General features: G+C 54.3%; 9 protein-coding genes across 19 annotated transcripts; 5 read left to right on the top strand and 4 right to left on the bottom strand.

The window, feature by feature from the left end:
* Nucleotides 1–10,386: 10,386 nt before the first annotated feature.
* Nucleotides 10,387–40,266, bottom strand: LOC116578798 (galactoside 2-alpha-L-fucosyltransferase 2-like). Of its 3 annotated transcripts, XM_032323296.1 has the most exons (5): nucleotides 40,029–40,132; nucleotides 38,705–38,832; nucleotides 19,928–20,046; nucleotides 15,433–15,544; nucleotides 10,387–12,119 (listed from the first exon to the last, which is right to left on the bottom strand). In XM_032323296.1, the coding sequence occupies exons 1-5, from the start codon at nucleotides 40,046–40,048 to the stop codon at nucleotides 11,095–11,097; spliced, it is 1,404 nt and encodes a 467-aa protein (XP_032179187.1). In that variant the 5' UTR covers nucleotides 40,049–40,132; the 3' UTR covers nucleotides 10,387–11,094. The 3 variants fall into 3 exon arrangements, 2 of the variants coding, with proteins under 2 accessions (XP_032179187.1, XP_032179189.1); XM_032323298.1 differs by lacking the exons at nucleotides 38,705–38,832; nucleotides 40,029–40,132 and adding an exon at nucleotides 24,228–24,334; XR_004281056.1 differs by lacking the exons at nucleotides 10,387–12,119; nucleotides 15,433–15,544; nucleotides 19,928–20,046; nucleotides 40,029–40,132 and adding exons at nucleotides 36,836–37,623; nucleotides 39,638–39,727; nucleotides 40,178–40,266.
* Nucleotides 17,825–24,396, top strand: NTN5 (netrin 5). The gene is made up of 6 exons (XM_032323295.1): nucleotides 17,825–18,458; nucleotides 21,320–21,508; nucleotides 21,637–21,786; nucleotides 22,224–22,277; nucleotides 22,492–22,572; nucleotides 23,861–24,396. Exons 1-6 carry the CDS (start codon nucleotides 17,825–17,827, stop codon nucleotides 24,262–24,264), a joined length of 1,512 nt encoding a protein of 503 aa, XP_032179186.1. The 3' UTR covers nucleotides 24,265–24,396.
* On the top strand, nucleotides 35,874–41,456 carry CA11 (carbonic anhydrase 11). The gene is made up of 9 exons (XM_032323301.1): nucleotides 35,874–36,389; nucleotides 36,478–36,552; nucleotides 37,293–37,435; nucleotides 39,023–39,208; nucleotides 39,431–39,526; nucleotides 39,663–39,735; nucleotides 39,840–39,994; nucleotides 40,203–40,368; nucleotides 41,336–41,456. Exons 1-9 carry the CDS (start codon nucleotides 36,323–36,325, stop codon nucleotides 41,359–41,361), a joined length of 987 nt encoding a protein of 328 aa, XP_032179192.1. The 5' UTR covers nucleotides 35,874–36,322; the 3' UTR covers nucleotides 41,362–41,456.
* A 235-nt stretch (nucleotides 41,457–41,691) lies between these two features.
* On the top strand, nucleotides 41,692–47,597 carry DBP (D-box binding PAR bZIP transcription factor). Its single transcript, XM_032323302.1, has 4 exons — nucleotides 41,692–42,639; nucleotides 43,522–43,932; nucleotides 45,562–45,773; nucleotides 47,235–47,597. Exons 1-4 carry the CDS (start codon nucleotides 42,501–42,503, stop codon nucleotides 47,448–47,450), a joined length of 978 nt encoding a protein of 325 aa, XP_032179193.1. The 5' UTR covers nucleotides 41,692–42,500; the 3' UTR covers nucleotides 47,451–47,597.
* A 300-nt stretch (nucleotides 47,598–47,897) lies between these two features.
* On the bottom strand, nucleotides 47,898–56,197 carry SPHK2 (sphingosine kinase 2). Of its 9 annotated transcripts, none has more exons than XM_032323285.1 (7): nucleotides 55,994–56,197; nucleotides 54,870–55,112; nucleotides 51,498–51,984; nucleotides 50,470–50,619; nucleotides 50,271–50,365; nucleotides 50,065–50,180; nucleotides 47,898–49,636 (listed from the first exon to the last, which is right to left on the bottom strand). In XM_032323285.1, exons 2-7 carry the CDS (start codon nucleotides 54,906–54,908, stop codon nucleotides 48,514–48,516), a joined length of 2,010 nt encoding a protein of 669 aa, XP_032179176.1. In that variant the 5' UTR covers nucleotides 54,909–55,112; nucleotides 55,994–56,197; the 3' UTR covers nucleotides 47,898–48,513. The 9 variants fall into 9 exon arrangements, with proteins under 9 accessions (XP_032179176.1, XP_032179177.1, XP_032179181.1 ...); XM_032323286.1 differs by having other exon boundaries at nucleotides 54,870–55,023; nucleotides 55,994–56,196; XM_032323290.1 differs by lacking the exon at nucleotides 55,994–56,197 and adding an exon at nucleotides 55,812–55,987.
* An 89-nt stretch (nucleotides 56,198–56,286) lies between these two features.
* RPL18 (ribosomal protein L18) lies at nucleotides 56,287–60,016 on the top strand. Its single transcript, XM_032323303.1, has 7 exons — nucleotides 56,287–56,409; nucleotides 57,577–57,663; nucleotides 57,975–58,082; nucleotides 58,563–58,661; nucleotides 59,254–59,377; nucleotides 59,454–59,523; nucleotides 59,901–60,016. Exons 1-7 carry the CDS (start codon nucleotides 56,407–56,409, stop codon nucleotides 59,974–59,976), a joined length of 567 nt encoding a protein of 188 aa, XP_032179194.1. The 5' UTR covers nucleotides 56,287–56,406; the 3' UTR covers nucleotides 59,977–60,016.
* Nucleotides 60,017–60,759: 743 nt separating this feature from the next.
* FAM83E (family with sequence similarity 83 member E) lies at nucleotides 60,760–69,870 on the top strand. The gene is made up of 5 exons (XM_032323294.1): nucleotides 60,760–62,337; nucleotides 63,357–63,524; nucleotides 63,899–64,023; nucleotides 67,254–67,698; nucleotides 68,971–69,870. Exons 1-5 carry the CDS (start codon nucleotides 61,864–61,866, stop codon nucleotides 69,247–69,249), a joined length of 1,491 nt encoding a protein of 496 aa, XP_032179185.1. The 5' UTR covers nucleotides 60,760–61,863; the 3' UTR covers nucleotides 69,250–69,870.
* SPACA4 (sperm acrosome associated 4) lies at nucleotides 65,290–66,304 on the bottom strand. The gene has a single exon (XM_032323305.1). The coding sequence runs from the start codon at nucleotides 66,013–66,015 to the stop codon at nucleotides 65,635–65,637; it is 381 nt and encodes a 126-aa protein (XP_032179196.1). The 5' UTR covers nucleotides 66,016–66,304; the 3' UTR covers nucleotides 65,290–65,634.
* Nucleotides 69,871–70,177: 307 nt separating the features above from the next.
* On the bottom strand, nucleotides 70,178–102,443 carry SULT2B1 (sulfotransferase family 2B member 1). Its single transcript, XM_032323300.1, has 7 exons — nucleotides 102,184–102,443; nucleotides 84,220–84,359; nucleotides 77,781–77,989; nucleotides 76,034–76,160; nucleotides 75,547–75,641; nucleotides 71,551–71,731; nucleotides 70,178–70,377 (listed from the first exon to the last, which is right to left on the bottom strand). Exons 1-7 carry the CDS (start codon nucleotides 102,252–102,254, stop codon nucleotides 70,190–70,192), a joined length of 1,011 nt encoding a protein of 336 aa, XP_032179191.1. The 5' UTR covers nucleotides 102,255–102,443; the 3' UTR covers nucleotides 70,178–70,189.
* Nucleotides 102,444–125,541: the final 23,098 nt, after the last annotated feature.

Below are 125,541 nucleotides of genomic sequence, written 5' to 3'. Positions count from 1 at the left end.
GGTAACCAGGGCCGGGCCACCCCTAAGCTTGTCCCTGGGCACAAAAAAGGGCGTTGGTGAATTTCCTTAAAATGTACTATGGAATTTGAATTCAGCAGCTTGCTCAGAGGTAGACAGACTGGTACAACAAAGCCCCATACACCCATCGCTCGAATTTCAACTTGTTGCCAGTCCGGCTTGCTCTGTCCTTTGCCTTCTCACTCAATCTGGACACATTTCAGTGTGTTCCTCTGACAATAAGAATACTGAAAAATGGGGGCGCCTGCATGGCTTCCATTCAGGCCATGTCACAAGTTCTCAGAATCGAGTCCCGCATTGGGCTCGCTGATCAATGGGGGGGTCTGGTTCTCCCTCTGCCCCTGCCTGCTGTTCCCCTTGCTTGTGTTCTCTCTGTGTGTGTGTGTGTCAAATAAATAAATAAATAAAATCTTTAAAAAAAGAAGAATATTTAAAAATGTATAGCAAACCCCACGCTGTCACTAGCCCTAAAATTAAATCATTTCGGGACGCGTGGGTGGCTCAGTCGGTGAAGCGTCTGCCTTTGGCTTAGGTCATGATCTCAGGGTCCTGGAATCGAGTCCCACATCGGGGGGGGGGGTCCCTGCTCAGTGGGGGGCCTGCTTCCTCCTCTCTCTGATCCTTGCCCTTCCACTTGTGCTTTCTCTCTCTTTCTCTCTTGGAATCTCAAATAAATAATTAAAATCTTTTTTAAAAACGTTAAAAATTAAAAAAAATTTTTTTTAATTAAAAAAAAAATAGGAAGGGGCACCTGGGTGGCTCAGTGGGTTAAAGCCTCTGCCTTCAGCTCAGGTCTTGATCCCAGGGTCCTGGGATCGAGCCCTGCATTGGGCTCTCTGCTCATCAGGGAGCCTGCTTCCTCCTCTCTCTCTGTGCCTGCCTCTCTGTCTGCTTGTGATCTCTGTCTGTCAAATAAATAAATAAAATCTTTTTTAAAAATTAAAAAAATTTAAATTAAATTAAATAGTCTCTGAACAACATATAAAACCCAATCAAATGATTTCCCTGATGGTCTCAAAACTGCCCCCCCCTTTTTTTTCCTTTCAATCTCTAGCAGCATACCCTCAAGCAAAAGTGGAAATAAATCCACGGGGCCCCTCCCCAGTGCCCATGCATAACAGCGCCCTTTGCTTTGCGAGTGATAATAGCTAATGCTGGTGACAGTGTGTCCGTGTGTTGGGCATGGTTTATTTTTTATAATAGTTGGTGGAGATAGAATTCACTTACTATAAAATGTCACGTGTATGAATCGCTTGAAGTATTCAATTGGGAGGTGGATGGTGGCCTGCTGATCTGTGTCTTATAAACCAGAGTAGCTACAGAGGTGGGCACTCATCTCCACATTGAGGAACATCATCATCTCCCCCCGCCCTAAAAAAGCAAGCTGGAACCCATAAGTGCTCACTAGCTAGGTGCCCACCAGTGTGCTTTCTTCCATCCCTGTGGCTCTGCCTTTTCTGGATGTTTCGGACAGTGTGTGGTTCATCAGCTGGGTCGGTCCTGTTTTAATCCTCAGAGAGGGGAAGTCATTTGCCCAGGGTCACACAGCAGGAACAAAGGGGGAGCCTGCCAGCCTCAGCCTGGGGCCAACGTGCGCACTTAGTCACGGAGCTCTGGGTCTTCTCTGAGCCACTGTGCAACGCGTGTTCTGTGTTGGGCTTAGGGACATCCCCTAAGAGACATCCCCTGAGCCGAGAAACAAACCTTACTCAGTAAACACCACCTCCCTGGCTCTTTGCTTTCCAGTCCAAGGCGGCCACAGGGCATTACCCATATGGCCGGGGAGTCTGTTTCTGGTTGGGCTTAATGCCTGGTCATGACCCAAGGTACCTAGATCCCCAGCTTGGTTGGCTCAATTCGGGGAGAGGCATTTGGTTGATGAGACTGAGTTTCTTCTGGAAAGATCTCTCTGGCCTCTGAGAGTTTGGGGAGACTTATGAACCACAAGCGGGGTGGATGGGGCTGCTGGGTCACCCGTGGGGTGCGCCCCGATAGCTTCCACGGCTTCCGATTCACACCTAGTGTTTTCCCCTTTGCTGGCCACTGGGTTCCCTATCTGACCAGGAACACAGCAGCCTGTGTCTCTAATCTGCTGGTGTGCTAAGTGAGAGGCTTGGCAGGAGCTCAGCGCTCGGCCAAGCCATTCAACGGACAAGAAACTGTATCAGTGCTCAGAGTCTGCTGTAACAATGATGCAAACTGCGAGCCTTAAAGCAGTACTAAAGAAATGATCCCTCCCAGCCTGGACTCCGCTGGAAGCCCGTCTCCACCCGTCACCCCAGGGCGCAGGGCCCTGGAGGATCCATGTCACCTGCCACGTGGGAGGCGAGGCCCACCCTACCCCACCGTGACCTCATCGTAACAATTCACCTGCCAAGACTCTAATGTCCAAACAAGGACACATGCCGCAGTCCCGGGGCATTAGGATTTCCACCCGTCTTTCTGGGGGACACAACTCCACCAGTAACAGACACACATGGTGTGCTCCATTATGGTCTGGAATACAGGGCGAAGGCATTCCTGTCCCGGGCTTCCTTCTGTCCCCTGTGGCGAGGACAAGGGGGAGGTCTTTGAGCTCAGGGCAGAGCTCAGTAAATATTTGTGACTGATTTAGTGTGGTCTATGGTTAGCTCAGTTTATGGTTGACAGCAGGCCAATTTCTGCTTCGGCCTTCATGAAATAAAGGAGTCATTCACTTCCTCTTCCAAACAAGGCCCTTTAAACACCAGGAACAGAGTTGGGTTCCTTTTTGCCTTGAGATTAAACAGAATGAACTATGGTCTTATTGCTCTACCCCACCCTGCTCCCGGAAGCCAGTGGCACCTGCTCTGTGCACCTGAAGGGTGGGGACCTCCCCGGGAGGTAATGCAGGAGGGCATCTGGGAGGATGGATCTTCCGAGTCTTCTCCTGCCAGGCTCCCAGAGGCCAGAGCAGGGTGGAGGAAGTTGGAGAGATGGGGAGGAGGGGGGCGGGGTCAGGGAGGCAGGGCCTGGGGAGAGATCTGGCACGGGAGTATTTTGTTGAAACGTGAGATACAGTTGCCCTTTCCTTCTGTGCTTTGATACTGTTGCAATTGGCAGAGGGCCAGAGGTCACGGCTCAGGTTCCTCTACCCTTCCGGCTTGAGTCTCTCTGAAAGGGACAATTTGGGAAAAGATCCTGACTCAGGTAAATTACCCTTGTGATGCCCGTGTTTTGGCATCCCAGAGACCACCAAGGAGCCAACACTGATGCAATCACACGAGGGTTTATTTAACAAGCTTAAGCTTGGGCCCGAATATACCCAACACAACGGAGTAGGAACTTGGACCCCGAGCTTAATTAAGGCAGGGGTATTTATGGGTTCCTATTACTAAAGCAGGGTGGGGATTCCTGTTACTAAAGCAGGGTGAGGGTTTCTGGAACTAAAGTGAAGTAGGGGAAAGTTCAGCCCTTGATCACAGGGGCCTGAGATGGCTGCGGAAGTTAAGATGGCTGTACTTAGGCTAAGGCTAAGCCTGAGGTGGGATGCCTTAATTTTTCTGGGCCTCCACATTTCCCCCTCTCAGAGGAACCTAAGGAAGGACCCAATCATGGGTCCAGGCTGGTCTCAGCAACAAGGTCCGGTGGTTGGTATTGCTGTCTGAGCACCATGAGCTAAACTGTACTGACTCTGTCTTTGACAAAAGTAAGCAACATTAGTGGGGTAAGTGAGAACGGTGCCATCTTAGCTTTAGGGGATTGTCCTTGTTGGGCTGACTTTTCCATTCTGGGACGAGGTCCTTGAGAAGGGCGCGCGGGTCAGCTGGCCAGACACGGGTGTAGAGGACCCAGGGAGTCATCCCGTCGACCTTGAGAGCGGTGGGAGTGGTCAGGATCACGCTGTACGGTCCCTTCCAGCGAGGCTCCAAGTTTTCCACTCGGCGGCAACGCATCCAAACCAAGTCCCCGGGTTGGTAAGGATGTGGTTCCAGCTCCGTCTCCGTCTCAGCGTGGGCAGTTAGGATCCCTGCGTGGGCTAGACAGACTGTAATGCCGCAGTGACTGGAGTACAGACTGATCAGTCATCGTTGAGGAGGAGGGCCTGATACCCCGTCACTCCAGCGTTTGTCACCCACCGGTCCGGTGGAGTCCGGAGAAGGCCCTCCATAGCGTGGGTGGTGGTCAAGATGAGATGTTGACCCAAAGTCAATTTGCTTGCATCCTTGACCAGGAAGGCCGTGGCAGCAATTACGCGGCGGCAAGGGGAAACCCAGCCGCTACTGGACCTAGTTTCCTGCTAAAATAGGCTTCTGGCCTTTGTCAAGGCCCCAGAGTCTGAGTCACAACTCCTTTGGCCACGCCTGCTTCTTTATCCACATACAAGTGGAAGGGCTTGGTAACATCTGGGATGGCCAGTGCTGGGGCACTCAGTAAGGCTGTTTGTAATTCCCGAAATGCTCCTTGTATCTGGGGCTGACTGACTGGCAAAAGCAAGATCGTCTAACTTCTCTGAAGTTTACCTCAAGTTGTCTAGCTTAGGCAAACAAACATTTAAAAATAATCAACTTTAGAATTTAACACCCATACAGGTGTGTTATTAAAACATAATTTTTCTCTAAAATAACCCTCATTTCGGGGTGCCTGGGTGGCTCAGTGGGTTGAGCCTCTGCCATCGGCTCGGGTTGTGATCTTGGGGTCCTGGGATTGAGCCCCCCATCGGGCTCTCTGCTCAGCGGGGAGCCTCCTTCCTCCTCTCTCTCTGCCTGCCTCTCTGCCTACTTGTGATCTCTCTCTCTCTCTGTGTCAAATAAATAAATAAAATATTTTTTAAAAATAACCCTCATTTCCAGAGATAGCCAAATCAGGACTAATTCATTTGAAGAACAAGTCCAGTTTTAACAAACTTGGCCTAAATACTCACAGAAGCTCAGCAAGAACAGTGAGTGATCTTATAGATCTTCTAGAATCTGTTTTGCGGGACGCCTGGGTGGTTCAGTTGGTTAAGCAGCTGCCTTCGGCTCAGGTCATGATGCCAGCGTCTTGGGATCGAGTCCCACATCGGGTTCCTTGCTCGACAGGGAGTCTGCTTCTCCCTCTGCCTCTGCCTGCCATTCTGTCTGCCTGTGCTCGCTCTCTCTCCCTCTCTCTCTCTGACAAATAAATTTAAAAAATCTTAAAAAAAAAAATAGAATCTGTTTTGCAGGAACTTCTTAAAAGGAATCTCTAGGTTGAACTTTTAGTAGCCTCTCCAGGCCAGAAGCCAAGCCACGTAGTTGCCATCAGACATGCCTGTAATACCTGTCGATTTGGGCGAATTCCTCTTCTTCCTCAGGTCCCCAAAGTATCCTGAGTCTCCCACCTGCCAGGGAGTGACATACTTTACTCACCTGGTGAGGCTGCTGGGAACTCTGTAAGCAAGGTATCAGGCCAACAGTCCTTAACGGCTCCAGGTTTTATAAAGTCAACCTTAGTTCCTTTAAGCTGTCTGGTCATACCTGAGTCTTTTCAAATATGACATTCCAGTGAAAGCCTTGGTAGAATAACCAGTGTTTCCAATGGTGTCCTGTTACAAGGAGAACAGATTCTTATTGAACTTATGCAAATGACTGATTGCCACGGAAGAACGAACACTTGCTGAGACCTTTGATTTCAGGGGGTTCAGATAGAAAAGTTGAATGATGCTTTGATTTGTTTACAAATGTGTATTTTCACATTTCTCTAAGTCACAGACATCTTAAGAAAAAAATTTCCCTAGTCCGGAAGAGCAAACATTAGAGAACCAGCAATGTTTAAAATAAGACAAAACATTAAGAGACACAACACTAGGGGCACCTGGGTGGCTCAGTGGGTTAAAGCCTCTGCCTTCAGCTCAAGTCATGATCCCAGGGTCCTGGGATCAAGCCCCAAGTCGGGCTCTCTGCTCAGCGGGGAGCCTGCTTCCTCCTCTCTCTCTGCCTGCCTCTCTGCCTGCTTGTGATCTCTCTCTGTCAAATAAATAAACAAAATCTTAAAAAAAAAAGAGAGAGATACAACACTATAACTTTTAGTTTATTTAGTCTCATGTTACTAATTCTAGTTTAGTTTGAATGCAGCTTTAGTTAGTTTTGGAAATTCTTACCCATTTCAGTTCTTATCTTAAAGATATTGAATACCTGTGCTGTCCTGAAAGTCCTTTTTATGACTCTCCTTTAAGATAAAACTTATTTTACAAGAGAATTAAAACAATTATAAATGACAAAAACTCAGAATGGATATGGTTAGAGCTGATGAGGCGAGAGTTTACAATTTAGCTGCAAGGAAATGGGTTATTTCTGTGACACATAACACTTCCAGAATTACAACGTCAAGTGATGATCTATCAAATCATTAAAACTTTAGGAAATGCATAGAATCTCTAGAGTAGTTACAGAATTTACCCAAATGTAATCCAAGGTTATCATTGGTTTAGCAGTACTCCCTGAGTAACTTAGCATATCAAGGAAAAACCTTATGAGTCAAAGAGATCTCATTTACAATTTTGGGTGGGCAAAGAGAAAACCATTTACATTTTCTTTTTTTTTTTTTTTAAGATTTTATTTATTTATCAGAGAGAGAGAGGGGGAGAGAGCAAGCACAGGCAGACAGAATGGCAGGCAGAGGCAGAGCCCATTTACATTTTCTTAACAGCAGATCAATTAATCTAAGAAAACTTTGTCCTTTTATTTTTTTATTTTTTTAAAGATTTTATTTATTTACTTGAGAGAGAGACAGTGAGAGAGAGCATGAACGAGGAGAAGGTCAGAGAGAGAAGCAGACTCCCCATGGAGCTGGGAGCCCGATGCGGGACTCGATCCCGGGACTCCAGGATCATGACCTGAGCCGAAGGCAGTCGTCCAACCAACTGAGCCACCCAGGCGTCCCAACTTTGTCCTTTTAAATAGAGAGAATTTCAGTCTTATACCAATGGACCTTTAAAACCCATTCATTTCAATCTTATTCCGCCCTGGCCATCTTAAATTCCATTCCAAAGATTTCTCTTTGCAAACCTTCTACAACTTTCTTTTGCATCCAGGTTTTGTCCCAAGCCATTTCCTTCCAAACAACCATCTCATTTAGGACAAAATTACTTTCCCTTCCCTTCAACAAAATGTATTCCCATTCCTTAAATCTTTCTTACATATCTCCTACTTTCCTACATACAGAGTTGCTTCCTTTATTTCCATCAGTCTTACAGTAAGTGGAATTTTGTACTTTTAGAAACACCTTCACCTCTAGTCAGTTATTAGCCAATTGTGAACGGTTACAATAGAATTCTTTAGATGCCAATTTATGAATCAGTTAAGCACAAAACATGTTTACCAACAGACTTAAATATTCTTTTTTTTTTTTTTTTAAGATTTTGTTTATTTATTTGACAGACTGAGACCACAAGTAGGCAGAGAGGCTGGCGGAGACAGGAGGAAGCAGACTCCCTGCGGAGCAGAGAGCCTGATGTGGGGCTCAATCCCAGGACCCCGGGATCATGACCTTAGCCGAAGGCAGAGGCTTTAACCCACTGAGCCACCCAGGCGCCCCCAGACTTAAATATTCTTATTTTCTTTGCTGTAAGAAGTCAAAAACACAAACCTACATTCAGTACTCAATGCTTTAGCACTTTATCCTATCTGGAAAATACCTAGATGTCTAAGAAATTTAATTGCAGTTGTCATCCAAGCAAAACTTTAACCTTTCAGGTTACCAATGACCTTGAAAGCTACTTTAACAATTACCCATTAAAACTTTGAGACAGACAATTAACCATCCGTTTAGTCATCTCTTTGCTCATAGATTCCACGTTCCACCGGGGCCCACTCCACTTTAGAGGCCCTGCTTTCCCACCAGCAAGGGGGAGGGCTAGGCAGTCCCGGTCCTGCCAGAGCCTGCAAGGAACTTCCCCGAAACAAAGGTAGTTTCAGCCGCTGCTTGGGAATATACCTTAAAGTCTCTGTCTCGAGTTAGACTAACCCCAGTTGGCTGCAGTTATAGCCCTAAACACACGAAATGAGTGAGGGAGAAGCCCACCTCTATTAGGAAGAATGGGGAGACGAGTCAGAGTCCCCTCACTCTCTGCTTGTCTCATTTCTCCAACCACAACAACAGCGCAACAGACAACAAAAAGACAGGACAAAGACAACCGCAGACCCAGCAGCCCTCCTGGGGTCACCCAACATTAAAGGACGGCCATTCAGAGATGCAGAAAGTCCGAAACTTTCCCTTTCATATGTCCGTGCTCAGGTTATGAGCTCTTTCCCTAATGTCTGAGAAGTGGTCAATCATCAGAGACAGACGGGTCGTCTGCGTCTGTCCCATCACGTCCTCAGCCCACAACAAGACAAATACACTTACGACAATTAACAAGAACGCACTCACAAAGACAAACGATCCAGCGCGGCCGAGAAGACAAAACTGGAAGGATGTTAAGGGAGAATCCGGCCGTAACAGCAGCTGGCTCTCTTCACAGATGAGGACCTCGTCCTTCGGGCCTGACCGCACCAGCAGCTGAGCCTCCAGACGGGGCAAAGAGACGTCTCCCAAGACACCCCAGTTGACGGCCCACCAAACGTCCTCTTGAGCCAATGTCAACTCCAGATACTCAGATTGGAATTCCTACAGGTAAAAAAAATGCAGAGTGGAGCTCCCAAAGTATGCAAATAGATATAAAAACAAACAAACAAGTGCACTCACCAGCTGGCGCAGGACCCTTCGGGTCGGAGTCCTGGGGTCTCTCAGATCTCGGTGGAACCTCCAAATGTTATGCCCGAGTTTTTACGTCCGAGAGACCACCAAGGAGCCAACACTGATGCAATCACACGAGGGTTTATTTAACAAGCTTAAGCTTGGGCCCAAGTATACCCGACGCAGCGGAGTAGGGACTTGGACCCCGAGCTTAGTCAAGGCAAGGGTATTTATGGGTTCCTATTACTAAAGCAGGGTGGGGATTCCTGTTACTAAAGCAGAGTGAGGGTTTCTGGAACTAAAGTAAAGTAGGGGAAAGTTCAGCCCTTGGTCACAGGGGCCGGAGATGGCTGCCGAAGCTAAGATGGTTGTACTTAGGCTAAGGCTAAACCTGAGGTGGGATGCCTTAATTTTTCTCGGCCTCCACACCCAGTGGAGGAGGGACTCGGCCTTGAGAGGAGGGAGGAGAAGCAGAAGGGAAGTAAAGCCAGTCTGATTCTAGGCTTGTGCCCCCCACAAAAATGCCGATGTGGAGGCCTAACCCCCAGCCCCCCAGAATGTGACCTTATTTGGAGACAGGATCTTTAGGGAGACAATGACATTAAAATGAGGGCGTTAAGTGGGGACCAGAATCCTGGATGACTGGTGTCCTAAAAAGAGGAGGAAATTGGGGCACTCAGAGGGGAGACAATGGTCATCGCAAGCCAGGAGAGGGCATGGGAACAGATCCTCCCTTACCCCCTCAGAAGGGACCAACACTCCCAACTAAGATTCTGATTTCCAGCCCCCAGAGGCATCAGGCAATCAATGTCTGTGGTTTAAGCCCTCCATCGGTGGTACCTTGTTTTGGTGGCCCCTGGGATCCCCCCCCCACCCTGACCCTGTGCACTCCCTGTGTGCATGCCCTGGTGTGTTCCCTCCCACGGCGAACCAGGGCTGTTCTGGTTGATGTATAGGATATGACAGACGTGACCGTGTGTCACCGAGGCAGGCTCGGCCCTGAAGGCATGGCGGTTTCCACCTTGGTCTCTTGGATTTCCCGCTCGGGAGGCATCCAGCCGCTGTCGGAAGGCTTACGCTGCCCCATGTCACGAGGACCGGACCATCCAGCTAAACAGAACCTTCCTCCCAGCTCCCCTCCCTTTCCTTCCAGACCCTTCTGGTGCTTTCTCCAGGATCCCCCCTACCCTCAGCCCCAGACCATGCTGACTCCATCAGGACTTCAGGAAGTAAACTGGGGTCAAAATGACTTTGGGGAGATACAACATTACTGATAGGTTGAAACAAAGGTGCTGGACCTCAGAAGCATGCCAGGAAATGGGCATAAGGAAGACACTTGGAAAGCGTGTAAGACTGGAAAGGGATGGGTCAGAAATGTTCTCGAAACCAGAGTGCTTGCTCATGCTCAGTGACAATTTTCCATGAGCTTAAATGACTGTATGCTAAGATTTTGGAGGGGCGTGCGCTTAGCTGGCTCAGCCGATGTAAGGTCTGCCTTCGGCTCAGGTCATAGTCCCGGGGTTCTGGGATTGAGTCCTGCTTTGGGGGGGGGGTCCCTGCTCAGCGGGGAGCCTGCTTCTCCCCAACCGCCTCCCGTGCCACTCTCCCTCCTTGTGCTCTCTCATTCTGACAAATAAATAAAATCTTTAAAAACAAAGAAGTTTTTTTTTTTTTAATATCCAAAAAGGAGTATTACACCAAGAAAAATACCGGTATATCCATAAAGCCAAATGCACTGAATACAGGAAAGCCCGTATCGTGATCCCCTAGTCCAACTCTCATCCACACAGGGGTTTCTCAGAGGGACTCTGTGCCCTGGGGGCCTAGACAGTGCCAAGGGGTGAGGCCATCTGTCTGCAGCTGGCTGCTGACATGGCCGGACTTTTGTCTTTTGGGACCCCTGGGTTCCACCAGCCACTCCTAGGACCTTACACTCTGGGCGTCTTTGCTGCCTTGGGCAGAGTGGTGTGGAGTCCTTCCTAAGTCCCACGTGCACCTCCATTTCCAGGGACCTCACCTCCCCACCAAGGGCACCTCCCCGAGATTCATCCTCTCAAATCGTGGGTTCCTCCCTTCCACATTAAGGCCCCTATGAAACCCCAAACCTGACACTTGGCTGGCTCTCCTTGACTGGAGGGCAGGAAAGGCTTCACTGAACCCTCCCAGGAGGCAGGGGCATTGGACTTAACTCCCAAAGCCACGGACAAGGAGAGGGCGAAAAATAGGTTTCCATGTTAAACCCTCTGGAAAGTTCGGGGTGCACCAACGCACACGCCTGTGTGTGGCGGGCACTTCCGGGGCCTTCCCACGACACTAAATGAACTTGTGGCAAGAGCCTCGGAGGGAAGTTCTGGATTAGGTCCGCTCGGCAAGGCCCAGAGAGGTTAAGTTACTAGTTCCAGGTCGCCCAGCTGGGAGGCCTCAGGGCCTGGAGTTCTCTTTGGCCCCGCCCAGGTCAGCAGCGATGCCCACCCACTCTGGCAGGAAGGCTGCTTGGGGCTTGAAGATCCAGCGGAAGGGGGAGCCGGGCAGGGTGAAATTGGCCAGGTAGACGGTGTCCCCGCCCACTAGGTAGGCAGCCCAGATCCCGAACGTGCCCACGGTGATAACGCTGTGGTTACACTGAGTGAGCAGCGCGAAGTCCCTGGCCGGGGAGCCCTGAAGGCCATTGCCCGCGAACACCACATCCCCCCGGGAGGCGTCAATGTTCTGCCGACACCAGGCCATGTCGTCGCTGGTGACCACGAAGACCAGGGAGCGGTGGCGGGCCCGGAACCAGGCCAGGGCCTGGCGCAGGTAGTCCCGGTCGGCGACCACACCCTTCCACACCTGCGGCATGATGCGCACGTAGTCCCCTCGGCGCACGTGGACGCCCACGAAGGTCGCTCGCCGGACCCCCTTGGCCTGCAGGCCCCTTAGAAACTTCTGGGCGTCCTCCCTCACGTGGTCGTGCAAGGTGAACTCCTGCAGGATCTCGTCTCGCAGGTGGTGGTAGAAGGTCCAGGAGCAGGGGTAGCCGGTGAGGCGCACGTACTCCCCGGGGATGTGGCGGTAGCGCTCCTCCATCCAGTCGTTCAGGTGGTAGTTCTGCCAGGGGATGCGGCCGGCCGTGCTGCCGTGCAGGACCGGGAGGCTGATCCGGAAGATGGGGGCCAGCGTGCTGTGCATCTCGGCCGGGATAAAGGCCGGCCGCCCGTTCATCTTGGCCAGGGCGTACAGGGTGGCGTACTCGCCCATCTGGTTCCCCAGGCGGCCTTTGGCCGTGATGGTGAACATGCCCCCTGGGGGCAGGGGTCCAGGGAGCAGGACCACGCGGCCTGAGGCCCAGGGGGCGGGCACCAGGGCCAGGCGGTGGTGGCAGTGGAAGATGGTGGACACCACCAAGAGGATGAAGAGGAAGTAGATGGTGGAGACAGAAGGGCAGGTGGCCCGGAATCCCAGGATGGCTGGGGTAGGGGAAGGGAGCAAAGGGGAAACGGGAAGTGGTCAGGAGCAACAGCTAGGGCCACCCGCGTCCTGTTCACCCCCAAATCATACATTCCTGTGCTCAACTCCTCCAAGCAAGTCCAGGGGCGTGCAGTATGTCCTGACCCGCTTTCTGCTCCTCCCTCTACCTGTGGTTTCCCCATGGCTGCAGCTCGGGAGTCTCATGGGCCCGGGCAGAAGGAAGCACTGGGTGGCAGGACCCCCACTCTTCACGCTCTGCCTTCTGCCCCACCCCTCTCCAGGAGCCCCACTACTCCCTCTGGCCAGCCTCCTTAAATGGCAGGGTTCTGTGGGCCTTGCCTCAGCTCTCCTCTTCCTGCTCCAGTATTCCAGGGCTCCTGACTTTAGTAATCTGACCCTTTGGGAAATCTGAACACTTATGAGCCCTCCTCAAATGTCCCTTGTTTAATGTGGGTCCCCAGCGAGGTCGGCTGGCTCTTCCACAGGAGGGCTAAAGTAGGACATCACCTGCCCTTCCCTGCCGGGGTACCATAAATGCCCTGCCTGCTGCTTTCGTTGCCAAAAAACGAGCCCCTCTTCTCTCTGGGCTGGTGACTGCTCTGTCCCAATCCTCGTCACGCTGTCTGCTCAGCTCAGGTCCCGCTGGGGGCCAGCTTTCAAGGCCGTCCAGGTCCCAAAGCCAGAGCAGGTGAGCTGAGCAGGGACTGGAGCCTGGGCCACTGGAGAAGAAGCAGCGACTCAGGACCAATGTACCCACGCCCAGGGCCGCCTCCATGGTGTGCAACTGGGCAGTTGTCCACGGCCTGCACTCACGAGGACCTACGCTTCACCCGGCTGGCTGTCAACTGAACAGGCGGCTTCTGATCTCAGGGTTGCAAGTTTGCGCCACATGCTGGGGGTAGAGTTTACTTAAAAAAAAAAAAAAAAATGGGGGCCTGCACTTGGTTTAATGCTCTGCTCTCACCAGGTAGAAATTATCAGTACATCCAAATAAGGAATCCCATGTTTTCACTCCCTGCTAGGCTCTGCAAAACCGGCTGCTAGTTCGTTCGGCTGTCACCTTCTGTCCTTGAGTCTCAAGAGTGCCCTCTCCTGGCTTCTTGTCAGAAAAGTCCCAGAAAACCAGTGCATCTGGGCTGCGGCACCGGACCCCAGGCAGTGTTCCTTACCCACTACCTTCCTGAAGACTGGTGGCCAACCCCCATCTGAACTGAACTCGTGTGGGGACAAAATGGGGCCTGAAGCGACCTGCGGCTCCTTGTGGACTAGACTTAATGTGATGCCTGTGTGTTCTGCTGCACAAACCGTTAACGTTCAATTATGGGATGCTGCCCAGACCCCGCACCCCCCCGTGGGGCCAATGGCGAGTTTCTGAACCCCGTCTGGTCCAAAAGTTTCAGGTATGAGTCTGCGGGTCTGTCTTCACTCATCTAGACCTCGTGGTCTTCCCTGGGGAAGGCGCATTGTTAGAGTCATTTGACAGATGAGAACGCTGAGGCACAGAGAGGTTAAGAAACCTGCCGGAAGTCACACAGCCAGGAAAGAGGGAGCAATGGATCTGAACCTCAGAAATCTGTGCTCTCCATTGCTGTCCTCGATTTTTCAAGTCTTCCGGGGGGAGAGCTCTCAGATGCACACTCTCTGTCCAGTTATACGCAGAGCAAGACCTGCCCTGCCTCCTGGAACCTCTTATTTCTGGGCCACCGAGGTAGGGATGAAAGACCTCTGAAAGCCCAGAGCTGTGGGTCCCACCTGGCTGAGCCACCACGGAGCTGTGCCCCAGGGAGATCCTGCTTCCTCCTCTCTGGGGCGCTGTGAGGGGGAAGGTGCCCAATCCTGGAGGAGCGCCCCCCCCCCCCCCCCCCCGCAAAAAAAGTTTCTTTCCCAATTTGGAGAATTCTTTCCGCTCAGCTCCTGCCCCTGCCGCTGCTTCTGCCCTTCCCCCCACAGCGTCCCCCAAGGTACCTTTGGGGTAATTGTCTCAAGCAGCTCAGGCTGCAGAAAAAAACGAGAGTGAGGAAGAAGCCTCCCTCCAGGTCACATTAACTTAAGAAACTTCTTGTCCCCAGGAGGGGAGGAAAATAAAGGGAGACCCAAACCTTCTGGACTTTTCTCTGGCCATTAAGTCTGCTCGGGTTGCTCCTATCTTGACGATGCCTGGGTGCCTTCCCTTCCCCACTTTCAGGCCTCAGCCCAAAAGTCCCCTCCAGAACCCTGCCCTGCCTGCACTTTCCTGCCCGCTTTTGCTCCGAAGTGCCTGTCACCTTCTGCCATTCTCTAGAACAGAATTACTTACTGCTTTTCCATAGCGATCTCTCCTCTAGATTGTAAACCTGACAAGGACGGGGAGGGGGGTTTGTGGACGAGATTGCTGGGGTGCGGGCACATAGGAGGGAGGGAGCCTTGCTCCTCCCTTGCTCCCTGGGCTCACAGTGCCTGTCTCCGCCTGTCCCCAGGCACCCATATGCCCCCTCTTGCAGCCAACTGCTCCCCACAGCCCAATTTCAAAACTGATGCCTCTGTCCCAGCGCCTGCCCAGGCTTGTCCCTCCACGGTGGTGCAAGGGGGTCCCCAGGAACCAGAGTCACAGACTGTCCTGGCTGCGCCGGACCCCAGAACAGGCTCCTGACAGAAGGAGGGAGGGTCCCAAATCCCTCTCAGGGTTGGGTCCACGCTGCACCACAATAAACCAGTAAACATACCAGTAAACATATGCAAAGCCACAGCAGCACATATCTGGGTCTAAGCTCCCGAGGGCTTCTCTCAGAGGGAAGGAGTGGAAAGCTTTATTTTTCTAGTCACAACCAGTGGGTCTGTAATGGTTGACACATTTGCATGAAAATCTCATGACTTAAGTGTTAAGGCCATGGGGAGGCCGTCTTTGAGCTCTGTCCCTGTCCCCCTCAAGGTCCCTGCTCTCTTCCTCCAACACCAGAGGGAGGCCCAGGGAGTCTCACCTCCTCACTTCCTTCCCCAATGTCTTAGAAAGTGGCCCAGTTCTTTGGGTTTTCCTATGGCTGCCCAGATCTTGCCAAAAGGAAAACGACTCACCTTAAAGCTCAGTTTACCCACAGCAGACAGAGGGTCCAGAGGGGAGGAGGGGCTGGCTGGGGGTCCCACCGCCTGGCAGATCAGCCCCTACCCCTCCCGGTGGGAGGGATGGACTGAACCACCCACCATGTGGTGAGCTGAGCCCAGCCAACAGTCTCCAGTAGCTGGGAGCCGTGGGGAGTAGGTGGGACAGAGGTCTGAGTGTGAGGGCGGTGGGGACCCCGGACCCGGGAAGCCCATGGAGCCACTGTCCCATCCTACCTGTCTTGAGCCTCCTGGGCCAGCGTGCTCTGGGCTGCCTGGTTTCAGGCCCCCCTGGGGTGACATCCCTCATGTCCCACACAGTCCTGGGTGGTGTGGCTGGATGGGGTCCCTGTGGGGAGAGTGTGGCTGCGGTTGGCAAAGGGACTGGGGCGGGGGTGGGGGGGAGTGGTGGTGGTGTTGGATTCTGCGGGCTCTGCTCAGAGCTCCCGCCCAGAACCCCCACTAGCCTGGGGTCTGACAACAGCCACTCGGCACTCACTCCTGAAAGCCCACGCCGCAACCGCAACCGCCAAGCTCCTGCAGGAGGGAAGAACACCAAGTGAGAAGCTAACTACAGGGGACACTCTCTTCTTGGGTGCAGGTTTGGCCAATGTCAGGTACAAAGGGCAGGGTGCGTGCAAAAAAGCCAGGGAAAAGGAGCCTGGGTCCCAGATGGACCCCTTCACTGCCCAGGCATGGGGGCCTAATGATGGGTCTGGTGGGAGCACAGCTAGACTGTGCTCCTTAAAGGGGGGGTGGGAGTGGGCTTTGGCTCCCAGAGGGGTAGGGGCTGGGGGCTGGACATCTCGGTCCCCAGATGGGCAAGGGCTGGCTTTCGGATCCCCCGGGGATGCCGGGGGGACTTGTGGCCTGGCTGGCCGAGGTGCTAAGGGCCAGAAAATGGTACCCCGTGAACCACCCAGGCAAGAAAGGAGAGGTAGGAGATGGGGGCTCGATCCTTAATGAGGCTGGCGCTAAGGGACAGGGCGAATGCCAGGGCCGCATGGGCGCAAAATGGCGCCAGGCTCATCGGGAGGGGCGGCGGAGGGTGAGGCCCATTATCCGGGGCCCAGGGGTGGGGGGGTGGCAGTCTCTGGCAACCACAGTGGGGATACTGAGGGCTGTGAAATCAGGCCCAGGGCGTTTGTGACCCCAGCCGCACCCCCAATTGCCTCAGAGACTCCCGGGAGCAAGCCAGGGGCACGGACACTGGGGCCCAGAAATGCTCCAAAGTCCCCAAACCTAAGGCAGTTCGTCATTAGGGTCTGCTGGCCCCAGAAGGGGAAAACTAGGGAGGGGGTGCTTTCCACACCAAGCCCTCCCTAGCCCCTGCCATCCCAGGGTCTGGACTTCAGGCACCCCTCAGACACTCTGCCACCTGGCCCTGCCTCTCTTTCCGCCCCCACCCCCACCAGCACCTGCCACCTCCACGTCTGTTAGACCTTCTAATCTGGGGACCTTAGGGTGGGTAGAGAATGTGGGGGCTCCACTCTCCTGACCCTGAGGCCTAGGATGATAGGCGGGAGTGGGGAGGGCTGAGATTATCAGAAAGTCCTCTGAAATCCAAGGATAGGGTCCTCCCACTCTGAATTCTAAGGAGGACTCAGACATCTGCTTTCCTAACCCCCCTTCTTCAGCTCCTGAGTGACCCAGTCTTCTAGTCCCCTGCGTGACCCTCTCTGGTTCCTTAGCACACAGTTCTCTGGGCTTTGCAACTGGGTGGGAAAGGGTTAAGGCCGGGTGGAGGCTAGGGGTGGGTGGCAGTGAGGAGGCAGCGGCTGGGTTGTTTGGCGATAATCCCCCTCCGTGCCCTGGGTGTGGAGAACAAGGTTAGGGCCCCACATGGGAAAGGGCCTCTGCTCTGATCCTCGTGGGCCAGGGGCCTGGCCTCCAGCTTCTGATGCCCCGCCGAGCCCCTCCCCCGCTTCCCCACCTCCCTACCAGCCAAGCTAGGGAGGCCCTCCATTCTCCTCCAGCTCCTTGGGTGTGTCTCCAAGCCCCCAGGTCTGCCTGTCTGTCCTGGCCCCGGGCTCTCTGAGACTCCGTACCCCCCATTCTCTGTGGATCTGGGAGTCCAGCCGCAACCCATCTGGACTTTCCGGCCTCCCCTTATATCCGGTCCTCTATCCTCACGCTTCCTTCTCTGCACCTGGCCCTTCCCTTAGACTTGGATCCCCTTCCTCTCTGTCTTTGCTGTCTGTGCCTCTGTCTCTTTCTCTATTTCTTCGTTTCTAAGCTTCATCAGTATCCAAGTCCCCCTCCCCCACTTGTGGTCTCTCTAGGTTTCCCCATCTGTCCCCACCCCTGCCGTCTCCCCAGGGCCCCCACCCCTCGACACTGACGATAGCTTTGGGGTGTTAAGCTACGGATTAGTTCAGGCAAAATTCTCAATTTTGCTTGCGTTCTTTTCCCTTTGGGTTATGTAAACAGTAATTCTCCCCAGATGGAACTATTTTCCTCGCTTAGCAGCAGCCGGGGAGGGGGCTCAGGCAGGGCAGGGGGTGGAATGCAGGGGGTTCCTCAGAGAGCCTGGGGCGGGGAAGCGGGGTGGAGACTGACCCATGAGGGCAGCCTGAGGCCCTCAGCCTGGTCCCTCTTCTCCTCTCCAGGTATGTGCTCTGCTAGGACCATGTCCATGACCTTTGCACTCTTGCTCCTCCTGGGCCAGGCAGCCACCGCAGACCCATGTTACCATCCTGGTGGCCGTCCGCGCTTCTGCCTCCCACCAGTGACCCGGCTGGCTGGCATGGCGACCTCCTGTCCCCAGGCCTGTGCTCTCTCCCTGGGGACGGACCTCAGCCCCCGGGCCACCTGCAATGGCAGTCTAACCCTGGCCCTGGGTGGCCCCTTCCTCCTGACGTCTGTCAGCCTGCGCTTCTGCACCCCAGGATCCCCGGCCCTGGTCTTGTCTGCTGCCTGGGCTGCAGGAGGTCCCTGGAGATCGCTGTGGCGCAGACCCGCCTGGCCCGGGGCCTTGGGAGGCCCTGAGAAGGTGACCTTCCGAGCCTTGCCAGGCCCTAAATCCAGTGTCCTGGTCAGTCACCTCCGCGTGGAGTTCGGGGGCCGGGCGGGGCTGGTGGCGGCTGGAGTTCGGGGGCGCTGCCAATGCCATGGCCACGCAGCCCGCTGCGCCGCCCGCGCCCGGCCCCCCCGCTGTCGCTGCCGCCACCACACCGCCGGCCCCGGGTGCGAGAGCTGCCGCCCGTCCCATCGAGACTGGCCCTGGCGGCCTGCCACGCCCTGGCACCCCCACCCTTGCCTGCGTGAGTCCTGGGGCCCCCTCTTCCTGCCCTCACCCACTCCCACCCTGCCCCCACCCTCCAGGGGCTGGTCCCCGGTCTCTACCTGCAGGGCAGTGTGCTGTCTCCCTCCAGAAAGCTCCTGGCTCTTCGCTTCACCCCTGCTGATCCTGAGCCCGCCCCCTCCTCCCCTGTCCTACAGCCTCCCACCTTCGCTCCCCCTGCCTGTCCTGGTCCTTGCTGCCCCGACTTCCAGCTGCCCCATAAGAGGCTCCAGCCTCTTGCCCACTTGCCATTGTGAAGCTGCTGCTGCTATGAAAAGCATTTCCTGAGCAAGCGCAGGTACAGGACTGTTGGACCTTTCCTGACTCCTCAGACCCACCACAGCAGTTAAGTCCATACTGAGGCACCACCTGCTGTGTACCAGGCGGGGTTTCTCATCACGTCCATTTTACAGACCAGGAGACTGAGTTTAGGTGGGGAGAAGTCCCTCGCACAAGGACACACAGCTAGGAAGTGGCAGGTCCAAACCCGAGTTCAGAGCTCGGGGGTCTTGGCTTGTCCCTGCCAAGCTCCTGTCAGGGGCAACCTTGCTAGGTTCTCTGGAGCGACAGACAGGCCCATGGGCTTGGCAGCGAGCCAGCCAGCCTGGGCTCAAATCCCAGCTCCTCTGCTTCCGGGCTGTGCGACCACAGGCAAGTGACTTGACCTCTCTGGGCCTACACTTCCTTCTCGACTGTAACGTAGGGACGGTGACAGCATTTCTTTCATAGGCTGTAGTGCAAATCCAATGGGTCGATATGTATAAAGTCCTTAGAATAAAGCTGGGTATGGCACCTGGTACCGAAGAAGAGCTTGCTGCATACCTGCCAATGTTACCGGTCTCCAGATGAAGAAGGGGGACCCCCAGAGGGGAGGCATCTCTTGCCCTCAGGCTCTGTGCCAGCAAGGGGCAGTGCTGGGTCTAGACTCAGGGAGACAGAACTTCCTCCGTAGCGAGCAATCCCCTACACCACGCAGGTAGATCGGAGCTCCTGAGGCCTGCTCCACGCTCCACTCCCTCTCCCTTCCACAGTGTTTCCAGACCCCGAGCTTCTGGAGCCTGGCCCTTCCCCATTGCTCCAGCAACCCCTCCTCAGAAACAGCCCTCCTTCTTGCACTGCCAGCCTGCGGGCCTGGCTAGAGGGTCTGAATAAGTTATGAGGCCTTGGGAAGTACATCTACTCTACCGACAGACAGACAGACAGACAGACACACACCCCTCCTCTCTCCACCCTCCAATTCTTTGCCCATCCCTGCTCTCTTTCTTCCTGCCATGTTGTGTGGAGTAACTTACAGCCCGCCCCATTGTCCTTGGCTCCCCACTCTGTCCTCCTTCCCATTGGGGTCTTGCTGGACCCTCTGCTCCCACCACCCCTGGCCCACTCCCACCACCCAGATCTGAGACTCCTGCGGGGTGGGGGTTTTGGGAGGGGGAAGGAGGGGAGACTTACATTGCCTGGGGGTAGGATTTGGTTCATCCTGGGCCCTGAAAGGGCCTGGGAGCTGGGGAGGCCGTCCCTCTGAGGATCACCATGTTGCCCCAGGCTGAGCATGGCCCCGGCTGCTGCACCTGGGTAAGAAGCCAACAGTGTTGTGACGAAGCAGAGTCTGGGCGGACAGGGTGGGACTAAGTCCTGTGGCCGAGCTGCCAGCTTTATGGGGCCCAGTGCTCTGAACCCCTTCCAGCCATGTGAGTCTTCCGGATGGAATTGAGTTGAAGTCTTCACCCTCAGGTCAGAAAGAACCCAAAGCCTGATTCTTCCCACTGATAACCCGAAGAGTACTGCGGCCCACGGCAACCCTGGGAGAGAGGGGCTAAAATCCCCACTGCATGAGGAAACCAAGGTTTAGGGAGGCGAGTCATTTCTTTCCTGCAGCTGTCCCCCTATGTTATGGGCACCTGCCAGTCCAGGTCTCCCAAACCCCACAGGGGTTAAAAACTCCTTACACCTCTCCCAAGAGCGGTCCATGAACCCCCTCCTGTGGCACCTCACTCAGAAACGCTGGCTAGAAATACAGATCCCTGGGCGCAGCTGAAGGTCTGGGGTGTGCCCTGGAAGATGTGTGGTTTCTTCTTAACATTTCCTGGTAACTCTAAGAAGTAGGAAGGTTTGAGAGCCAAGGCCTCACTGATCAGCGCTCCCCAGGAACACACACACACACACACACACACACACACACACACACACACACAATCCTCATGCCACGGTGGGCCACACTGGAGAACGGTTGCCAAGAGCTCTGGGTTCTGAGCCTGCCTCTGACCGCCCCCAGCCGTGTTACTTTGGGCAGATGACTTTGCCTCTCTGTGCCTCTGCTTTTGCATCAGTAAGTTGGGGTTGATGACAGCTCGGGCCTCACAGAGCTGCTCTGAGAATGAAACATGCTGAGCACGGATGCGCACGCTCTGTGTCACAGGCCCTGGGGCAAGCCCTTTATATCCTTTTGGTTTCCTTTAAACCTTGCAGAGGGGACGCTGTAACTGGTGTCTTATAGCGAAGGAGGCGGAGCTGTAGAAAGAAGTCATTTGCGCAAGGAGCACGGTGGGGAGCAGACATGCAGCGGGGCTGACCCCACAGCCCGAGCCCCCAGGAGCAGAGTGGCCACTCCTCCCTAAGCTCCCAGTCTCACACAGACTTTGGGCCCTCGGGCTCACCCACTCCAGCCCAGTGTGCCCCCCCTTAAAGATGGGAATGAGGCGGGTCTGGGACCCAGACAACCTCCTCATTGCAGGGATGCGTTATTTCCTCTCCTGAGGGTGGGGGTGGGGGGGGAAGCTGGGGACCGGGACAGAAGGCGACAGAAGGCGGGAGCCTGAGGCACATGTCACGACCTGTCTCTAGCCTGCTCCTGCAACCAGCATGCCCGACGCTGCAGGTTCAACTCGGAGCTCTTCCGGCTGTCCGGTGGCCGGAGTGGGGGCGTTTGTGAGAGGTGCCGCCACCACACGGCGGGGCGGCACTGCCACTACTGCCGGCCGGGGTTCTGGAGGGACCCCAGCCAGCCTATCACCAGCCGCAAGGTCTGCAGGGGTGAGTGCGGCCTGGAGCCCGGCCTAGAGGGAAAGGAGGTGGTGGTGCCAGACTCCTGGAGCTGGGGGACTAGGTAGGAGCGTCTGGGGCCCTGACAGCCTGGGTCCCAAGTTCCTCTCCTCATGCAGCCTGCCAGTGTCACCCGATCGGGGCCACGGGAGGCATCTGCAACCAGACCAGTGGGCAGTGCCCCTGCAAGTTAGGGGTCACCGGCCTCACATGCAACCGCTGTGGTCCCGGCTACCAGCAGAGCCGCTCTCCCCGGATGCCCTGCCAGCGTGAGTCACAAGGGGCAGGGTTGCAAGTCCTAAGTGGGACAGGAAGGGGACATCCTGGATCTACAATGGGCAAGGATGCTGATGGCCAGGTCCTTGGTAGATGGAAGCTAGAGGCTGGAGGTCAGACTCTGGACCCTTGGGGGAGATGGGGACTCAAATTCCAGTCTCCTTAGTCTTGGGAAGGAGGAGGCTAGGAGCCTGGACTCCTGGATCTGAGGGAGGAGGGGGTGGGGGATCTGAAGGAGGAGGGGGTGGGGGATCTGAAGGAAGAAGGGACTAGGGACCAACTCCAGGTCCTAGGAGGAGGAGGGCAAAGGGAGCGCGCACTCCTGGGCTTTAAGGGAATAGACATGGGATCTGGATGCCTGGATACCTGTTGGGGTGGGGACGCATGGGAGGGGGCATTAAGGGTAAATTTCTCCTTTGGTTTCTCACAGGAATTCCAGAGGCAACCACCCCCCTGGCTACTACCCCTAGTGCTTACAGCTCTGGTAAGACCGGCTGGTGTGGAGAACCCTGAGAGCAAGGGCGATCAGGGATGGGCTGCTTGGGCCCCCAGATGGGGATACAAGGGTGGCCCACTGAGCCCAATCCCAAGGGGTGGGCACCCCAGTTGTCCATCAAGATGGAGCGTGGGGATGGGCAGGATGGGGCGCTGCGGTCCAGGCCTCGGGAGCCCACTGCAGATGGCCTGACCCTCCCCAGACCCCCAATGTCAAAACTACTGCAATGTCTCGGACACCAGGGTACACATGAGCCTCCGGAGGTACTGTCAGCAAGACTACGGTGAGTGCCGGGGAGAAAAATGGCCGGCGGCTACTCAGGTGTTCTGTTGAATGCCTCCTTCTCCACCTTCAGCTTTCTCATCTTAAACGGGAAGGAGGTCTCTAAAGGACTCTTCCTGATCTCGGACCTAATGGGGCAGAAGACAAAGGGGGGCAGGGGCAGCGGAGTGGGGGTGTTCCTTATCTTTTTAGGTCTCCTCCTTCCCCATGTTCTTGGCCCCCTTCAGCTGGACATCTTTGAGGGAGAAAGGGGACCTTCTGGGGATGAAAGGAGAAGGGGGTGCCCATTGAATGGAGGGTCCTGCCTATCTTAGACACTTTGCATCGCCCGTCAGGGTCCCAGATTCTGAACCGTAGGCCCACTCCCACAGAAGCTCACCCCCAAAGCTCCCTAACCCATGACCTCAGGGCCTATGACCTGGGGTAACTCAGATCTCTTAGATACTCAGGAGTTCAGCCCAGCCCTTGAATCCAGACCAACCTGTGACTTCCCTCAATGGTGTAAGACCCCAGGCCTCTCCTCCCTGAGAATCATCATCAGTGGTGTTCTAGGACTTGGACAATAGAAACTTCTTGTTCTGCCTCCCACAGGGATCTTCCGCCCCACAGACTTAGCTTGTGAGCCAGAGTCCTGCCCACAACACATCTCACCTTAGCCCTTCAGAGATCACGTTTCTGAATCACCACCAGTCTGACCTCAACCCTCAGGTTCTAGGTTCTGAACTCCTTCTGGCCCCCAAATTCATCCCAGAGCCTCTCCCAAGCCTTTTTCCAAGGGCTCTGCTTCTGACGTCTTTTGACTCTGCCACATCTGAGACCCCCGACCTGCCTCTTCTGCCTTGTTCCACCCACACCCACTGTGGGCCCCCCAGTCATCCCTCCCCGCACCTCAGATCATTCGGGCATCTGCTGCTCCCAGGATGAACCCCAACCAAAGCATCCCACATGGCATGTCCCATGTTCCCAGGCTCCTCCGTTTGGCCTCCCCTCCACAGGAGGAGCCCTCCATCGCCCCACTCTCCTATCACAATTCTGGCACCCCATCTCACACTCCATAGAGCCCTGCCCTCCTTGCCTTGACCATGTCTCCTCCAGCAGGGTCCACCATTCAGGACACAGGGCCATACCCCCAGAGCTCTCACCCTCCAATGTTCAAGGTCTCTCTCCTCCCTGGGGGCTTCCTGGGAACCCACCCCCGGAGTCCTGTCCCCTCTCCCTACTGGGTCAGACCCCTTGCGACCCCAGAGCACTCCTCTCCAGCCTGGGCCTTATGGCAACCCTCCCCGCAGTTCTCCGCGCGCAGGTGCTGGCGTCGGAGGCCACGGGCCCGGCGTGGCAGCGGCTGGCCGTGCGCGTGCTGGCCGTATACAAGCAGCGGGCGCGGCCCGTGTCCCGCGGCAGCCAGGACGCCTGGGTGCCCCGCGCCGATCTGGTCTGCGGCTGCTTGCGGCTACGGCCCAACACCGACTACCTGCTGCTGGGCAGCGCAGCCGGCGGCCCTGACCCCGCGCGCCTGGTCCTCGACCGCCACGGCCTCGCGCTGCCCTGGAGGCCACTCTGGGCCCGGCCACTGCGGCGGCTGCAGCTGGAGGAGCGCGCCGGGGGCTGCCGTGGCCTGCGGCCCCCCACCCCAAGCCCAGGCCCCGAACCCCAAACCTCAGAGCCAGAGCTGGGTGCCTCCACAGCCCACTGAGGAACTTGGAAGCGACCGTGAGCCAAGCCTTCCACTTCGACGGCACGTCCCTTGGCGAGCCAATCAGAAGCTGTGGAGCCCCTGACGTCACTGGCACGCGCCCGCTAAAGTGCGTGGGGTGGGGGCGGGGCCAGGACCCGCTCCCCTGACCCCCACCACCAAAGGCGGCAAAACGCCAGCAAGACTTTTGAGATATCTGGCCATGACGTTTGGCCTGTGACCTGTGCGGCCACTCCCCTAAATAAAGTCTTAAATCTTGGGGTCAATTTTGGCTACAGCACCTGATATGTGTTGGGACGGTGGGAAGGGGGGCAAATGAAGGAAACTAAGCAGCTGAAGGATGGCTGTGCTCCCCGACGCAATGCCTGATCCAAGCAAGGGGTTGGTACACTGTCTCTGCGTGCTGGTCAGATAGATCTGTGTTGCTTGATGATGGGCCTGAAGCCAGTTGGAGGGGGAGGGTGGATAGAAAAGGCGGGAAATGTGCTGAAAGAAAGGACAGCAGTTCCAGACTTCCAGAAAGTTCCACACTTCAGCACTTTGTGTTCCTGATGGGTCCTAGGGCAGTCTCCAAGAAAGGAATAAAGGGAGTTGGGGTGAATATCCAAAGAGGGTTCTTACTGAGGTTCATCTGGTCTTGAGGTACAGCCTAAACCCTTTCCTGAGAAAAGAGCCCATTGGGAGCCACAAAATGGCATGGCATTACTTGGTGCTGAGCGCAATTCTACTCCCACCCCACAGCTGGGTACCTCCAGGCCGGAGGGGTGGAGCTAAAACAACAACAACAACAACAACAACAAAACCCTAGAAGCAGTAAATACTATGGCAGTGAAGGTTGTCATGGCCTAGGACCTTCCTTGCCATCCTGACCTCTGCCCACTGCAGCCACAATGGAAAACACCATTTCAAATTTGAGTGTTCTTTGCAGGAGAGTCACTGAGGGAGTACTCTGAGGGATCCTCAAAGGAAGAAATATGACTTAGGGTTCTTTTGAGCCTAGAGAACAACCATGTTCATTCCCTGAAAGGAAAGTGGGCCTCTCAGCCAATGGAGAGTCAGGATGGGTTATGATGTCATAGGGTACTAGGTAGAAGGAAAGATCCTCCCCTTAGGGTTCTGCTGTGCTCCTCATGAGACTGAAAAAGGCAGGAAATAGACTCCAGGAGGTGACTGTTTAATCCCCAAGCCACCAGTAATATCTCATATCTGGGAAACGTGTCTTTGGCTTCAGCCAGGTTCACGGTGGGGGCATCTCTGAAGCAGGAGTTAGGAGTCTCTAAGAGATTTTCTTTTTCTTTTCTAATAAAGATTTTATTTATTGACCGAGAGAGTATGGGAGGAGAGACAGAGGGGGAAGGAGAGGGAGAGAATTTCAAGCAGGCTCCCACTGAGTGTGGAACCGGAGGTGGGGCTTGATCTCCTGACCCTGGGATCATGACCTGATCTGAAACCAAAAGTGGGAGGCTCAACCAACTGAGCCACCCAGGCGCTCCTCTTTAAGGGATTTTCTAAGAAGCATTCTCTGTTCCAGGAAAACTATACTCCTAATCTTGTCTTTTCCCATTCTTTCTTTTTTTTTTCCAAGATTTTATTTATTTATTTGACAGACAGCGGTCACAAGTAGGCAGAGAGGCAGCCAGAGAGAGAGGGGGAAGCAGGCTCCCCGCTGAGTGGGGAGCCTGAAGCAGGGCTTGATCCCAGGACCCTGAGATCATGACCAGAGCTGAAGGCAGAGGCTTGACCCACTCAGGCGCCCCTCCATTCTTTCTTGAAGCCAGTTTCGTGGGGCATTTGCCCTATACCACCCCGCCCCCCACATGTCTTGTCTCATCAGCAAGTCCTGTATAATCCACTGCCTACATATGTTCATAACTCAGCCATTTGTACATGTCCCCTCATACCACTCTGTCCAAGCCACCACCAGTGTTCTCTTGGATTATTACAGTGACCCATACTGGTTTTCCCTCTATCCCCTTAGAGTTTTCTTCGTACAGAATCAGGAAGATGGCTTTAAAACCCAAGTCAGATCATGATCCTATTATGCCAAAATCCAACTCTTTTTTTTTTTTAATATTTTATTTATGTATTTGACAGACAGAGATCACAAGTAGGCAGAGAGGCAGGCAGAGAGAGGAGGAAGCAAGCTCTGCTGAGCAGAGAGCCCAATGCGGGGCTCCATCCCAGGACCCCGAGATCATGACCTGAGCCGAAGACAGAGGCTCAACCCACTGAGCCACTCAGGTGCCCCCAAAATCCAACTCTTGAGTAGATTCCCATCTCTTTCAGAATAAAATCCAAAGTCTTGCTATGGTGAGTGCTGTGAAGTGTGTAAACCTGGCGATTCACAGACCTGTACCCCTGGGGATTGAAATATATTATATGCTTATAAAAAATAAAAATAAATAAAAAATTAAAACAACAACAACAACAAAAACCACACCAAAAAAAAACCCCCCAAAATCCAAAGTCCTTGCCCTCCTGCCCTACAGGGCCCTGCATGACCTACTCCCACCATATAACTGACCTCACAAGTCCCCTCATTCACACCTCTTTAGCCACACTGACCTCCTTCCTGTTCCTTTAAAAGTCAAGCGCACTTGCCCCAGGACTTTCACACTTGCTGTTCTCTCCTCCTGGGATGCACTTCCTCGCATAACAGCAAGCTAGTGCCTGCACTTCATTGATCAGGTTCTGCCAGCTCTGCTAGAATGATACAGTAAAAACTGACTTCTTGGCCGTGTATGTGTCCATGCAAGTCACCAAGGGATGGTTCTCCGCAGAGTCATTCAAGGACTCAGGCAGAGAGACATCTACCATCTTATCACTGCACCAAATGCAAACCATGGCATCTTGATCAGCAGCAGGCAGAGAGAGAACCCGCATGGTCCCCGCACAAGAAATAAATGTGTTGGCTCTGGAACGACTCCAGCACTTCCCTTCCTAGTCATTGGTCAAGAATACTCACATGGGGGGCACCTGGGTGGCTCAGTGGGTTAAGCCTCTGCCTTTGGCTCAGGTCATGATCTCAGGGTCCTGGGTGCTCTGCTCAGGAGGGAGCCTGCTTCCTCCTCTCTCTCTGCCTGCCTCTCTGCCTACTTGTGATCTCTCTTTGTCAAATAAATAAATAAATAAATAAATAAATAAAATTTAAAAAAAAAAAAGAATACTCACATGGTTTCACCTAATAGCATGAAGCTGGAGAAGCAGAATGCTCTTATGTGTCTGCAAAGAGAGAAGAATGAGTGTATTAGTTTTCTACTGCTGCCATAACAAGTTACCATAAACTCAGCAGCTGAAACAATACAAATGTATTATCTTGCAGGGTTTTTTAAAGAGTTTATTATTTTTTTTAAGATTTTATTTATTTATTTGACAGACAGATCACAAGTAGGCAGAGAGGCAGGCAGAGAGAGATAGGGGGAAGCAGACTCCCTGCTGTGTAGAGAGTCCGATGCAGGGCTCGATCCCAGGACCCTGAGATCATGATCCAAGCTGAAGGCAGAGGCTTTCACCCACTGAGCCACCCAGGCGCCCAGAGTTTATTTATTTATGAGAGAGAGAGTGTGCGGGGGAGGAGCAGAGGGAGGGATGAGCAGACTCTGTCCCACAAGCCTCGGATCATGACCTGAGCCCAAATCAAGAGTCAGACACTTAACCAACTGAGCCACCCAGGCGCCCCTATTATCTCACAGTTCTATAGGTCAAAAGCCTGACATGGGTTTTACTAAGCTAAAATGGAGGTGTCGACAGACTGCATTCCTTCTGCATCCTCTAGGGGATAATGTTTCCTTTTCATTCCCAGCTTATACAGGCCACCCCCATTCCTTGGCTCTGGGCCCCTTCTTCCAGCTTCAAAGGCAGGTCGAATCCCTTTCACACTGTAGATTTCTGCTGCCTCTTTTTCTGTCCTTACATCTTTTTCTCTTCCTGCTGGGAAAGGTTCTCTGCTTTTATTTTATTATTATTATTTTTTAGGATTTTATTTATTTGACACAGAGAGAGAGACACACACAGTGAGAGGGGGAGAATGGGAGAAGGAGAAACAGGCTTCCCCCTGAGCAGGGAGCTTAAATGCGGGGCTCACTCCATCCCTGGACCCTGAGATCAGGACCTGAGCCCAAGGCAGATGCTTAACGGCTGAGACACCCAGGTGCACCTTAACTTGAGAATCTTTTTTTTTTTAAATTAAGATTTTATTTATTTATTTGAAAGAAAGAGCAAGAGTGCATGAGAGGGAGGAGGGTCAGGGGAGGAGTAGAGTCCCTGCTGAGCAGGGAGTCCAAGGTGGGGCTCGATCCCAGGATCCTGAGATCATGACCTGAGCAGAAAGCAAAAACAACGGACGGAACCACCCAGGTGCTCCATAATTTGAGAATCTTTTTTTACTTTTTTAAAATTTGACAGAGATCACAAGGAGGCAGAGAGGCAGGCAGAGAGAGAGGGGGGGAGAGCCTGATGCAGACCGATCCCAGGACCCAGGGACCAGGACCCTGGGACCATGACTCTGAGATCATGACCCGAGCTAAAAGCAGAGGCTTTAACTCACCGAGCCACCCAGGGACCTGAGAATCTTAGAGCATTTCAAAGCTCTCTTACTTGGAAAGATGATAGAGGCGTGACATTTTGGGTTGGGTAAACGTAGTGATGCATTAAAATTAAACACCGGGTCTAAGTAGATTCAGCAAATTAAAAAAAAAAAAATCCTTCTCGGGGCACCTGGGTGGCTCAGTGGGTTAAAGCCTCTGCCTTCAGCTCAGGTCATGATCTCAGGTCCTGGGATCGAGCCCCCGCATCAGCCTCTCTGCTCAGCGGGGAGCCTGCTTCCCCTCTCTGCCTACTTGTGGTCTCTGTCAAATAAATTTTTTTAAAAATCCTTCTCATTCGTTTATCCTGCTTTATCCTTCTTTTTGCCATTTGTCGCCATGTAATATAATAAATATTTGTCTTTCTGGTTACTGTTTCTGTCTCTTCCACTAGAACGGGAACTCCACGGGAGCACAGATTGTTATTTGTTCCATGTGCCACTTGTCCCTCGAAAGGTGCATGGTACGTAGTGGATGGTCGATAAATACTTGTTGAAAAATCTGATCAGAAAATGGCCTAACCTACCTGAAACTAATATTATACTGTCTGTTCACTAACAGGGATTTAAATAAAAATTAAACAAACAAAACAAAAATGGTCTAACTCGCAGCCCAACTGAACCTGAACTTGTAGCTCAAGCATCTATATTATTAGGAGTCGTAGCAAACGTCAAATAACAGTGGGCTTAAGCAAGATAGAAACTGATTTATTGGGGCGCCTGGGTGGCTCAGTTGGTTAAGCAACTGCCTTCCGCTCAGGTCATGATCCTGGAGTCCCGGGATTGAGTCCCGCATCGGGCTCCCAGCTCTTCGGGGAGTCTGCTTCTCCCTCTGACCTTCTCCCCTTTCATGCTTTCTCTCACTCTCTCTCAAATGGATAAATAAAATCTTAAAAAAAAAAAAGAAATTGATTTCTCTTGTGGGTGGGTAGGAGGAAGGAAAGAAATTGATTTCTCTCTGGCATAAAAGAGGTCTGGATGGAGTCAAGCCACCAGGAACCTTCTAGCTTTCCTCTTCAACATCCTTAGAATGCAGCAAGATGGAAGAAGGTAAAGAGACAAGGCCAAAGGGCCCACACAGCTGATTTATCAGGATCTTTTCCAAAGCTGCTACACGATCCATCTGTTCTTATCTCATTGGCTAGAATTTAGTGATATGACCACACCTAAGCTTCAGGGGAAGGTGGAACTTCAACCTTTAATGTTGCACTGTCTTTGACCCTAGCTAAATAGGACCTTTTGATGTCAAGGGAAGAAAAAAGTCAGGTTGGAGAAAATTACCCAACCTTGCTTTACGCCAGGCCCTCAGCCAATCAGAACCCAGAGTATGCTATGACATCATGTAGTGCTAGGCAGAGCAGCCTTTGGACATTTCCAGGAAAAGAGAGGCAGACTGTTCAAAGACCTCTCTGGCCATGACATTCCATTTTACCTCCCGCTGTTCTGACCTTGGATCTGAGTCTGTTTTGTCCCCTGCTGTAAATGCAGGCCGTAGGACCAAGTAGGTACTCAAATTTTTGTTGACTAAATAGGCTGGTCCTATTATTCCCCTTATACAGAAGAAAAAACCAAGGCTCAGGGGAGGACTCCACCTTTCGAAGAGGGCAGAGATTCAAGTTCAGGTGTAGAAGTCTTAGGGACTGTCACACAGCAAGCGGCAGGCATAGAACCGGTCTGATACAGTCACCACTAGCCACGCTGGGCTATGCACATTTAAATGAATGAAAATGAAATAAAATGTAAAATTCGGTTCCTCAGTTGCATTAGCCACAGTTCAAGTGGCTGGTGGCTAGCTCAGTGGACAGAACAGATAGAGAACATTTTCCATCATTGCGGACAGTTCTCTTGGATGGCACTGCTTTAGAGACCATTTCATGAAGGGCATAAACTCCAAAGCCAGGATGCCTGGGTTCAAATCTCTGTGTGTCCCTCAGGTCTCTCATCTCTAATACTGGGATGATGATGAGGAGGATAGGAAGTAACTCATGGGACTTATTATTATTATTATTATTATTTTAAGATTTTATTTTTAAGCAATCTTTACACCCAGTGTGGGACTCGAACCCACAACCCCGAGACCAAGAGTAGCCTGTTCCACTGTTGGGCCAGCCAGGTGCCTCACGGGGCATATTATGAGGATTAAAAGAGTTACTATGTGGTTTAACGGGCTTAGAACTGCCTGGCACAGAGGAAGAGCCTTTTGAATTTGTTATTATTTAAGTGTCTGGTGGCTACACACACACACCCCACCCCCCGCCAGGAGAGCAGAGCCCAGAAGGCGAGAATACCGATGTGCAGAATTTGCTGGGTTCCCCTAGGGAGTGGAAGTTGGGGGCAGCTCTCTCCCTGTTCTCAAGGTGAGAAGGTGAACAGGGGCTGTGGGAACCACCCAGGCCTGGAGAGGTTTGGCCCTCCTGCCTCCCACCCAGGGGCCAGGGAGGTAGGAGATGAAAGTGAGGCACAGGGCGAGCCCCATATGTTCCCCATGACCCGAACTTTGTTCCCAGCAACCGAGACAAATAGGCATGAAATCCACATCTGGGACCCACCTCCGGCCTGGCCTTTCCCTCTGCCTCTGGGCATGGAGCCCAGTCTGTCTGTGTGCTATAATGGGGGCTCAGGGACAGGTGGCTTCGAGAGCTCCAATGAGGCTCCTGCCCACCTCACCACTGCTGATGGCTTTCTGGAAAAGCAGACTCCTGAGTAAGAATTTGCCCGGTGGAGGAGAGGGAAAAGACAACCCCAGTTAGAGAAAACAGCTTGTCCAAAGGTCTGGAAGCTCAAGGACCTGGTGTGGTATAGAGAAGAGAGATGAGGCTGGGGACTGATGCTAGCCAAGGCTTGGGTGGCCTCTAAGGCCAGGCTGAGGGCCTGCGTGTTTCTCCTGGGGGTGGGGAGGGCACCAGGGAGCCATGGGAGGTCTTTGAGCCCTGGAGGGGGAGGGTCAGTCCTCTGTGAGAAAAAAATCAGTGATATGGGGGTGCCTGGCTGGCTAAGTTCGAAGAGCATGCAACCCCTTGATCTTGGGGTTATGAGTTCGAGTCCCACATGGGGTGCAGAGATTACCTAAATAAATAAAACACTTTTTAAAAAGTTCACTGAGAGCCAGGAGATCAGGAAACGCCTCAGAGAGAGTGACATTCAAGGTAGGTCTTGAAGGACAGATAAAGGATTTATTTGGTCCCCAAGAGAAAGGCCGAGGGGCCGGCACTCCATCCAGGGGAGCTGGGCATCAATGGAACCGCTGTGGCTAGAGCAGAGGGAGGGTGAACTCTGGGATCTCTGAGGGGTACACTGAAGGGGGAGGGAGAGTCTGGGAGGGGAAGGCCGGGGGGGTGGGGAAAGGATGAGTTTTGAGCTGGGGCCCGGTTACAGGGACAGAAAAAGAGTCAGGAAAATGTCACCTACACCCAGAAAGCCTTCCTCTTAACCGCCGTGCAAAATTTTTTTCCCCACCCATTTCTGAATGCCCCCTTCTCTCTATTTTGGCTTCATTCACTCACTTTTTTATTTACTCAACATATACTCCTGGGGCGCCTGGGTGGCTCAGTGGGTTAAAGCCCCTGCCTTCAGCTCAGGACATGGTCCTGGGGTCCTGGGATTGAGCCCCGCATCAGGCTCTCTGCTCAGTGGGGAGCCTGCTTCCTCCTCTCTCTCTGCCTGCCTCTCTGCTTACTTGTGATCTCTGTCTGTCAAATAAATAAATAAATAAATAAATCTTTAAAAAAAAAAAAGAAAAGAAAAAAAGAAACAAACAAACAAAAGAAAGCAAATGCAAAAAAACATTGTCTCCTGAGGTCTCCCTGGAAAATGCTGGGATGGAGATCTGAGTCAGACCCAGGACTTGCCCTGCAGGGGCTCCCCATCTGGGAGGGTGTGCTAGGGGACAGACTTATGTCCAGTCACATCTGGTGCGGTGGATAATAATGGAGGCAGCAGGGGACCTCGCCTCTTAGATCAGAGACTTCCCAGGGGAGGTGAGGCCCTCGCTGGGCCTTGCAGGAAATCCAGTTGTCTCTCAGCAGACAGGAGGAGCCCAGAGTCTCTGGGTAGAGACATCAGGAGCATTGTCTCATTCAATTGTGTTTGATTCCTCTCCTGAGGATCCCAGTGTGCCCTCTGGGGGCCAGTGTTGGACACCCAGAGATGGGTCAGGTCTGGGCCCTTGAGGGAGGACACAGTTCCTCCCCTAATGGGATTGGTGCTCTAATGGAGGTAGCCCAGGGTGTTAGGAATGTGCACAGCAGGCACTGACTCCGGTTGGAGGAGGGGCAGTCAGGGAGGGCTTCCTGGAGGAGGAGAGTCAACAAGCCAATTTGGAGAGCCAAACTTGTAGGTAGAAGCTGCTCTTCTGCACTATCAGCCTTGTCTGTCTCTCCCTCCATGTATCTCTGGTTCCTTCATTGTCTCTGCCTCTGAAAAGTTCCATGTCTTTCTCATTATTGCTCCGCACCCCTGGGGTCAGCTGCAGTAAACAATGACCACAAACTGCATGGCTTAAAACAACAGCAATTTATTCTCTCACAGCCCTGAAAGCCGCAGGTCCCAAATCAAGGTGTCAGCAGGGCCACAGTCCCTCCAAAGCCTCCAGGAGAGGATCTGTCCCTGCATCGCGCAGCTTCTGGGGATTCCATGTGATCCCGGGCTTGCAGCAGAATCACGCCAGCCTCTGCCTCTGTCTGCACATTGTAGTCTCGAATCTCCCTCCGCCTTTCTCTCATAAAGACAGTTGCCCTTGGATTTTGGGTCTAGCCAGATAATGCAGGATGATCCGGTCCCACGGTCACTGACTTAGTTACATTAGCAAAGACCTTTTTGGCAAATTAGGTTCCACTCTGGGTGCACTTTTTGGTGTGTGGATTTGGGGGTACCATTCAACCCTTGCCATCTTGGGAGAGCCCCTTCCCTCTCGGACCAGCCTCAGTGTTCTATCTGTATAATGGGGCTAATCCTAACCCCTCCACTCCCTGGGGCCGCTTTGAGGGTTAAAACAAAGCCAACAGAGAGCATGGCACGGCCCAGCATCTAGGAAACTGGTCAGGATGGCTGCCATTTCTTCCTGATTTATTTCTCCAACAGACCTGGGTTCTCCAACCCCCAATTCCCTGCCAAGCTTCCTGACAGATTCCTCGCTTCTCGGCACAATGCCTCCATCGTGTTTTCTTCGTCCCCCTTTGCTCTATTTTCCTCCCCTGCTCCACCACTTCCTATTTGTATAACTCTGGGCAAGTCACCTGCACCCTCTGACGCTTGGCTTCCCCATCTGTAAAATGGGCCAACACAGCTCCTGGGTGGCTCAGTTGTTAAGTGTCTGCCTTCTGCTCAGGTCATGATCCTGGGGTCTTGCGATCACCACATCACCCGCAGCATCCCAGCATCCCAGCATCGCAGCATCAGCATCGGGCTCCCTGCTCAGCAGGGAGCCTGTTTCTCCCTCTCCCTCTGCTGCTCCCCCTGCTTGTGCTCTCTCCTCTCTCTCTCTCTCTCATCAGTCGATCTGGAAACCAGCACCCCTATAGCCCTCTAGAGAGGCACAGTGATGAGGAACTTGGAAGTGCTGTTCAGCCCCAGTCGAACCTCCAGGGGGCTGCACCCTGGTCAAGGTCCTAACTGGACCCTAGTGGACCCCCGCCCCGCCCCGGTTAAGCCATTCCCAAACTCCAAACCCTCAGACTCGGTGGGACAGTAAATGCTTGTTGGTTGAAGCCACCAAGTTTGGGGGTGATTCCTTATGCGGCCATGGATAAGCAATACATACCTTTCTTTCCTGCAATTTTCTTCTCTCTCCATTTCTGACTCTCTTTGGCTGTCTGTGCCTTGACTGTCCGTTCCAAATTCTTTATCTGAATGCCTGTCTTTCTGACTCCACGCTGTCCTTTGATGTCCCTTGGTCTTTTCTGGGTCTCTCTCCCTCTCTCTGGGTCTCTGCCATCTCTTCCTCTCTGGTGAGCTCTTTCTCTGCATGAGGCTCTCTACTCAGAGGGGTGTGCGTGTGTGTTTGTGTATGTGTGTGTCTCTTTCTCTATGTTTCTGTGTGTCTCTCTCTCTGAGTTTGGCTGTTGTCTCTCTGTCTTTGAATCTCTTCTCGGTTTCTGTTTCTCCCCACCCCCACCCCCTTGGCCTGGCAGCTTCTTCTCCCTTCTCTGACCGTCTCTGACCGGTGGGATGGGCGTTTCTGTTCCTATGGCCAAGTGTGTCTCTGTACGTCTCTCTCTGCCTCCACCAGTATCTCCCCTTCTCTCTCTCTCACTCTGTCTCTGACTGTGTGTCTCTGTCTCTCTCCTCTCCCCCACCCCCACTCCCCCGCCTCCCCGCTCCCCTATTTCCAGCACGCAGGTCTCCCTCCGCCATGTCTCCCCGCATCTACCTCGGCCTCCCCTTCCCCTCCTAAGCCTCTGCAGTCCTTCGACCTCACCTCGGCTGCCTCCCCTCGGCCTTCCCGGCTCCTCCTCCCGGCGCTCGGTCCCTCTCCAAGTCTCTGCCTCCCCCTCCTGGTCAGCTGCTCGCACCGCACCCCGGTCTCCCAGGGGATCCCTCAGCCCCGTTAAGGCGGCCCCCAGCCGAGGCCGACTGGAGCACTGGGCGGGGGCTGCAGGCGCCACTAAGGCTCCAACCCGGGTCCGCACCAGCCGGGGGACCCCGGATCCTCCGGCACCAGCGGCCTGGAGCACGGAGACCTCGGAGGACTCCCCCAGCTCCACCTTAAGCGCCCCCCCCTTCTCCCTTCTGCGGAGGATGGGAACTGCCAGCTCCGGGCCCCAGGTGTCCAGGCCACCCCCACCCCTCCGTCCCCCTCCCCCGGCCCCGGCACAGCTGGAAGCTGGATATCAGCCCCCAATGACCCCTCCATCCTGCCCCTTGGTCTCTCCCCACACCAGTCCGAGGAGTGTTTGCTGCTGTGAGATCACTCGCCACCCCCCGCCCCCCCGCCAACAACAACGGCAAAAAAATTAAATAACACCCAGAGAGAGATCAGAGAGGGAGGGGGAGGAGGGAGCGAGGACGAGGGAAGAGAGAGACGGAGAAACAGGAGAGGCAGAAGAGGAGGAGGTGGGGAGACTGGGCGAGAAAGAAGCAGGAGAGGAGGGAGACCGGGAGGAGGAGAGAGAAGCAGGATGGAGACATGGGGTTAGGTGGCTCCGGGGAGCTGAAGAAAAGAGAGCAAAGAGGGGGTGTGGATTAGAAACCAGGAGGTAACCCCGGGGAGAAGCAGGAGGCAGAGAAAGGGGTAGGAAGATCGGGAGGTAGAGGGAGGCTGGAGGGTTGGGGAAAAGAGAAAAGGAAGGAGGAGAGGCACAGAGAGCTGGGAGAGCAGGGAGGAGTGTATTTGGGGGGTCTCAGTTCCCTGCTGCCTCGGTGTTTGGGGAACTGGACTCCCTGTAGGGAGGAGAGGCAGGCTGGAAGTCCTGGAGGGACAGGGTCCCACAGAGCAGGGAAGGAGGAGCTGAGAGAGGGTTGCTCAGAGGCCTCCCAGGGATGGGGGTTGCTGCTCGTCTGAGCGTTCCTAGGGCGCTGGTACTCTGGGCCGCACTGGGGGCGGCAGGTAAGGCTGGGGGGTTGGGGCGGGAGCCCCTGAGGGAGAGGTGGGGGTGGGGTACCAAGGGGAGGGGTTCAGGCTGCTCTTTCCCCAGCTCACATTGGACCTGCACCTGACCCCGAGGACTGGTGGAGCTACAAGGATAATCTCCAGGGAAACTTCGTGCCAGGTGGAGCCAGGGCGGGGACCCAGGACTCGGGGCTGCAGGGTGCCTCCTTCCTCAGACCCAGGAGCCCTGTCCTCCTCGCAGGACCCCGGAGTCCCAGCCCCTTCCTTCCCTCTCCCTCCCTTCCTCCCTCTAGAGTCGGCCCCAGCCTCTGAACCCCAGCAGCTCACCACGGGACATTATATATGCGCATTTCAAGTAGTGAGTGGGAGTGAGTGGAAGGAAGGAGTGTGGGGGTGCAAAAGAGAGTGTGGGGGGTTTGCAGGGAAAGAGGCAGGTAGGTCTGGCTTGTGCTGGGAACCAGAGGCTCATTGGTCGGGTCCCCTGCCTTGACCAGCCCCTGCAACTCCTCTCCCCCCGTACATTCATTATCCAGCTGTGGGACAAGGGAGAGTGAAAGAACTACAACTCCCATGGGCTCTGGGGCAGACATGCAGTGGATGGGTAGGCTAGCAGCACTCAGGCCTGCTGGGAGTTGTAGTTCCTTCCCCCATGACTTAATTGAAGGTAGGTTTGGTTAAGGAGGAGGCTAGATGATCTTTGGAAACTCCTCCAAGATTCTTCTAGGACCCAAGATTCTGGATTCCCAGCCCCTTCCTCCCTCAGACGCAGGAGTCCCCATCCCCTACCCTTCCTGTCCTGGGATCCGGGAGTCCAAAACACAGCCTTCTCAGCAGATCCCAGCTTTGGGATCCAGTCCTATCTTTGACTCCCTTTCCTCCCTGCCCCACCCCTGCCTCCAGGGCCTCCCTTCTGGGGCTTAGTGAATGCAGCCTGGAGTCTGTGTGCTGTGGGGAAGCGGCAGAGCCCTGTGGATGTGGAGCTGAAGAGGGTCCTTTATGACCCCTTTCTGCCCCCACTGAGACTCAGCACTGGGGGAGAGAAGGTAAGGGGCCTGGTGGGAGGGTTCACCAAATCCCCTGGGGGTGGGCACGAGTGGGGGTGGGGTGCGGAGGTGAAAGGCCCCCCTGGGTTAAGGAGCGGTAGACAGTGGGTGGAAAGGAGGCTCCTTACACTCTAATAGGAATCACCTGTTCTTCTTTCTCCAAACATGGCTCCCTAGGTTTTCCGTGTCTGTAAAAGCAATGTTAACACAGACTGTTCCCTGGGCCAAGCATGGTTTTAAAAAGCCTGATCAGCCTGCTAATCCTCCCAACCACCCCATGAGATATAGGCTATTGTTCTCCTCATTTTAAGGATGCAGAAACTGAGGCACAGAGAGATTGAGTTACTTGTCTGAGGTCACACAGCTAGAGGGTCAGCACTGGGATTCAGACCCAGGTAGTGTGGTCCTAGCATCTAGGCTCTTGCGCACTTTGCAATTCCATTTCTTGTAAGAGTTGGCACCCCTCTTCACTCACCTGCCCCTGCCAGAAGCCCGGGGCTATTCCCAACCCATTCTTGCCTTCATTCCCCTGTCCATTCTGGGTCCTTTTTCATCTCCCTGCTCAATATCATTTGGATCCTGTCACTGTGTGTTTCCTCCAACTCCCCCACCATCAACTTGCCCCTGGACTAGTGCCACAGGGTGCTAGCTAGCCTGGTTCTCTGCCTTCTGCCCTCCATTCTCCATCCCACAGCTAGAGGGATGTTTAAAAACACAAAGCAGAGCATTCCACTCTCCTCTCAAAATATTCCTAATGGGAGAAGTAATACTAACAGATTTAAACAGCAAATACCATGTTCCAGGCACTGTGCCAGGTGTGAGATTTTAGATATATATAAATTTTATATGTATATATATAATATATATATTTATATATACACATATACATATAGATGTATTTATTTTTTGTTATTTAAATAAAAATACAAAATATTCCATCATTGTCCACAAGGCCCTGTACCATCTGGCTCCTATCACCTCTCCGTTCACCAGGCACTAGTCCCACAAGCCCCTGCACTAGCACTGAAAGAGGTTACCTCAGGGCCTTTGCACTTGCTGTTTCTTCTTCCAGGAATACCCTTCTCTCCTTTGCAACAAATTCCTACTTATCTTTTGGGTCTCCATTCAAATGTCACTTTCTCATGAAGGCCTTTCCTCATCTCCCCACCCCCCACCCCAGTCTAGGCTGGGTTTCCCATGTTACCTTCTCAGAGCTCTCAGTTCTTCCCCGCTTAAGCATAAGATGTAATTAATTAAGCAGTTACTTACGTAATTCGTTATTTATTGCCTGCCTCGGCTCCGTGAGGACACGAGTTCCATGAGCCCAGGGTTTTTGCCTACTTGTTCCTTGCTCTCTTCCTGGCATCCATGGCACATAGTAGCAGCTCAATAAATATCTGTGAGTTGAATAAATGCACCGATATTGAGCACCTATCATGGGGCTAGAACAGACCCTGGGAAGTAACTGATGTTCCAGCTGTGCTGAATGATTAAATGCTTGGTGGAAGCAGGAAATGTAGGAGTGGAACACAGGAGGGAAAAGACCTTCCCTCTTTGTCCCTGTGACGGCTTCCTCCTCTCCTACAGCTTCGGGGAACGTTGTACAACACTGGCCGCCATGTCTCCTTCCTGCCTGCGCCACGGCCTGTGGTCAATGTGTCTGGGGGGCCCCTCCTCTACAGCCACCGACTCAGTGAACTGCGACTGCTCTTTGGAGCACGTGATGGAGCTGGCTCTGAACACCAGATCAACCACCAGGGCTTCTCTGCTGAGGTGGTGGCCACTGACCTCTGACCCTTGACCTTCACCCAGAGCTGACCCAATTCCTCCCACCTCACCTTTCTCTTAATGCCTCACCCCACCCTCCTTTGCAGAACCACTGCCCCCCATCAAGCACTAATCTTTAACCTGCCTTGGGACCCTGAGGGCCCAGAGCTGCACCCATTCTCTCCTCCCCTTCTACTGGGGGAACCCCACTCTGTGCTCCCCTCCCAGGTGCAGCTCATCCATTTCAACCAAGAACTCTACGGGAACCTCAGCGCCGCCTCCCGGGGCCCCAATGGCCTGGCCATTCTCAGCCTCTTCATCAATGTGAGCCCAGGCGAGATCCCAAAGGATGAAGGGGAATTCTGGCATCTGGTCTGGGGAAGAGGGAGTCTGGGTGGCCCAGATTCCTTAGACTTGGGACTTTTGGATTCCTACCTCCTCACCTTGTACCCCCACACAGGTGGCTGGCAGCTCGAACCCCTTCCTCAGCCGCCTCCTTAACCGGGACACCATCACCCGCATCTCCTACAAGAGTAAGTCCTTGGTGCATTGTGGGGAGGGGATGGGGAGCTGTGTGTGCACAGGAGGGGAGTTCAAGAGGGGTTCTGCTCCTCACTCTAGCCCGGTATTGCTGCAGATGATGCCTACTTTCTTCAAGACCTGAGCCTGGAGCTCCTGTTCCCCGAATCCTTCGGCTTCATCACTTATCAGGGCTCCCTCAGCACCCCGCCCTGCTCAGAGACTGTCACCTGGATCCTCATTGACCGGGCCCTCAATATCACCTCCCTCCAGGTGACTTCTGTCTGCCCCCTCCAGCCTGGCTAACCCGTTCCGTGGCCTGGGCATCGCTCTTGGCCTCTCCTACCCTCCTTCCCCCTTACTTTTCTCCTGGGCCGAGTGAGACCCCGCCCACCTGCCCCAGGGGCGGGGCTTTCCTCTGTGGCCATTCACCAAGACCGCTCACCGTTCACTCACAGTTTCCCACCCGCTTCCGCCGCAGATGCACTCCCTGAGACTCCTGAGCCAGAATCCTCCGTCCCAGATCTTCCAGAGCCTCAGCGGTAACGGCCGGCCCCTGCAGCCCTTGGCCCACAGGGCCTTGAGGGGCAACAGGGACCCCCGGCACCCCGAGAGGCGCTGCCGAGGCCCCAACTACCGCCTGCATGGTATGGTCCTGTCTGCACCCCTCCCCGCACGTCTTGGTCTAACCCGCCTATGTGTCTCCCCTTCTTTTCTCAACATGATATAGTCCTACCCACCCCTTTGACGTTTCTGTACGGTTCAGCCTCCTGAGCTCGCACTCGCTCTTTTCTCCCTTCTATGTGTCAACATGGTACAGTCCACCTCCACGCCAGAGACCATTGCTGGTCCGTGATTTGTCTTTCCTCTCCACTGCTTGCAACTTGCAACTTGGTATATAACCCGAGCTCCCTGGCTTCCCACTGGGCCGTGGTTTTTTATTACGACGGCTTTCCAAAATGGTACAGCCCGGATCCCTTCCCTGTTTCGGTGTGGTACAAATCTCAGGCTGTTCCGTAATCTGACACACACCCCTTCCTGAAAATCAACATGGTACGGCCTCCTCCCCTTCCTACAGTCTCCCCGAGCTTCGACCCTGTGATCTTACAGCCACTCAGCTAGCTTCTCAACGTGGTATGGCCCAGACCCTCCTACCCCCACCCCATGAATACCTTCGCGTAGTTCAGTCTGATGCTGAAGCTGGACGTCAACCCTCCTAGTCCACCCTCCTGCTGCCTCCTGCTGGTTAAACCCAGTGCCGGTCCAGAATCTGACCGTTTCCCCCAGTTTCTCGACCTGGTACATCCCGGCTTCCCCTTTCTTCGCCTCTCCATGAGCCCCTAAGCCTGCGGGCAGGTGCCCGGTGATGGCGCGGCCCGTGAGCGACAGGACCCCGGCCCCCCTGCTGCTGGGCGGCCCAGCCGGGGCCCCCCCTGGCGGGGGAGCGCTGCTTGGGCTGCGGAGCCTTCTGCAGGGGACCAGCAAACCCAAAGACCCAGCCTCCGTGGTAGAGCCCTCCGCGGCCCAGCTCCCGACTCCTGCAAACCCTCTTGCAGGGTCCAACCTCTCGTGCCGTAAACTAATGCTCCCCCACCGCTGTCGTCTGTCTTACAGTGGATGGTGCCCCCCATGGTCGCTGAGACTCCCCTTCGAGGATTGTGCCTGTCCTTTCCAAGCCTCCCAACACGGGGAGGGGAGTCACCCCCAAAACAAAGCTATTAAAGGGACAGAATACTTCCTGTTTCTTAGTGGTCTGATTCTAGGCGCGGCGGGGAAACATTTGGGTCGTGAAAAACAGCAGCCTTCTAGAAACCAATCTCCGTCTTCCTAAACCGCACTGCTCGGTTTTTTTTTTTTTTTTTTTGCTTCCGGTTTCCCAAAACCGTCATTTAGACTGGCGGCTCCTTTAAGCCGCGGCTCTTTTACTACCCCCCCCAACTCACCCTCCCCATCGGGCAGCACGCGCAGAGCCATGTGCTTCCCCCTCCCGCCTGCTTCATTGGCCCGAAATGGGTCACGGTCCCGCCCCCAGTGCCGTCTCCCATTGGGCAAATGTAGGTCAGGGTCCCGCCTCCCACCTAAAGGCACTGCAACTTCTCGCACGGAACCCCTCATGCGCCCTCCCGGGCCTCGGCGGATCCGGGGGTCCCATTGGCCGTGCGTCTCGAGGGATCAAGACGCGATTGGCCCGCGCTTTCAGCCGGAGGGCGGCACGCGGCTGGGGTCCTCGGCCCAAGCAGCTGGCGGGGGCTAATAGGAGGGGTGCGCGCTGTGGCGTCGAGTGTTTTGGTTTGGCTTTTTTTTTTTTTTTTTTTTTTTTTTCCGCGAAAGAAGTTTGCGTTGGCCACGCCTCAAGGAGGCCGCCTCCTCTTGCCCCCTCCCCCGCCCCTCCGCGCACACCTCTTGGTGCAGATTGCAGAGCGCCTTCCGCTGAGAGAGCTGCAGATTTTGCAAGAGCAAGGCTCGCCCACCGTGTAGAAGGAGCGCCTTGTGTCCCCTTGAACTCTGGACTGCAGAGAACCCGCTGCCTGATTTGATCAACCCCTCACTCAGACTGCATGGTCTCCAGGGACCCTCTTGAGTTGCACGTTTCTGCACTGAGGACTGCAAATCCCCGTCACTCCTAGGATTTGCAGTGTTCTGGATACTGGAGGCTCGCAAGCTACGCTCGCCCGCCCCTGGGCAGGCACTCGCCCGAACCACTGGAGTGTGCCTCTAACTGGCAGGCCGGCTCTTCGCCTCTCCATGAGCCCCTGAGCCTGCGGGCAGGTGCCCGGTGATGGCGCGGCCCGTGAGCGACAGGACCCCGGCCCCCCTGCTGCTGGGCGGCCCAGCCGGGGCCCCCCCTGGCGGGGGAGCGCTGCTTGGGCTGCGGAGCCTTCTGCAGGGGACCAGCAAACCCAAAGACCCAGCCAGCTGTGAGTTCTAGCCCCCCTCTATCCTAACCCGGACACCCTACTCCCTCAGGGATTCAAGTGCTGGGGCGGGGGGCTCCTCTTACGTGTCGAGAGTCCATCTTCCAACCGTCATCTGCCCAGTTACTAAGGTGTTTAGGCCCCTAGATCTCTCAGCACCCAGGATCCAAAAGTACCTGCGCTCAAGCCCCTCCAAGAGGAGGACCCAGGAGTCCCCTAGAGTCCTCCTCTCCGAGGACCTGAGAGTCTGGGCCTAAGCCCCCCCCCCCCGCATTCTTTGGTCCTGAGCGTCTGGACCCCTGGGGTCCAGGGAGGAGGGAGGGGGTGTGTCGGATGCTCACACGGTAGTGACACGGGCTTGGGCGGGGCCTCCTGGGGTCACATGGAGTCTAGGGATGAGGAATGTGCCCCAGGAATAGAGCCCCTTCCTGCCCCTTACATAGTGTGGGGGTGGGGAGAAGAGGCCACAGTGAGCAGGGGGGTAGGCTACAGAGAAATTACAGAACTGTCATTTTTTCCCCTCTCACCTGCCCAACCCTCCATCTACCTCTGTCTGAACTTCCGTCCCCCTTCTGTGTATCTATCCCTTCCCTGGTCTGTGTCCTACCCCTCTCTGGGTCCCTATCCTCCCCTCTTTCTGAGTCTCTGTCCCTCTCTCGGTTTCTGTCCCCCTCTGTCTGTGCCGCCCACGTCTGTGCCTTCTCTCTCTGGGTCTCTTCTCTTTGGGTCCTTGCCTTCTCGCCTGTCTCTTCCTCTTCCCCGCCTGTTCCCTCTTTCTTTGGATTTCCGCCCTGTGGGTCTCTATCTCCCCTTTCTTCGTGTATTTCTGTCCTGGGGTCTCTTGTCCATCTCTTTCTTCTCGCCCGCTCATTCCCTGGCCTGCAGGTCTCCTGAAGGAAAAGGAGCGCAAGGCGGCTCCGCCTGCAGCCACGGTCCCTGGGCCCGGCCTGGAGACGGCGAGCCCGGCGGATGCCCCAGCTGGGGCAGTGCTGGGCGGCGGGTCCCCGCGGGGGCGCCCGGGGGCCGCGCCTGGCCCGGGTCTGTTGGCGCCGCTGCTGTGGGAGCGGACGCTGCCGTTCGGCGACGTGGAGTACGTGGACCTGGACGCCTTCTTGCTGGAGCACGGGCTCCCGCCCAGCCCGCCGCCCCCCGGCGGCCCTTCACCGACGCCCTCCCCCGTGCGCACGCCCGCACCCTCCCCGGGGCCGGGTTCCTGCGGCTCAGCTTCCCCTCGTTCCTCCCCGGGGCACGCCCCCACCCGGGCTGCCCTCGGGGCCGCGGGCGGCCACCGCGCAGGTGCGACGGCGGGGGCGGGGCAGGACCCTGGAGGGGCGGGGCGTGGGCTTCAGGGGCAGGGCTGCTCTTGGCCGGGGACCGTGGGGCTGGGGTTGTGCGCCCAAATTCTGGGTCCACGCAGTAGCGAGATGTTGGGAGAGGAGTCCGGATTCTTTGTCCCGTAACGCATCAGAGACTGGGTCTCCTGGATCCATTGGAGATGAAGGACTTGGGATCTCAAATTCTAGGAAGCCTTTCCTGTGGGGCGGTAGTGAGGACTTTTCTTTGGGACGTGGTGAGAGAAGGTCCGGATACTCGAGGAGCCGGGATTGGGATCCCAGAACACCGGAATTATTTGCTGGGGAGTGAACTGCACTCTGGAATCTGGGCGCGGAGTCAGTGGAGTTGGGGAAGGACTGCTACTCCTAGGCCCTCTATAGGAGAGAAAGCAAGGTCTGGGTACAGACTTCTATTTTACCAGGACATAAAAGACTGGCACCCCTAGCTGCTGGATCCTCTCGTGGAGAGGAGCTAGGGCCCGGGGTCCCGGAGTCGTCGAGAGGGGAAAAGATCTTCATTCTGGGTCTTCTGTTGCAGCGAGGACCGAGAGCTTCCTATGTTCCTGGGAGAGGAGGGGCTTGGGAATCCCAGAATCATGTGTATCCCAGTGGCGAGGGAGAAGGTCCAGGGTTCCGTTTGTGCCCGTGTTCCCCAGACACCAGGAGGGCCTGGATCTTTGGAGCTTGAGAGGTTTGAGCTGAGAGACCCCAGGGGGCAAAAGGAAAAGTGTGTTTCCTCGGGCACTTGGGGGTCTCCACGGGCAGACTGCAGGTTGGGAATTCCTGGACACACCTGCCCCTGGCCGGACCTCTGGGCAGAACCGGGGCCCCCCCTTTCCCAGCCGCACATTCCCGCGCCACGTGAGTCCTCTCCTCCCTCCTCCCTGCTCCTCACTTCGCGCAGGCGCGGTCACACGGAGGAGGGGCGGGGCCTGGGGAACTAGAGGGCGCCCGTGGCGGAGGGGGGGAAGGGGGGCGGGGGGCGGGACGGGAAAGCTGGCGCCCACACGTGACTGGCCCTGAACCTGTATCCTCAGCTGACCCCGGCATGCTTGCTCTTAAAGGCACAGTCCGCCCGTACCCCCTCCCTTGAACCAGCCTTCCCCAAACCTCATTCATTTCTGCTTTTCTTCCTTACCCGTCTGGGCCAGTTAGCTGTTAAGCGGCGCACCTGAAGTCTTTTCAGTGCACTGGATTTCTTTCTTCTGAACAGCCTTGGGGTCTAGGCTTTGGTCAGGGATTCAGTAGGCAGGATTCAGGCTAGATAATGGGAAAGGAGCTAACGCTGCAAATCTGAAGGCCTGGGGTTTCAGAAGCAATAGAACAGGCTCGTGTGTTACTTAGGGCGTGTCAGTTGTCATTGGGCCTGTTTCCCTGTTTGTGAAAGTGGAATTGGTTCCATGATGTCTAAGCACCTTTGTAGCTTCCGGAACCTTCCTGTTTTACATTAGAGAGGTTAATCTCTGGCGGGCCTTGTGGTGGATCTCATTAGGGCCTTCCTTGTGGTCAAAGATATACCTGAGCAGGGGGTACTTTGAACCTCCCCCCCCAAGTAAATACACACTCAGGAAGCACATTCTGTTTCCCCAAGGCCTGACCTCCCGGGACACACCCAGCCCGGTGGACCCAGACACGGTGGAGGTGCTGATGACATTTGAACCTGACCCAGCTGATTTAGCCCTGTCAAGCATTCCTGGCCATGAGACCTTTGACCCTCGGAGACATCGCTTCTCAGAGGAGGAGCTGAAACCCCAGCCCATCATGAAGAAGGCTCGGAAGATCCAGGTGCCAGAGGAGCAGAAGGTGAGCCCTGCCGGATGTAGGCTGCAGGCATGGCCCCTACAGGTCCCACAGCCAGGGATGGCCCTTTCCTCACAGACAGGCCTGGGCTTCTCACTGCGGTTAGCTCTCAGGTTCTCTTAACCTGCAGCCAAGCATCAGTTGTCCACAGCCATGGGGCACAAAGGAGACCAAAGTTTCAGCTTGAGATTTACGAAGATGGTATCATTGTGGGACGCAGACTCAGCTAGCCCTGCTGGAACCACTCCTACAGGCTTGGAGCTTTGACCAGTCCCTGTTGCTAAGGACAGCATCTCTTAGCAGTAGCATCAGTCTGTTTCTTCTGAGCCACTACCTGGGCTGGGTCTGGTCCTTTGACCTCTGCTTTGGGGCATTCTGCAGGGTGCTTCCATCTGCCTGGGATGCAGACTTTGCCAGCCCGGGGCCTTGTTTTCTGGGCCTTGGCTGCTCATTGATGAGAGGCCTTGAGTTCCCATTAGCAGCCAGAGCCACATTCTGATCTGGGCAGTGAATTTTTTTTTTTTTTTCCTTGCTGCTTTGCCAGTTCTGGGGTCTCCCCTAGTAAGGGGTGCCTGGGCTCCTCTCACTGGACTTCACCATAACTACCTGAAACACTGAGGACTGACCTGTAAACCCAGTCTAGACCAGTGGTCTAGACCTGTCACAGGGCCTGGACTGGATTTGCCCTAGTAAGTGGGAACTAGGCTTTAATGACATGGGGGGTGGGAGGAGAGCATCTTGTGGACCTCTGTGTGGTCCTCGTTCCTAAGGAGTGGTCCTCCTCCGCAGCCAGATTCTAGGACTGGAGAACTCTAAGTGTAATGGTGTGGGGAGGCTTCTTTGCTGAGGGACAACTCTTCTAGCAGTTGGGACCCGTGGGGAAGAAGGCAGCTCTCTGGCCTCTATCCAAGGCCAGAGGGTCAGAGACAGACACAGTTACTGGAACCACTCAGATTGCTGGGGAAGGATGGGGTTGCCTTGACAATGAGGTCAAAAGGCCCCAGCTCTGGGATTTATGGGACACAAAACCCCATTGCTAGGGAGCCTAGGCTTTCCTTAGCGACCAGGATCTGAGAAGGTGGTACATAAAGCAGTGCTTTTTACTGGAAGAAGCCCTCAGACCCTGAAGGCCTCGTTGCCAGGGTACAAGCATCCTTAGCAACCAGGGGCTAACTGTAGGGCCTTTGTCAAGCCGAGTGGTGGGGTCTGCTTCGCACAGTGGAAACATGGAGCCCAGTGGCTTGGAGTGGGGAGAACTAGCTCACACCTTAGTTGTTGCTAGGGCCCTGCTGCCTTAGCAACCAGACCCTTGGGTACTCATCCTCGGAGAGCCCTGGTATCCTTTGCATCCCACTTGCTGGCATGAAGCATCCCAGAGGGTCTCTTAGCTGTCCTCTGGTCCTTGAAGGCACAAGGAAAGCTGCTCCCCCTGGCCCTTAGTGCCTTCTCAAACCCCACCCTCAGGATGAGAAGTATTGGAGCCGGCGGTACAAGAATAACGAGGCAGCCAAGAGGTCCCGAGACGCCCGGCGGCTCAAAGAGAACCAGATATCAGTACGGGCGGCCTTCCTGGAGAAGGAGAACGCCCTGCTGCGGCAGGAAGTGGTGGCTGTGCGCCAGGAGCTGTCCCACTACCGCGCCGTGCTGTCCCGCTACCAGGCCCAGCACGGAGCCCTGTGAGGCTGTCCCCCGCCCCTGCCCGGCGGCCTCGCTCAGACTTGCGCCCTGACGTCCTCTTCCCTCCCCGCCCTGTGGCCCACCGGCCGGCCAGCTGGGTGCCCAGGGACGTGATGATGCAGATAAATACATTTATATTTTTAAGAAAAAGCGAGCCTCCCCCCCCTCCCTCGCGGGGGCGGGGAGGGTCCTCTGTGTGTGCCCCTGCCACTTCGGGGACCCCATCCTCCCACCGCCTCCGTTAACACATCCTGAATAAATCTTGAGAACCCCAGAGCCAGCTGTTGTGGGGGAGGAGGCAGCTTCCTGGCCCCAGTTCAAGGCCATTGGGTCACACTGGCCGCGGTCTGTGGGCAGGTCTGGGCTTCGGTCCATAGAAGGCAGGAGCTACTGGAAGCGCCTAGAATTGGACCCCCCCACGGGTTGCCGGATGCAGAAGGGGCGACGGTCTGAGAGGAATGAAGCGACTGCCTTTATTGCATAGACCTTTTCAATTGCTTTGAAGATGAGGGTCAGGGGACGCACAAGAGACAGAAGACTGGAGAAAGGAGTTTCCCCGCCCCCACCGGCGGGGGAGGGGGGCGCTGGGAGGAACATTAGTGCAAATCCGAGCGTCCGCCCCGGGGAACCTGCCCCTCCTGGGCGGATTGGCCAGTTAAGTGGAGGCACCGGAGTGGATAGGGCGAGACCCGGGCCTCCCCAGCCCGTACGTGCCAGGTCCCGTCATTGGACAAAGCATAAGACAGTCTCCGCCCTCAGCGGACCTGGCCTCCCACGAGCCGGAAGCGAGGCTCTGGACCGCGCCCTGCCCTCATTGGTCAGGCACTACCCTCGGGGCCTGCCCGTTAGTCGGTAACCGGGATGACACCGAGCCCCTGGAGTTAGAGCCACACTCCGTCCAACATTACCTGTAGTCCCCCGGGGGCGCGCAATCCTGAGACGGGGCAGGGATTCCTGCGTATGGGGCCTGCACCCTGCCTCTAGCAGCTAGGCCATGCCCCTAGACCAGGCTCCGCCTCCTCGGAATGTCGGCCCCGCCCCTGGCGGGTTGCAAGCTTCGTTCGGCTCAGGGCTCCCGACTGCGGCGGCGGCCGGGAGGCCCGGTGAGCAGCGTACCGAGGCCTGGGTGCACCTGCGCCTGCAGCGGCCCATACTCCACCTGCTCTCCGTCCACAGTGAGCACGCCGCGAGGCGTGAGAGGCTCGAGGCGGAAGGCACGGGCCGCAGCATAGCCCAGCTGCGGACAGCCCAGGCTGAAGTGGCTGCCCCGCTCCATGGCCAGAAAAAGGCGCAGTAGCGCCGCGCGCGAGATGCCAGCACGCACCCAGCACAGGTGCACCAGGCCATCGTCAAAGCGCGCATGGGGGGCTGCCACCAGGTCAGCCCCCAGGTGGCTGGGTGAGATGGCCAACATGAGCACAAAGTCGCCCTCTAGCGTCACCCAGCCCGGGGGCAGTGGGGTGCCCAGAGGAGGGAGCAGGTGGTCAGGTGGGCCCCTGGCAGAGGTGGCTCCCGGGGCAGCTCCCGGGACATCAGGGGTGGGAGGTGCGAGCCCAGAGGAGGCTGTCGTTTCTGGGACCCCCTCGGTGATGGGTGACAGTAAAGCCTTAGGGGAGCTAGGTGGTGAGGGCAGCAGCGGGTCTGGGGACAGTGGGGCATCTCCAGCCCCACCCCAGTCCCCAGCCAACTCTGGGCCCCCGCCATTGAGGGACAGGATGGGCAGGGGCTCAGGGGAGCCTGGCGAGGTCAGCGCAGGCTGGGGCAGGGGCAGAGGCAGGTCAGACACCGAGCGATGCAGGGGTGAGTGCGCCACAGGCGGGGCCGGTGCTGGCGCTGGGGCCGGGGCAGGGGCCAGGGTCAGCTCTGACTTGGCACGGGGTAGGCCTCGGGCAGGGGCGGGAGAGGCAGGCTCTACAGCAGCGGGGAGGTAGGAGAGGCGTCCGCGGTAGGTGTGCAGGGTGGCAAGGCCCAGTACCGTGCCCAGTGTAAAGCGGGCGCTTCCCAGGGCCCTGAAGCGCTCGCTCTGGATGTCCACGTCGGACACGAAGCCCCAGGCAACGGCCAGGAAGGAGAAACAGCGGGAGCCTGAGGCCAGCGTCACAGAGAGCAGGTCCAATGGGCGGCTGCCCCCCCGGCACAGCAACAGCGAGCAGTTGAGCAGCAGGTCGACACCCAGGGCAGGTTCAAACCTTCATAGCCAGAGACGGGCGAACACCGGCGGGGAAAGAGTAAAGGGGGTGGCATGAGAGACCCAGAGCGCAGGGTGGCAGGAGAAAGACGCGGAAAGTGGGCACGCAAACAGCAGGGGGACCATGTGGCTGCCTCTGGATGGACTCTTCTGAGCCGGGATCCCTGTCTGCTCTCTCATCTGTTAAGCATTCGCTCAGTGCCCCTGTGTGTGGCCGCCACCGTTCTGGGCACAAGGGACACAGCCGGGAACAGACAGGCAGACATGTCTGGGGCAGGGGGGCAGTACGGGGAGCATCCCAGCCAGGACTCATCAACCTGACTGACCACAGAGCACCTGGGGGAGATGTAGGGACAGACATGCCAGGTTGCAGGAGGGCTCACCCCTCCCCTTGCAGTGCTGGGCTGGTGGAAGCAGGACCCCACCTACCCCCCATGCTGGTTCACAGCTCCAGCCAGGGCATTGCCCGAGCCACAGGGGAGGATGCCCACGGGTGTCTTCACAGCTTCTTCCCAGTCAGGGCGGTCTAGGAGTCCGTTCAGCACCTACAGGGTGGGACAGCGGCCACTTGGGTCCTGGTCCCAGGGCCAGGCTCCAGAGTCCCCCAGTGCTCAGGCAGGGTGCCCCTGCCCTACCTCGAACAGCAGCCCGTCTCCCGAGACTGTGACGATGCCATCCCACTCACTCAGGCTCAGTCCCTGCACCAGCTCCCGGGCGTGGTTCTGCCGTTCTGATGTGGGGAACCAGGAGGTGAGTCAGGCTGTTCCACTCTGCCCCACCACCACGACCCTAGCCCCCTCAGAGCCCCTACTTCCAGCCTGCCATGGCCCTTACCTGTCCGGATGAGGTTGAAGGACAGCCCGGCTTCAGAAATCATGGGCAGCACGTGGTTCTTACACCACTGCCAGGCCAGACCCCGCCCCCCAAAGGGATTGACCAATAGGAGCAATCGGGGTGGCTTAGGCAGCAGCTCAGGGGTGATTTCTGCAAAGAGAGGCGAAGGAGTCTACAGAAGCCACAGACCCAGGCCCCTCACCTCAGAAGGCGGAAGTGCAAACAGCCCCCAGTGGAGGGCTGGCACAGCCGCCTGCTGGGAACTGCCTGCTGGGAACTGTTTTTCTAGTGTGCAGCCCCGCCCCCCTCTCCCAGGGGCCCAGACAAAGGCAGGACTTGGGAGGCTAATCCCAGTGCCCTTTGAACCCACAGGTGGCAGGAGGGAGGAAAGCTGTGGGTTCAACTTTCTTTATCCTCAAACACCTGGAACCCAGGATCCGGTTACCCCCTGTGCAAGGCTCCCTCACTGTCACCAGTGGGGCCTCCACCCAGCCAGGGGGATCCTGGAAGACCAAGGAAGCCTCCCCAGATGTGGACCCTTGAACCTTTACCTTCCTGGGCCAACTGAGGAACCTGGGTGGGGCCTCCGGCAAGAGCCTTCTCTGACTACCTGTCCCGGCACCACAGGCCGGATTAGATGCCGCCTCGGGGCTCCTGGGACTCCTGGGACGTCCTAGGGGACTTCTGTGGGGGCCTGTCACCCTGGGTGGTGACTAATCGTGTCTCAGTCTGCTGCTCTCACCAGACGGGGAGCCTCTGACTCATCTGTGTGGTCAGGGCCCATGGAAGCGGGGGAGGGGACAGAGTGAAAAATCTAGGAGAACAGCCCACACCAATCATTCTTCTCTGCCTGTGGTTTCTCTTCCTTCTGTAGCCCATCCCTGTGCGTCTACCACTCTTTCAATATGGACTGAGAGAGACAAGCCAAAGACAGACACACAGGAGAGAAGAGACAGAGGTGTCCACACAGGGAAATCCACACAGACGCCAGGGTGGCCCTAGGGGAGAGCGGCTGCATAGTGCCTCACCCCTGTCCCCTGGCAGTGGCAGTCCACGGAGCAGACACATGAGCGTAATGGCCCAGCGCTGGGCCTCAGCGCGGTTCTCCTCGTAGGTGACTGCCCCGTCGGCCCGAAAGGTGCGGGCGGCTCTCCGCTGGCCCCCGAGGCGGCCCCCGTGCCGGCCCTGCGGGTAGGTGTAGACGCAGAAGTAGGCCGCCTGGTCTGTGGGGCTGCGGCTCCGCAGGGTGCAGCAGCCTGACACCTCGGCCAGGGGGACCAGGCCACCCCGGGGGCGGGCTTCGGGCTTCGGGCGCAGCCGCTGTATGTGCAGGGCCTGTGGGGTGAGAGTGAGGGCCAGGCGGGAGCCCCGGGCCGGGTAGGAGCCAAACTCGCCATGCAGGAGCGGGGTGCTTGCGGCCAATGGCAGTGGCGGTGGGGGGGCCATGGCCTCGGCCCTGTCCAGGGCGCTTCTAGGCCTGTGGCCCCAGCTCCAGGTCAGCTCCTGGTCTGGCCTCTGTGGGGAGGGAGGAGGGCAGGAGTCAGAGTCCAAGACCCCTGTGGCAGGTAGAGAGAAGCTGGGGGAGGGCCTGTGGACAGGAGACAACAAGGGGCGGGGACAGGCGAGATGGGAGCATCAGAGACAGACAGGCTCAGACAAGTGCGGGGAGACCCTGAGGACACAGGGCAGAAGCCCATTATACAGGAAGGCTGGCATCCTGGAGGGTGGACAGCCAGGCATGCAAATGTACATTCATTTATCCCCCAAATAATTACTCACTACCCTCTATGTGCCAATCACAGTGCTAGGCCCAGCAAACACAGCAGGGAACAAAGCAGACAAAAATCCCTGCCTTTGTGGGTTCATATTCTCACCGGAAGACAGAAAAGAGAAAGCAGTCAAATAGTGTGTTGGATAATAAGGGCTTTGGAGAAATAGAAGGCAGAGGAGAGAGAGCTGGATAGTGGAGATATGCAGAGACAGAGAACACAACACACACACATACAGTAATCTCCAGATGGAAAAAGTTACACAAAACAGACATTCGGACACAGACAGAGGGATGAAGTCTAAGAGCCAGAGGAACTCCAAGAGAACAACCAGCTTTGATGAGATGAAACCCAGGATGAGGAGAGATAAACTTAGGAGAGTCAGAGTTCAGGGACTCCAGGAGGTCCTCTGAGGCTCAGAAAGACAAAGGACAGAAAGAGCAGATAGGAGGGGCAGGATGGAGGGGTGTAGACAGCAGGAGAGATCAAGAAAGGGATGTGACATGGAGGAAATAAAGAGAGTTACAGGAGTCACACACAGGCACCTGCGAGGGACAGGGGCCAAGAGCTGGATCCCAAGCACTGACCTGGGTGTCTGGCCGCCTGCTCTCCAGGGAAAGGGTGGGAGCTGGGCCTGAGGTCCCCTTCCCGGAGGCCTTCCCCCTGCCCTCTGCCCAGCTTCTGCCTCTTTCCTGCTCACCTTTGTTCCCCACCACCCCGCCCACCCAGCCAGCTGCCAGTCCTGTCCCTCACCTTCCCCGGCCCAGTACTGCCCCAGACGCACCCCGATCTGTGGACTCACCCTCAGGAGTCACCTCTGCCCCCTGCCCCGGGCAGCTCCCTCAGCCCCGCCCCTAAATTTGCACTGACCAGCGCCCCCATCCCTGAGCTCAAATCAGGCTTAGATAGAGTCCTAGATTTCCTCCAGTACTGGGCCTGAGCCTGTCCCTAGGTCCTCAAGTCTCTGGCCTGGTCTCCATTCTCTCTACCCACCCTGGTCCCCCAGACCTGGGCCTGGGTCTCCATCCAAAGGTCCCCCCACCCCCAATCCATTATCTTGAGTCTCTGTTTCCGGTTCCTCCGGTCTGGGTTCTGCATCCCCACCCCATTTCCAGAACCCAGTCCCAGACCTGGGTTTCCATTCCTGGATCCCTCAGTCCCGGTTTTGGTTCTCCATCTCCATCCCACACCCCTGGTACCCCAGTCCCGGCCTGCGTCTCGGTTCCTCTTGGTCCCGCGGTCCCCCAGACTCGGGTCCCTGACCCTACCCCCACATCCTCCTCACACGCCGAGTCCTCCTCCAGGCGGCCCCTCAAGTCAGCACCAACCGCCCCCATCAGACCCAGGGGTGGGGGGAGGGTGTGCATCCGCTCAGCCAATGGGCGCGCGGCCGGCGTGAGCCGCGCCAGTGAGGGCGCGCGAGGGGCGGGGCCGGCCAGCTCGCGAGCTTGGCGCAGGCGACCAGCCGAGGGAGGGCTTGAGAACTGGGCGGGGTATCGCGCTTCGCGAGATCGGCTGCCATAGAAAGTGAGGGCACACACGCAGCAGAAGCGGCATCACGATCCTACAGTCAGGGCTGCTGACGCCATTTTTGTAGAGGGCAAGTGGTAGCCCTGCCTCATCCATTGAGGTTTTTGAAAGAAAAGAGGCAGGAGGGAGGAGAGCTTCAGCTGCAGTTACGACTGACCCTAACACAGGTAACCAAGACCCAGAGCTATGCAGATGGAGTTAGTAAAAGAGACCCAGAAAAGCAGATTTAGAGGCACTAAGAGACTTAGAGAGTGCTGCCTGTTTTTTAGATAAGTTACAGGAAGTCAGAGATCTATACAAAGAGACAAAGGCAATAGAATTGAGACTATGCAAAGTTAAGGACACAAGAAAACCCAGAAAATGATGGACACAGAGATGGAGACCGATACTCCTGGAATGAAAATCCGGGAGGACAGGCTCATTATTCACCAGTTCTTTACCCTGGACTCAAACCAGAGTGGAGGCAGCATGACATGGACTTCTGCCCAGCGAATGACCCAGTAACATGGCAAGACAGAGACACAAGGAGAGAGATGGGGAGGAAGAGTATCTGAGAGAGACTTCTAGGTTAGGAGTGAGGGAGGAAGACAATGCTGGAGGACCAGAGCCTGAGAGGAAGGGAGCCTGGGAGACAGAAAGCAAGAATGTTGACAGAAAGACATAGAGAGGGAAAGACATAGTGAAAGCGGAAAGAAAGCAAGGCGAGAATAGTATCAGGAAACCAAGAATCAGAATCGTAGAAAGACACATGCAGAAAGAGACAGGGACAGAGTTTGCTAGAAAGTGATGAATGGAGGACTTTCTTTTATTGTCAAACAGCACAACTTGTTTAACCCAGAGTAGCAACAGTACCTGATAATATATGCCAAAGAAATACCCAGAAAGGGGGGGGGGGTGGGATGGGGACAGAAACCCAGGAAGAAGGAGAGACAGGGAAACGCACATCTTAGTTTGGGAGAAAGAAAAGCAGACACACCATCAGACCGACAAAGAGGCTGGGACTCAAAGACAGGGACCAAGTCACTAAGGCAAAGGAACAGAGATGAGGAGGAAATTGTGTCCCATTGTTTGGTGATCTTAACTTTCAGAGGGACCCCTTACCTGGTCCCGCTGCTCCTCTGCTTCAAGGTTTCCATTCATCTGCTGGCCCTTGCTGTGTTACCACATCAGCAAGACCCTGGTCCTGGGCGGCAGGCCATGGGAGGGTGGTATTGGCAAGGAGTGAGGCCTCACGGTCCAGGCCTGGCCTTTGGTTCTGTGGAGGACAGGTGAATAAGTAGGAGCATCAGGGGCAGACTGTGGGCTGGGCTGGATGTGCTGGGAGGCCAAAGGGGCAGGGCTTCCCTGAGGAAAGAAAAAAAGAGGGGACAGGTCAGCCTCGCTACTGCTCCAGCCAGTCCATCTGGTCCTACCCAAGAAGGGCTAACAATAAGGAGTGGAGGCTAATTTGTATTGAGCACTTACATGCAAAGCATTGTCCTAAGCATTTATACTAACTTATGTAAAGCTGGAAAATACCCTATGTGCCAAGTCTATTATCCCCTTTTTGCTGATAAGAGAAGTAAGGCACAGAGAGGTTAAGTGACTTGCCCAAGGTCACACTATTGTTAGTACTTAGCATGGCCAGAATTTGAATTTGGTTACAGCAGACAAGACCCCATCTCACCATCTATGTTAGTGCTTCTCCCCAAATCTCCATCTTCCCTTACTTTCTAGGTCTCCCTGTCAACCCCCAAGTCTCCATTTCCCTCACTCTGGGTCTCTGTCCAATCCCCCTCAGGGCCTCCAATCCTCCTCCCCTCTGAATCTTTATCTCCTTCTTTCAGGATTTCACCCAATCCCTCTCCACCCCACACCCCAAGCCTGGGGCTTCAGTGCGCCTCCTTCGCATTCCAATACCGTGCAAAACCCTCACACAGAGTCTGTTGGACCACTCGAATCTCTCCGGCCGGGAAAAGCAGCCCCAAAGTGGTAGAGGCTGGGGAGGGGTCAGAGAAGGGGCAGGGGTAAAAGACGACTATAAAACTTGGAAATAGGAGATACTCGAGACTGGGCTGCAGCAAGAAGATTTCGGGTTAGATCTCAGGTAGGACTTCCCGAGCAGCGGCTGAGCCTCGGAAGCGCCGCAGTTGATAAGAGAGGTGTGCCTGATAAGGAAATGCCTGAAGCGTGGGGTCAGAGGTTTCCCGAGGTCCTGACAGGCCCCGCCAGCTCCGCCTCCTCACCTCCAATACGCGGCTGGCCGGGTCCTCCAGGAGCCACAGAGAGGCCGTCCGCTTCGGGCCAGAGCGTCACCGTGAAACGCGACCTCCCAGCGCCGCGCGACATCTCTCTAGCTCCCAGAACCCTTTCTTCCGGAAGACTATCGAGAGCAGGGGTTGGGTAGGGCCAGAGAGGCCCCTCCCCCAACCTCCCCCGCCCCGCCGCCCTTGACGTAGCGCTTGTTCCAGGTGGGTTGTCCTTCCACTTATTCCGGAATCGCCCATTCGGTCGCTCTGTGATTCGCCATAGAGAGGCCCGACTCGAGTAGAGCGCCGCGTCGCGTCTGTGACGAAAAGGCGCCTCTTGCTGAAGGCTTTCCCCGCCCACCCTGACAGTGTTCTCTCTTTCCGGACCTGGCTAAGCAGGAGGCGCCATCATGGTGAGTGTGCTTTGAGATGCTCCCGGCTCGACTATCCGCCGCCATCCGTCGTGGTCTTGGGCTGGGGGAGTCCAGGAGGGGTGCAAAGATGTCAGGGCTGTTCGAAGGGGGAGACTCCCGCGGTGTGGGGGGGGCAGTTATTTTGGGAGCTCGAAGACCAGGGATGGGTCAGACTTACCGGCCTCCAGTCCCTTCCGTCCTCACTTATTAAAGCTCCAATTGAGTAGATGACCAAATGGAGGCGCAAGGAGGTTAAGTGATGTGACCGGGGTCGCAATGCCAGGAAGTGGCAGAGCCGACATTCGGACCCTGGCGTAGGACCCACATCCATGCTGCCCTCTTGTCTTTTTTGTCTTCTCCACCCGGACCTGTCGCTCCCCTGGCCTGGAACGTTGGATTCTGGGCGGGGGGCCGGGGAGGGGGGAGCTCGCCACCGTCCAGTGCCCCGGTTTTGCAGCCGTGGTCCCTGCCAAGCCTGTGATCTTGCTTTTCTTGGCTGTGACCCCAGTAACTTGGTCTGTCCCGCGTCACCGATGTGCGTTTGGGAAGTCGTGGGAAGCACGGATCAGAGGTTACTGCGTGCATAGGTGTTGGAGAAAAGGGAGCTAGGAATAATTCCGTAGTTCTTTACAGTTCCTGGCACAGCCTGTTAGAGACCCTCAGGACAGCAGCGGGGGTCTGGGGGAAACCGTGGCTTCCTTCGGTTTTCTCAGCTCAAGTGGGAAACGGCTTCATAAGGCTGCTGGAGTCAGGCAGGTTGTGCGCGGAAGGTTCTGGTCGTAGTTCTACATGGAGTAAGTTGCAAATAAAGGTTCTTTGCTGTATTTTTAGGGAGGGTCTGTCCTTGGCCTATATAATCGGAAAACACCCCTTCTAAAAAGTGAAAATTTCTGAGTCATCGCGTCTGCTCTGTTAAGGCTTTTCAGGGTGCTGTGTGCCTTGTGCTGAAGGCTTTGAGTGTAGCATTCTTTTTTTGTTTTTTAATGTTGGGGTCATTTGAGGCTCAGAAGATTTTTTAAAGTCTCCTCGGGGTGGGCCCGGGGTTTGTTGTCTCTTCAGAGACCGGGGCCCTAGCTCTTCCTCGGGGATGGGTAGTGCAGTCGTTTTGCGGGGGTGAGTGATCTGCTAGGTCAGGTTTGGGTCCATAGTCTCTCCTCAACTCTGCAGGGAGTCGACATCCGGCACAACAAGGACCGAAAGGTTCGGCGCAAGGAGCCCAAGAGCCAGGACATCTACCTGAGGCTGTTGGTCAAGGTGAGGCTGAGGCCTGAGAGCCTTAGGCCGGGCTGCCCAAAACTGCAGCTTCCAGAACCGGCATTCTGGGCCCCATGCCATTCCGGGGCCCTGTGGGGCAGGCGCACATCCATGGTTCTGCCCGAGGCTTCTGGGGTTCAGTATTTTCAGCCTCTGGAGAGGGGATTTGGGGGCTCCCTTGGGCTCAGTGGGGTGGAGGAAAGCCATAAAAACCTCGTCAGGCCAAGCCATGCTGTTTTGTCTTTCAGTTGAAGGTTGGGGGGGTATGTGAGCCACCCTGGGTTTCCATCCTTCTTTTCTCTCTCCTCCAGTTGTACAGATTTCTGGCCAGACGAACCAACTCTACCTTTAACCAAGTCGTGTTGAAGAGGTTGTTCATGAGTCGCACCAACCGGCCACCTCTGTCCCTCTCCCGGATGGTGAGGGGCTGATTTGGGGAACAATGGGATTGTGTCTTAGAGCTGGGGGGGGTTGGGGGCCTGGGGGCGGGATTGGGGGCCTGGGGGCCTGGCCATCAGCTGGTTGACTTCACCCCGTGGTGGGCACACCCTTGGCCTTGGGGTTGTAGCTGAACAGCGGTGGGTCTTTGAGTGGCTTGGACTCATCTCATTGTGAATTGAGGGTTGGCTGCGGTGGCTTTGTCGTGTGGGTCAGGTCTTACATGTCCTAAGTGCTCCCGAAGGAGAGCTCTGTTGAAGGCTCTGTGCTTGCATTGTGTCTCCAGGGTTTTTCCCTGGCTGGACCTGAGGTCAGGCCTCTGCTGGCTGAGAGGCGAGGCGTGGGTGGCTTTATCCCCTTCAGGGCCCAACAGTCTCTGTCCTCGGGATGCATGACCAGTGGGGTTGGATTTAAACGCCAGAAGGAGCTTCCTTAGTGTGCGTTTGTCCTCCCCACCAAAGATCCGGAAGATGAAGCTGCCCGGCCGGGAAAACAAAACCGCTGTGGTTGTAGGGACCATAACCGATGACGTGCGGGTCCAGGAGGTGCCCAAACTGAAGGTGAGTATGGAGCGGGCGCAGGGTCATGGTGGGTGGGCTGGCGCCCCGACCTGGCTCGTGTCCTCGCTCTTCTGATGATCGCTGTCACCGGTGCCATGAGGCTTGTGATGCCTTCCCAGTCCCCTCTCTTCTCTGGGTGAGGCAGGCATCACACCTCCTGGTCTGGGTGGCTTTTAGGATGGAAGGGGGATTGTCCTTGGCATTAGGCATGGTGGGTGTCCCCAGGCAAAAGCCTTCTGGTTCCCTTCCCAATGGCGGTGCTTGCTGGTTCTTGAGCCTTACAGCCTGGCTTCACATCTAGATTTCTTGGCCACTCAGTGGCCAGTGGACAGAGTCTTGGGTCTTTTTAATTCCTCTGTTTCCTTATCCGTAATAAGTTCAGGTTGTTGAGGTCTTAAGGGAGGTTTTGGATGTAAACTGTTAAGAACTGCTATTGGCACTCAGGGAAGCTTTCCCTAGTGGCAGTCTTACTGGGCTCCGCAAGCATCTAAATGCCTCTGCTGGGCCAGAGCCGAGGAGAGGAAGGCCCCGCAGTCCCTGGGTGGCTCTACGGGTGGGGGTTCTGACCGTGCCCGTCCCATGTGTCCCCCAGGTGTGCGCGCTGCGTGTGAGCAGCCGTGCCCGGAGCCGCATCCTCAAAGCTGGAGGCAAGATCCTCACCTTTGACCAGTTGGCCCTGGACTCCCCCAAGGGCTGTGGCACCGTCTTGCTGTCTGGTGAGTGATGTTCAGTGGCTCCCATGGCGACTTCTTGGAATTGGGTCCCTGGCTGATCCCATCTTTCCCTCCCTAGGGCCACGCAAGGGCCGAGAGGTGTACAGGCATTTTGGCAAGGCTCCCGGAACCCCACATAGCCACACCAAGTGAGTACACCCAGCCCTGCTGTCTGGGCCTTGCCATGCTTCCGGTCCCTTCTGTTTCACACCCTAGTCCAGCTGCAGCCTTCCCTGGAACTCCCCCCACCTCGATTTCCCCGCTTTGTCCTCAAGCTGTTACTCCCCGTGGCTGAGATCGCTGCCCGGCCAGCCCTAGAAGCGCAGTGTTGGGGGCTATGCCAGGCTGCATCTCCCGCCTCCCTCTTGCCCTGCTCAGCTTTTCCAGCAACCTGCTCAGTGTCCCTTCCCCGCCCCTTCTAATGTCCCTGTGCTGCTCTGTGAGAGCGAGCCACGCCCTGCTCAGGGCTTCCTCAGCATTCCACCCCAGCGGGGCCACACTCTAACCCTCTTTTCCCTCCCCACAGACCCTACGTGAGATCCAAGGGCCGGAAGTTCGAGCGCGCCAGAGGCCGGAGGGCCAGCCGAGGCTACAAAAATTAACCCCAGATCCTGCGTTGTTATTAAAGATTTTGAATTCTGATGGTCCTCTGTGTGTTTCTGGGGGACGGGAGGGGATTGGAGTGAATTGGAGCCTTCGAGGTAGACGGAGTGGGTGCCCATCTCCATGGAGACCAACCAGCCAAGGAGAAGCCCTTCCATCTGCTGGGCGGAGTCCCGCTCTCCCTGCAGACGCCCTCTAGTGGCTATGATGCCTGCTTGTCGATCTTGCGCTTTTGGACACTCTCGGGCCTCCCTATGGCCAAAGTCCCGCCCCCCTAATAAGCTAGGTGACAGGTGTTTCCGAACCTGTTACTTCGCCCGGATTAGCCACACCTGCTGCTATGGGCTAGGGATGGTGGGTGGGGCATAGACCGGGAAGTACAGAGGGGTTGGGACTGGTGGGGGAGGGGTACATGGGAACAGGTGAGTTGCCCCCGTTTTTCCCCCTTGAGTCTGGCGGGCCACTGGGCCCTGGGCCAGTAACCTGACGAGTGTGTTCCCTGCGTTAGGGCCTTCCGGTACCCGCACAGGAGGCCTTTCCCAGGGACCTGCTGTGTGGGCCCTCCTCTGTTTACACAAGGGGCTGGGTTCCCCGGATCCCAGGCTAAAACCTGATGAATGAGGCCAGAGGCAGGAAGAACAGCAGAAATAAGAGCAGGTCTCCAGACCCCCGCATTCCGACCTCTGAAAAGGCAAGACGAGGGAAAGGGGATGGGGGACTGAACATGTTGGAGCTGGAGGGGTGAGAGGGAGTCCTGCTTTTATTCCTCTTCTCTTTGTAGGCCTTTTCACTGTGGTGTGAAGGAAGCCGCCTGGGTGTGCGATTGGAAGGAGGGGCTGCCGGTTTGAGGGGATCGGGTCCACAGGCCAGAGGTTGGGTCAGGAGCCTCCAAGGGTGGTCCTTGGCCAGGAACAGGTGGATGGTCAGCTAGCAGGAGATTGTGGGATTCAGGCAGAAACCCAGACAGCTCAGGTCGGCCAGGGATCAGCGTAGATCAGAGGACAACCCAAGACAATTCTGGCTGAGAGACTGGGGGGGGGTGGCCAGTCCAAGGAACAGTGGCAAGTCAGGCCCTCCAGCTAGAAGGACCGCTGAGGTCATGGGCAGGTCCCCTGGTGCTGCAAGCCCCCATTGAGTGTATCCTCCACCGGAGCAGCCCAAGTAGGGGTGACGCCTCAGGGGCAGAGTCCCCAAGCGACAGACTGAGATCTCCTTTTCCCGCTGGTGAAGGGGGATGCCCAGACTTAGGGCTAGAGCACATTCCTCCCAAACTGAGAGAGCAGGTCCAAAGGGGAGGTGCCTGGGATGGTCAGTCAGTGAGAGCCAGTGAGCCAGCCACCTGTCGTCAGGAAAGACATTCCTCTGGACACTGCAGGGTGCTCCACCAGGCGGCTAGGTACCAGCACTACTAGTGGAAAGCAGTCAATGTTTGCCAAATAATCAAAAAGACCAGCTGGACAGGGTCAGTTACATGTGGTATCTATCGGTCAAGGGCAGAGAGGCAGCCCACTTTACCTTCAGTCAGGGACAGTTGGGTGCTAGAGACAGGCGGGCAGCCTGTGGCTGTTGCCTGGAGATGGTTGTCCAGTCAGCCGGACCTCTGGTCAGGCCAGTTGGCCCTTCAGCCTGACGGAGACTGATCCAGCAAACGGGTCCGTTGGGACCGCTAGACCCCGAGACAGCTAGTAGGAAGTTCAGATGGCCAGCCTGTCACTGTGGCGGCTGGAGGCAGGCAACTAGCTGGTCTGATCTGAGCAGTGCATGGCTTGGGCAGTGTGATTGTCAGGACGGGGAGCCGGGGACGCAGGGGACTTCACAGAGCGACCCTGGAAGCCTCAGCCAGCCACATAACGCCAGCCTCACGGTCCTCCCTCACGAGCAGCCCAATGGCAGCCTCCCAGTTGGCGGCACTGGAAGGAGAGGAGTCAGGGGCCGGGGGACTGCCCTTGACCGAGGCCAGCCCCGGCTTCCTGTATTCTGAGGGCCAGCGGCTGGCGCTGGAGGCTCTGCTGAGCAAGGGTGTGGAGGCGTTCGAGGCCTGCCTGCAGCGTGAGGGGCTGCGGCCCTTCCTGAGCGGGGAAGAGCTCCAGAGCCTGGTGGCGGCGGCTGAGGACTGGACTGCATCCAAGCAGCCACCCAGCAGGGCAGCAGAGGGAGCCCCTGCCACCGATCGGGACTCCGGCAGCCTGACTTACTGGCCAGGACATTCAGAGGAGCTGGTGCCCACGCTGCGCCTGGGCTGGCCAGAGGATCTGGCCTGGAAGGGAATCACCCGGGCTCAGCTGTACACTCAGCCCCCCGAAGAGGGCCACCCACCCCTCAAGGAGCTGGTGCGCCGGGAAATCCAGGCTGCCTGCAAGGTGGGGGTCTCAGAGGGCCTGGTGTCCACTCCCCAGACCCGGACATCCTCACATGCCAGCTCCCGGACCTGGGAGTGGCGCATCCCCTCGAGCCCTGGGCGTCTCACCCTTGCCCTCCTGGGACTCATGAGTCCACGCCTTGCATCCCCCAGGACCCAAGTGTCCACATTCCCCAGACCTCCTCCTTACTCTCTCTCCAAGGCCTGGGTCCCCCAGGGCATTCATGCCCCTTGGACCTAATTATGACCTCTTGGTTTCAGTCACCTACCCCACTGCACCCCGCCCCACCCTTAGGATAGGTGTCCATCCTTCCTCCCACAGAGGGCCTAGATGTCTCCCCTACAGCCCCGCGGAGAGCCTCTTCTTTATCTAACAGCGTTGTACCTGCCAGCTCCCACGCTAAGTGCCTTACGTGGGTTAACATTTATAATCACCAGGAGGGTCCTGGAGGTTGGGACTTACTATTCCAAGTGAGGAGAGATGGGGAAACTGAGGCACAGAAGGTTAAGTCTCTCACCGGTAAGTGTCCGAGTGGGGATTTGAACCAAGGCTGTCTGGCCCATGGGTCAGGAGTCATTTCTGCTACATGTTTCTGCCTGCAAGATCCAGGCCCTCAGTGCCCCCTGCCCTGGTCCCCAGAGATCCCCTGGGTGGCCAAGCAGATTATCCCTCCTCCCCATTCAGGGCACCTCCAAGGACCCAGCCCACTGAGACCTGGAGCAGGGCCACCATCCAGTGTCACAGCACACGGGGCACCGTGTGCCACTGCAGACACGATTATGATGAATTTTCCAGAAGTAGAGACCTTGGTTTTCAGGAAGGACGGTCTTTTCCTCATTTCCATGTGGGTGCTGTATGCACAGTGGGGGGTCTCTCCCACAGCCCCCCTGAACGTCTTGTCGAGGCCAGGCATTTAAACTCCCATGCCCAGGGAGCCTCAGTCCCCAGGGTCCCCCCCCACCCCCTGAACATCCCCAGAGCTCCAGGCTCCATCCACAGCCCCTCTCCCCACTCCCCAGCTAGTGGCCGTGGTCATGGACATCTTCACTGACCCAGACCTGCTTCTGGACCTGGTAGACGCCGCCACACGTCGCTGGGTGCCTGTCTACCTGCTTCTGGACCACCAGCGGCTGCCTGCCTTCCTGACACTGGCCCAGCAGCTGGGGGTGAACCCCTGGGGCACCGAGGTAGGAGCCTGGCGGGAGGGACCTGAGTCCCCATTCTCCTGGCACTAGGGCCAGCCAAGGGGGGAGGCAGACCCTTCCACGGTGTCCTGCTCATCGAGATGGATGCCTGCTGAGAGTTCCGATGCCCACCCATGGCACTGGGGGAATTAGAGGCGGGTCTTCCCATGGGATCCCTCTGAGTTAGGGGTATCTCCAAGAGATCCCCGAAGCTCAATATTGGTAACTCTGGAAAAGCTGGGACAGACCTTTCTACAGAGCCATGGGCCACCCAGGTCCTAGCCAGCCTGGAGGGATCCCCCCCTGCCCTGAGCCCTAGGCAGTGAGTAGGGGTGTACGGGGTTGGCCTGAGTGAGGGTGTACTCCCTCTACTCCAGAACCTAGATATCCGTGTCGCGTGGGGCTGCAGTTTCCAGAGCCGCTGGCGACGGCAGGTGAGCGGCAATGTGCGGGAGAAGTTTGTGCTGCTGGACGGCCACAGGGTCATCTCCGGATCCTACAGGTGCGGCTCCCCCCTCCCAAAACCACCACCTGGTGGTGTCCTGTCCCCAACTCTCAGAGTAGTAGGCGCCCCTTTCCACCAGCCTCACTTTCCTGGTCTGTGAAATGGGTCTAAGCACCCTCACTGGTAGAGGATGGGCATACCAAGGGGCAGAACCCACTTGGGGTCGAAACAGACCTGCCCCGGCATAGCAGGGGGTGGGGGTCTGGCTGTGGCTCCTCCTGCTGGCCAGCTTAGTGACAGGGCCAGGGCTGGGGAGAAGCCGCGGGGGAGGGTCATCTCTTCGACACTGTGTCTCCTCATCTGGAAAACAGGGCCCATAGTTTGTGTGTGGGTTTCAAAACCAGGACGACCTGGATGGGAGTCCTAGCTCTGCCTTGAGGTAACTCCATCTCTCTAAGCATCTGTAACAAAAATAAGAATTGGTAAGCAAGGGACCCGACCCTCATCCTGGCTTGTGTCCCTCTTCCCCTGTGTTCAGGGTCTAGCTCCTGGCTCCTTGCCTTCTTAGCTCTGTGACAGACCGGCTCGGTGCCTCCCCCTGCTCTGTACCGTTTCCCCATCTGGAAAGTGTGAATTAATAACAGCACCTGCCTCATAGGGTGGTCTTGTGGCAGGGCACGGGGTGCGTGGACCCTCAGGTCGGGTAGCCTGGCTTCGAACTGGGGCTCTGCCAGCTCCTGGCTGTGTGATTTTGGGCAACTGACCTCACCTCTCTGTGCCTCCCTTCCCCTTCTATAGATCGGGATGATACGGTTAGTCCCTCTAGAACAGGGTTCCCTCACATTTGGGGCCAGATAATTCTGTGTTGGGGGTACGTCCTTGGGCATCGTGGGGGGCTGCACTGAATTTCCGGCCTCCACCCTGTAGATGTCGGGAGCACCCCCCCTCCCCTATTAAGACCACCAAAAGTGTCTCCAGACATTGCCAGCTGTCCCCTGCGGGGAGTGCTGATGTGTCCAGCGGATGACCAGTGCTCTCCACTGGTGGTTTTCAATCTTGGGCCTGCCTGTGTCGGGATCACCCGGACTCCCCCCTAAAAACACAGATCTGGGGCGCCTTTGCAGCCCTACCCCCTGGGAATGGGCATTTCCCGCGAGATCCCTGCCCAACCCGGTGCTGCCGCTCTGGGGACCACCCTTGGGGGAACCGCTACCCTGGAGACCGGGGCCATCTTGGAAAGAACCTGCCTTCCCTCCCGGCTTTGTCCGGGGGTTCAAGCGAGATCAAGGTGCCCTGGCACGTAACAGAAGCAGCGCTCCGTGAACGTTAGCGGTTGTTTATTGTCGTTGTTCATTTGAACCATATTTCATCGACTCTAAGGTGCCCCCGACAAAAAGAAGCATCCCGATCGACATGGGAAAAGCTACACGTCTTAGAACCCATGAAATACAGTAGAGGGGTCCAGCCAAACCCTTCGGGCCGTGTTCGGCGGCCTGAGGATGCTTCGCCCCGGGCTCCGGGCGGACAGCCCTGGTAATGGATGAAGCCGGGGCCACACGAGGTTGTCCAGGGCCTCTGGCCATTTAATGGGGGGGAAGGGGTGGAGGCGGGGGGCTCGGGGAGCAGCGGAGCCGGGAGACCAGTCCCAGGCCCTGCCCTTCGGGTTGGTCAAAGCAAATGTGGGAGCAGCAGCAGCACGCCCAGCACCAGGCCGGCGGCGACCCCTTCCGTCCGACGGCCTGCGGGATTGGGGGCCCTGTTACACATGTGGCCGTAGCAGCAGGTGGAGGTGAGCGTGTAGGTGACGCCCATGTAGGTGACCGGCTCCTCGTGACCGCAGGACGTGGACTGTATGCAGCCTTTGTTGATGATGGGGCCGAGGCCCGGGGCCACCCCGATGCCTGTGAAGCATTCCTCATCGTCGCCACAGCGCATGTGGATGCCGGGACACTGCTTGGAGTCGGTCAGCTCACAGAACACACAGTCCTTGGCGCCTGTGGTGCCCGGGGGCAGAGCCATTACCAGAAGCAGCAGCCAGCCGAGGACCATGGTGGCCTGGCGGCGGTGACGGTGCCCAAGCCAGGCCGTGGGCTTCCTGGGCCTCCCGGAACTGCTGGATGATGCTCCCGAGGCCTGCGAGACTTTTGCCCCTGGTCTGGGCCTCCCAGGGTCAGCGCACGGAGGGTCCTCGTTTCCCAGCGCTCCGTGTCCCTCTCAGGGTCTCCGTCGTGACTGCGGCTCACAAGTCCTTGGGTCTCAGAAGATTCCCCGGGACAGAGACAAGCCAGCGGCTGCTACCTGACGGCACTCTTTGTGGAGCGGAATGGGGTGACCTCACAGACCCCTCCAGGCTCCCACTGGCCCCTCCAGGGGTGAGGTCACAGGTGGGGGAAAGGGTGTCATAATCTGCAGGCAGATGGGCCTGCCGACCTGCCAGGGAGCGAGGACATGGCCACTCCGCCAAGGTAAGGATGCTTGGACCAACCCTTGCCATCCCGGTGACTGACACATCCGTTCTCCGGGCACCGGGCCCACTGGGGCACACGACCCGTGGTGAGCCCGTTTTTCTGATGGGCAAACCAAAGCTTGGGAAATGAAGGGAATGTGGCCAAGGTTCCCGGAGGCAGGATTAGAGCCCAGGTGCATTTAATTCCCAAAGGCACCTGCTGTGTGCCCAGACCTTAAAGCCAGGTGCTTTAAATACCAGCACTGTGACCACAGGGACAGTAGGGGACCTGCCCACCATAGCCAGCCGGGCATGGGCTAGGCGCCAGACAGGCAGCTCAAACCCTTGTTCTTTCTTTCCAATCTTCCTACATCTTCGCTCCGTATCCCAGGTGCAAACTGAGGCACGGAGCCCGCACCTCCGGAGCCTGCCTCATGGCAAGTGTTTAATAGTGGCTGTCATTATGTAAGAAGCAGCTGAGTCTGAAGACGGGCCTCGCGGCCATTTAGTCAGAAGACTAATCTCACTTCTTCTCAGAGAGGGAAACTGATGCACTGATGGTCTCCTTTGCTGGGGATGGGGCAGCGTCCCAGTTTAAGCTCAGGCTGGCTTCCAGATGATCATTAAGGTATCTTAACCCTTGTTGTCACATCAGTCCTCTAGGTTCGTACCTGGGGGGTTCTCATTCTACAGAGGGGGATGCGGAAGCCAGAGAGGTTGCAGCACATGCCCAAGGTCACACAGCCTGCCCCGGGACTGGGTGGGGACCAGTAATGGGGTCCAGGCCGGGCCTCCCAGGGGCTGACCTGGAGATCCTGACCCCTCACTTCGTGCCCCCCAGCTTCACATGGAGTGACTCTCGTCTGCACCGTGGCCTGGTGACCCTGCTGACCGGCGACATTGCTGATGCCTTTAGCCGAGAGTTCCGGACACTGTACGCGGCCTCCTCGCCGCTCCCGGCTGCGCCCACCCAGTGCCCCTTTGTCAGCACCGTGGGGGGGCTGCGGCTGGCTCACAGCCCCCACCGCGTGGCCCACCGCCGCTCTGTGGCCCCCATGTCACCGCCGCCACACGACGGTCCGCTGGCCCAACGCTTGGCCACCTGCCGGGTGTTTGAGGGGGACAGGCAGGAGACCCCAGCCGCCCCAGGGCCAGCGCTGAGCGATGTCCTGAGGAGTGTCCAGCGTGCCCGGACCCCCAGCGGCCCCCCAGCCCGGCCCAGCCGTTCCCTGTGGGACCTGAGCCGCCTGTCCCAGCTGTCCAGCTCCAGCGACGGGGACAGCGAGGTGAGAACTGGTGGTGGGCCTCTGATAAACAAGAGGAAGGGGATGGGGCAGCTGAGGGTCTACTATATGCCGGGCCCCACGCCGGGGCTGGGGGTGGGGGAAGGGCAACGCCCACCCGAGTTCCTGATCCCAGCGACCATTCCCTATAGCCCTACTACGTGCTGGGTAGGGGAGTGCTGGGTGATTTCGGGCAGGGACCCCAAGAGAGAGGCACTCTAGGTGCAAATCCTGGCATGACCCACTAATGGGGAGAGCTGAGCAGAGATCTGCCTTCTCGGAACCCTCTGTGTTCTCATCTGGCAAAGGGCGCAGCCACTGTCTCCAGTCGCGGTTTGGTGGGAAGGAGGAGTCAGTGAGGGGAGGACGAACTAATGAGAACGCTAAGCATTACGATGCATCCCCATGGTGGAATTTATTTGTTATTTCTTTCACGAGGTCCTCTTCCCAGGTCAGTGAGGTAATTCCCTTCTCATGCTCCTGGTTACAGACGGGAAAGCTGAGACACAGAAGGGTCAAGTAACTTGGCCAAGGTCAAAATGATCATCTGTCGTGGGCACCGTGCCACATGCCACAGGGGTGGCTGAATTGGATCTTTGCCACGACCCTCTGAGGTGGCATGTGGTGACAGGTCCCTGCGCCCCTCCTCTCAGCTGGCTTCCCACCGAGCCTGCCTAATTCTCTGGGACCCTGGGCAGAGCCTCGGTGGCCTTGGCTGTGCAGTGGGCTGTTGAGAGGGTCAGAGCAGAGTGATGAGGGACAAGCGGCATCCTCGCCCTGGATACCCGCAGACCCGTGGTCCCGTTGCTCTGGGAGCTGTGCCCCTCTCGGGCTCAGTTTCCCCATCTGCTACGTGGGAAATAGTGGGGACCTTTTCCAAGGGTGAGGGAGAAATGTCCCAGGAATTGCCTCCCTCTGTTCCAGCCCAGGGGAGGAGGGGGATAGGCAGGGCCCGGGCAAGGTCCTCGCTGCCACCAGGTCTTGAGGCGCCCTCCCCCACCATCACCTCCCTTGGCAAATATTTGTTCTCCTGGGGGCAGCTGCTGGCAGCTTCCTGTTCCTCCCCACCCTGAAGCTGCAGGGGGAACACAGCAGCTGGCCCTCTGAGGGTCTGGGAGCCCCTGGCCTCTTGGCTCACTTCCCTTCCCCGCCTTCTCATCTGCCGAGAGAGAGAGAGAGAGAGAGAGAGAGAGAGACACACACACACACACACACACACACACACGGACTCAGTCCCTGGAGCCTTCTCTCACCTCCCTCTCTTTCCCTCCACAGTTCAAGACGTCCTGGGGCTCCAAGGACACCCCAGCCAAGGCCCTGATGAGGCAGCGGGGCACTGGCGGGGCCCCCAGGGGTGAGACAGAGCCCCGTCCTCTGAGCCAGTCCCAGCCCTGGGGCGGCACCCTGCCCCTCCATCCTGCACTACGCCTCCGCTATCTGTCACCGACCCGAAGGAGGTTTGGTGCGGATACTGCCTCCAAACTCCTGGAACGCCAAGGCAGCCAGCAGCCAGATCGGGCTGCCCAGGCAGGACTCAGGGGGCAACCACGATAGAGCCAAAACCGCATGGGGTCAGCCCCACCCGCAGCTCCAAGCCCCCTGCCTCCGGGTGGTGCCTGGGACAAGGCTTCTGGCGTGGGTATCTGTCTGGAAAGCAGCAGAAGGGATTTTTTTTTTTCTCTTTGTTCTAGAACCTGGGCAAGCCCAGTGCTCACCCTAGAGGCCAGTGTCACAGTTTAGGAAATGGGCAGAAAGTCTCGAGGAGCTAAGATCCTAGAACAGTGCATGTCCCACTTTGGCCCAGCCAGAACTTCCCCGTGGAGGTAGGGCCCTGGCTGAGTGACACCCCCCCTCCCGCCCCCTACCCCGTGCTGTGAATTGTGTGGGGTGAAGGTGGGGAGCCCCTGGGACAAAGTAGGGGAGCTTCGGGCACAAACCGTGCTCAGGAGCTCTGGGTAAACAGCTTGGCAGGGGAAAGGACAGAATCCAACCCAGGGAGCAGGGCTGAATAATGACGGCCTGGAAATTGGTGGGGACACAGCTGCTGGGGGATGGGCCAGGGCCAGGGGCCCTGGGGCTGTTTTGCCGGTGCTAAGGACTGAGTTGCTGGGGGCTCCCTTTCCCTCTGCTCAGAATAAAACTGCGTGATGACAGAATCTTGCATTTGCACAGCCTAGCAGAAGACCCAGGAATGCGGTGCTGGTCCCCTCCTCCCTCACACACCCCAGGCGTCCCCGCCGCAGCGCCCCGGCCTTGGGGGAGGCAGGTGCCCAGCGTTTGCCTCCCCGCAGCACCTTTGCCTCCGGCAGGGGCTTCCGAGTCACCGACCCCACTGGCGTGCGGAGTCGGGGAGAAGACCTCATCCTCCCCGGAGGCCCTAGCTGCACAGTGCGTCCCCACCCCCAGCCGCCGCCTCCCTCGCGCGCCCCCTGCCGGCCGACCGCGGCAAGTCACCTCTAGAGCGCAGCGAGAGCCGGGGGCAGGAGCGCCGCGTTTATTCTGAGTCACGGGTTGGGGGCTCGGAGGCTTCAGGGGTGCTGAGGCTGGGATCGGGGTCCGGGCTGGCGTCGTCGGGCACGTCCCAGGGGAAGGTGGGCAGTCCCCGCATCTGCTCGCGGTAGACACGGTCGAAGGCTTCGCTCTGCGCCACCGTGAAGTGGTTTTTCCAGTCGCCGCAAACCCCTGGAGGTTGTAGGGGAGGGAGGGAGGGCGAGGTGAGGAACGTGGGAACCTTCCCCGCCCCCGACATGCCAGCACCCCCTTCCCCACCTCCGGGCCTTTGCCAGAAGCACCTCCCCACCCCCTTCATCTCCACGTTGCCCCGTTACCTCCTACGGTGGCTGCCTCAGTCCCCAGTCACCTGGCCAGACCCCTGGGCACCCTTCTTGCGCCCTCCCTCCCTCAGCTCCTCCCATCCTACTTGTCCCTCCGGTAGACCTGTTGCCTTCCTGGTTTTCCCCTGACCCCTTAAAGCTCTCCGCCCAGAACATCATCTGCCTCCCCACCCAGCATTCCTGCCCCAGTGTCACCTGTGTGACTGTGTGGCTATGACCCATCCCTCACCTCCCTGTCTAGAACAGGGCTTTCTCACCCCAGGGCTCCTGCAACCCCTACACTACCTCCACTGTGGCTCTGACAGTGGGAATGAAAGCTTTCCCACACTTGGTGCCAGGGGACGGGCTGAAGGGCTGCCCTGGGTTCATGGGGTTCAATCCTTAACACTCGCAACAGCCGAGCAGGCAAGGGGTGGGAACTCTGCCCCTTCCATGTGCCCAGACAGGTGCGCGGATCCCTCCGACCCTCACGTTTCTCACTTCGTCATGGGGCTTTAACCTGGAATCCAGGGGCCAATGTCATTCGGATCGTGGTATTTTGAATCTTAGCAAGTGTACACCCCACATACTACATGAGGCCCCTCATGAGGTCTAGGGGGGCTCACTGTGGAGCTGAATAATCACCTCCCCCAGATGTTGACCTGTCCTAGTCTTTGGAACCCGTGCCTATGTGATCTTGCATAGCAAAAGGAAGTTTGCAGGTGTCATTGTTAAAGACCTGGAGGTGGGGGGGGGATCCTGGGTCATCTAGGGAGCCCCCATTTAGCCTCCAGGTGAGAGGCTCCCAGTCAGTCCTCACGAAGACTCTGGATAGCCTCAAAGAGTGTGAGTGTGCCCGGCCCCAGGCTAAGCCCTGGGGGTGGGGTGGTGTCAATCCTGCATCCACAGTGACACCGTGAAGGTCATTCTGTTTGGAGCAACCCCAAGTTTCAGCGGGGAAAACTGAGGCCCAGAGAGGTTACGTGACTCGCCCAGACCACACAGCCAGGCAGTGGCACCCCAGAACCCCCCGCCCCCGCACCTTTCCGGAGGAAGGCACCATGGCGCTGGTCCAGCAGGCTGGGGGGCAGAAGTGTGAAGTTGGACATGGCGTTGGCCTTCATCGCTCCGAAAGCTGAGTGTGCCACCACGGAGCCCAGCGCCTCCTCACCCAGCGGCCGCCCCAGGAATTGGCAGATGCGCTGCACGGAGCCGTGGAGATCCTGCAGGTAGGGGAGAGGGGTGGGGTGGGGGGCCGTGTGGAGGTGGGAGGGGGGAGGTGGGAGGAAGGGCAAGGAAGGGCATCAATCAGACTCTGAATCTAGGCATCTGAGTCTCAACCCAGAGCTGTCTGTGTGACTCTGATGCTTTGCCTCAGTTTCCCCATCTCCAAGCTGAGGGACTGGGCTCTGGCTTCTGAGAGTTTTCACAGTTAAAAGGTTTTGGAGGGTTCTGTGGGCAGGAGGGAGGGGCGGGGGTGAGATGGAGGTCACAGCAGGGTGCAGAGGTCAGTCCGACACCTTACGCCAAATCACCTTCACTTTAGTTAGAAGTGAGAGTCAGCCTGTCTGTACCCCATATTTGCACTCCCTGCCAGGTCCCCATCCTGGAACAGTGGTCTCCTTGTGCCAGTCCCAGGCCAGCCTCCCATCTCTCTGTCTCCCCTGCTCCCGCACCCCTGGCAGTCTATCTCTGCTCCTCCCCTCCTCTGGGCTCTCAGCCCTAGCCCTGGTCAGGTGGGGTCCTCTCCCTATGGACTCCTTGCCTCAGCCTCCTCCCTGCTCCCAGCCCTCCTATGGCTCCCTAGTGCCCTGGGACAGGAGTCCCAGCCCCCCAAGCCTGACTTTCAAGGACAGAAGTGGTCTGTCCTCCCCCATCCTCTCTTTCCAGTCCTTACCATTCCCTGCACTTTGCTCCCTGCAGCCTCGGCAATGCGCTCCCAAGAATGCCCCGTGCCACCACCCTCCACCCTGCAAACCTCCCCACCCAGACCCAGCTCAAATATCCACGCCCTCCTGACAGCTCAAGTCACTGGGGACTGAACATCTCCTGGGTACCAAGCTCTGGTCCAAGCCTCTCGTGTGTATTTGTGCCAAGTGTGCCAGTAGCCCTGCAGAGAGCGGTCCTTACTCCAATTGGCAAATGGAGGCTCAGAGAGGGGAAGACACTTGTCCAAGGTCACACAGCTAGGGAGGAGCTCAAATTTAAGGGTCCAAAGCTGCTGCCTCCCTGCCCCCCTCTATCTTGTTGCCTTCCCTGAAATGCAGCCAGCCTTCTGGTCAGCTCCACCAGCCCCATGGCTCTGATTTTCCAGGTCATTCCTAGTTTCATAACCCTCCATCCCTTTCTTGTCTTGAACCACTGGCGTGTCCCAGAAATTCTAACATGTTGGCAGTTCCTCACACCCAGGGGCACAGCCCAGAAGCTCTGTCAGGCTGCATGGCCCAGTTTTAGGTTTGGAGAATAAAGTTAGATGAAAAAAAAAGTGGTTGTGGGGGGCGGGGCTGGTAATGCCGAAATCTTCTCTGGATCTTCCAACATGAAGAGATTTACCAGGGTGGGGAAAAAAAAAAAACTAAGGTAAGTTGTCAACTCTCTCTAGTATCCAACCCCCCAGGCTCCTCCTCTATAAAACAGGGGTGTTAATAATATTGGGGGGAACCATATAAAATGTGGCCAAATATTGGCAACTTTATGTGATTTGCTCTAATAGATAACTCATCTGTCCATACTTGGTGAGGATTAAATGTGATAAAACCAAACGTGGTATCTGACCGGTGGCCTCGGTCACCTTCAGTGGGCACTGGCCGCTACCCTTGCTCTTTTACTTTACAAACTATATTCACACCGTGCAGTACCTTGTTATGCAGTAATATGCCAGTGCCCACCGCTGTGGTTCTCACAGCAGCCCCTGCATTTTCCCACCATTTTTTAAAAAGATTTTATTTACTTATTTGAGGGAGAGACACAGAGATAGCGACAGAGAGCACAAGCAGGAAGGACAGGGAGAAGCAGGCTCCCTGCTGAGCAGAGAGCCTAATGCAGCAGGGCTCGATCCCAGGACCCTGAAATCATGACCCAAGCTGAAGGCAGACATTTAGGCCCCTGAGCCACCCAGGCACCCCTTCCCACCATTTTTTTTTTAATTTTTAAAGATCTTATTTATTTATTTGACAGCGATCACAAGTAGGCAGGCAGGCAGAGAGAGAGAAAGGGAAGCAGGCTCCCTGCTGAGCAGAGAGAGCCTGATGCGGGTCTCAATCCCAGGACCCTGAGATCATGACCTGAGCCAAAGGCAGTGGCCTAACCCACTGAGCCACCCAGGCGCCCCTTCCCACCATTTAAAAAAAATTTATTTATTTATTTATTTGAGAGAGAATATGAGCAGGGGGGAGGGGCAGAAGGAGAAGGAGAAGCAGACCCTCTACAGGGCAGGGAGCCCAAGGCGGGGCTGCATCATGACCTGAGCTGAAGGCAGAAGCCCAACAGACTGAGGCCCCCAGGCGCCCCCTTTCTCACCCATTTTAAGGATGATATGTCTAATGCTCTGAGGGATTTAAGTTTGTTTGTTTGTTTGTTTTTTAAGTAAGCTCCATGCCCAGCATGGAGCCCAGTGCAGGGCTCGAATTCATGACCCTGAGATCAAGACCCGAGCTGAGATCAAGAGTTGGATGCCCAACTAACTGAGCCACCCAGGCTCCCCAACATTTTAGGGGATTTTAACTGCTTTATTGGACATAAAAAATGCAGGTGTTTCCCACTCCAAAAAGTACTGACAGAAAGAATACAACACACACCTGAAATGCGCATGCAAGAAGGGAACCTGTCCCGGGAGCTTAGTGAGGGAGCTGCTCAGGTACCCAGCCTCTGGGAACATCTTTGTCAAGAATCTAGAATGGGGCGCCTGGAGGCACCTGGGACCCCATCATTAAGTGTCTGCCTTCGGCTCAGGTCATGATCCCGGGGTCCTGGGATCGAGCCCCGCATCGGGCTCCCTGCTCAGTGGATAGTCTGCTTCTCCCTCTGCCCCTGCCCCCAGCTCATGCTCGCTCTGTCTCAAATAAATACAATCTAAAAAAAAAAAAAAAAAAAAAAAAAGGAATCTAGAATGGTTGGCTGTGTTCACTGTGGACTGTTCCTGTAGAAGCCCAGCATCCTCCTCGCAGCCCAGCAAAGCAGTGGGCATTCTTCATGGCACCTTCTTCTGGGAAGCTCTCCCTGAATGCTCCAGCCAGAAGGCATTTTTCTGTCCCAGGTGCCTGCTCCAGGGGTGCTTGATGGAGTCCAGACAGGATTCCCATGTAACTCCAAAGGCTGTCTCCTTCCACCAGTCCCCTCTGCCTTTCAGGTCACAGCCATCCCTGAAGCTCACTTCCCACATGCCCCAGTTCTGCATGGCCTCATCTGTCCTATCACCTCCCCTGCTCAGGGCTGACCACTGGCTTCCACCTATTCAGAGACAAGCCAAGGTCTCTCTGGGCCTCCTGTCTCCCCTCTGCCCACATTTCCCACCCCCCATCCCAACTCAGCTCTGGCCACATGGGCTTCTTTGCTCTCCTAGGAACACATCAAGCATTCTCTCACCTCAGGGCCCTTGCACTGGTGTGTGGTTCCCTCTGCCTGAGACAATTTCCCCCCAGATAGATCCAGGGCTCCTCCTTCTCCTTCAGATCTTTGCTTAAGTGTCATTTCCCTCCGCCCCCGTCCCCAGCACAGGCCTCCCTGACCACCGTATTTAAAACTGTGCCAAACAAAACAAAACAAAACAAAAAACTGTGCCCCCACACATTCCTTTTCCCCTACTCATTTTCGGCTTGCCTTTGCTCCTTCGCTCTGCTCTCCGGCTACCATTTATCTTATTTATCCATGCCCTCTCTGTGGCCTAGGAGCTCAGGACCCTGTTCTGTTCACCATTGTGCCCCCAGTACCTGGTGCGTCGCATGGAAGGGTGGGCCTTGCCGAAAGGGAAGGGAAGGGAAGTGGGCACGAGGAGGGGAGGAGTGGGGGGTGCTGGGCTGGGGTGGGGCGGGGGGCTCACCTGCTGCAGCTCCTCGTAGGTGATAAACAGGAAGTTCTCTTTGCCCTGCATCCGAATCCAGCCCTTAATATGGTCGAACCAGGAGCCAAACTGCACTGCGGGCGGAGGGATGGGTGGATCAGGGCCGGGCAGCAAGACCACACCAACCAGGGCTTGGGGCTGGAGCAGGGGGTGTGCCTCACTGGCCCCACGTGGCCCCAGACATGGCGCCTCAGAGCTGGATGCCTCCCCCAAACCCCCCACACCTGCCCCCTGAAAACCCCTGTCTCCCCATCTCTCTGTTTCTGTCCCTTTTCTGCATCTCTGTCTCTTTGTTTCTGTCCTCTCTGTATCTATGTGTCTGTCTATATCCTCCTCTCTGTTCCCCTGTCTCCTTCGCCGTAACACCTGGGATCTCTGCCTCCCTCTCCTTCATCGCCCTCTCCACCCCCTTCCTGTCCGGGTGACTGAGGGGCACCCCCTCACCTCACTTTGCCCCAGTCCTCACCTTCGCCTTTGAGAAAGTTCTGCAGGAACTGGTCCGGCGTGCCAGGGTCCTTCAATTGCCCAGCGATCTTGGAGTAATGATAGAGGGAGACCACCACGTCCCGGGGGTTCCGGCCCATGTAGATCACCTGGGTGTGGATGTTGGGGAGAGATGAGAAGCTGTCAGACACAGGCAGGACCCCAGCCCCAAAGACTGCATGTCTCCAAGCCTTCCTTCTTCTTATCCTACAGCTGGAACGACTCGGGGTAGATTTCTCAGGGGATTGTCCTGCTAAGATTAGATCAGTTCGCCACATCCCAGAGGATGGGGAGAGTTCCCAGCAACCACATTCTAGGAGGAGAGAAGGACCGTTCCTGGACCAGGCAGAGTGACAGTTTGGCTTCAGGGAATCAAGACTGGAGGAGGAAGCCATGGGGCTCAGGATGGGGGAGATCAGGGTGAGAGGTGTTGACCCTCCTTCCTACTCCCATAGCCAAGGCCCTAGCTCACCCATTCTTGCCTGGTCCCTGACCTCAGCCTCTTTCCTAGCCTCCCAGCCTCTGCATGGCCCCAGAAGGTCTTTCTATACCCAGAGCTGACCCTGCCATCCTCGACTCTCCAGCACCCCAGGAAAGAGTCCCAACCCCTGAGCCTGGCATTTAAGGCCCCCATGACCTGGCCTTACTCTGTTTACCTGCTTCATATGCCACAATCAAGCTCCCTCCAGCCCCATCAGATATGTCCTTCCCTGGCAACTGTCTCCTTCCCCGAGACCACAGTCAGGCACTCACTTCCTTGGTAATCCCACCAGTCTCCTGGGTGTGATTACTCCATCCATCTCTGTGTGGACCAGCAAATAACAGATATGTGTGTCCAGCCTAGATCTGTCCTATCACATCCTGATTCAGTTATCTCCCTGCCCACTGGCAACCCTCACCCAGCCGCCCAGGGCCGATGACAGAGCTTCCACCTTCCCCTGAGTCTCCCCTCCCGCCGCCCTCCATCCCAGGATGACAGCCTCATCCTCCCAGCTGCTTAAGCCAAACACCACGGAGTCACCCTTGACTCATCTCTGCCTGACACCCACACCCCATCTGTCAGCAAATCCGACTCCTGGTTCCACTTCCAAAATACACCCCAAACCCAGCCCGCTTCCTTCACCTCCTCGGCCACCACCCTGGTCTCTGTCACCAAGGCCCCCCACCTGGACTCCCTGCAGTCGCCCCCATGGTCTGTTCTCCACCTTGCCTCCAGAGGGCGCCTGTGAAAACCCAAGTGGGCTCCCGTTCTGCAGCTCAGAACCCTGCCCTGGTTCTTGTCCCTCAGAGGACAAACAAAGTTGCCACCACAGCTCAGGCAGCCCTGCACAGTTGGGACCCTGTAACCTCCCTGACCTTATCCCTACTCCTTTCCCCCTCATTCAGTTGGTTCTGGCCACACAGGCTTCCTTGGAGCCTCAGGCATGCCACACCGGCCCCCAGGCCTTTGCACCTACTCTCCCCTATGCCTGGAATGCTCTTCCCCCAGACGCCCCCACACCCTGCTCCATTCTGATGTGCGTTTATCACCTCAGCATCTTAAAGAGCTTCCTTATCTACTCTCTGCCTGTTACTCCTTAGAATGCGGGCTTACATGGCTGTGTGCTTATTGGCCACGGTTCTAGATCAGGGCCAGGGACCTAGGAGGTGTTCAACAAACACGTGCTGAATCCATCAGTCAGTTATGTTCTACCCCACCCCAACAGCACCCCCACCCCCGGCTGTCGCACCTTGGCCTTGGAGTTGAAGAAGGCTTTGGTGAAGAGCTGGATGGGGAGGTGGGAACTCATGAGGCGGGGGCTGGGCTGGTCCGAGAGGCTGAAGGCCCCCATGATGGTCTCACACCAGGGTGCCCGCTTCCAGATGGGCACTGAGCGGATCCAGGATGGGTCCCCATCCTTCAGGATTAAGCTGAGAATCTCAATCATCCAATTGGTGCCTGTCAGGAGATATCGGGCAAATTAATCGAAGATGGGGTGGGGGGGGTGAGGGGGGTGGGGGGGGTGGCGCAGAAAGAAACAGAATGGGATTTCTCAGATGCCTCCTGGCCAGCCAGCGGGGAAGCTGGGGCTGCTGCTTATTATGATTTTCAGAGCAGGACCTCAAGGCTCAAAGAAACAAAGTCGCTGGTGGCCAAGGTGGCGAAGCCAGGAAGCGGCACGCAGGGCAAAGACTGGCTCGCTGTCCACCCAGCCCCATTTCATCTCCCCACCAGGACTAGGACGGCACCGCATTCCCCTCGCCTCCCTTGCAGCTGCGTGTGGGGCCATGTGACCAAGTTCTGGCCAAGTGAGTGCAGGTGGCAGTGACAAGCAGCCTTTTCCAGGCCTGGCCCATAAACACCTCCTACACGGCCCCTCCCCCTTCCCTCTCTGCCGGCTGGTTGTGGGGACGTCCCTGGAAACTGGGGCTCCCGGGGATGGCACAGCCATGAGATGGAAAGAGCCAGAATGCCGAGGGTGCATGGAGTTCCCCCCACTTTCCTCCACGCATTCTGCCCCGCACGGAGTTTAAAGGAATGACAAGCTTCTAGTAGGTTCCGTGGCTGGGACTCTGAGGCTTATATGTGAGGCAGAAGCATTCCTCTAGTACATGGGGGAATCTGCAATTAAATCAATCCAGGCGTCGGGGCTTAAATTAAAATCTCAGCTGCTTTCACTACCCCTTCTCGGGAGTAACCCCTTGATTTCTGGGGGGACCCACAAATGTTACGTAGCAGAAAGGGAGCTCGTCAATGACCTGCCTCTCTTGTCCGGATTCCGGGAGACTATCGGCAAATAAGATGAGAAATAATAATAAATAATATTAACAGTCACCTATTATTAGTATTATATTACCCGGGATCTCTGTTTTTGTTGTTGTTTTGTTCAAGATTTTATTTGACAGAAAGAGCACAAGCAGGGGGAGCTACAGACAGAGGCAAAGGGAGAAACGGGCACCCTGCCGAGCTGGAAGCTGATGGCGGCCTCCATCCTACCACCCTGGGACTCGGACCTGAGCTCAAGGCGGACGCTTAGCTGACTGAGCCAGCCAGGCGCCTTTATTTGTCTGCTTTTAAGTCGTCTCTGCGACGAAGGTCGGGCTCGAACCCACGACGCCGAGATGGGGAGAGTCGAACGGCTCACCAGCTGAGCCCGTTGGGCGACGGGTATTGCCCTGGATTCTAACACTAACCCAGCGCGGGTTCTTGATGCCCTGCCTCTTGCCCCCAGTCCACTCTCCGGTGCCCTTTCCCGGGAGGTGGGAGCGGGACCCCGTGAGCAGGTCTCGGGCGCCCAGCGCAATGGTAACCTCTGCCAGTAGAGGGCGCCGGAGGAACCCTGCGGCAGGATGGGGCTCGCTTCCCAGCTGGCTCCGTGATGGACAGCGGCCCGCAGGGCCCTGAACACCCCGCGACACTTTCCGCCCACCCGACCCCGCGCCCCCAGCGGACTTCCTTGGGCGCTCTGCTTCTGCCCGGGGGAGTGGCTGGCTGAGCCCTCCCTGGGCTCTTCCTGTATCCCCTGGGGTTCTCCTTATTCCCTTGATGGGTTTAAAACACCCCCACTAGTTCACATGTTCTATTTTGCGGATGTGCAGTAAAATAACGCCTAACGTAAAACTTACGCATTTCACCCTTTTTAAAGTGTCCAGCTCAGTGGCGTTAAATGGATTCAGATTGTTGTGAAACCATCGCCATCCGGCTCAAAGCGGCTTTGGACGAAACCGGCTGCTCAGGGAAGGGAAATTTGGCGATGGCCATCAAAATCACACATTCACAGACCCTTTTCCGGGGGATTCCGCATCTAGGAGCTTTTTCTACAGATATATGCGTAGGTTGTGCAAATGCTATTTGCGTGGGAGGCAGCATTGGCTATAAAGTGTGTATTGTGTATAAAGGCAAAAAGGCTGAAAACTTAGTCAATATTCATCAGTCAGGAGCTGTTTAAACAAGAATTCCCGTGCATCCAATGTTACTGAATACTATGGAACCGTGCACAAACAAATGAGCAAGGAAGTTCTTGGTCCACAGTCTTAAGATGTAAGATGGGATGATGTCAAGATACGAGGAAAAAGAGGGGCGCCTGAGTGGCTCAGTCAGTTAAGCGCCTGACTCTTGATTTTGGCTCAGGTCATGATCTTGGGGACATCAAAAAAAGCCCCATGTTGGGGGCTTAAGATTCCTTCCCTCTCCCTCTGCCCCTCTCCCTCCTAAACGAATACAAGGAAAAAGAAAGCAAAAATATAAACAAAACCATAGTACAGAATGGTACCAATAGCGTGTGAACCGTGGGGGCAGGGGGAGTGACAATGTATTTAGGCACCTTTCTGTTTGCACGTACAAATTCTGTAAGGATACACAGAGGCTCTTGGTGATTGCAGAAGGAAAGAGATCTTTTGGGGCAAACCTTTTGTACCTCTTGAAATTTTGAACTATGACTGCATTACTACTACTACTACTACTACTTCTTCTTCTTCTTCTTCTTCTTCTTTTTTGAATGCATTACTTCTTAAGAACAGAATCAATACATTTCAAATTAAAAAAAGAAGCTGGGGGTGCCTGGGTGGCTCAGTGGGTTAAGCCTCTGCCTTCAGCTCAGGTCCTGATGTCAGGGTCCTGGGATCTGCCTATATCCGGCTCTCTGCCCAGCAAGCAGCCTGCTTCCTCCTCTCTCTACCTCTCTGCCTACGTATGATCTCTGTCAAATAAATAAATAAAATCTTAAAAAAGAAAAAGAATTCTCTTGAAACTTGATAATGAGAAAACAAATGGTTTTGATTTAAAAAATGGGGAAAACAGGGGCGCCTGGATGGCTCAGACGTTAAGTGTCTGCCTTCGGCTCAGGTCATGGTCTCAGGGTCCTGGGATTGAGCCCCATATCGGGCCCCCTGCTGGGTGGGAAGCCTGCTTCTCCCACTCCCACTTCTTCTGCTTGTGTTCCCTGTCTCACTGTGTCTCTCTCTGTCAAGTAAATAAATAAAATCTTTTTAAAAAATGGGGGAAAGGCTTGAACAGACATTTTATCAAAGAAGACACGTGATTGGGGCACCTGGGTAGCTCAGTGGGTTAAGCCTCTGCCTTCGGCTCAAGTCATGATCCTAGGGTCTTGGGACAGAGTCCCGCATCAGGCTCTCTGCTCAGCAGGCAGCCTATTTCACCCTCCCACTCTGCCTGCCTCTCTGCCTACTTGTGATCTCTCTGTCAAAATCTTAAAAAAAAAAGAAAAAAGACATGTGATTGACCAGTAAGCCACATCCTTAAACACCAAGGATATGCAGATTAAAACCACAGTGATAGTTGGGGCGCCTGGGTGGCTCAGTGGGTTAAGCCTCTGCCTTCGGCTCAGGTCATGATCTCAGAGTCCTGGGATCGAGCCCCCCATCGGGCTCTCTGCTCAGCAGGGAGCCTGCTTTCCCCTCTCTCTCTGCCTGCCTCTCTGCCTACTTTTGATCTCTCTCTGTCTGTCAAATAAATAAAATCTTAAAAAAAAACAAACAGTGATAGCAATATGCACCTATTCCAATGGCTTAGAAACCAAACAAACAGACAGAAAAGCCCGACAATATCAAGTGTTGGCAAGGAATGACGCTTGGTTGACGAGCTCGCCAATGTCGCTGGTGAGAACGCAAAATGAAGCCACTTTGGAAAAAAAGCTTGGCAGTTTCTTATAAAGTTGAGCCAACCTACTTTCCGTAGACTCTGAAATCTCACATCTGAGTATTCCCCAAGAAAAATATTTCCATGCACTTGTGTGTAAAGCTGCACATAGATGGTAGGAGTCCATCTATGTGACATTCCGGAAAAGGCGAAACTCTAGGGGCCACAAACGGCAGTGGTTGCCAGGGGCTGCGGCTGAGGGAGGAGTTGGCTGCGCAACAGTGTGAAGGGATTTGGGGGCGATGGGGCTGTTCTGTGTCTTGGTTGTGACGGTGGTTATAGGACTATGTGTCTCTCAAAACTGGGAACTCTGAGGGAAATGAAAACATGCGTCCACAGACAGGATGCCCATGTTTCTAGAAGCATTACTCGAGACAAAGCATGCAGACAGCCCAATAAATTACCAACCAGTGAATGTATAAACAGAAAATAGAATGCATACTATGGGACGGCATTCCACCATAAAAGGGAATGAAGAAACACTAACACGTGCTATGGCATGGATGAACCCCAAAAGCGTTGTGCTAAGTGAAAGAAGCCAGACATAAAAGACCCTGCATGGTAGGATTCCATTTATATAAAATGTCCATAATGCGCAAATCCATTGAGTCTGAAAGCTGACTCATGGTGGCCATAGCTTGGGGTTGGGGATGTGGGGTTTTGGGGGTAATGGCTAATGGGTATAGGGTTTCTTGTTGGGATGGTGAAAATGTTCCAGAATGGATAGTGATAAAGGTTGCTCAGCTTTGTGAATACATTACTACCAGAGAACAGTACACTTTAAAATGGGCAAATTGGGGGCGCCTTGGTGGCTCAGTGGGTTAAGCCTCTGCCTCAGCTCAGGTCATGATCTTGGGGTCCTGGGATCAAGCCCCACTTCGGGCTTCCCCCGCCAACCTGTCTTTCTGTCTACTTGTGATCTCTCTCTCTGTCAAACAAATAAAATCTTTGAAAATAAATAAAATGGACAAATCATAGGAGGTATGAATTATATCTCAAAAAATACCCCTCATGGGACTCCATGGTGAAGAGGGTGAATATCATATTTTGAAATGTCATATTTTGAAAAGATATCTCAAAAATGTCTTGAAAAAGAAATAAAGGAGTCAATTCCCATTGTTCTAGAGAAGGAAAAGCTGAAGTCTGTCCCTTTTCTTACTAAAAGTTCTTCGAGGGACTTTGAGTAAAGTCACCGGAGAACCTCTCCTTGGTTCCAAAGGGATGCTTCATCAACCCATGTGCCCCAGTCTTCTCCCCAGCCTTGCTGATCTTCCCTTGTTCCTTCAGTCTCATTAAGCTGCCTCTGACCCCAGGGCCTTTGCATGTGCTCCTCTCTGTGTAGGACACACTTTCCCACTCAAACCCCTCTTCAGCTTCCAGATCTGGACATGAACGTCTTCTCCCCCATGAAGGCTGCCCTCATCCCCATCTCTTTTTATTTTATTTATTTGAGAGAGAGAGAATGAGAGAGAGAGGGAGATCGAGTGAGCATGAGAAGGGGCAGGGTCAGAGAGAGAAGTAGACGGAGCCTGATGTGGGGCTCGATCCTGGGACTCCAGGATCATGACCTGAGCTGAAGGCAGTCACTTAACCAACCAAGCAACCCAGGCACTCTCTCTCTTTAAGATTTTGTTTATTTATTTGACAGAGATATCACAATCCCCCTGCCTGCAGAGAGGCAGGCAGAGAGAGGAGGAAACAGGCTCCCTGCTGAGCAGAGAGCCCGATGGGGGCTCGATCCCAGGACCCTGAGATCATGACCTGAGCCAAAGGCAGAGGCTTAACCCACTGAGCCACCCAGGCGCCCTCCCCCAGAGCAACTCTTGTTACCTACATTCAATGCTCCCTGCACCTTTCCTTGAGGGCACCCATTCCAACCCTAATTACATAGTAATAGAGGTGATTGCATATTGAAATAAAGTCTGTCTCTCCCAACAAATTGACAGCTGTCTTCCCTACCCACAGCTGGGTCGCCACACACGGCAGATGATTAGTAAGCAGCTTTTCAGTGACAGAATGGAGAAAATTAAGAGCATCCCCTTCCCCCTCCCTCCCTCCCCGCCTCCTTTCTTCGGCCAATATTTACCAAATCCTTATTAGGTGCCGGGCACTGTTTTAGGCTCAAAGACTACAGCAGTGGCCCTGACCCACTAAACCACTTGCCCTCAAAGAGCTCCTGTTCCAGGGAGGAAACCAGAGAATAAGTCAACAAACAAAAGCACAATATAGGTCCTCATGGTGACAGGCGCTCTGAAGGAAAGGAGATTTAGTTAAGGGGCTGGAGAGGGACAGGGTGGAGACCCTGTTTTAGCTGGGATTTCAGGGGAGGCTTCCCTGGGGACTGAGAGCCTACCTGGCAGGAGGAAGAAGGGACACCTGGTGGGTGGAGGGATTCATCAGGGCAAAGGCCAAGTTCAACCCTGTAAGGAGCAGTTCCAGAGTCCCACCCTCCCTACCCGACCCCCAGCCCCTCTGCGCGCCCTTCTCAGGCTCCGTGGCCGCCACCCCGGCCCCCCGCGCCTGGCAGGTACCTGACTTGGGGTAGGTGATGATGAAGATGTCGTCATCCTGAACGTCTGCGTTCTCTACCATGCGGATGCTCTCCGGCGAGTAGATGCCAACGGGGAAGGGGACACCCTTGTACCGGAAATATTCGCCGGACAACTTCTGGCTGTGGGAGTGTGGGGGAGACACCGTGAGCACCAGGGAGCAGGGAGGAGGTGAGGACAGGCGTCAGTCCTGGAGGTTGGAGGTGGGTGGTGGGCAGAGGACTCTCAGGGCAGGAGGGAGGGAGAGCAAGAGACAGGTGAGGGGCGCTCGGATCGCCACGGGAACCCTGGCAGCAAATGTTCCCTGAGCCTCATTTCTTCATCTGCAAGGTGGAGATGGTTTACCCAAACCCCACAACGAGACTCTGAGGTCAGGAGGGCTATTAGCTGCCTTTATGAATGAAGAAAGCAAGGCACTGAGAGGTTGAGTGACTCCCAAAGCCACACAGCCGGTGGGACACGGAGCCCTTCACAACTGTAAAGCGGGGCTAAGTGCTTTTCTCTCCCCCACCTTTTGCCCCAACCCTTGAGGAAGAGGTTAACTCACCACCCCATTTTACCAACAAGGAAACCGAGGCCACAGAAGCTATGCGCCCTGCCCGCTCCTTCCTTGCAAGGCTATGGAACACAGAGCCCACCATTCAAACCCAACCCAGGGGTCACCATGAAGCTGAAACACTTCTGTTTTTGTTTTTGGCTTTTAACATTTTAAAGTAATCTCTACACCCAACATGGGGCTCGAGTTTACAACCCTGAGATAGACAGTTGTCTCTTGCTCTACGGGCTAAGCCCGCCAGGCACCCCGAAGCTGAAACAGTCCGAAAGTTCAAGCCCCTCACTTGAGCTGCCTTTCCAAAGTCCCCATGATGGGTCCACAAAGCTGCAAAATGAGATGTTCTAAGAGCAAAATCCATTCAACCCGCTGTAGCTTTCCGTGACAGCCTCCCCTGGGGTCTCCTGCCCCTGGCGTGTGGGTATTGGGGAGCCCTCGCTAAGGTGAAGGGGAGCTCGCCCCCCCCAGGGTATTTATGGGGTCTGCAGTCATGCCTGTCCTGTCCTAGCAAGGCCGCATTCCCTCTAGGCGGCTGACTGCAGGAATTCGCATCACAACACCCCTTGTCCTTGGGCACCTGACCCGGAAAGCAAGAGGTGGAGGAGGAGGCGCAGGTCTGAAGAGTATGAATCCAAAAGCTTGTTTGTGTCATTTTTCTGGAATGTTTGGAGGGTTTGTCAGCTTTCAAAATGAAGCAAGTCGCTATAACTCTCTTTCTTACTCTAAATAAACATCCCGCCTCTCCCTATGGCCAGAGTCACACACATTGGTTCTTTCCCTTAAGGAGAGCCCCCTTGCCACCTTCCAAACTTCCAGCCCTGCAGAATCCGATCTGCCCTTCCTGAGCTGCCGCTCTGGGCCGTTTCCATTCATGCCTCATTAGAGTACACTGAGAACAACTCTGAACTGGGAAGAAAAACACAAAAAACAAACCAGTATGTGTGTAAGTAGGTTATGTTGTCTGTGGATTTCACTTCGGGATGGCAAAGAGGCTATTACCAATATGCTGTTATATATAAAGAGGGTTGGGGACCACACAAATGAAACTCAGAAACACAGTGTTGAGTGAAGGACGGGCCGCAGGAGGGTCCGGACCCCATGATTACAATTACGCGAAGTTCAAATACAGGAAATGTGCTAGAAGTTGCTAGAAGGTGCTAGAAGTTGCTAGAAGGTGCTAGAAGGTGCCAGAAGGTGCCAGACGGCGGGACAGCAGTTATCCTTGGGGGTTTGGGAGACTGTGATGTGGGGGCTGGTTACACAGCATGCCTACTGTGCAAAATTCCTTGAGTTGTTGACCAAAGCCCTGTGTACAGCACTCTTGTGAGTTTTACCTTAACAAAATATTCAGTGAATGAATGGATAAGTAATTAAAGGGCGGGAGCGGGGGAGACCTTCCAACTAAAACAACTATTTCTAGTAAAAAGGAGGTGGAGTGTGGGGCCTGAAGAGGTTGAAAACCCAGCTGGCTTATTGACAGTTGAGCTAATGGAGGTCCCCTGAAGGCCATGACTGGCTCGGGGGGGCCCCCAGGATCCTTCCTGAAGGCCTTTACCAGCTTCAGAGATTGAGGGATGGAGAGATTCTCCAAGGCCTGGCACCAGGTAAGGCTTGGAGGGGAAGAAGAGAAGCTTGAGAACTGTGTACTCTGCCTGGGGTTGCTGGAGGGCTCTAGGAGCCCAGGGGAGGCTCAGCTGGCTGGGGTCTCCCAGGGACAGTGTCCCTGTCCCGAGGTAGGCCCGGAAAGGTCTGCAGGAGAAGCCGGAGTCAGGGGCTACGGACTGTTGGCAAAAAGCCCTTTATCCCTGCTGGGGATTGTTCCTGTGGAGATGAGGAGGGAGGGCTGGTCACCTTACAGGTTGAAGGGGGTGTGGCCCTGGGTAACCACAGTGGTACAGGCCTGAGGAAGAGCACATTCTTGGGGCTGGACATGGCTTTGGCACTTCCTAGCCGAGCTGAGGCCTAACACTTCAACACTCTTTCTCCAACGACAAAAGGGAGACGGGAGAAGTAGCAGTGTCTTGATGGAGGGCGTAAACTCTGAAGCCAGAATATGGGGGTTTGAATTCTGTGTCCCACCTGCTGTGTGGCTTCGGGTAAATCAATGGACCTCTCCGTGCCACCTGTTTTTTTATCCATAAAATGGGGGTAGTAATAATCGGTACTTCATAAGGCTGTCATGAGCACGTAAAAAGTACTTGAACTCACTGCCTGGAGATCAAGAGTCGCATGCTCCACCAAGAGGCAAAGTTGTAGTGACCTCACTGTTCCGGGATGACTGTCAGCTTCCCGGGGAGGGGTGGGAGGAGTGTGGGCATGGAATTAGTGATGTCACTGGTTGCTAGGCAGATTAGCCCAGGGAGTGGGCGCTTGGAGGCGGTCAGTTTCCATTAGACGGATTGGCGGCCCAGTGGCTGGCTCTTGGCGCTCTCTGTGCCTTGACCAGCGGATCTCGCCTCCCTGAGCCTCGGTTTCCTTATCTGTCCCATGAGGATAACAGTCATCTCTACCTCAGGGTTCTTATCCTACCTGAGGATTAAAAGGGATAATATAGGGGCACCTGGGGGGCTCTGTCGGTTGAGAGCGTCTGCCTTCAGCTCAGGTCATGATCCCAGCGTCCTGGGATTGAGTCCCCGCATCAGGCTCCCTGCTCAGCGGGGAGCCTGCTTCCCGCTCTGCCTGCTGCTCCCCCTCCTTATGCGTGCACCCACTCTCTGTCAAATAAATAAAATCTTCAAAAAATAAAAATAAAAGGGATAATCTCGGAGGCGCCTGGCTCCTGGTAAACATTGGGAAAGCTGAAACTCCCTCTGGTGGGCAGCACTGTTTGGGTCTTTGATCAGACAGCCCTCAGAGAGATGTCCTCCCCGGTTGGCAGGAGAGGAAAAGGGAGATGCTGACAGGGAAAAGATGCTGTGCCCTTTAGGAGTCCCTGAAATATTCACGGATGGCATGAATCAATCAATACGAGGGTATCTCCCTCACGCACCACCCCCCAGCAGGGAGGGTCCTCGCTCCACCCCAGGGGGTCACGTCCCTGGTGCTCTCCTGTATCTGACTGACCCAGTGCACGCGGGGTCTGTCTTCGGCTCAGCTCATGATCCCAGGGTCCTGGGATCGAACCCCAAGTCCGGCTCCCTGCTTGGCGGGAAGCCTGCTTCTCCCTCTCCCACTCCGCCTGCTTCTGTTCCCTCTCTCACTGTCTCTCTCTCTGTCAAATAAATGAATTAAATCTTAAAAAAAAAAAAGTGATAGAAAGTCAAAGAGCTTTTGTGATGTCCTTTCCCCTGTCTCAGCCCTTTTCCGCCCCCTGCACTTCAGAACCCCCTGCCTGGCCCCTTCAAGATGCCCACAGCTTGGCCCCCTTGCAGGCCAGCAGTGTGCAGACCTTATCAGTGTGCTCTCAAAGCCCAGAACAGCCAATGGCTCATTAAATAAACAATCGAGGCTCAAATGCCGCCTCCTCACATGTGCCGATACTATAGACGGGACAATGGAAGGAAGGGAGAGTGATCTGACCAAGGCCACACATGGCAAGTTCCAGGCAGAGCTGGGATTTGAACCTCGGCCCTGCAGGCAGTTTCTGTCCCAGTCCCGCCTTCTCTGGGTACCCCGAAACTGCTCCCTGCGCTGAGCACTATTCCCACCTCCGGGCCTTTGTGCCTGCAGCTCCCCTGGCCAGGAATGCTGGGCCCGCCCTCACCCTTGTCTGTGTTTGAGGGTTCCAGGCTGGGAATGCCCCCCACCCCTTCCTGCTTGGCTGAATCCCACTGTGTGTCCTCAAACAGGTGCTGTGTGCCTTCGCTCCCCAGCTTGTAAATCAAATCTGGCCCCAGGGGGACTTGACTCTCCCTGGGTGACAAGCCTGTTTTGTTCCCACACCACGTCTGGGGCCTGGCACGGAGTTATCGCTCGACTGGAGCAGAGGAATGAAGGTGACAATGGAGCTGGATCAGTCTGGCGCAGAAGAAACAGCAGAGAGCACGCCGGCCAACATAATGGGCCGCTGGCTGAGCTCCTGCCTATTAGCCTTCTCGAGGCTGCCGGTTCTGGTCTGCCCTGCTCCAGAGACCCTAGAACGTGAGACTCTAAGAATGGCCTGACACATCGACACTCCGGCCTCCCACCCCAGCCCTGGCCCTCTCTTTCTCTCTGTCCACACTGCGCCCGTCCAACTCTGGTCTCCTCCTCACCCTCTTGCTCTCCAGCCAGGCCCTTCAGTCCCTTGGCCTCCAGCCCCTTCCACCTGTCCACCCCCACATGTGGCCGCAGTCCCTCAGTCCGCAGCTCAAGGTCCTCCGTGACCTAGGCCTGCCCATTCTTCTGGCCTCCTCCGACCTGAAAGACCCTGTTCTGACTTGCCTTTGGCCCCAGAAGGGAAGGAAGAACATGGGATTCGCCCAGAGAGAAAATCTATGTCAAAAACATTCATTATTGGACTTCTCCCAGAGCCCCATGAGGTGGGTATGGTGAGCACTACTTTCTGCTGGAAGACATGGAGGCCCAGAGAAGTTAATATATTTCCCTCAGGTCACACAGCAGTCTTCCTAGGTGGTCAAAATAAGTACCTGTCAGTGCACCTCTACCCCTTCCTCTGCCACTAGAGCAGTGTGTGGGTCAAGGTCAGTGTTTTATCCCCAGGGTCTGGCACAGAGTAGGTGTGCAATAAACAAATCCATCCCTGCTTAGGATCCCCGGGCGATGAGGGCCCTGTCACCATCTCCAGAGGCAGCCCCATCTGCAGTGGGGAAGGAAGATGGGTTGAGGGTGGGTAGACTTGGATTTGAACTCAAGCTCTCTACCAACTAGCTCCGTGACCTTGAATACATGACTTACCCTCTCTGGGCCTCAGGATGAGGAGAGTAGGAAGGCTTCTTCCCTCCGACTGGACTTTAGTGGCCGCCTTACTGGTCTCCTACTTCTACCCCTGCACCCCAGCGACAGTTCTCCCCACTGTTAGAAACTAAGTAGGCTCTTGTCTCTCCTCTGCTCCCAACCCACCCGCCTTACTCAAAGAAAAAGCAACACCCTCACCATGAACACGAGGCCCCACAGGAGCTGCATTGACCCTTCCACCTTAATTTTCACCTCCACCCCTCGCTTACTGATCTCCTTGCTGGTCCTCTGACCCTTCAGGCCGAGGCCTGCCTCAGGGCCTTTGCACCGACTGCCCTCTCTGCCTTCCACCATGCTTGGCACCCTCGCCTCCTGCCTTTGCTCCGACAGACAGCACCCCGCTGCCCCTTGTCGGTGAGGCTTCACCTGACACCCTCTTTGCACTCGAGCCCCACCCCAGCCCCTCACCCTGCTTTGTCTACACGCCACCAGCACGCTGGGCATCTTCCCAGGCGCTCTCACGGTTTATGTGTCTCCCTGATTGTTGATTGCCGTCCTTCTCTGCTTGCACGTAAGCTCCGTGAGACCAGGGATTATTTTATTTATTTATTTATTTTTGGGTCCGTCTTCATTGCCAAGAGCAGCCCTCCAGTTGATATTTGTTGAGGAAGTGATATTAATACCGACAGCGATGGCTGGCACGTAGCACGTCCCTGCTATGTAATGGGCCTGGCTTCCTGCACTCCCTTGATATCCCCTCCCCACCTTGCAAATGTGAGCTGGAAGCACAGAGAGGCAGAGCCGGGATAGTAACCCAAGCACCATGGCTCCACGATTTGACCCCTAACCAGCTGGGAGCCGTTGCCCGCACGTCTCTGGGTCCCTGCGCTCGGTGCTCCCCAGATGTGCTCCTGTCTGGGCAGGGGTGTGGGCAGTAGTCAAGGAGATAGAGGTTTGCCCCCGGGGAACTCACGTGACCTCTCGGAGTGGGACTCCATCTCCCTCCCCTTGGCTACCAGAGTATTTAACTCCTGGGGAATATTATTATCATATTATATTATATACGGTAGTCCTGTATCTCACCAAACTGGCTTACTTTTTAAAGATTTATTTATGTATTTGAGAGCGAGGCGGTGGGAGGGGGGATGGGGCAGAGGGAGAGGGCGAGAATCCCAAGCAGACTTGGTGCAGAGCTTGGAGCCCCACGCGGGGCTAGATCTCGCTGCTTGGAGATCCCAACCGGAGCCGACACCAAGAGGGCTGCGCTCTCCGCACTGTGTCCCACAGGCGCCCCTGCACTATCTTTTTTTTTTTTTTTTTTTTTTTAAAGATTTTATTTATTTATTTGACAGAGAGAAATCACAAGTAGTTGGAGAGGCAGGCAGAGAGAGAGAGGAGGAAGCAGGCTCCCTGCCAAGCAGAGAGCCCCATGCGGGACTCGATCCCAGGACCCTGAGATCATGACCTGAGCCGAAGGCAGGGGCTTAACCCACTGAGCCACCCAGGCGCCCCAGCCCCTGCACTATCTTATTATAAGCAGATCTGCAACCAGAGTCTCTCCCCCTCCTGGGTGTTCACCCACGAGCCACGAATGCTGATGTCCACACAAACATTTGTATTCATGTGTTTACAGTCACCTTGTTCACGATCCCCCCAAACTGGCAACAACACAGACGCCGTCCAGCGGGTGAGCACATCAACAGCGGCCCGTCCACACCAGGGGACGGCCCTTGGCAATGAGAGGAGATGACCGCCGCGACCCACAGCAGCGTGGATGCCTCTCGGAGGCGCGAGGAGGGCGAAGGAAGCCAGACTCAGGAAGGCACATCTGTACGGTCCGCCCGGAGGACGGTGGTCCCCACGGACGTGTGCACCCCAATCCCCAGAGCCCGTGACTAAGTCACACTGCGGGGAAAGGGGGTCTCGCGGCTGCGATTCTGGTCAGAGATTCTCAGGTGGCCCGAAATTTAATCACGAGGGTCCTTCAGAGAGGGAGGGGAGGAGCTGTGATCGCAGAAGCTGTGGTCAGAGCACAGAGTTGGGCACATATGAGCGAACCACTGGCTTTGGAGACGGACCAAGGACCCACGAGCCACGGAACGCAGGTGGCTTCTAGGAGGTTCTAGAAGCTGGAAAGGCGCAGAAGAACCAGATTCTCCCAAGAGCCTCTGGAAGGAATGCAGCCCTGCTGCCACTCAGATCTTAGCTAAAATTGTGCTAAAATTCATAGGACAATATGCTCCCCCCTACACAGACACACAAATCAACTTTGCTCTGTATGACTTTCTTTAAAGAGCTTTTGTTCATATACATGCTTAGCGTCCATTAGCCACTATGATAACAGAACAACCTGCTGGTCAGTGTCCCTCCTGGATATCCCAGGGATATGTCAAGAGGCAATGCCTGCCCATTTGCAGGCCTGCCTTAGATTTGCTGTGTGACCTGAAGCCACTCACAAGCCCTCTCTGGTCTCATCTGAAGAATGAGCAGTGGAGGGTGCCTGGGTGGCTCAGTTGTTAAGCAACTGCCTTTGGCTCCGGTTGTGATCCCAGGGTCCTGCATCAGGCTCCTGGCTCAGCAGGAAAACTGCTTCTCCCTCTTCCACTCCCCCAGCTTGTATTCCCTCTCTCACTGTGTATCTCTTTGTCAAATAAATAAATAAATAAATAAGTCTTTAAAAAAAAAAAAAAAAAAGAATGAGCAGTGACAGGGGGACCAGGGACCTCTTTTCCTGGGACATTCCAGCCTGATGCCCAAGGAGAGCTCCCCAACCCTGGAGCTTTAGGCCTTTTTGCCAGAGATGGGGCAAATTGATTCATTCAGCGCACAAATATTTACCGAGCACCTACTCTGCACCCTGTGCTGGGAGATACCAAAGTGAAGCGAAATGACCAAAAAACCCAATTGTAGTTGGTGTTTGAATGGACAAAAATGAACCGAAAAATGTTCTAATGTGTGTGTACGCCCTGTGTTTTTAAAAGATTTTATTTTTAAGTCATCTCTACACTCAACACGGGGCTCAAACTCACAACCCCCGGATCAAGAGACGCAGACCATGTGTGCAAAGGAGATGACAGGATCCGGGCCTGGGATTCTGGGTTCTGCGTGGGGCTGGAGCTGCTCCCCTTCCTGGGAGTGGCCCCACGCTTCCAGCGGGAATGTGGAATGCAATCCAGCCCGCAGGATCTCTTAGCAGCCCCGCCAGCTGTCCTGCTGACTCATGGCAGCCACCTGTGGTCAACCTGCCTTTCTCTGGGGAACACTGCCCAGCCTCCCCAAGCCTGAGCCAGGTTCAGCGCACCCCATTCCCCTGACACACGGTGCAGTTCCCCAGGCTGGGCTGTTCTCTGTCGCAGGAGTACCTTTCCCTCACCTCCTGAAATTCCGCCTGGAGCCCATCTGGGCAAGCATCAGCATCTCCTCTGGGCACCTCCATCCCAGTGGAATGACTCATGCCTTGGCCAGAGTACAGAGAAACAGGCTCTTTTCACTTGCCTGCTATTGGCAGGAGAGCAATTAGACTAACCTCTTTGAGAGATCAGTTGGCAACATTTTAGGCATGCAGACCACCTCCGCTAAAGCAGGAGACACCCCCTGTGAATGTGCTTGCTTCTTTCGCAGCCGTTTTAACACTTAGTAACTAATTTCTTTGGCTAGTGACTTCTTAAGATCAGCCGGCCCCACTCCCAGGCTCTCTAGGAGGGAGGAGAAATTATCCTACCTTGTCCCACCTCCAAGAACCAGTATCTGACATTCTGGGCACTACCCCATCATATCTGTTGGAGGGGCAAAAGGACGTGACCCCTGGAAATTTATGGAATAGATCGGTGGCCTTGAGGGGGTGCCCAGTTAAATATATACGAGGATGTCCATTGCAAGATCATTGAGCAAGACTTGAAACAACGCAGGGCTGGATAAATCCATCAGGGCCTGACAAAAATTGGAATCCAGCCATTCAAAACGAGGAGTTTATTTCTTGAGAGGGGCGGGGGTCCTGTGTATATTTCTTAAAACCCAGCAAACTTCAAATTTGTGCACTACGCTGTAGGTATACATCCTCTTTCTCTCTCTCTCTCTCTCTCTTTTAAAGATTTTATTTATTTGACAGAGAGAGAGAGAGCAAGAGAGCTCAAGCACAACGGAGTCTGCTTCTCTCTCTTCCTCTGAACAGGGAGCCCGATGAGGAACTTGATCCCAGTACCCTGGGATCATGACCTGAACTGAAGGCAGACGCTTAACCAACTGAGCCACCCAGGTGCCCCTAGACATTCTCTATTAAAAGAAAATCCCATAAGCAAATATGGGATTGCTTGCAAGGCAATGTTCTGATGTCTACAGCTTACTTTAGAAACGTATCACAAATAAGTTCACAAATAAGGATGGACGGACCGATAGAAGGATGCTCAGATACGTGATAAGACATATATATAAGACAAATATAATAAAATATAAAATAAAATAAAACAAGACATATAAAAAATAAAATATATAATAAAAATAAAATACAATAAAAAGACATATATAATACCAATAAAAATTGGGAGGTATAGGGAAGTTTGTGGATAATTCTTACAAGGTTTTTTTTTTTTTTTAAATATGTTTGGATATTTTCACACTAAAAGACCGGAAGGGTAAGGAAGTGGTATTTATTTGTTAAAACGTCCCAGATACTACAAAAGGCTAAATGATATGAAGTAGTATCTTGATTCTGTTTTCAAAGGAAATGAGTAAGAAGAGATATACGCGTGAAGGTTCATTTCTGACAGGCAGGCATTAACAGTGATGACTCCAGGGATGGGTCTGGGGTCGTCGTGAGACTAGAATTTTCCATTTCATGACTTCCCTATGTCTTGAATTCTGAACTGTGAGCACAGCGGCCATGACAGCTATGTGCTGGCCCCTTGCCCGTGGCAGGTGGGCCCAGAGACGTCTGGGGTGTGGGGTTAATGTGGGAGTCAGAGGTGGAAGAGCCCTGGCCCCCCAAACACGTGGCCACATGACCCCAAACACTTGTGGCCGCCACGGGAGCCCTCCATGAATTTCGACCGTCTTAAGCACCGTGAGTGGGAGGCTGTTGAAGTCTGCCAGACTTTCTTCCAAGGGCGCATGCGTCTTTTTCTTTCTCTCTTTAGAAAATCTAATTAGGAAAGTAACAAATTCTTGGATCCTATCTCTATAGCTTTTGATCATCTGCGTTTATTAATGGTCTCTCCCGACAATGCCACTGCCGGCCTCAGGGGATCCCAGCACTACCAGTGTGGAGGCCGAGAAAACGAAGGCCATCCCAGCTCAAGTTTAACGTTAGCATGAGTACAGACCTCTTAGCTTCCGCAGCCATCTCAGGCCCCCTGTGGCCAAGGGCTGAACTTTCCCCTACTTTACTTTAGTTCCAGGGAACCCCACCCTGCTTTAGTTCCAAGAAAAACCGCTATACCTAACCCTGCAAACAGCCCGGCTCCAGCTAATCAGCTCATTGCAGGAAAGTCTGAAATTTTCCCTCTCTGCCCACCCCCCCACCTCCCCACCCCACCTCAAGCCTCTGGTAACCGCACACAAATACCCCTGCCTTAACTAGACTCGGGGTCCAAGTCCCTACTCCGCTGTGTCGGGTATACTTAGGCCCAAGCTGAAGCTTGTCAACTAAACCCTCGTGTGATGGCATCGGTGTTGGCTCCTTGGTGGTCTCTCGGATGCAAAAAGTTGGGCATAACACCAGTTTGCTGAGTAACTCAACCGCTCGTAGAAGCAAACGCAAACACTCACAGCGAGGGCTCGGATTCCCTCCCTCGCTCCCCCTTCCCCTCTCCTTCTCCACCTCCTCCTCACCCTCCCTTCTCTTCCCCTCCCCCCTCCCCCTTCTCCTCCCCCTCCTCTCCCTCCTCCTCCTTCTCCTCCCCGTTCACCCCTCCCCCTCCTCCTTCTCCTCCCCCTTCACCCCTCCCCCTTCACCCCTCCCCCTCCTCCTTCTCCTCCTTCACCCCTCCCCCTCCTCCTTCTCCTCCCCCTTCACCCCTCCCCCTTCACCCCTCCCCCTCCTCCTTCTCCTCCTTCACCCCTCCCCTCCTTCTTCTCCTCCCTCTTCCCCCTCTTCCTCCTCCTCCCTGTTTTCCTCCCTCTATCCCTCCTCCTCCACCTTCTCTCCCCCTCCTTCTCCCTCTTCTCCTCCCTCTCCCTCCTCTCCCCTCCCTCCCCCTCCCCTCTCCCCCTCTTCCTCTCTTCCTTCTAAAAAATATTGATTTCAGACCTTACACCTTACTCTGCACCTTGCTTATTTTTTTAGGTCAATCGACAGCTGTCTCGTTTTGCTTAAAAATAGCTGCAAGATATCCCACTTCCCTCCTTTTTAAAATTATTTTCCTTTTGAAGGAATATATTACTCTTCAGTGAATTTTGACAGAGGCATATCCTCCTGCGATTCCCAACTCCTGGCAAGATGTAGAAAAGCCCAGCGCCCTGGAAAGTTTCCTGCTGCCTCCTCCGAATCTGCCCCCTCCTCTGCCTAAGAGGTGACCTCTGTCCCAAGTTTTCCTCAGAAATGGAGTTGTCTGGTCTTGGCCGTTCTGGAACTTTCGTCTTACAGAACGTGCTCCAGCGTCTGGCTGCTTTGGCTCAGTGTAACATCCTTGACATTCATGGGTGTTTGTGTGTATATTAGAGTTTTTTTTTCCTTTCTGTGACTGAGTTGAATTCCACTGTGTAAATAAATCTCAGGGTGCCTATCCATTTCCCTGTTCTAGGCTGTTTCCAGATCAAGTTATTAAAGGTGCTGCCCCCATCCTGGTCTTTGGGTGGCCCTGCATTCTCATTTCCTTGGACAAATAACCAGGAGTTGGAATTACTCAGGCATTGGATGGGGGTCATATTATTTGCATTACTGTAACTATGAGGTTTACGTCCTGATGGGGTAAAATCTCCTCTCCAGTTTCTTCCTCCCCCTCCACCTCTAGCACATTTCAAATCCACTCAAACTTTTAAATAACTTAAAAAAATTTTTTTGAGATGTATCACTTTCCTAAAGATAATAGTAATGGAGAAAAATCTAGCTAAAGAAATTAATCACTCTCTTCAAATTCTCAGAGTTCTTTGTACTGCAGCCCGGGCTTTGTCCCTCAAGGGCCAGTAGACTCACTGTGCCTCCATTGGCTCGCACGGCCCCCACCTCTCTGAGGCCCCCACTCCAGCATGGCCAGTGTTGTTCTGTTCCCACCACAAGTTCTCCCAGTTCCCTGCATACTCTATGCTCCACCACGCCTCAGAGCTCAGTGTGTGCCTTTAGCCTGAGGCTCTTTGTGATTTTTCTTTCTTTCCTTTCTCTCTAATGCTTCCTCTCTCTCTCTCTCTTTCCCTTCCAACACACATTTATTAAGCTCCTACTAGGTACCTTTCCTGGCCCTTGGGTCACTCACAGCCTGGAGCCATGCCGGCCAACAGAACTTTCCAGAATGATGGAAACACTCAATTCTGCACGCCTCCCCCCCTGGATATTGTGTGGGTCACTGAGCCCTTGAAACAAGGCCAGAGCAAAAGGGGGGCCCATTCAACAGTATTTGCTATTTACTGATTTCACCGTCACCCTGACACTTGATTCCAATGATCAGAAAGCTTTTCAGGCAGGTTGGTTTTGACTCAGGCCCGGAGAAGGACTTTCTTGAGCTGTAACACCACGAGCCCAGAGGCAGATGTCCTCCTGATGGAAGGCTGCCCTTTCATTGGAGCAAAAGGCCACTTGGTCCCAAAGGCTTTGTGTACCGAGCATGTAAAAGATTTCATTGATAATTTTTTCTCTTGGTTCCGTGTTGAAATGGTAGCATTTCAGATATATTGGTTAAATAAAATATAGAATTAAAATGATTTTTGCCTGTGTCTCTTGCCATTTGTTTTCTTTCTCTCTTTTTTCCTTCTTTCTTTCTTTCTTTTTTTTTTTTATGTGGCCGCGAGAAAATGTTTGCCTCAGAGGGCTCACGCTGTGTGTCTATGGGACTGCGTGAGTCTGGCAGGTGGACAGACCACAGAGGCACTGGTCCCCTCATGGGGGTGATGCCTGCCGAGGGACAGTCCTTTCCCAAAGTCTGAGGACTCCTGTCTGAGCCCTTTCTCTGGGAGGTTCAGAGCAAGGCCATGGACCCAAGGATCTCAATCCACTCAAAGCCCTCCAGGAGCCTGGCACACGCTGAATGCTCAGGAAGGTTCTAATTATCACCATTCTTCACCCTGGCCCCACCCTCCCTGGCACCTGAGTTCCTGGCTCAGGAGGGGGTCACGGGGTTTGGAGAAGGAGGAAGGAAAAAAAATACGCTCAAACCCTGACTCAGCAGAGAGCACTGGATCTGGCCCATCCCCCCCAGGCATCACCCACTGTACCCATTTCACAGACGCAGAGCTCCAACGCCCCTGTCTGCCCCAGGGTCCCTGCCAGCGAGCGACCTGAGCAGGATCTTAACTCAGGGCTGTCTGCTCACGAACTTCACGGCTCCGGCATTCTTGTCTACAGTGGCAAAGCCCTGGTTCCTACCTCTCTCTCGGGGCCTCTGATCCAGGCTTCCCCAGCAACACCAGCATCTCCCTCCTTGCCTTGGCATTCGGTGCCTCCAGAGGGGCCGCCAGGAGGCCACTCTCCTTCCCATAGACACTGCCCTCCAGCCACCAGAGCTGCTCAGTCCTTTCCATCTGGCTCCTCGATGTTCCCACGTTCCCAGCCCCGAAAGAGCACGTGCACACACGGAGACACATCCCGCCCTTTGCTCCCAAGCCCACATCATCATCGGGCAGCTGGGTGGCTGTGAACATCTCCCAGAGCACCTTATTTACTAGCGGCGGCCCAGAGTCCACACCCTTCTTGGCCTGTCCAAATTCCACCCAGGCGGCGAGGTCCAATGTCCTATTATTGGTTTACTGCTTAGAACCTTTTTATTAGCGGCCCCCTTCTCCTTGGGAGAAACAGTTCTGTGACTGGCAAGGATTGAGCCAATAAAATCTTTGAGTGGCTCAGCCCTCCCCAGGAAAGGAGGGGGCCAGGACTTTCAAAACCAGGGCCAGAGACCTCATCCATAAACCGGGCGGAGATCAGAAAGGGCCTTGCAGCTGGTTCTCCAAGATCAGAGGGAGGGAGGGAGGGGTGGCGACAGCAGGTCCAAATGCGAGCTTGGCTTCCTCCGGCCTCGACTCTCTCCAGAAGGGGCTGGACATGGAGCAGCCCAACATGCCGACACCCCAGGAAACGGGCCGGAGCAGGGACTGCCCGCCAAGCCTCCTATCGGGCCTGCCAGCAGCTGCCTCCCCCTCCTCCCCTCGCTCATCCCCAGACTCCTTTCCCGCCCGCCCATGCCAGCCGGCACGCAAGAGGCCAGGCAGCCTCACTTCAGACCCTGGCGACATCCCACCTGGCAAACTGGGTGACCTCGGGCAACTCACTCAACCTCTCTGGGCCTCCGTCGTAAAAGGGACGACAAGAGCTAGTCATTGGTGCTTGTTAATCCCAGACAGTGGCTGGGAAGCCCATAAGAAAGAAAGGACCAGAGGGGATGCAGAGCACAACAGTCAGGGTCCTGTCTGCCTCCTGCTGTCAAGGTTTTCCTTTTCAAATTTTGATTTTTGCCCTTGGGATCCCCGTTTTGTACACTGGACCCCTACCCAGCGGCAGGGAACAACACAGAACTTATAAAGCGTGATTGATGGCAAAGGCTGCAAACGAGAACGTTCCGAGCCCCAGGTCCCTCTGGTGTCTCTGGGTTCCTTCTCCCCACAACTGCGACCCCCATGAAATCCTCTTCCGTGGCGGAGTTCTGTCGCGTGTGCCTGTGTTCTCCAAGCAGTATATGAGCTTTTCTGGTTTTCCAGGGGAGAGGGGGGTTGTAAAAAATAGAATCGGGTTGCAGGTGGTGTCATTAAGAGCCATTCACGCGACTATGGGTACTAATAGTCCCCATGGGAATTTTCCACTGTCCCACTGGTCCCCTCAGATTCACAGTCTGCCTCTCCTCTCCCTTCTCCCTCCCTGCCCTGCCCCTGCTCACCTGCCTTCTGGCCCTGACTCATCCAGCCGGCTTGCCTAACCTCCATTCATTCCTTGACATCATTCTCAGAGACTTGCTAGGGCCCCCAAGGGGGCCCAGCTCTGACCCTGTCTGTGAACAGGCCACAGTGTGATGCGTGGGGTGAGTCTGAAGCTGGAAGTGGGGTCAGGGAACCTAGCTGCGGTGGCCGAGAATCTGACACCGTGTAAGAAGGGAGTTTGCCACACAGGGAGAGAGGTCATCCCAGGCAAAGGAATGTTCAGATGCAAATCCCAAAGGTGTGAGATCCAGGCCCAGGTGGAAGTGGAGGCAAGCAGGTGGGGCCCAGGCATTGAGGAAGGTGGGGACTGTGGGAACAGAGAGGAGCTCCCACAGAAGAAGCAGGGTGAGAGGCAGGACCTCAGCCCTAGTCCTCCGTTTTAAACCAGAGCAGCTCCCTCTTGAACTCTGTGATGTATTTCTGCTCCAGAAGATTCCTCTAAAGAGATCTGTGTCTTAAAAGGTTTCAGAAGCCATCACTATGGGTGCTAGGGAGTCACAGAAAAAACTTGAGCTGGGCATGGCCAGAGGTGGATTCAGGAGATTAGAAAAAAGACTTCTCTGGGAATCCCCACAGAGGAAGTGAATATGCAAAGGCACTGGGGCAGAGAACAGGGAGGCAAGGCCAGGGAATCTCAGGGGCTGGGATGGATGGAGTACATGGGCAGGAGGCCAGACTCCAGGCAGGACCTGGAGGGCCTTGGGACTTGGGGGGCAGGGAGGGAGAGCTCTGGGAAGGACTGGAGGCAGGGAGGCTGAGGTGAGGCTGGGGGGAGGGAGGGAGAGGAGGCCTGAGGGCATGGGCTGGAGAGTCCCAGCACAGGACAGTGGGGCTGGATACTCACAAGCCTCCAGGAGAGAGAGGAGGGGAGGGGCAAGGTCTGGGGGTGACCCGGGGACCCATGGGGCCATCCCCGAGATGGCAACCGGGCAGGAGGGACGATTCTGGGGAGCCCCTCGGGTCCCGTCACAGCTGGAGATGGGGTATGTCTGAGTCGCCTGGGAGGGGCCCAGAGGAGATGGTGGGGGCCCTCATGAGGGGCATCCTCCTGGGTAGAGGGGTTCCAGAAGCTCATGGAGAAGAAAGCTGGAGGCGCCATTAGAACCCCTTAGGGGCCTACACACAGTCAGGTCTAGACGTGTCGACCGGGTGAGGGTTATTTACCCCCATTTTTCGGATAGAGAAACTGAGGCTCAAGGGGACACTGAGCAAGAAGCGCTGGGGATTTGCTGGCCCCTGGATGTGGGGGAGCAGAGAGGAGGGAGGCTCCTAGGTGCCCAGGCCAGGGGTGAGGCCCCCCCAGAGGTGGGAGCCCAGGAGGGGAGCCCGTTGGGCTCTGGAGGGAGAAACTGCAGAGCCCAGAGGCCAGGAGAGCGGGAGACGAGAAGGCTGAGAGGAGGATGCTGGGGCCTTCCTCCAGCTGGCCTGGGACAGCCTGGTGAGTGCCCTCAGCCCCAGAGACCCAGAGCCCCTGCAGGCTTGTCTTGTCCACATGACACAGCCATTGGAAGTCAAGTCTCTGTGCCCTGGCTCCTGGCTGAGGGAGGGGCGGGCAGGGGAGGGACCCAAAGGCTACAGCCTGGGCTGGCTGGAGGGGCCCAGAGGGCCAGTGCAGAGACCCGCCTGGCAGAGGGGAAGATACTGGGGCAGCGAGGTCACCTAAGCGGCTGGCTGTGTGATCCTGGGCAGCCCCCCTGCCCTCTCTGAGCCTCCACTCGCTCATCTGGAAACGGAGCCTCGGGGAAGGGGTATCACCAAGGCTGCTGAGGACAGGAGGGACCGCAGACCTCGGGGGTCAGACCCATCGGGTTCGGATCTGCTTCAGGCTGCGTGACCCCGGTCACGCAGACACTTTCACTCTCAGCCTCAGTTTCCCCATCCGGAAAGCGGGTGTGATAAAAGCGTCTGACTCATCCCCGGGAACAAAGGGGTCCCGCTCAGGAGATGAGGAGCACCGTGCCCTAATGTCTCCCATGAGGGCTGCCCGGGGGGTACCCATCCTCCTGTCCTTCGAGCCCCTGGGGGGCCACACAGAGCCTCTGGCTTGGGGACTCAGCTGCGTCCCCAGCCCTGCCCTCCCCTGCTCTCCCATCCTCCCCCGAGCCGAGCAGGTATCCCAATCTGAGCCCCCATGAGGGAAAGCACCCCATCCGAAGGTGCTCTGGGTGTCCAGGAGGAAAAGGGGACGATAGGCACTAAGGTTTCCTGAGAAACTACTGAGAGCCAGACTTCAGCCCCCATCAGCCCTGTGTCAGGAAGAGGCTTTTGGAAGACAGAGACCCTGAGGTCCCCGCAATGGTCTGGGACAGCTCAGGCACCCCCAAGTAACTCAGCACTGCCCTGTGCCTCATTCCCTTCCAGCAGAGACAAGCCAGCTGGGTCTTGGCCAGGTTTGAAGCAGCAGGGGCTGGTCCCCAGGCCCCCTTGCCAAGGCCCATGGCTCTTGTTCGGGTAATGGGTTGGGGGCGGGGATCTCCCCGCTGGTGCCCAGGGCCGGGCCTCACCTGAGTTCGGAGATGTTGTTTTCATGCGTGTCCCACAGGGCCGGGATCCGGGGTTCGGAGGGCCCATCCATGGCAGGCCGGTGAGGGAAGGGAGGGGAGGACGCGCACGGGAGCAGGCGGCACGGGGACCAGGTATGTGCAGCAGTGGCGTCTGCCACCAGAGGTGCCCGGCTGGAGCCTACCTCCGCGCCCAAGGGGAGGGGCAGCACCCAGCCGGTTCTCCCAGCTGCTACCCACGCCTCCAACAGCGGGGAGAGGCTGGGAGGGAGCCACCCTTCTCCGAGGGTGGGGAGGGAGGAGAGCTGATGGACACATCCCAGGAATCTCCCCAGCCACCAGGGGCAGAGTCCAGGAGGCCACTCCAGTTCCATACTGGAACCTCTGTGTTCCCGGCCCCAGGCACACCTACCCGGGGTCTCCGTGTGCAAGTTCTCAGAGAGTTCATTCATTCATCCATTCACTTATTCATTCAGAAAATATTTCTTGGGTGCCTCGGGCTTGTCGGGCGCTGCTCTAAGGGCTGGGACAGTGTTAGAACCACCTGCTGGGCTCGGGGGAGGATGGGAGAGCAGGGGAGGGCAGGGCTGGGGACGCAGCTGAGTCCCCAAGCCATAGGCTCTGTGTGGCCCCCCGGGGGCTCGAAGGACAGGAGGATGGGCCCCCCGGGCAGCCCTCATGGGAGACAGAGCATGGTGCTCCCCACCTCCTGAGCGGGACCCCTTTGTTCCGGGGATGAGTCAGACGCTTTTATCACACCCGCTTTCCGGATGGGGAAACTGAGGCTGAGAGTGAAAGTGTCTGCGTGACCGGGGTCACGCAGCCTGAAGCGGATCCGAACCCGATGGGTCTGACCCCCGAGGTCTGCGGTCCCTCCTGTCCTCAGCAGCCTTGGTGATACCCCTTCCCCGAGGCTCCGTTTCCAGATGAGCGAGTGGAGGCTCAGAGAGGGCAGGGGGGCTGCCCAGGATCACACAGCCAGCCGCTTGGGTGACCTCGCTGCCCCAGTATCTTCCCCTCTGCCAGGCAGGTCTCTGCACTGGCCCTCTGGGCCCCTCCAGCCAGCCCAGGCTGTAGCCTTTGGGTCCCTCCCCTGCCCGCCCCTCCCTCAGCCAGGAGCCAGGGCACAGAGACTTGACTTCCGATGGCTGCGTCATGTGGACAAGACAAGCCTGCAGGGGCTCTGGGTCTCTGGGGCTGAGGGCGCTCACCAGGCTGTCCCAGGCCAGCTGGAGGAAGGCCCCAGCATCCTCCTCTCAGCCTTCTCGTCTCCCGCTCTCCTGGCCTCTGGGCTCTGCAGTTTCTCCCTCCAGAGCCCAACGGGCTCCCCTCCTGGGCTCCCACCTCTGGGGGGGCCTCACCCCTGGCCTGGGCACCTGGGAGCCTCCCTCCTCTCTGCTCCCCCACATCCAGGGGCCAGCAAATCCCCAGCGCTTCTTGCTCAGTGTCCCCTTGAGCCTCAGTTTCTCTATCCGAAAAATGGGGGTAAATAACCCTCACCCGGTCGACACGTCTAGACCTGACTGTGTGTAGGCCCCTAAGGGGTCCTAATGGCGCCTCCAGCTTTCTTCTCCATGAGCTTCTGGAACCCCTCTACCCAGGAGGATGTCCCTCATGAGGGCCCCCACCATCTCCTCTGGGCCCCTCCCAGGCGACTCAGACATACCCCATCTCCAGCTGTGACGGGACCCGAGGGGCTCCCCAGAATCGTCCCTCCTGCCCGGTTGCCATCTCGGGGATGGCCCCATGGGTCCCCGGGTCACCCCCAGACCTTGCCCCTCCCCTCCTCTCTCTCCTGGAGGCTTGTGAGTATCCAGCCCCACTGTCCTGTGCTGGGACTCTCCAGCCCATGCCCTCAGGCCTCCTCTCCCTCCCTCCCCCCAGCCTCACCTCAGCCTCCCTGCCTCCAGTCCTTCCCAGAGCTCTCCCTCCCTGCCCCCCAGTCCCAAGGCCCTCCAGGTCCTGCCCGGAGTCTGGCCTCCGCCCGTGTACTCCATCCACCCCAGTACCTGAGAATCCATGGCCTCGCCTCCCTGTTCTCTGCCCCTCGAACCCCAGCTCACCTATTTCGTTACCCCTTAGAGACTTTGAACTTGGCCACAAAGTCCAATGTTCTTACCAGGAATGACTTATTTTTATATAACAGAAGGCATATATGTACTTTGTTTAAAAAAAAAAAAATGGAAGAAAGGAAAGAAAATGTCCAAACAGTCACGTCCGGGTAGAAAATAAGGACCTCCGTAAGCCTCCTTCTACCCATGGAGAGAATCACCATCAACAGTTCGGTGGAGTCTTCCCAGAATGTTTCTGTCATTTCTCTAGTACGTGCCAGAGAAAATTTGGTTGGTTGAATAAATACAAAATGATTGCCATTTAAAATTAGATTTCCAAGGGGCACCTGGGTGGCTCAGTTATTAGGTGTTTGCCTTTGACTCAGGTCGTAATCCCAGTGTCCTGGGATCCAGCCCCACGTTGGACTCACTGCTTGGTGGGAAGCCAGCTTTCCCTCTGCCATCCCCCTGCTTGTGTTGCTGCTGTCACTGTTTCTCTCTCTCTGTCAAATAAATAAATAAAATCTTTAATAAAGTAAAATTAAATTAAATTAAATTAGATTTCCTGACCAATTATTGCCTGCCCCGTGTTGTTGCACGCAGGAGGGATAGGGCACACGAGACTCACATAACAGATGCACAAAGGCAACTCAGAGAGGTGGGATGAGCTGCCCAAGGTTGCACAGCGTTGCCCACTCTCACTCCAATGGCAAGCAGAAGACAAACATTCCAGGGCAACGCACCCCCTTGGTTCATCTGCCCAAAGGCCCACGGCTGAGGTGCTGCAGTATGAGGAGCCGCCCACAGGCCCACTCCCAACAGATGAGTTGGAATCTTACCTTGGCTACTTTCAGAATTAGCCTTGATGTGCCCATCTGGGCAGGGGGCTCCCTCGAAGGGAGTGGGGGAAATCAAGAGGGCTCGCTCTCCCTGCCTGGGGATGATGGACTTCTCTGATGTCAGGGAAGTAGGAGCACTGAGCTGGGACACCTTTCCTGGCCCTCTGGGCTAGGCTGCCCTGCCTTTCTTCTGCCTTAATGACTTTGTTTCCGGCTCTGAGGAGGTGACAACCCTGTCCTATCCCTCCCATGGGAACCTCCCCTGAACCCTGTCCCAGGTCCCCCCACAGCACTGTCAGAACCAGAGGAGAAACCCACCTGTGCCAACCTCAATTTCCAGAGGAGAGGGACTGTCTAGGGGGACCAGAACACTCAAACCTTCGAGGGAGACTGGGAAAGAAACTTGGGAAGGGGGATTGCCTGGGGGACAAGGACATCTAGGAAGACCCAGGGAGAGTTGAAGGAGGACAATGTTGAAGGGAGAAGGAGGACCTGGTGGCTGTACCTGACTGGACAAGAAACCATTTAGATAAAGTAACCCAGAGACATAGAAATGTTTGCACCTCAGGGCCTTTGCACTGCCATTCCTCTGTCTGGTGTACACTTCCCCAGAAAGCTGCATGCTTTGGAGCCTCCCTTCACTGTACCTGGCCCTTCTTCTCCTTCCTGAACTTGCCTACCAAGTTCTCCAACCTTTTCACTCATTACCTTTTTGACATCCTAAATGTTTTACTTCTTGGTCTTGCTGACTATCTATCTCCTCATCAGACTGTCAGTCCCATGAAGACAAGGCTTATTATATGTTTGTCCCCTCTTGTAGCCCAAGGGAAGTGCCTGGAAAAGTTGCTGGGACTTAGGGGTTCCTGAGTAAATGCTGTGGATGGAGTGAGTGAATTATCACAGGGTGAGGGGAATGAGCAGCTGGCCGATGGTGGTGCCTAGAGAATTAGTTGGATCTCTTCAGAAGATGCGGGTAAGGATGGGGAGAGGCAAGACCAGGTTGTATGGGCCTAGACTACTGAGGAGGTGGCAAGGGGAAACAGAAGACAGGGTGGCTTCTTACCCAATGACAGGAGGGGAGGGACAATAATGGGAATCACTGACCCCATCAACAGGGACATGAGGAAGGTATTTGAGGGACAGTAAAGAGATTTGGAGGTGTGGGGGGGGTGGAGAAGAAAGTGGAAAAGCTGGTGTCCGCTGGTGCTCCCTGGGAGGAGCAGGGATTATCCATCATCCCTCCATCCATTCATCTATCCACCCCCCAAACATCCATCCATCTATCCATCCTCCAACCATCCATCCATCATTCCTCCCTCCATCCATTCACCATCCATCCCTCAACCTTCTATCCATCATCCCTCCATCCATCCATCATCCATCCCTCAACCACCCATCCTTCATCCCTCCAACTCTCTGGAGAGGCCTCCTCTGCAGGACTTGGCGTTGCATCCATAAACAAGACAGTGAGTAAACACGGCTTAGAGCTGCCCTCTCAACACAGGACCCATCATCCACATGTGGCCACTGGGCACTAGAAACGTGGCTCACGTGACCCGGGAAGTGAACATTTCCAGTTATATTTAATTTTAATTAATTTACATGTAACTTTAAAAACAGAAACAGCACCGAATACTTTCCTCATAAATGCAACAGTAATGCTTTGGTAAGATGACATTCTGACTTGGCACCTGGGTGGCTCAGTGGGTTAAAACCTCTGCCTTCGGCTCAGGTCATGATCCCGGGGTCCTGGGATTGAGCCCCACGGCTCTCTGCTCGGCGGGGAGCCTGCTTCTCTTCCTCTCTCTCTGCCTACTTGTGATCCCTGTCTGTCAAATAAATAAATAAAATCTTAAAAAAAAAAAAGGGATTACATTCCAACTTAACCCTTGGAACTGAGCAATGCCATTGAGCTCAAGCATGTAAAATATCTCCAGAGTAGTTTTTATATTGATTACACGTGGAAATGATGGTCTTTTAGACATACTGGATTAAGTAAAATGCATTCCTCAAATTAATCTTATCAATGTCTCTTTCTCTCTCTCTCTTTTTTTAATGTGGCTACTGGAAGGTTGAAAATAACATGGGTGGTTGCATACTGGTGGGCTTGGGTCTGTTGGCCTGGGGCAAATGCAGTCTGGTTGGTATCCTGCTTGCAGGTCCTGGGCCCCTGTGGGTGGTCAGGGATGGCTTTCCAGTGCCAAGGATGCCCCAGGAGGGGAACCTCTCCAGGTGAGAAGCCTAAATCTCCCAAGCGCAGGGTCCGGTGGGGACAAAGACCCAGACGCTGGAGAGACACCTGGAAGGGATGTTCTTTGTCCAAGGAGGGAGACTCTGGGGATAAAGGGGACATTTTGGGGTCCTGGGGTGGGAGCTCAGACCTGTCCCTGGGGGGGTTAAGGGTAGCAAGAATCAGTGCTAGGTAAAGGTGGGCTAGGCTGGCCAGCAAGTCCCCCATGAAGATGAAGATGTCACCACTGTACACGACTGACCAGGAGGGGAGCCCCTCTGCCCTCAGATGTCAGGGAAGGTCTCACATGTGTTCCCCTGTTCTGGGCACCCCTAAACCAATTCCTTGGTATTTCCCCAGGCCCCCACTGGGGCCCTGGGAAGACCCAAGTTATGCCATTTTGTTCTGGGAGCTCAGATGTGGGCAAAGGGAGGTCACTGGGTCATGATGTCATGTTTCCACAGAATCCGGGCCATTGTCACCTCCAGAGCCTGACCTTTCCATTAAAAGCTAGTAATTGCCGGGAATTCTGGGAGAGCCAGGACCAGGTCAGCTCTGGCGGCTTAGAGGCTGGGTTCCCAGGAGGGCGGAGGCTGGGGGGCAGGGCTCCCAAATCCTGGAGTCGGGAATAAAGAATCCATCTGAATTAGACTGGGGAGTAGTACAGAAGCTGGGGGTCTGGCTTCTGGGTCTCAGGGAGGAGGGGGCTGGGGGCCAGGAATTCCTCGGTCGGATGAGGGAGGCGGGGCTGGAGGCCTGGACTCCCATGACCTAGACAGACACGAAACTGGGACACCAGGACACCGCGACCTAGGTTAGGGGTAGGCCACAGGCGAGGGATGCCCTTGTCGTCAAGGCTCTGGGGGACCCCTTGGAGAGGGCAAAAGAAGACGTCAAGCTGGATGGGAAGGGAGGAGGGCGGCTGACACCTCAAAGGCAGCCTATCCCTCCCGCCAGCTTTCCCCTCTAATCAGTGGGTCCATCTCGGGGTGTGCAGCGTTGCAGAAACCTCGTTCTCGGCTCCCCACCCCGATTACTCCATCCCAGTGGAGGAGCCCGCCCCAGGGCCGATACTGCGGGCCGGGCCCCACCTGCACACTCACCCGGGCGCCCCGCCCACCCTGTTCCTGGGGCGGGGCTGGGGCTGCTGGGAGGAGGAGGCGGCCACGCCTGGTCCCCTGGATGGGGGTCGGGTGAGGGCGGGGGGGACTGCGCGGCTGGGGACCCTTATTCGGGCCAGAGACTGAGGAGGGACACTGGCGGCGGACCTGAGAAGCCGGGTCTTCACCAGATCACAAAAGAAGAGGGGCACAGGTGTACAGAGAGCAGGGATTCCCGGAGGTCAAGCCGGGTGATGACAAAGTGGCCCAAGACTTGGGAGCCTGGAACCCTGGCTCTGGGAGGGGGTCGGGCATAGGGAGTTTAGCTTCCTGGTCCCTGGCCCTGAGGCAGAACCCGGGGAGGCTTCCCGGCTGGGGGTGTTGGATATGGGATCCCTGGGTCCACAGGCACCTGCGTCTTCCAGTCCTCCCAGGTGCTCCCAGCAGCATCCTTGCCTGTCCCCAGGGCTGTCCTCTGCCAAGATGCCGGGACCCGCCAAACCCGCTGTGCCAGTCAGGCATCCCTGTGACAGCTCCCCCCCCCCTTCCCTGCAGTGGCTCTTGGAAGACCTGGGCCCAGCCCGAGGGCAGGGCAGTGAGCAGGTGGGTGGGAGGCGGGCTCAGGCAGGAGAACAGGATGGACCGAGTGATGCTTCATCCTCCCGCCAGACCGACCTGTCCTGCTCATCCCTGCTCCTTCCATCATCCTCCTGCCTTGGGCCAGGGGCGTCTCCTCCACATCCTTCTGGGGATGGCACTTCCTCTTTGGCCCCGGGTCCCCCCAAACCTGCTCTACCAAACTTCTCCCCTGTCCTTCCTGCTCCCGTGTTCCATTCGTTCACTCGGCAACTCCTACAGAGTTCCTACAAGAGCGCCTATTGTGGGCCAAGAGCTGTGCCAGGCACTGGGGATGCGGCGGCGGACGGAGGCTGAGAGTGTGAGGCGGGAGCTCAGTCATGACCCTGGGCCCCAGTGATCCCAGAACAGACCTGGGACCTGGCACGGCAAAAGGGGCTTTGGAGAGGCGATCAAGTCAAGGGTCTTGAGATGGGGAGATGCCCCTGGGTTTCTAGAGTGGGGTCAGTGTCATCACAAGGGTCCTAGGAAGTCAAAGAGGGAGCCTGGACGGTCTAGACAGATGTTCGGCAGCTGGTTTGAGAGAGGCAGGAAGGGGCAGTGGCTGAGGGGGGCAGGAGGCGGCCTCTACAGGCTGGAAAAGGCCCAGAAATGGAGTGTCCTCTGCAGCTTCCAGAAGAGACCCAGCCTAGGGCACAGTAGGCTTTTTAACCCCATAAGAGCCACTTTGGACTTCTGATAAATTTGTGTTGTGTTAAACGACCACGTCTGCGGGAATTTGCTCCAGCAGCAATGGGAAACTACTGTCCTAGGCAAGAAAGATAACAAGCGGCTAAAAATCACATCAACAGCCCAGAGCAACAAGCACTAGGGAAAAACTTAAGTCAGGTGAAGTTGCTGGAACATGGACAAGGGACTGTTTTCAGTGGGTGGTCAGGGCACTAGGAGACCGGGAGCGGGTCTGGAGTTGAATTGCAGTTTTTTGTTTTATGTTTTAAACGTAACTTCCACACCCAACGTGGGGCTCAGGACCCTGGGATGAAGATCGCACACTCCACTGACTGAGCAGGCCAGGTGCCCTGAATGGCGACTTTAACCAGAGGTGGTGACGTCTGAGCAAATGCTGGAAGGGGTGAGGGGGGGAAGGGCAGACCGTCTGCAGGAACAAAAGTTGGAGGTGGGACCCTGCCTGTCAAGGGGCAGAATGGAAGGATGGTAAGAGCTGGGGGCAATCCCGGTTTCCCTCTGGGACCTGGGACTCTTCCTCTGGTTCCACAGGCTCTCTCCCAGCTCAGGGAAACTGACCCGCATTGCACAATACACAAACACAACCAGGGATGCTTTAGTCATACCAAGATCCGTATTCAGTTCTGTTGTATTTGTGAAACACTTACGTAGCATTTATTGAGTAAGTGATGTAGGAAAGAACATTAGGGTTCAAAGCCAACAGCCAAGAAAAAATTATTTTCTTTAAAAGATTTTATTTATTTATCTGATGGGCTGGGGGGAGAACACAAAGCAGGGGGAGCAACAGGCAGAGGGAGAGGGAGAAGCAGGTTTCCAGCTGAGCAGGGAGCCAGATGCAGGAATCGATCCCAGGACCCTGGGATTATGACCTGAGCTGAAGACAAATGCTTAACTAACTGAGTCATCCAGGCTCCCCCAGAAAGAATTCTTGAGAAGTCTTTGGTGCAAAAAGGTGGTTTTATTAAAGCACGGGGACAGGACTCGTCTGCCTTCTGCTTAGGTCATGATCTCTGGATCCTGGGATCAAGCCCCAGGTTGGAGTTTCCAGCTCAGTGGGGAGTCTGCGTCTCCCTCTCCCCCCACCTGCTGCTCCCCCTGCTTGTGCGCGCTCTCTCTCTCTCTCTCTCTGTGTGTGTGTGTGTGTCAAATAAATAAATAAATGAATAAAATCCTTAAACTTATTTCATTACTTTTAAAGTCATCTCTATCCCCAGTGTGGGACTCGAACTCATCATCCTGAGATCGAGGGTCACTCGCTCCACCAACTGAACGAGCCAGGTGCCCCTCACGGAAAAAAAGTTTTGCACATTGCCTGGCCCACAATAAATGCTTAATTAACAGTAGTCTGGGAGTCACCAGATCTCATCCTGGCTGCCCATCCAAATCTCTTTGGGAGGCTTTTAAAAGCCAGTCCCTAGGTCAAAGAAGTCAGAAACTCCAGGGGCCCAAGAGTAACAGCCTGTCTCTCTGGTTGGTTGACGGTCCCTGGAAGAGGGATTGTGTCCACTCACCTCACCACTCAGGACTCCTCCTGGGGAGTAGGAGATGCTCCTGGGAATAGTGGGTAGAGGCCAAGATGAGGTTCAACACCTCGTAGCACACAAGGGGGCCCCACTTCAGAGTCATCTGGCCCCAGATGTCAGTGGTGAGAAGACCTGCTGGAGACACCTTCCAGCTTTGAGGGAACCCGGAGGCAGGTGGGTGGTCTGAGCGAAGGGACTCCTCAGAGAGAGATGAACCCAGAAGGTGGGGCATTCCATCTAGAACAACAGACCAGGCTCCTCAGCTCCTCAGATCAGGAGCAGCAAAAGGGAAGGACCGCCTAAGTTACGCATTTCTCAAAGCTCCCTGAATTAAGATTTTTGCATTTCACACCATGTACATTGCATCCCATTTAAACAGCTACAACTGTGAACAAAGCTGAACTCGAGTGAATGACACAGTTGTGGAAGGGTGGGGTGAAATGCGCTGATTTCTGCAACTCACTTCTTAAATGAATCAAAAGATTAAGGGCGCCTGGGCGGTTCGGTTTATTAAGCGACTGCTCTCAGGCTCGGGTCTGGATCTCAGGGTCCTGGGATCAAGCCAGGGGCATGGGTCTCCATGCTCAGCAGGGACTCTGCTCCCTCTCCCTTTTGGTCTCCTTCCGTGCGTGCTTTCTCGCTCTCTCCAATAAAGTAAATAAAATATTTTAAGAAGTAAACTCAATCAGTCAAAAGATTAGATGCATACCGTGATGTTGTGGTTTATAATAAGAAATATATATGGGGCACTCGTCTGGCTCAGTTAGAAGAGCGTCTGACTCTTGATCTCAGAGTTGTGAGTTCGAGCCCCACAATGGGTAGAGAGATTCCTAAAAAATGTTTAACTTAAAAAAGAAAAAGAAAAATATATTTGGTCCCTGTTCCTGGCACAAAGCTCCTAAAACCCTTGGCATTTCCTAAGCAACAGCAGCATGAAGGAGTTTCAACCACACCTGAGAATATGTTAATGAAGTGACTTTTGGAAAAGACCTAAGGATGTGGATGGTTGCCTGGAGATGAGAGGAACCTCCAACCTACCCCCTCACCTCTGGGGAGGAGAAAGAGGCTGAGGGTGGAATTAATCACCAGTGGCCAGTGAGTTAATCAATCACACCTATATAATGAAACCTCTGTAAAAAGCTGAAAGTTGGTGAACCCATGAAGATCGGGAATAGAGTTCAGCTTGGAGAGAGCATGGTCACTTCATCTGCCCCTATGTATCTCTTCCATTTGCTGCTCCTGAGTTATAGCTTTTTATAATAAACTCGGGATCTAGGAAGTAAAATGTTTCTCGGGGTTCTGTGAGCTGCTCCAGCAAATTCATCCAACCTAAGAGTCATTAGAACCTTGCATCAGCTAATAGAAGGTGACAGCCGGGGTCATTGGCATCCAAAACTGGGGGAAGGGCTATCTTGGAGGACAGAGCCCTTCACCTGTGGGTTCTGATGGTGTCTCCAGGGAGACAGTGTCCGAATTGAATTATAGGGCTCCCAGCTAGAGTTGGAGAATTGCTTGGCGTGGGGAAAAAAAATCCATCCGTCGGAATTGGTATTGGTGTTAGAATATTATATACCCACTAGGGGTGCCTGGCTGGTCCAGTTGGCAGAGACTGCAACTCTTGATCTGGGGGTCATGGGTTTGAACCCCACGTTAGGTGTGGAGATTACTCAACAATAAAGATTTTTAAAAAAATATTTTGTTGGGTGCCTGGGTGGCTCAGTGGGTTGCGCCGCTGCCTTCGGCTCAGGTCATGATCTCAGGGTCCCGGGATCGAGTCCCGCATCGGGCTCTCTGCTTGGCAGGGAGCCTGCTTCCCTTCCTCTCTCTCTGCCTGCCTCTCTGCTTACTTGTGATCTCTCTCTGTCAAATAAATACATAGAATCTTAAAAAAAAATGTTAAAAAAATATTTTGTTTATTTATTTATTTGGCAGAGGGAGACACGGCAAGAAAGGGAACACAAGCAGGGGGAATGGGAGAGGGAGAAGCAGGCTTTCTGCCGAGCAGGGAGCCCGATGCAGAGCTTGATCCAAGGACCCTGGATCATGACCAGAGCTGAAAGCAGATGATTAATGACTGAGCCACCCAGGCGCCCCCCAAAATAAAATCTTTAAAAAAAAAAATAAAAAAAATAGAAAGGCCACGTGCTGACAAGAATGTGGAGCCATGGGGCGCCTGGGTGGCTCAGTGGGTTAAGCCTCTGCTTTCAGCTCAGGTCATGATCTCGGGGTCCTGGGATTGAGTCCCACATGGGGCTCTCTGCTCAGCAGGGAGTCTGCTTCTCTCTCTCTCTTTCTCTCTCTCTCTCTCTGCCTGCCTCTCTGCCTACTTGTGAGCTCTGTCAAATAAATAAATAAAATCTTAAAAAAAAAAAAAAAAAGAATGTGGAACCAATGGGAGTTCTTCTATATGGCCGGAGGGGTATAAAACGACACAGCTACGTTGGAAAACAGTTTGTTGTCTCTTCACAAGGCAAACATCGACTGGTGTGACCCTCCATCACAGTCCTGGAATTTACCCAAGAGAAGTGAAAACACGCGTCCATCCCAGTCCCAAGACTTGGACCTGGACGTCCACAGCCATTTCATTATAACCAAAATCGGGAAGAACATAAACATCCATCAACAAGCAAATGGGTCAGGAGATCGGCCCATCCAGACCGGGGACTACTGCTCCAGGGGGAGAAGGAATGAACTGATACACGCAACAATGTTGGACAAACCTCAAAATAATCCTGCTGAGCCAAAGCAGCCAGACAAAAAATAGAACCTTCCATATGATTCCATTTATATAAAAGTCTAGAAAACGCAGACTGATCTACAGTGACAGAAAGCAGGTGGGTGGGAGGTTGGGGACAGGGATTCGGTTGGAAAGGGTAGGAAGGAGGAATTACAAAGGAACCCAGGAAACTTTTGGGGTGACAGATGTGTTTACTGTCTTGACTGTGGCCATGACCTCGTAGGGGTACACAGAGGTCAAAACTTGCCAGACTGTGTACTTTCGAACGTGTACAGTTTATTGTATATTAATGACCTCAGTAAAGCCGTAAGTCAATCAATGAAAACCTGCTCATTGAGATTTGTACTTTCAAAATTGAGCCAGGGGGGCCTGGGTGGCTCAGTCATTAAGCGTCTGCCTTCAGCTCAGGTCATGATCTCAGGGTCCTGGGTTTGAGCCCCACATTGGGCTCCCTGCTCGGTGGGAAGCCTGCTTTTTCCCTCTCCTGCTCTCCCTGCTTGTGTTCCCTGTTTCGCTGTCTCTCTCTCTCTCTCTGTCAAATAAATAAATAAAATCTTAAAAATAAAATAAAATAGAGTCAGGTACTCTAAGGGGATGAGTTCTAGCATATTGAAATTGTATGACTGTAGGTAAGTGACACCGTGAGAAACTTGACTTATAAAAATAAGATGGACACAAACTTGTGACGGATAGATAAGTCAGTCCTGGATATCCAGCACCAAGCACAGTGATTATAGACAGCAACACTGTGTCATAAACTTCAAAGTTGCTAAGAGACTAAATCTCTATTGTTCCTACCACAAAAAAGAAATGATAACAATGTGACGTGATAGAGGTGTTAGCTAATACTCTAGGGGTAATCATATTGCAACAGAAAAATGTAGCTGATTGACACACAGGTACACCTTGAGCTTACGCAATGTTACCTGTCAGTTGTATTTCAATTTAAAAAAATGGGTGAACAGAAAGGCTGTAAAGCAGAGTGAAACTGTCTACACTGAATCTAAGGGCCGAGTGTGGGGTATTCAGTGTCTAATCCTTTGGATTGTTCTGCATGTTTGAAATATTTTATCTTAAAGTGCAGGTGAGGGGCACCTGGCTGGCTGGCTGAGGTGGGAGAGCCCGTGACTCTCAGTCTTGGGGTTGTGGATTCGAACCCAACATGGCGTGTAGAGGTTACTTAAAAAACCAAAATCTTTAAAAACGAATAAAAAAATAAAATGGGGGAAAGAGGGTTTTCTCTCTTCACAGCACACTGAGACCAGAAGTGTAGGCTGTCCCCCCTTCTCCGTCCCCCACCCTGAACCAACAAATTCCCCATCTCTCTGGACCCCAGCTGGGGGTCCAACACTTCAACTCAATTCTGACTCTCACTACCCGCAGTCACCACAGACCCCACAGATGAAGGGCTCTCGGTCCCTCAAGACTGGCCACCACTTCAGATCCCAGTCCCGGGTCCCAGTTTTGTCCACCTATACTTTTTTTAAAATTTTTTATTTTTTATAAACATATAATATATTTTTATCCCCAGGGGTACAGGTCTGTGAATCGCCAGGTTTACACACTTCACAGCACTCACCAAAGCACATACCTCCCCAATGTCCATAACCCCACCCCCCTTCTCCCAAGCCCCCTCCCCCCAGCAACCCTCAGTTTGTTTTGTGAGATTAAGAGTCATTTATGGTTTGTCTCCCTCCCAATCCCATCTTGTTTCATTTATTCTTCTCCTACCCGCTTAACCCCCCATGTTGCATCTCCACTTCCTCGTATCAGGGAGATCATATGATAGTTGTCTTTCTCCGATTGACTTATTTCGCTAAGCATGATACGCTCTAGTTCCATCCATGTTGTCGCAAATGGCAAGATTTCATTTCTTTGGATGGCTGCATAGTATTCCATTGTGTATATATACCACATCTTCTTTATCCATTCATCTGTTGATGGACATCTAGGTTCTTTCCATAGTTCGGCTACTGTAGACATTGCTGCTATAAACATTCGGGTGCACATGCCCCTTCGGATCACTACGTTTGTATCTTTAAGGTAAATACCCAGTAGTGCAATTGCTGGGTCATAGGGTAGTTCTATTTTTAACATTTTGAGGAACCTCCATGTTGTTTTCCAGAGTGGTTGCACCAGCTTGCATTCCCACCAACAGTGTAGGAGGGTTCCCCTTTCTCTGCATCCTCCCCAGCATCTGCCATTTCCTGACTTGTTAATTTTAGCCATCTGACTGGTGTGAGGTGATATCTCATTGTGGTTTTGATTTGTATTTCCCCGATGCCGAGTGATGTGGAGCACTTTTTCATGTGTCTGTTGGCCATCTGGATGTCTTCTTTGCAGAAGTGTCTGTTCATATCTTCTGCCCATTTCTTGATTGGATTATTTGTTCTTTGGGTGTTGATTTTGCTAAGTTCTTTATAGATTTTTGACACTAGCCCTTTATCTGATATGTCGTTTGCAAATATCTTCTCCCATTCTGTCAGTTGTCTTTTGGTTTTGTTAACTGTTTCCTTTGCTGTACAAAAGCTTTTGATCTTGATGAAATTCCAATAGTTCATTTTTGCCCTTGCTTCCCTTGCCTTTGGCGATGTTCCTAGGAAGATGTTGCTTCAGCTGAGGTCAAAGAGGTTGCTCCCTGTGTTCTCCTCAAGGATTTTGATGGATTCCTTTCTCACATTGAGGTCCTTCATCCATTTTGAGTCTATTTTTGTGTATGGTGTGAGGAAATGGTCTAATTTCATTTTTTTTCATGTGGCTGTCCAATTTTCCCAACACCATTTATTGAAGAGGCTGTCATTTTTCCATTGGACATTCTTTCCTGCTTTGTCGAAGATTAGTTGACCATAGAGTTGAGGGCCTATTTCTGGGCTCTCTATTCTGTTTCATTGATCTATATGTCTGTTTTTGTCCAGTACCATGCTGTCTTGATGATGACAGCTTTGTAATAGAGCTTGAAGTCCGGAATTGTGATGCCACCAACTTTGGCTTTCTTTTTCAATATTCCTTTGGCTATTCGAGGTGTTTTCTGGTTCCATATAAATTTTAGGATTATTTGTTCCATTTCTTTGAAAAAGATGGATGGTACTTTGATAGGAATTGCATTAAATGTGTAGATTGCTTTAGGTAGCATAGACATTTTCACAATATTTATTCTTCCAATCCAGTAGCATGGAACATTTTTCCATTTCTTTGTGTCTTCCTCAATTTCTTTCATGACTACTTTATAGTATAGATTCTTTGCCTCTTTGGCTAGGTTTATTCCTAGGTATCTTATGGTTTTGGGTGCTATTGTAAATGGGATTGACTCATTAATTTCTCTTTCTTCTGTCTTGCTGTTGGTGTAGAGAAATGCAACTGATTTCTGTGCATTGATTTTATATCCTGACACTTTATTGAATTCCTGTACAAGTTCTAGCAGTTTTGGAGTGGAGTCTTTTGGGTTTTCCACATATAGTATCATATCATCTGAGAAGAGTGATAGTTTGACTTCTTCTTTGCTGATTTGGATGCCTTTAATTTACTTTTGTTGTCTGATTGCTGAGGCTAGGACTTCTAGTACTATGTTGAATAGCAGTGGTGATAATGGACATCCCTGCCGTGTTCCTGACCTTAGCGGAAAAGCTTTCAGTTTTTCTCCACTGAGAATGATATTTGTGGTGGGTTTTTCAGAGATGGCTTTGATAATATTGAGGTATGTGCCCTCTATCCCTACACTTCGAAGAGTTTTGATCAGGAAGGGATGCTGTACTTTGTCAAACGCTTTTCCAGCATCTATTGAGAGTATCATATGGTTCTTTTTCTTTCTTTTATTAATGTGTTGTATCACATTGATTGATTTGCAGATGTTGAACCAATCTTGCAGCTCTGGAATAAATCCCACTTGGTCATGGTGAATGATCCTTTTAATGTACTGTTGAATCCTATTGGCTAGTATTTTGGTGAGAATTTTCGCATCTGTGTTCATCAAGGATATTGGTCTATTGTTCTCTTTTTTGATGGGATCCTTGTCTGGTTTGGGGCTCAAGGTGATGCTGGCCTCATAAAATGAGTTTGGAAGTTTTCCTTCCATTTCTATTTTTTGGAACAGTTTCAGGAGAACAGGAATTAGTTCTTCTTTAAATGTTTGGTAGAATTCCCCCGGGAAGCTGTCTGGTCCTGGGTTTTTGTTTGTTTGGAGATTTTTGATGACTGTTTCAATCTCCTTACTGGTTATGGGTCTGTTCAGGCTTTCTATTTCTTCCTGGTTCAGTTGTGGTAGTTTATATGTCTCTAGGAATGCATCCATTTCTTCCAGATTGTCAAATTGGTTGGCGTAGAGTTGCTCATAGTATGTTCTTATAATTGGTTGTATTTCTTTGATGTTAGTTGTGATCGCTCCTCTTTCATTCATGATTTTATTTATTTGGGTCCTTTCTCTTTTCTTTTTGATAAGTCTGGCCAGGGGTTTATCAATCTTATTAATTCTTTCAAAGAACCAGCTCCTAGTTTCATTGATTTGTTCTATTGTTTTTTGGTTTCTATTTCATTGATTTCTGCTCTGATCTTTATGATTTCTCTTCTGCTGGGTTTAGGGTTTGTCCACCTATACTTTTGACCTACCAGCTATCCACGGAAGTTTCCCTCCAGTGCCTCCTTAGGTTTGAGAATTCAAGAATTCACTATGGCAGCTCACAGAATGCAGGGAAACCCTTTTCTTATCTTTATCAGTCCATCACAAAGGATTTTATGAAGGATCCAGATGAACAGCCAGATGAAGAGTATGGGGCGAGGAGGAGGAGATCCAGAGTGTAAGAAGTTCTGTGCTGTGAGGTATGCCACCCTCCCACGATGTGGGTGCTTTCACTGATCCCTGGGCTTTAGAAGTTCTTGTGCAGGAAATGAGATGAAGACCAAGTATATGTTTCTTATAGCTCAGTCTCACAGCAGGACTGCCCAGTGGAGAAGAAACTGAAGAGATCTAACAACTCGACAAAACACGGGACCCTTAGCTAGGATCCTGGTTCATTTATTTCTTTCCTTTCCTCTTCTCTTCTTCTTTCTTCCTTCCCTTCCCTCCCCTCCCCTCCCTTCCCCTCCCTCCCTCCCTCCCTCCCTCCCTTCCTTCCTTCCTTCCTTCCTTCCTTTCTTCCAGAAATCTCTATACCCAACATGAGGCTTGAACTCACAACCCTGAGATCGAGAGTTGCACGCTCCACAGACTATGACAGCCAGGTGCCCCTAAGGATCCTAGTTCAAACAAACCAGCTCAAGAGACCAGGGGGACACTTGAATATGAAGAAGGACTCATTGTCAAGGAATTACTCTCCTGTATTGTGTGTGTGTGTGTGTGTGTGTGTGTGTAGGGGGAAGCTGTCCTTATGTTTTAGGGACACACACCAAATATTGTGGGGTGAGACGTCCTGCTGTCTGGGGTTTGCTTTAAAACACTTCAGCACGGGATTTCCTAAATGATGCTGAGCGGAGCGAGCCTGGTGTCAAAAGTGCACACTGTGTGATTCCATGTATAGAATGTTCTAGAAGGAGCAAAACCAACTCATGGTATTGGAAGTCAGGTTGGAGCTGAAAATAAAGAGCTATGGTGAGAGGCAAATAGAGTGTTTCTTTAGGATCAAAGAATTGTCATTTAGCCTGGGTGGCTCAGCCTATAAATCAGCTCAGGTCATGATCCCAGGGTCCTGGGACTGAGTGTCGGGCTCCCTGCTCAGCAGGGAGCCTGCTTCTCCCTCCGCCTGCTGCTCCCCCTGCTTGTGCTCGCTCACTCTCTCAAATAAATAAACAAAATCTTAAAAAGAAAAATTTCAGGGATGCCTGGGTGGCTCGGTTGGTTAAGCAGTTGCCTTCAGCTCAGGTCATGATCCCAGCGTCCTGGGATCGAGTCCTGCATCGGGCTCCTTGCTCCGCAGGGAGCCTGCTTCTCCCTCTGACTCTGCCTGCCACTCTGTCTGCCTGTGCTCGCTCTCACTCGCTCTCTCTCTCTCTGACAAATAAATAAATAAAATCTTTAAAAAAAAAAAATTCAATTGGTCCTAACAGGCTCAGTCGCTTTTTTGTATCAATAAACGTAGCTACTCCTAGTATGCTCTCCTTAACTATTCTGTCTCCAAAAGTCTGCAACCAACATTCTGAAGATCAAGATTCCCGCATCCTATTTACCACACAACAATTGCTTGTAAGACAAGCCATTTTGGCCTGTCCCAAGAGTTTGGGCCCTCCGCTCCACAGTTCACTTCTCTGCCCTAGCCCCTCCCACTCTTTTGGGAGGGGGATGGGGGTAGAGAGAGACAGACTCTTAAGTAGACTCCACTCTGAAGTAGACTCCACTCCCAGCATGTGAGCCTGACGGGGGCTCAATCCCATCACCCTAAGCCCAAACAAGGCCGCTTAACTGACTGAACCAGTTAAGTTAACTGACTGGTTAACTGACTGAACCAGGCACCCCAGGCTCCATGTTTAAATGGCTCCTCCAGTTCATGGCCATTTTTCATGGTGGTTAATTTGGGGGAGGTGGTAGTGCCAGGGGAGGGGGTATGCACACATGTTACACTTCAGGATAAGGTTCTAGGCAAACACCTGGGGGGAAGCACGGGGTTTGTTCAGGAGACAGAAGCAGGTGCAGCAGGAATCCCAAGCCAAAGCCTTTACCAGGGTTTATGCAGGGGTGGGTTGAAGGGTTTAGGATTGGCTACTTCCTATAATTCTGGTCGGCTTTGGGATATAGGGGCAGTCTCTAGTCGCCTGGTATCTGGTCCTGGGTGACTTAAAGCAGGGGAAATAGTGGGTTAGTGTGAGGGTTGACTAAAGAGGGTATCTGGGGACTATGGGTTCAGGATGGGTCAGTTTGCATCTGAAAGGTGTGCTAGTAAGCACCTTGTTATCTTTAAGGGTCAGAGAGCCTGGGTCGGGGAGGGGCTATTTTCCCTGGACCTCTAACCCCTAAATGTCAACATAAGATGCAGAAAAATGTTGAAGTGATTAATATGCTTGTAAATGCGTGATCTCACGTAGCAAACGCGATTCTGCGGGTGTGATTAAATTAAGGATCTTGAGATGGAGAAATGATCCTGGAATAACCAGGGGAGTCCAATCTGATCACAAGGGTCCCTGTAAGAGGGAAGCACAGGGGAGATTTGATACACACTCAGAAAAGGAGGAGATGGTGTCGTGCAGACAGACACAGAGTTACCCTAGAAGGCACAAGAGGCAAGGAAACAATGGATTCTTCCCTGGAGGCTCCAGTGGGAACCCGTCCACCTCAATTTAACACCAGAAGACTCACTTCAGACTTCCGGCCTCCAGAACTCTAAGACAAGAAATATAAGCTGCTTGAAATCACTTAGTCTGTGATGATGTGTTGCAGCAACCGTGGGAAACTAACACAGTTGGTCTATTTCAGGGTTGAATGAGAAGTAGGGAACCAGCGATGGGAAAATGCCTGGATTGGAGCAGACCAAGGTTAATTGGGATGCTTCCAGCCTCTAGCATCAGGGGCCCTGTCCCCTCAGCTAGGGCTCCTCTCTCTGCACTAAGGTCAAGGGGCTGTGGTCCTGGAACCTAAAGAGACACAGCCCCAGTCTTGTTTCAGATTCCCAAGACTGTACAGAGTCTGTTACAGAATAGTCACTGGCAGGATGTGGGGGGAACTTTATCCCCCTCTTCAAACCTGTGGTTGGGAATCCTGAGACAAGACCAGGTCGCCCTTAACACCTGGAGAGGGGGTCCCCAGAGGGGGTTATGGACATTTAGTCCATGAGACTAGGGGTGTCCCAACTTGACTTCCAGGAACTGGGGAGCAAATGGCATTCTTGGAAATCACCCCTGATATTCATGTTCATGAAAACACAGGCTCAGGATGGAACAGCTGACAATCATGAAGGAGGAAAAGAGGAAGAGAGTCATGGCCATGTTTTTTATCATGGTAAAAGAATTGGGAACGGGTGGCTCAGTGGGTTAAAGCCTCTGCCTTCGGCTCGGGTCATGATCCCAGGGTCCTGGGATCGAGCCCCGTGTCGGGCTCTCTGCTTGACAGGGGGCCTGCTTCCCTTCCTCTCTCTCTGCTTACCTGAGATCTCTCTCTGTCAAATAAATAAATAAAATCTTAAAAAAAAAAGAGAGAATTGGGAACGACCCAGATGGTATCAGGAAGACAATAATTAAATAAGTCAGGACTTCATGAATATGGTATGCCATGTGTTTCAAACCACAAGCAGGTGGGAGGGACAATCAGCCCTTGGAGGCATGTTAACTGACAAAGGCAAGTTACAGTACAATTCATACAGTATGATGTGCAAGGTTTAGGTGGGAAAAGATCTGCAGAAGTACGTATTTATAAAGGTTCAGACATGTGGGAAATACATGGGGATAAAAACCTGCGTGGGGTGGGAGGGTTGCCTGGGTGGCTCAGCGGGTTAAGCTTCTGCCTTCAGCTCAGGTCATGATCTCAGGGTCCTGGGATCGTATTGGGCTCTCTGTTCAGCAGGGAGACTGCTTCTATCTCCACCCCTCCCCCTGCTCTGCTCTCTCGCTTTCAAATAAATAAATAAATAAATAAATAAATAAATAAATAAATAAAAAGAAATAACAAGTAACACTGAGACCCATTTATTTCCAGGTTTTATTTTTGTAAAACTGTGTTGTTAGCACCCTCTTTTTGTCTCCAATTTCCTATATATAGATAAAATTTATTTTTATCTATATACATATATAATGCACACTATATATGTCCCCTCTATGTTGCATATGTGTGTATATATATACTATGTACAATATATACATACATAGTATATATATATACACATATATATATAATCTTCCCTAGGAGAGGATAATACTGCATATGTCATTTTATATCTTACTGTTTTACACATTATTTTATTTTATTTTTTGTTAATTAATTATTTTTATTAACATATAATGTATTATTTGGCCCAGGGGTACAGGTCTGTGAATTGCCAGGTTTACACACTTCACAGCACTCACCATAGCACATACCCTCCCCAGTGTCTGTCACCCAACCACCCTCTCCCTACCCCCCACCCCCCAGCAACCCTCAGTTCGTTTTGTGAGATTAAGAGTCTCTTATGGTTTTACACATTATTTTAAACATAATAAGCATTTGCTGTGGTTTCAGGCTCTTCATAAACATGATTTCTAATGCCTGCTTCAGAGTCTAGGGATAGATTCTCATTTATTCCCCAGTTCCCTGCTGTTGGCCATTTGGTTCATTTCCAGGATCTCACTGGGGTAATTACGTCTGTGTCCAGCACTGGTTCTGCATTTTTGGATTTGTTTCCGCCCATCTCCAGACAGAATCCCTGACTGCCCAGAGGAAGTGAACACTCGTTCTGAAGAGAATTCTCTTTCTTTGCACTCAAAAACAAACAAAACAAAACAAACAAATAAACAAACAAAGCAATTGCATCCATATTTTTTTAAAGAGTTTGGAGATACAGATAAGCAAAAAACAAAAACAGAAACCGTTGGCGATTCTGCCATTATTTGCTATTGAGTTGTCCAGTAATTTAAAAATTATGGATCATTTTCCTTCTGTTTCTTGCTGAGAACATATTACACAGCACTTCTGAATCCTGCTTACTTTTACCTAATAGACCATAAAACATAAAAACATTTTCCCATTTCATTTACAACAATTGCATGATATTCCATAATGCTACTGAACCTATAAAGTTTTTTAAAAATTTATTCATTTGACAGAGAGCACAAGTAGGCAGAGAGAAAGGCAGAGAGAGAGGAGGAAGCAGGTTCCCTGAGCCTGAGCAGAGAGCCCCATGTGGGGCTTGATCCCAGGACCCTGAGATCATGATCCGAGCCTAAGGCAGAGGCTTAACCCGCTGAGCCACCCAGGCACCCCTATAAAGTCTATTAGTATAAATATTTGTTATATCCAATTCTGTGGGTTTAAAAAAAACTTACAAATAATGCAATAGGGAAAATCATCATGTATAAACTTTTGTGCAGATCTTATGTTATTTTCCTAGAACCTAGTCCCAGGAATGGAATACTGGAAAAGAGTGCCAAGTCAGTTTCTAGAAAGGTTAAAATAATCTCTGTGTATTCATAATAAGCTCGGTCTGGCAGGATTTGTGTCCCTGCATTTTTGTTATCATTGAATGTCATTATTTTATGAGCCCTTTGATAATGCATAAGTGAACAGTTCACTCTCATTTTCATTTATATAAATAAATAAATATATTATATATCCACTCAATAAATCAAAAAATAGTTATTGAGCACCTGTTACATGTCTAGGCTCAGGGGAACAAAAGAGACTCATATTCTAGAGGATGTAGGAAGGGTGATGGGCAGCCAACTAATAAATCATTGAACAAGGTTATCTCAGAGAGTGATACATTCCATTAAGAGAGCTCATAATGAAAATCAATGTAGGGGTACCTGGGAGGCTCAGTAGTTAAGCATCTGCTTTCAGCTCAGGTCATGATCTCAGGGTCCCGGGATCGAGCCCTGTATTGGGCTCCCTGCTCAACGAGGAGTCTGCTTCTTCCTCTCCCACTCCCCCTGCTTATGTTCCCTCTCTCGTTGTGTCTGTCTGTCAAATAAATAAATAAAATCGTAAAAAAGAAACGTGTTCTCACGAGTTTGTAATCCATTGTAGTTCTGCCTGTGACTTCTCTGTTCCCATTCTTTGCCCATTTTATCAGTATTGAGGTTCAGCATCTTCTAGTCTTTTTTCCCTTCCCTGCCCCAAGCTCAGCATTTTCTTTTTCTTTACGCTTTATCCCATCTATGGCAAAAACAGTGGTAGTACCGTGTATTGACCATCTGCCCTGTGGCAGTGATTCTACTAAATGTCCTGCCCTCGTTATCTTGGGCAATTTTGCCAGGTACATAGTTATTACCTTCACTTCACAGATACAATTTGAGGTTCAGAGAGGTTAAGCAACTCGCCCAAAGCCACACAGCTTAAGTGGGACAGCCCAGGCTTCCCCTCACCAGGCAATTTTGTTCCTAAAAAGCCTGAGATACTAGTTGTCTTATCTGATTATTTGCTTCCCTGGCAACAATAACTTTTCTTTTAAAATTTTAATTAGATTACAATGCACATATAAAAAAGAACACAGTTCAGTAGTGGAAAACAGGGTGAATTAATTCTAAGCGGACACACCAGTTATCCAGCACCCTGATTGGAACAAAACGGGAAAACCTTGCCTCCTGTGCCCTGTGGTGCTCCTGCCAAGGTAATCATGCCCATGACTTCTCATACCTGGTAATCATATTTTATTTTACTTTATTTTATTAAAGATTTTTAAATCTTTATTTGTCAGAGAGAGAGAGAGAGAGGCAGGCTGAGGAAGAAGCAGGCTTCCTGCTAAGCAATGAGCCTGACACAGGACTCGATCCCAGGACCCCAGGATCATGATCTGATCCCACTCACTTAACTGACAGAGCCACACAGATGCCCCACGACTATTTATTATTGATGAAGGGTGCCCGTTCCGTAAAGTTAGATGTCAATTGTTTTAAATCAATACACTGAAATAATTGTTTCAAGTAGAAAGACAATCTCACAAGTTATTGTC

This window comes from Mustela erminea, chromosome 19 (genome assembly GCF_009829155.1).
Source record: "Mustela erminea isolate mMusErm1 chromosome 19, mMusErm1.Pri, whole genome shotgun sequence".
Taxonomy (NCBI): Eukaryota; Metazoa; Chordata; class Mammalia; order Carnivora; family Mustelidae; genus Mustela; species Mustela erminea.
This window is presented reverse-complemented; position numbering and strand designations above follow the sequence as displayed.

What these genes read in the sequence shown, in the direction of transcription:
- SPHK2 (XM_032323284.1), bottom strand. Translation starts at nt 53,605, where the DNA reads ATGCACACCCTCCCCCCACCCCTGGGTCTGATGGGGGCGGTTGGTGCT. An exon ending in GAGACGGGCTGCTGTTCGAG is followed by an intron (nt 50,181 to 50,270) that starts GTAGGGCAGGGG and finishes CCCACCCTGTAG; the next exon opens with GTGCTGAACGGACTCCTAGA. An exon ending in GCTGTGAACCAGCATGGGGG is followed by an intron (nt 49,637 to 50,064) that starts GTAGGTGGGGTC and finishes CTGGCTATGAAG; the next exon opens with GTTTGAACCTGCCCTGGGTG.
- FAM83E (XM_032323294.1), top strand. Translation starts at nt 61,864, where the DNA reads ATGGCAGCCTCCCAGTTGGCGGCACTGGAAGGAGAGGAGTCAGGGGCC. An exon ending in AAATCCAGGCTGCCTGCAAG is followed by an intron (nt 62,338 to 63,356) that starts GTGGGGGTCTCA and finishes CCCACTCCCCAG; the next exon opens with CTAGTGGCCGTGGTCATGGA. An exon ending in GTCATCTCCGGATCCTACAG is followed by an intron (nt 64,024 to 67,253) that starts GTGCGGCTCCCC and finishes CGTGCCCCCCAG; the next exon opens with CTTCACATGGAGTGACTCTC.
- DBP (XM_032323302.1), top strand. Translation starts at nt 42,501, where the DNA reads ATGGCGCGGCCCGTGAGCGACAGGACCCCGGCCCCCCTGCTGCTGGGC. An exon ending in ACCCAAAGACCCAGCCAGCT is followed by an intron (nt 42,640 to 43,521) that starts GTGAGTTCTAGC and finishes CCTGGCCTGCAG; the next exon opens with GTCTCCTGAAGGAAAAGGAG. An exon ending in AGGTGCCAGAGGAGCAGAAG is followed by an intron (nt 45,774 to 47,234) that starts GTGAGCCCTGCC and finishes CCCCACCCTCAG; the next exon opens with GATGAGAAGTATTGGAGCCG.
- CA11 (XM_032323301.1), top strand. Translation starts at nt 36,323, where the DNA reads ATGGGGGTTGCTGCTCGTCTGAGCGTTCCTAGGGCGCTGGTACTCTGG. An exon ending in TCAATATCACCTCCCTCCAG is followed by an intron (nt 39,995 to 40,202) that starts GTGACTTCTGTC and finishes CTTCCGCCGCAG; the next exon opens with ATGCACTCCCTGAGACTCCT. An exon ending in CCCCAACTACCGCCTGCATG is followed by an intron (nt 40,369 to 41,335) that starts GTATGGTCCTGT and finishes TCTGTCTTACAG; the next exon opens with TGGATGGTGCCCCCCATGGT.
- LOC116578798 (XM_032323296.1), bottom strand. Translation starts at nt 40,048, where the DNA reads ATGCCCAGGCCACGGAACGG. An exon ending in ATGCCCAGGCCACGGAACGG is followed by an intron (nt 38,833 to 40,028) that starts GTTAGCCAGGCT and finishes TTCAACTCACAG; the next exon opens with ATATTTATTGAGCTGCTACT. An exon ending in GGCAATAAATAACGAATTAC is followed by an intron (nt 20,047 to 38,704) that starts GTAAGTAACTGC and finishes CTTCTTACCCAG; the next exon opens with GTGCAGCAGCCGGGGCCATG.
- RPL18 (XM_032323303.1), top strand. An exon ending in AGGAGGTGCCCAAACTGAAG is followed by an intron (nt 58,662 to 59,253) that starts GTGAGTATGGAG and finishes TGTGTCCCCCAG; the next exon opens with GTGTGCGCGCTGCGTGTGAG. An exon ending in TGGCACCGTCTTGCTGTCTG is followed by an intron (nt 59,378 to 59,453) that starts GTGAGTGATGTT and finishes TTCCCTCCCTAG; the next exon opens with GGCCACGCAAGGGCCGAGAG.
- NTN5 (XM_032323295.1), top strand. Translation starts at nt 17,825, where the DNA reads ATGTCCATGACCTTTGCACTCTTGCTCCTCCTGGGCCAGGCAGCCACC. An exon ending in TCCCCGGATGCCCTGCCAGC is followed by an intron (nt 21,787 to 22,223) that starts GTGAGTCACAAG and finishes GGTTTCTCACAG; the next exon opens with GAATTCCAGAGGCAACCACC. An exon ending in CCCTAGTGCTTACAGCTCTG is followed by an intron (nt 22,278 to 22,491) that starts GTAAGACCGGCT and finishes GACCCTCCCCAG; the next exon opens with ACCCCCAATGTCAAAACTAC.
- SULT2B1 (XM_032323300.1), bottom strand. Translation starts at nt 102,254, where the DNA reads ATGGATGGGCCCTCCGAACCCCGGATCCCGGCCCTGTGGGACACGCAT. An exon ending in TCTTCAACTCCAAGGCCAAG is followed by an intron (nt 76,161 to 77,780) that starts GTGCGACAGCCG and finishes ATCCACACCCAG; the next exon opens with GTGATCTACATGGGCCGGAA. An exon ending in TGGTGCCTTCCTCCGGAAAG is followed by an intron (nt 70,378 to 71,550) that starts GTGCGGGGGCGG and finishes TACAACCTCCAG; the next exon opens with GGGTTTGCGGCGACTGGAAA.
- SPACA4 (XM_032323305.1), bottom strand. Translation starts at nt 66,015, where the DNA reads ATGGTCCTCGGCTGGCTGCTGCTTCTGGTAATGGCTCTGCCCCCGGGC.